General features: G+C 45.0%; 2 protein-coding genes and 1 long non-coding RNA gene across 3 annotated transcripts; 2 read left to right on the top strand and 1 right to left on the bottom strand.

The window, feature by feature from the left end:
- The first annotated feature begins 7,741 nt into the window (after positions 1-7,741).
- Positions 7,742-26,949, top strand: LOC311529780 (protein-glutamine gamma-glutamyltransferase E-like). Its single transcript, XM_084645982.1, has 13 exons — positions 7,742-7,868; positions 11,894-12,067; positions 12,415-12,657; positions 13,338-13,456; positions 14,241-14,369; positions 15,640-15,817; positions 16,029-16,164; positions 18,109-18,212; positions 18,716-18,961; positions 20,016-20,321; positions 21,711-21,868; positions 22,128-22,261; positions 23,911-26,949. The coding sequence occupies exons 1-13, from the start codon at positions 7,862-7,864 to the stop codon at positions 24,056-24,058; spliced, it is 2,082 nt and encodes a 693-aa protein (XP_084502108.1). The 5' UTR covers positions 7,742-7,861; the 3' UTR covers positions 24,059-26,949.
- A 6,409-nt stretch (positions 26,950-33,358) lies between these two features.
- Positions 33,359-58,866, top strand: LOC311529778 (protein-glutamine gamma-glutamyltransferase E-like). The gene is made up of 14 exons (XM_084645977.1): positions 33,359-33,690; positions 35,356-35,468; positions 36,463-36,636; positions 36,879-37,118; positions 44,183-44,301; positions 46,738-46,866; positions 47,039-47,219; positions 47,764-47,899; positions 50,877-50,980; positions 51,069-51,311; positions 53,815-54,132; positions 55,259-55,422; positions 56,534-56,658; positions 57,945-58,866. Exons 2-14 carry the CDS (start codon positions 35,462-35,464, stop codon positions 58,102-58,104), a joined length of 2,100 nt encoding a protein of 699 aa, XP_084502103.1. The 5' UTR covers positions 33,359-33,690; positions 35,356-35,461; the 3' UTR covers positions 58,105-58,866.
- Positions 58,867-61,284: 2,418 nt separating this feature from the next.
- Positions 61,285-98,206, bottom strand: LOC311529782. Its single transcript, XR_014713879.1, has 4 exons — positions 98,145-98,206; positions 74,715-74,862; positions 74,212-74,462; positions 61,285-61,690 (listed from the first exon to the last, which is right to left on the bottom strand). It is a non-coding gene; the product is annotated as an uncharacterized lncRNA (long non-coding RNA).
- Positions 98,207-144,179: the final 45,973 nt, after the last annotated feature.

The following is a 144,179-nucleotide window of genomic DNA, read 5'->3' on the forward strand; positions in this document are numbered from 1 at the left end:
TCATAGTTTGTTTGACTGAACCTTTTAAAGTAAAAATCTTGAGCAAAACAGTAATTTCCCACTGTTTGTAATTCTATAGGTTAGTCATGATGATGATGTGCTAACGCCATACTTACTTGCCTTCTTGTAATTCTGGAGGGACTACACTTCCCTCATTTCCTCATCTATGATGAACTGCAGACTAATTGTGAGGCATTGACGTGACTATAAAATTGCAGTGCCAGAGATACATAGATTTCTTTAAAGTGCAGTTATAGGCTGAAATGTAACTCTTTAGAAATAATGCCTTTGAATACGTGTATCTTTACTTCTTTTGTGTCCTGTGGTCCCCGTGTATCTGTCCAAATCATAACCACCTTGTTTACTGCAATCAGTCCTGAGCCAATCTGTCTTTAGCAGAGTAAAACTGATTCTGTCTTAGTCACAACTGCCAAGTAAGTTCCAATTCCAGGGTTTTTCTTGTTGGTGACAACATTAAAAAACACAAAGAGCACAGGATGGTTTTTAAAAAAGTAAGATAAGCTGTAGGGTTAGAGGTCAGAAATAACTTAATTTTTGACATTGAACTAAGGAAATGTAACAAGAATAGCTAGATAACACAGAGGTGATTTATGCACCTCTCTATTATGGATTTCACAGAACAGGTCTAGATAATTCAAGTTAATTCTGTGTCCTGTGACTGAAATTAAAACTTTCTAGGAGCAAGGTGTTACTGAGGTTCCAGGGGTTCATTTTCAGTCAGAGGCAGCCAAGGATTTGTCCACCCTAGGATTTATTTCACCAGTAACTGTCCACGGGTATAGTGCCATCAGTGGAAGCTATAGTGTAACTAGAACCCAGGCTAGAACTTAGCCAGACTGAAGACTATGCTGTCTTTATAGATTCCAAGGCCAGAAGAGACCATTGCGATCATCTTGTCTGACCGCATGTATTACACAGGCCATAAAATAATTTACAGAGTATATATTTTAGAAAAAAATCCCATCTTGGTTTGAAAATTGCTGGTGATGGAGAATCCACCATGATCTTTGGCAACTTGTTCCAACAGTTAATTACCCTTACTGTTAAAAATTTATGTCCTATTTCTAGTCTGAATTTTCCTAAATTCAATTTTCAGCCATTGTATTGTGTTAGACCTTTCTCTGAGATTGAGGAGCCCAATATTAAATATTTGTTCCCCATGTCTTACAGTACAGCATCCACTAGTCTACTGGCGGTGGAGCTGATGAACTGGAGAATTACTAAAGTTGAAAAACCCTAATGCAGACATAGCACTAGTGTGTACTGTCATAGTGTTTACAGACAGAAAGGACATTAGATCATCTAATCTTAACTCTTGTGTATCACAGGACCTTAAATTTTACCTAGTCTCCGCTGTATTTAGGCCAATAACTTGTATTTGTCTGAAGCATCTTCCAGAAAGTCATCCAGTGGTGATTTGAAGACATCTAGAGAGGGAGAATCCACCACTTCCAGGTCCAGATTTCCAATCAGGCACAGTAAGCATGTGCCTAGGGGTCCCAGCGTTCTAGGGGTGCCTCATCTCTCTAAAACTGTGTGCAACACAGTCAGCTATAGGCAGGGGGGATGCTGAAGATGCTGTGCCTAAGGGTGCATAAGGTGTAAACCTGGCCCTGACCACTTCCCTTGGGAGTTAGTTCCAATGGTTAATCACCCTCCCAGTTAAAATGTGTTTCTTATTTCCAATTAGAATGTATCTGGCTTCAGCTTCAAGACATTGGTTCTAGTTATCCATTTCTAAGATAGACTAAAGAGACCATTAGTATCTGGTATTTTCTCCCTGTGAAGGTATTATACACTGTAAACAAGTCACCTCTCTGTTTGATAGTGTAAACAGGTGTGCTTCTTAAATCTGTCATTGTAAGGCATTTTCTCCTGCTCTCGAATAATTTTTGTGGTTCTTTTCTACATCTGCTCCAATATTTCAACATCCTTTTTAAAATATAGACACCAGAACTAGATGAAGTATTTTAGTATCAGTCTCACCAACACAGATTGATAGAGCCAGAAGAGTTCCCAGAAGTTACCTACTACAGGACAGGCCTAACAAAGAAAATAACAGAACGCCACTAGCCGTCACCTTCAGCCCCCAACTAAAACCCCTCCAACGCATTATTAAGGATCTACAACCTATCCTAAAGGATGACCCAACACTCTCACAAATCTTGGGAGACAGGCCAGTCCTTGCCTACAGACAGCCCCGCAACCTGAAGCAAATACTCACCAACAACCACATACCACACAACAGAACCACTAACCCAGGAACTTATCCTTGCAACAAAGCCCGTTGCCAACTGTGCCCACATATCTATTCAGGGGACACCATCACAGGGCCTAATAACATCAGCCACACTATCAGAGGCTCGTTCACCTGCACATCCACCAATGTGATATATGCCATCATGTGCCAGCAATGCCCCTCTGCCATGTACATTGGTCAAACTGGACAGTCTCTACGTAAAAGAATAAATGGACACAAATCAGATGTCAAGAATTATAACATTCATAAACCAGTCGGAGAACACTTCAATCTCTCTGGTCACGCAATCACAGACATGAAGGTCGCTATCTTAAAACAAAAAAACTTCAAATCCAGACTCCAGCGAGAAACTGCTGAATTGGAATTCATTTGCAAATTGGATACTATTAATTTAGGCTTAAATAGAGACTTGGAGTGGCTAAGTCATTATGCAAGGTAGCCTGTTTCCTCTTGTTTTTTCCTACCCCCCCCCCACAGATGTTCTGGTTTAACTTGGATTTTAACTTGAAGAGTGGTCAGTTTGGATGAGCTATTACCAGCAGGAGAGTGAGTTTGTGTGTGTATGGGGGTGGGGGGGATGTGAGAACCTGGATTTATGCAGGAAATAGCCCAGCTTGATTGTCATGCACATTGTGTAAAGAGTTGTCACTTTGGATGGGCTATCACCAGCAGGAGAGTGAATTTGTGTGGGGGGGTGGAGGGTGAGAAAACCTGGATTTGTGCTGGAAATCACTTTAGATAAGCTATTACCAGCAGGACAGTGGGGTGGGAATAGGTATTGTTTCATATTCTCTGTGTATATATAAAGCCTGCTGCAGTTTCCACGATATGCATCTGAGGAAGTGAGCTGTAGCTCACGAAAGCTTATGCTCTAATAAATTGGTTAGTCTCTAAGGTGCCACAAGTCCTCCTTTTCTTTTTGCGAATACAGACTAACACGGCTGTTACTCTGAAACCTATGTACAGAGTATCAGTCTCACCAACACTATGTACCTTTCTACTCCTATTCACTGCCCCGTTTATACATCCAAAGATTGTGATATTCCTTTTTGCCACAGCATCACACTGGAAGCTCATGTTGAGTTGCCTGGCCACTATGACTATGACCTCTATATTCTATTCAGAGTCACTGCTTTCCAGGATACTGATCCCCATTCTGTAGGTATGGCCTACATTCCTTGCTCCGAGATGAAGAACACTACATTTGGCTGTATTCAAATGCATTTTGTTTACCAAGCAATTCAGATCTCTTTGTACGATTTCCCTGTGCGTATCATTATTTACCACTTTACCAATATTTCTGTCATCCGCAAATGTTATCAGCAGTGATTTTATATTTACTTCTAGATCACTACTAATCAACATTTTCATCCTCAGGCCTAGTACTGATCCATGCAGATCCCTGCTAGAAATACCTGTTTGGATGACGATTCCCCTTGACAACTACCTTTTGAGGTCTGTCAGCCAATTCTTAATCCATTTAATGTGTGCTTTTAGCGATACTGTATAATGCTAATTTTTTAAATCAGAATGTCATGAGGTACTAAACCAAACATTTTAGAGAAGTCCATTACATCTGAACAGTTACCTTTATTATCCAAACTTGTAATCTTTTTAAAGAATGAAATCAGTTTTCTTTATAAGACCTATTTTCCATAAAAACCATACAGACTGGCATTAGTTATATTACTGTCCTTTAATTCTGTATTAATTGAATCCCATAGCAACTTTTTAATTCTTTTGCCCAGGACTGATGTCAGGCGTATCAACCTATAGTAACCCTGGTCATTCTGCTTGCCCTTTTTTAATATTGCCACAACATTAGGATTCTTCCAGTATCCTAGAATTTCCCTGTTATTCCAAGTTTTTAAAAAATGAACATCAGTGGGCTAGAGATCACCTTACCCAGCTTTTGCTGAGTGCAAGTTATTCAGAATTGCTAATTTGAAAATGTTTACCCCAATAGATGTTCTTTAACATCCTCACTGGTTACTAAATGGATGGGAAAGCACTTTGTCATCCTTAAGGGATAAAAGCACATCACTCTGCTTCTTTCCCCTTTTTCTCTATTGTTATATGTTGCTTTATATTTCTAATTGTTGCTTTCACATTGCCACTGAACCAAGCTGAGCTTTTAGCCCAAGTTGTTCTCTTTCTTCATCATGGAATCATGGCTTTTTTGGACATCTAATAAATGCTTATTAAATAACTCCCAATTTTAGCGTTCAAGTTTGGATGGTCACATATTGAAAGAAGAAAATTACTGCTCTGTGCCAAAGGCTAGATAGACAGAGGGACAAACATGCTTCAATTCCAGCCAAAAGAGCTGCTTAAAATTCTTAGGACAATTTTCACACTGAAAACAGTGACCACAACCCTAAAAATGCCACCCTTACGCTAGACCAGGGGTTCTCAAACTTCATTGCACCGTGACCCCCTTCTGACAACAAAAATTACACTGTGACCCCAAGAGTGGGGGGGAGGGCAAAACCTGTGCTCGCTCCGGGCATAGGGAGGGGAGCCTAAGCTTGAGCCCTGCCACCCAGGGCTGAAGCCCTGGGGTTTTGGTCCAGGGTAGTGGGGCTTGGGCTTTGGCCCTGAGCCCCAGCAAGTTAACACCAGCACTGGCGACCCATTAAAACAGAGTCACAACCTACTTTGGGGGCCCAACCCACAGTTTGAGAATTGCTGTGCTAGACAATTAGCTGATTTCAACACAGGAAATTGAAACAGTGTATTCATACTCATGCATAATTTATTATAGAGGTGGTTGTCACCATTTCATAGTTGAAAGGCCTTTTGAGAGTCATGAATGAAAATATTTGTGATTAATCCACACAAGTTGGGGGTTTGTTTCTTTGTTCTTTGGAGAGTTTCAGAAGGCCAATATAAGTCTTCTTTAATGGCCAGAAGATGCCTTGAAAATGCCTGGGGGGGGGGGAGGAAGAAAGCGGGGGACAAGAAAAAAAGAAAAGAAACACACACTGATGAGTTCAGCCAGCCCTGCCTTTAAACACAATGCTCTATGAAGTCCACAGTTCAAACATAAGTAGATTTTTGGACCTCTTCATGCACAGGTTATTAGAATGTTGACTTTAAAACAAACAAGTTATTAATATACTTTGTTGTAATGGAATGGATTTCCACCACCAACTGAAGTTGTTTTCATTACTAAGCGATTAATTCAAAGTTTTCTTTGTCACCATGTTGCTCCAACTGCTGCCCCAGCTTCCTCCTAAATACTTATGTTCAAATTACTTGTACATTATTGTTCCAAGAACAAGCAATACAAACACATCTTGCTGATCATGAGGAGCAAAAAAAGACAAACCAAAATCTACCATGTAAGAACATTGATAAAAGGGAAGGAGAGGCACATGCACTTTCTGCTTAGTGTGCAGCTTTGATCAAAATGCTAGTATTCATAAGAAATAGAAGAGGAAAAAATACTGAAATCAGTATAATGTCATCAGTTTTATCTCTGGTTTGGTACCTTCATTTTTTATTCATTCCCCACCCTCAAATCTCAAAAAAGATACAGCAGAAATAAAGAGTCTCTGAAATGGGGGTGACAAATATGACCAAGGACAGACTTCGGTATGAAAAGAGACAGAAAACATTAGAATTATTTACTTTAGGGAGGAAACAATTAAAAGGTGATATTAAAGAAATAAAATACTGATTGGTACAGGAAAGTTTTGGGCACGTATTAACCTTTACTCATAACACAAGAACAAAGGGATGTTCAATTAAAGACAAGTTCAGAAATAAAAGACAATTATTTTTACACAACACAGCTTGTGAAACTCATTGTCACAAAATAGCATAAGCTGATTAATTTAGAGGATTAAAAAAGGAGGAGGCATTTACATAAAGGAGAAGGGTTATTAATTTCCTGCTTCAGGTGGTAAGCTCCTAAATGACAGGGATAGGAAGAACCTTCCCCTATGGACTGCTTGTTTCAAAATGTGACTATAAGGGTTCATGCAGTTTCCTCCGAAACAGCTGGTACTGTCAGAGACAGAATTCTTGACTAGATGACTTACTGGTCTGACCCAGTATTGCCGTTCCTGTCTTCCTATGCAAAACATTAAATTGCTTGTTACAAATCAAGGCTCTGTTTCCAAAGACATAGAGCTTGACATAGAGCTGTGTAGGAAATCCATCAGGTCTATGTGTGCGTGTGTCACAGCACTTAGGAATTTAAAAATATTTGACCTGGCATTTCGACATAATGTAAGTTTGCAAGTCACAGCTAAGACACATTGCTGAATCAACATTTGGCGTGGAAACAATCTTCCTATAAGGAATAATGTTAAGTCAATTTATTCAGAATGTACACATACTGAACTCTTCTTTCATGCCTTGCTGGTTTTAAAGATAGAAAATTAAAAACAAAATTATGTTATGCAGCTCAACTTCAAGCACTAACAAAATAGGGAGAGGCCACTGTGAAGCTGAAACTTTCACCTGCCTTGTTTTAATTCTGCTTGCAATGTCCATACAGAACTTCATTTGCAGCAGTCTCTCAACATAAGTGATTTGATACCCTTTCCCCTAAAAAAAAAAAAAGTTAAAAAAAATTCAGCAACAACAGACCAATGGTCCCATGAGACCATACCACAGCCCAGAGGGCATATCCCAACATTCATGAATTACCCCATAACAACAAATCTCTCTGTGTGTGTTTGTGTGTTAAACAAACAGACTCCAGCATGTGGTGATTTGTGCCCATAAAATTTCTGCCTGTATTTTTGTGTTATGAAATGAACTACTGGTGCAAGTCAGAATATTTGACCCTCTAGCTATCTGATTTGTGCCCAGAGGTAAATTCGGGCGAAGGGTAAATACCAAGTTGTGAACCCACAATTCAAGTGGAAAATATGTGTGTAATTTGTGCCTGAAAAAAGGAGACCACCCTTTTAAAAATGTGATTCTCTTTCGGGTAGGTGTTTATTACCATATGAGAACTTTACTCTCCAGGGATATGTGGCAGTAAAGGGGATTGGTGACCACTAGCAAAACAGTCTACTTTGAACATGAGGGAAAAACATAATTCAACAGGCTCCAGTGATTCATACATGAGAGAAGTCAAGTCCCTAGTTCTGAGGAGCTGGAAGCTCTGCTTTGAGCATACAGCAGGAAAAAAGACCTATAAGTTATATAATTGCCTATGGGACATATAGGGAAAAAGATATTAATTCTTACTGACTCAAAAATTACTCCTCCTCATCCCTAGAAGTGATACATCACTATACCTGAAACCTGGAACTCCTTTATCACTAAGTCAGATCCCTCTGAAGAAGTAACTTGTAGATTCCACTACCCTGGCTTTTCCTCCTGTCTTGCATAACTATAGTGACTTTAGAGCCTATCAGATAGCATACTGTCATCTGAAAATTTAAACGCATTGTCTGAGTGCCTCACCCACCTCATTTGAATTGTAATTGGTTTGCACAGAAGGAGAGGCCCAAGGTTTTCTCTATAAATGGTGTTTCAAACACAGCTTGAAGCCTTATCATACAGCACCATACCTGCCCAGAGGAACACAGAACACGAGTCACAGACTAGCAAGAAATCATGGCTGGTGAGTAAATTACAAGTCTCTCAATAAATACTCTGCGAGCAACTGAATAAGGCTATATTCTCTTATTGGGATAGTTTATTTAGTGGGGGTTTGTTGCAAAGGGCTCTAAGTGTTGCATACTCTATATTCTGGGATTTGGAATAAGTTGTATAACTGGTAACAGATATTTTAAACATTTATTTTCCTAAATTTTTAATAATACAACAAACAGATAAAATAAGATATTCCATAGGTTGTAATACTGGAGTACAGTATTACAAAACAGATGCAGAGCACAATGGGTTGTGGAGAACCACTAAGACTGTTCAGATGCATCACCCAAGAATTTACCAAAGTGTACAGAATGTGATTATTTTATGCTGGTCAGGTTAAATATTAGGAATTTAGAAGGCAAGCTAGAGATATGAATCAGAGAACATAAGAATGGCCATACTGGGTCAGACCAAAGGTACATCCAGCCCAGTATCCTGTCTGCCAACAGTGGCCAATGCTAGGTGCCCCAGAGGGAGTGGACCTAACAGGTAATGATCTAGTGATCTCTCTCCTTCGATCCATCTCCATCCTCTAACAAACAGAGGCTAGGGACACCATTCCTTACCCATCCTGGCTAATAGCCATTAATGGACTTAACTTCCATGAATTTATCCAGTTTTCCTTTAAACCCTGTTATAGTCCTAGCCTTCACAACCTCCTCAGGCAAGGAGTTCCACAGGTTGACTGTGCGCTGAGTGAAGAACTTCCTTTTATTTGTTTTAAACTTGCTACCCATTAATTTCATTTGGTGGCCCCTAGTTCTTATATTATGGGAACAAGTAAATAACTTTTCCTTATTCACTTTCTCCACACCACTCATGATTTTATAGACCTCTATCATATCCCCCCTTAGTCTCCTCTTTTCCAAGCTGAAAAGTCCTAGCCTCTTTAATCTCTCCTCATATGGGACCCGTTCCAAACCCCTAATCATTTTAGTTGCCCTTTTCTGAACCTTTTCTAATGCTAGTATATCTTTTTTGAGATGCGGGGACCACATCTGTACTCAGTATTCAAGATGTGGGCGTACCATGAATTTATATAAGGGCAATAAGATATTCTCCGTCTTATTCTCTATCCCTTTTTTAATGATTCCTAACATCCCTTTTGCTTTTTTGACTGCCGCTGCACACTGTGTGGACATTTTCAGAGAACTATCCATGATGACTCCAAGATCTTTCTCCTGATTAGTTGTAGCTAAATTAGCCCCCATCATATTGTATGTATAGTTGGGGTTATTTTTTCCAATGTGCATTACTTTACATTTATCCACATTAAATTTCATTTGCCAAGAGCTAACTATTACTAATATAGGCATTTATGGTAGACGTATTTTGTGAGCATTAATAATATACTTCTGTGGACTCGGTCTCATGTCTACAAATACTTACTGAAAACTAGCTTTTAAGATGGAGTTTGTGTGTTAACAGAGCCTGTGTTTATAGAAGTGTTTCTGTGTTGAGCACACATACGGGGCTAGATACCATCCCGTAGGTGCAGGGAATGTGCACCCCTTGTACTTGCAGGAGCAACTATACCTGATGGGGACAACACCTTTAAATCTAGACAGGGCTTCATATGAGCCCAAGCATTGAAGTCTAGCCTGGAGAGAGATTGCGCCCCTCTCTTGGCATACCCTCTTTGCCAGAGTTTGGAGCCTAGCCTCTGCAGGCATAAGGTGAATCGGGACCATCACTTGGTGAAACTGATAAGAGAACCGTGTCCAAAGAGCAGAAACAGAGACCTTGATTTTCCTCTCATGCTGATGTAAATCAAGAGTAAATCCACTGAGGTCAATGGAACTACACAGAGGAAGTGAGAAGAGAATCAGGCCCATGGACTCTAAAAGTCATGCATTTTATTTATACAAGTTATTTTGTTTTTATTTAAATTTATTGGGGTGACTTGAACCACTTACTATCTTGGCATATTCCTCGCGGATTCGTTTTGCCAATACTTCCTAACTTGTTGGTGAAAGTGCAGTGTATGGTCTGCCAGTGCCCACTAGATGAAATTCTAAATGTACCAGGTGGGCTCTGACATTCCATTAATCTAAATGTTCATCTCTAAGAAATGAACTAAGAAGCAGCAGGGTTGGAAAGGGGTCAGGTGTGTAGTATGGGCAGGTACCAAAAAATCTGCTCCACTAAATATTGCTTAAGTAAACAGCCATGAAAAATGCTACTGGGCTGTTTAAGAGAGCTCTTTGTTAACAGAGGGAGTACGTGTTAAAACTGGACAGTAAAAACAATAACCACAGATTGCAGCAACAGGAAAATAACCACAAATCCACAATTTCCTCCATGTAACATTTGCGCAATGATGTGCCAACATCATAGCCAATATTTTAACAAGTGGCTCCCCAAACATTTTCCACTAAACCTCCAGTATGCTCCATGTACCATTGGCATATGCTCACAGAAGGAAGCAGGAGAGAATAGGGAATCTGTCCATTTGTGTTTTTCTCCATTTAAACAGAACTCATTCTCATAACCCTAACTGCAGGAACAGGAAGAGGCAGCCCCACTTGACAAACAAGACAGCACTTGGTGGATGTGGTCAGACTTTTTGTGAACCACTCAGAGCACATTCACAGCCCAGCCCAGTGTTCCATTTGTGGGATCTGAGGCTGGGGTGTAGACCTGGGGAAAAGGTGTGGAGGATCCTCCCCATGGTACTGTTTAAATGCAGGACCTGGCACTTGGTGCTATCAAGGCTATTTTAAAGGAAATATTTTGCTCTACAGCAGATCCAAATGAACCCAGGTAAGTCATTTCTGGCAGGGCTAATTTAGCAGCGTCCAGAAAGGGGGCTGAGAGCAACTCCTCCAGACCCAGGGAAAGCACCCAAACTTTCCACTCAATTTGACTGCAGAATTTTAATAAGGGGTTCATGGAGCCCCTGCTACATCCCAACTGTGGAGGATTCAGCTGCTTGTTTCACAATCTCCTCTCAGTCACAGTCTGACAGCCTTCAGCCCTAGTAGCATAACAAACAATTAAGGTCTGAGTCATACTCAGAAATATCATGACTCAGAAATATCATATACTAGAACTATAAAGTGGGGGCTCAAGGAAATGCAAAGCAGATATTTGTTCCAAACTCTAGAGAAAACATTCACTGCCATGTAGAGTGGTGATTTCAAGAGACACTTCTCACTTGTAAGTAGAATATGCAGTATTAGCTGGAGGTCACATCTTCTGTATATTATCTACACTGCACTTGTGGAATTGGTGTAAGTGATATGCATGGGAGAGAGATGGAGACAAATGCTTAAACGAAATCAGAACTAATTCTGAAGGGTCCTGGAAGGCCATGTTAAATCTGACCCCAAGGTCTAAACAGGTGTCTTGTCTTGATGTGCCAGAGACCTGAGCTGACTTCCTGCTCTTTGGAGCCACAGGGGCTGAGTTTGCTGCAGAAGTAAGTCACATCACTGTTTAAAAAACAGGAATATGTCTCAGCTTTATAGGTTTTTGGAGTCCCCTGCTTCCTTCCCAGAGGCCAAGAGGATTCCCCTGTATGACCCTGCTTTATACCTCAAATTTTCAGCCTCACGTCACAGCCAGTATTTTGACTGAAAGAATCAGTCAGTAGAATTAAACTGCATTCTTTATTCAAGCAACTCACTCTCAACTCTACCATCTCTCTCCTCTCAGATGCGTTCCCAGCCTCCCTCTAGTACTGCATTAACCAAATCTTGTTCTATTTTAGTCAGCACTAGCTACAACAGTCTCTGCTTTGAGAGATGCCATCTCCCAAGAAGCTAGATAAATGCTTGCAAAATGAACAATTGGTTCCTCTGTGTGATGGAGACACAAACACAGGAAGAACCTCCTCCATCAAATTGCCTCCCATTGCCCCAAGTCACCTGTACTTAAAACATGTACAACTCCAAAGAAGATGACCGAGCTTTTTTTCTGTCCATCGCTAGAGACTCCTCTGCCCCCACAAGGCCTTGAGATTCTCCTTACCTTTATTTTCTCTTCTCACAGCTCTGACATTGATAAATATCAACTGGCAGCTTGAAGCAAATGCGAGTGCACACCATACTGATAAATACTCCAGCACAGAGCTGATTGTGAGGAGAGGACAAGCCTTCACCATCATCTTGACCTTCAACAGAGCACTGCAGACTGGAGAGAGCTTAACATTCACTGCAGAAACAGGTAATGCCCCCTCTTCAGTCCCTCACACAAACAAGTTGCTGCCTCATAAACTGGTGATGTCCTTCCCCGCAGATGCCCACTCACCCCGTCAGAAGGAGATAATAATGCCCGCACGAATTCATCCCCTCAGAGCTATTGTTAACACAGTTGTACCTACCCAGGTGACCGTGCAGGGTGTTAAATGTATGACTCACAAATAATAGTATTTGGCATCAATTTGTCTATAACATGCTGACATATAGTACAATCTCACTCATCAGGGGTTGCCTCTCTGCTGGGTTGAATAGAAATTGTATGTAGTTTCAGAGTGCAGGAGAAATTTCAGTGTTCTTAATCCTCTTTGAAAGGACCACAACCATCACTGCATGCTAAGACCCAGGCTGTATTTGACATCTCCAGCACAGCGAGCAATAGTACCTGGAGTGCAGTCCAACAATCCACCAACTCCAGCTCCGTCAGCATCTCTATTTCCAGCCCGGCTAATGCTGCCATCGGACGCTACAAACTGAGCGTGCAGCCTGCCTCAGGTGGTAGGGCCTCCCATCGGACCCTCGGAACATTCGTTCTGCTCTTTAACCCTTGGTCTTCAGGTACAGACACCTTGGGTTTCTCTCTAAGTAACTCACTGCAGCTTTAATATGTGTAGCTTGCCCATCTGATGTACAGCAACTGAACAGTAACAATATGTACCGTAACACTGAGCACGAAGAGTGGGAATCAAGAGTGTCCTAATACCTTCCAGTGACACAAAAAACAGCTGAATGTCTTAGAGATTTGCTGTATAGCGCACAGTAGGGAGTGCACCCCACCTCCTCTCTGTGCAGAGTCAGGGTCCTGTGGGATTCCCAAGAGGGAAGCTACAAACTCATCATGTTCACTCTGTAGCTTTTGTGTGATTATGGAGTCCTACCAGAGAGCCCTTACGCTGAAAGGCATAGACTGAGCCCTGTATCTCCCACAGCTCAGCACCACCATAGAAGGGAGGAGACTGGGCACTACTAGGCACTGTACTATCCCCGAGAGAAAAAAAGACAAGGCCCTGAATCTATCCCACACTTCCTTTCCCCTGCAGGACAGAGACTTAGCCATGGGTGTGTCTTCGCTATCCCCCATCCCTCTTCCTTCACCCCACAACTGCAAAAGGGTTGAATTTCTAAAATCCATTGAGAACATTGAGAGCAGAGCAGATGGGTGTTTACAGAAGCTCATCTGAGGCTTTCAAACCCCTGCCCCATTGTGGTTTTACAGCATCTCTGCTTTGGATTTTCAGGGGATGATGTGTTTATGCCTGACAGCTCTGAGCGCAAGGAGTACGTGCTGGAAGAATTTGGAATTCTCTTTGTGGGCAACGTAAACTATATTCACAGGCGGGGCTGGAATTATGGCCAGGTAAATGCAAAGTGAAGAACTTGGTGTTTGGGCCTCCTTTATTCTCACAAGCTAGATCAATACCTTGCCTGCTCTTTCTAGTTCATACGTTGTGCTGCATTATGTGCTGCACTGTCTTTGAGAGACCTTCTGGGGCACTGGCAGCCCTAGCCATGTTCCTCTTTACCTCCCAGTGACTTATCTGGACAACAGGAGCCTGGTCACAGGCATCAGGCCTCATCTCATGCCCCCCTTTATACCAATTCACATAAAGGTCAGTATCGATAACTGCGCATTTCTCATAAACCAGGACTCCCATAGTTCAGCTATAAATGTTTTAAAGTCTCTGCTGGATAACACTGTACACAGACAATCTGTGCATCTGATGAAGTGGGTTCTAGCCCATGAAAGCTTATGCCCAAATAAATTTGTTAGTCTCTAAGGTGCCATAAGGACTCCTCGTTGTTTTTGCTGAGACTAACAAGGCTACCACTCTGAAACTGTACACAGATGTAACTGCTGTGATGCTGGGCAGCACTATCCCAACTGTTATTACACAGTCATAAATTCTGGGGCCTGAAAGGACCATTGCGATCATCTAGTTTGATCTTCTGAATGACACAGGCCAGAGATTTGTATCCAGTAACTCCTGCACCAAGCCCATAATTTATGTTGGAGCTAGAATGGCTCCTTAAGAAATATGTAGACTATTATTTCAAATACTGATTTAGACTATTGTACCCTTAAGATTTATAAGGAAGAACAATTTGCATCACCTATATATTAACTTATTTTTAAAACACAGTTTCAAGGGGACATTCTGAATATCTGCCTTTCCATACTGGATAGAAGCCTAAGCTACCGTCAAGACCCTGCCACTGATGTGTCTCGCAGAGATGATCCCAATTATGTGGGCCGTGTGCTCAGTGCCATGGTAAGAAAAGGGTTGATTTACTCAGCATTAGAAACATTGCAAAAGCCAAATCCACTAACTGTTTCTTTAAAAGCAGTTCTTTAAAAGCAGATGGAAGATACTTCCCTGTGAGGGTAAATCCACCGTTTGTGTGGCTCAGAAACCACAGTGATGGACAACTACCCAATTTGTGCCTGCAAGTTCTTCTTAGTCTATGGTATTTCTGAGGCATCTATCACTTTGGCATCCAGTTGTCAGACAAAATAAAGAGTTCATAACTCCATTTCCCCCCTTAAACAGAGAGTGAGATTGAGAGTGGGTCTGGTGGTATTCACAGAGGTCATTCCTGGTAGTCTTACATTTTGGCTTATTTGATCACTTCTGGTAAGGAGTTCTATAGGCAAGGGATTTTTTTATTGAGAAGGCTCTTCCCCAGAATCCTAGATGTTACTCCTGATCTCTCCAGTTGCTCTGCCCCTGAAGTAGAGGATTTTATTCTCTGGGGCTAGCATTCCTTCCATGAGCACTAAATTGACTTAAAAATTTATAAAGGTAGCAATAAAAGCAGGAGACAATATACTATTAAGACTTCTGCATCCAGCCAAGACATTTTTTCTACTAGTTTCAGTTTAAAACAATGAAGCTGCTCTAAGTTGTAATGTACATCTCCCCACATAAGGGCTTGTTTGTGCTGAAACTTAGCGTGTTTCAAGCTGGGGGAGTACATCTACAGTATGCTGCACAACTGCTGGTACATGGATCCTGATATGATGCACTTAAAGTTCTGTAAAGTGCTTTGACCTACTGCTGTTATTTTCGGGTGGGAGGAGCAGAGGGGGCTAAATATTTTCATTTCTTGATTAAATACATCTCCTACTTCCCTTAAAATAAGATGCCTTCTTCGTGGCAAGCCAGTTCCCTGAAGCAGTGGCTTTGCCCCTTGTATAATGATTAGGGCACTAGCCTAAGACTTGGGAGACTCAGGGTCAGTTCCTTCCTCTGACACAGTCTCCCTGTGTGACCTTGGGAAAGTCACTCAGCCTCTATGTGCCCCAGTTCCCCATCTGTAAAATGGAGTCAATAGTAATGTCCTATGGCACAAGGGCATTCTGGGGATCAATATAGTAAAGACTGTGTTGCACTTTGAGATCTACTGATGAAAAAGCACTTACATAACAGTTATAAGAGGTATTAATTATTACTATATGCCACACAGGGCTGTTTCTCCCTCCTTTCCTTCTTCTACTGCAAACTATGCTATGTGTTAATCTAGGGTATGTTTTTTTTCCAGGTCAACAGTAATGATGATAACGGGGTGGTGCTGGGAAACTGGAGTGGAAATTACTCTGGTGGAACAAGTCCAGGCAGTTGGAATGGAAGTGTTGAAATCCTGCAAAAGTGGAAGGATGCAGGATTTAGACCTGTTAGATATGGACAATGCTGGGTTTTTGCATCAGTGCTGACCACAGGTATGTTTCAGTAACACAGACGTGTTTGTTGTACAGGCTCCATTATGGGAAATGCTAAACCCTCTATACTGAGGCCTGTTTCAAAGCACTGGCAGTGTCAGAGCCTGGTTTGGCCAGGATCACTATCCAGAAATATTAGCTGAGGATAGTAACATAGAAACTTTGTATCTCAGAAATACAGGTTTTTAATTATTTGTTTTGGTTTCTTTAGTGCTCAGGTGTCTGGGGATTCCTACTCGTGTGATTTCAAATTTCAACTCCGCCCATGACGCAGATAGAAACCTGAGTGTGGATATATATTATGATGAGTCTGGAAATCATCTGAACATGGGGAGTGACAGCGTCTGGTAACCAACTACTCTTCTAAATATCTGCAGTATTAAGCATTGACATCATTGGGACTTATAGATGCAAGTCAAAGGCATGATTTGGTCCTGTGCATTGACGGGATAGATACAGACTCCTCAATCAAAGTGTGTAGATTCCCACACTAAACACATTGTTAACGTATAGTTAAAGCTGCAACTCAAAACAAGATACACATCATTAAATAAATAACAAAACAATAAAAAGCATGGAAACCACCAGCTCGGGTTACCCCAATCTTCACACCCAAATTATGGTCTCTCTCTCTCTCTCTCTCCAAAGAGCAGAACAATTCTCAATGATCAACACTATTTAATCCACATGTACTTCATTTAGTACAGAGTCTAATTTAACAAAGAGTTACGGCAGTCACTTGAAGCTAAGTTAGAAAGAGTTCGAACAATACTACAACTACAGGACCAAAGTGGATACAAAAATCTAAGGTGTCAACCTGAAAATATCACACAATGGGACTTCATTAGTTTGGGTCCAGATTTTTAAAAGGGTGCACAAAGTGGTGCTGGAACAATTTTTATAGTGGGGGTGCTGAGAGCCATTGAACCAAACTGTAAACCTTGGATATGATGGAAACCACTTCAAGCCAGGGGGTTCAGCAGCTCTCCCAGGACCCCTAGTTCCAGCACCTATGGGTGTTCATTAAGATGTGAACTTTCAGCATGACCAGGACACAGGCTTCCTTTATACAGGTATTACTTGTCCCCATATCAGGTCACTGGGGTGAAAATCCACAGAATTATGCCCAGAATTAAATGGTAGATGCATAAATTAAGGAACAAATTTAGTGTGATATTATGCTGTGTAACTGCAGAGGTGCTCAGGAAGGGAGAGCATCCTGGGTGCAAGGACCAGCCATAATCTCAGTCCTTGTACTCCAGGGAACACTGTTGAACCCAGTGAAAGCTGAGAGTGCTCAGAACCTTTCAAAATCAGGTCCAAGGCTTCCCGTATAACTATAAAATGTCTGGGATTGTTTTCAGTTATGTCAGACATAAAATTCTTGTTGATTTTACATTTCCCAATGAAACTCCCATCCAGAACTTCAGGTTGAGATTCTCAGGATCAAGTCTGAAATATTCAGTCTCAGGAGAGAACATATACAGAATTACAACATTTGCTATAGTAAGCAATAAATGATAGACAAGGAGTGCATTTCCTGTAAATTAGTGGGAGGCTGGAAGTGTTGAGGACCCTCAATAAGGGCCATTACTTGCTGAGACATGCCTGATCCAGAATCAGGATAATTTCTTATTTTGCATGGTTTATAACAGCAATAAAGTAATATTTATGCTGTTTCATTTACCATTCTGTTATTTTCTTAGCTATTAGATACCAATACAGAAACCACTGGGAAACCACGTCTCACTGCGAATGCTTTGTTAGGGGGTATAATGTGCGGCTAGGAAATGTATTAAGTTGTGCAGACATTTAATGTATTTATGGACCCCATTCTCCCTTATGGTCTTTCTGCCAGCAGCAAAGAGTAGCCAGAAAGCCATCTTCATCAGCAACCTGAGGGTTTCCCCTAGGGGAAGAGGAGGTTTTGGATCACCCTACTGGCAACTCCCAGTTCACAGGATGTGGCCAGAGCACTGCTGCACTCCTGTAATCCCTGGCTGCCACAATATGCTTTTGGGGCTGTAAGCAGCTGAACATAATTTAGAACTCCCCTAAAGCTGCAGTGAGTTGTGTCCTGGGCCAAACTAGTTCCTGGCTGAAGGAGCCTCAAAGGCAACATGAAGCCTCTGTTTTTGTTTGTTTTGTTGGTCCTTCAGCATGAACAATTTGGTCAGATGAGAGAATCTGGGTTTACAGACATGTAGAAGTGGATACAATCAGTGACCCTCAGAAACTCGCTACACAACTGTCACACATTAGTTGTTTACCACGTTTATTCTTGTCTCTAGGAATTTCCATGTCTGGAATGAAAGCTGGTTTACCCGAAGTGATCTGGGGCCCTCCTACAACGGATGGCAAATTCTGGATTCAACTCCCCAGGAGAGAAGTGCAGGTACAGGGATTTTAATTCAGGAAAATGTTAAAGCAGGGGGACAACTAGTCACTCTCAGGACTTGTTGGGGAGAATGAGGAATTCAACCCTGGCCAAACAATATCACTTCTCTCCCTGCCCAAAAAGGGAGGGAAATGAGAACATGCATCCCTTTCCACCGTTAAGATCTCAGTTTACTACTTGGTGCCAAAACACAAAACAAGCTTCCCTATCCAGCTTCTTCCAGAAACTCCTACGTTTTCAGCACAGAAATCTGCAGCTATTGAAAATTAGATGGCAGAATAAAACAAATTGGATTTATCATCAAAACAAATAAATACAAAGTCTAAGCTGCTGACTGGAATGGACAACTTTAAGGAGGAGAGGGCTGGAGTGGGGTGGCAGGGCTGTATAATTCAGGGGTCCTTGACACACAGTTTATGTCTAATGTGCATTGCTTACATTCTATTAGAGAGTTTTGACTAGTCTAGCCCTAATTGATTTTCTTTTCCCTGATACTCTAGGAATATATCAGTGTGGTCCTGCCTCACTTATAGCCATCAAAGAAGGAGATGTAGACCTTGAGTATGATTGTCCATTCGTATTTGCTGAGGTGAATGCAGACCGTATCAGCTGGACTTACGACATTAGGCGTAGACAGGCAAAGCCGATCTCTTCTGAGACCAAATCAATTGGCCAGTTCATCAGCACCAAGGCAGTAGGCAGTTATGCCCGTGTAGATGTCACTAATAATTACAAATATGGAGAAGGTAAAGAGAAAATCCTGTTTTGTGATAGTAGCACGAAAGCTTAATTCTTAAAATGGTAGAAACATTGTAATAGGAGCCAGTACCTTAGCAAGTACTACAACAGCTAGGACAAAAGTTACAGCTAGTGAGGCTCCTACAGCGCTACGCCAAGGAGGAAGACGGAAGGTATAGTATCGTGCCATACCATTTCTGATATGTCAGTTTTGATTCATGAGATCTGGGTAATGTTGCTCTTAATTACATTGTGCAAAACATGTCCTGTCCCGTCCTGTCCATGATAACACAGGCTGCTCAAATTGCATTTGCTACTGACAACACAGTTATTAGATAGTTTACAGGTACTGTATAGAAATCTAAGATAGACAGATAGCAAACTCCACAAGAAGGGCAACGCTTTCAAAAGGACCTCAACCGGCCGCTAAATTCACACCTTCAGTTTTGCCTGTACAAAATACAGAATACAAACTTCTATTAGCTAAGTTTGCATGTGTAAAAAAGAGTAAGACACAAAGATATTAAAAATGTCTAAAGGGGGGGAGGGCTGATCATTCAAACCCTCATATCAGAGTAAGGCCTGTTCAAGTAAGCTGCAGGCCTGTCAGTCCCATCAGTTTAGAGGGATGCTTCATTTACAGAATAAAGTGAAGCAAGTTGGAATTTATATTTACCACTTGTACAGCCCTAGGAAAAGTTGGATGAGGAAAGGTTTCGGAACTAAGCTTTAGTTCCTCTCTGGAATTAACAGGTTTAGTGCTCTCAAGTTTAAGGACAGCAACTCTGAAATGAATGCATGCCTGTCACTCATCCAACAGGTTAATAGTGGCTGCAGTAAACAGTTGCTCTGTCTCCCCTGGAGGCAGATCTGTCAGGGCCCTACATCCTGCTGGGTAAGCATCAGGCTTGTCAGTTAAAAGTGGAGAGACAAGATGGTTATCTCTCTAAATATCCTAGGACCAACGCCGCTACAACTACCCTGCATACAACATTTACAAATGGACATATTTTACTGTTTTTTTTATTATGATTTTCATGGCTCACTCTCTCTCTCTAATAGGCTCTCGGAAGGAAAGAGAAGTGTATGAAAAGGCTCGTACAAAGCTGGGTCGAGTATATGGTTTTAGTGCCACATCAGAGAAGCGACCAGAAATTGATCAAAAGCCTGACATTTCAGGGAAGTTCAAGGTGGATGGCTCCTTACAGATCGGCAAAGATGTCAGCCTAATCTTGGTTCTCAGAAATTTGACCTCTGATGCTAAGACTGTAAAGGCAAATCTGACTGCTTGGACCATCGTGTACACTGGGAAGCCAATTCATAAGGTCTGGAAAGACTCCCTTTCAGCTACTTTTGCTTCTGAAGAAGGTAATTTTTCATATAATTGTGTAACCAAAGAAACAAGTTTGTCGTAACAGTATGAGAGAATTAGATTTAAAGGTGGCAAAACTGAGGGAATGAAGAAATCTACTAAGAAAGGTGCAATGGGAAAGGGTCTTAAATTCCAGCGTGGAAGGAGGCTGAGGATTCCTAAGAGACACCATCTTTAATCCAAAGCAGGTTAAAGTTCTTCTAAAAGAGAAAAATCTAAGAAATAAAACATTTCCCGTGTGGTTCCCAAACACTGCTCAGATATAGGGGGTGGAAGAAACATACCAGAAATGAAGAGGTGGTGGCAAGTAAACCAGAATACTCAGTTAACAGAAGCTAGTATGGAAAAGATAAGGACAACAAAAAAGCAAGATGAGTTAATGGCAGCCAAAGGGCTTCTGAAAAGTTACATGGATTTTTATAATGGGAAGAAGCAGCACAGTAAAAGGAAGAAAACTGTTTCATTGGGGGGAATGAAATTATTGATGATTCAAAAGTGGCTGAAATGCCCTGTTTATACTATATCTTGAACAAAAAGAAGCCTGAATTATTAGTTCAGAAGGAAAATGCTATAAAATAACTTTGGATAAAGCGCAGATAGAGGAAAGCTTGAGAAAATGCAAGTACACAACACAAGCAGGTCCAGGTAATATGCATCTTATGGAATTAGTCCTGGATAGGGCCTGAGAAGATTTTCCCATTACAATTAAATAGACACTAACTAGTTAATGAAATGCAAAGTGGCAAGTTATCTGCCTCATAGAATCATAAAATTATAGAATATCAGGGTTGGAAGGGACCTCAGGAGGTCATCTAGTCCAACCCCCTGCTCAAAAGCAGGACCAATCCCCAATTAAATCATCCCAGCCAAGGCTTTGTCAAGCCTGACCTTAAAAACTTCTAAGGAAGGAGATTCCACCACCTCCCTAGGTAACGCATTCCAGTGTTTCACCACCCTCCTAGTGAAAAGGTTTTTCCTAATATCCAACCTAAATCTCCCCCACTGCAGCTTGAGACCATTACTCCTCATCACCTTCCAGAAAGAACAATGGGGAGGGAAAAAGGGGCAGAGAATGAGGCAGAAGGAACTGAAGAAGAGAAACCAACCCCAGTCCAGTCCCAGACAGGCAGACAGGCAATGCAGCAAGAAGTGAGAGAAAAGCAGGGGAAGCTCATGTACTATCTAGCACCAGATACTGGGTGATAGGAAAATACTCATTTTAGGTGAATGACATTTGTTAGACTTTTGCGAGTGCATCTCATCCTATTTATTTTTAAAATTTTATAGTGAGCTGTAGCTCACGAAAGCTTATGCTCTAATAAATTGGTTAGTCTCTAAGGTGCCACAAGTACTCCTTTTCTTTTTATGTTATTATTGCCTTTCAGAGAAACAGTTTCCTGTTAAGATAACATATGCTGAGTACCAGCAAAATTTAACAGGAGACAACATGATTCGAGTAACAGCTTTGTGTCAAGTTGAAAGTGGGATTGATGTGGTGGTGGAAAGAAACATCACTCTGGATAACCCTGACCTTGTCATGCAGGTAAAGATCTGTCCCTTTGCCACCTGGAGAGAAAGAGTGCTTCAGCTGCTTTACACAGCTTCAGCACTGGGGAAAAGGGACAATGAAAGGAGATTTAGACTGGATCTTTTGTTCCTACATTAACTGTCTTTTCCATTGACAGAGATGCTCTGTTCTCATCCTGACATGGTGGGGTGTCTTAAGAGTGCTCAACATTTGATGACTCATAACATCATTTTCTGCTTTAGAATGTGATCATGAAAGTATTTGGTCTGTGCAGGTCCCCAGTGATGCGAAGGTGAATGAACCAGTGAATGTGGAAGTGATATTTACCAATCCTCTCGACCAAGAAGTGAAAGACTGTGTGCTGCTGGCAGAAGGCAGTGACCTGGTGAAAGGAAAGCTTGAGATAGAGTAAGTACAAGGAGCATCAACTTCTTGACACAAACGCTGCACACAACAGGACTTAGGGTTGGGTGTTTTTGAAGCAAATGTTGGCATGACACATTTTTCCTTCTGGCTATGACCACAGAGGTCTGTCTGTGGAAATGAGACTCAAGAAAACAAAGACGTGATTTTTAATGAGGCCTCAACCTGACCTTTCTTTTGGCACTGCAGTTTGTAGGTGCCAATAACTGTGGGCATAAGTTGGTGCTATTTATTCACCCATTTACCTGATTGCACCACACATTGGGTAAAAGTCTAAATGATATAAGTGGGATAAACATTCAGTGGGGCTGAGGCCCTGGCAGCCAGTCTGCAGATGCAATCAATTAAACTTGAATATTGTGGCAGTGCCAACCAGGTCACTCCCTACTGTAGAAGGCATGATACAGAGTAAGTGATGGTTTCTACCCAAAAAAGCTGTACCTGTTAACCTTGGGTCCTTTTAAAAACGTTTTAAAATGAACTGTGTGTGTGCAAATCTGAGTATTTCTCTCTCTCTCTCTCTCTCTCTCTCTCTCTCTCTCTCTCTCTCTGATATTAACCCATATCAGGTAGGTAGAGGTGCAAGTATGCAGATTTGTGCCTGCATTTCAAACTGTGAACATTTCAATAAGTTCAAATATTTCAGACAGAAATTGCACCCTCAAAAGAAGGCCATCCTTCTGAAAATGTACCCCCATCTCTCTCCATGCACAACTACTGCTGGGGCAAAATTCCTCCTGCAACTAGTATATGGAAAAACTGCTGATAAAAAGAGGCTGGGTTTTAATAATCCAGACCTAAATCGTAATGTTTAGAAAGCCAGACATGCTAAGACTTTGAAAGATATAAAATTTGTGTATTTAGAGATTTAAATATATTAATTATGGAGGGACAGAATGGAAGGAGTGGTGAATATTGTGATAAATACTTTTTTAAAACAAGAGACTATTTCTCCTAAATAGTAACCATTGGCATATATGATTTTTCAACCTTGGTTTTGAAATTCAAAAAATGTCATTGTTTTGGGAGATGTAGACATTCAGTAGGGGTTAGATCAATAAATTGAAACCCTTACTCATTAGGGGGCACTAGTGTATTTGCTACTGATAAATGAGGTATGGTATAGCTATAAAGAGCTGTAATATAATAGATGCTATCCGGTTCATTTTTCATACATGTTTGGATCATTAATGTCTTGTAATGCTGGTATTTTACTGTAGAACCAGGAAGAGTAAATTTTCAGCCAGACCTCCATCTGGCCTTCACAGATCTGTACACACAAACTTCTGCATGCACTTGGCAGGTACAAATGCCTGCCAAATATTCTATTTGTCTATGCCCTTTAGTCTAACACCTGCATATCCTTAAATGTAAGTGAAAATGCTAACCAGACTCTGAATTATCTATTGCATACTCACAGTAGGGATCTCCAAAGTGGCCTAAGACAGCTAAGTACCCAACTCCCAGCAAAAGCATTGGAGATCTAACTCCTTTAGGCCCCTTTGGATGCCCATTGTATAGCTCCTGCTCCCTCCTGACAGAAATGCATAGGGAGGATGGCTGGCAGGGAAACTCAAATATAAAATACAAGGCTGTTTTCAACTGATATTTCTCCTTTTGTTTCTGTTTTTTAGAATACCCTCACTACAGTCCAGGCAAACTTCCAAAATACCATTTGAAATCATTCCCACCAAGAGTGGAACCAAGCAACTGCTTGTTAATTTCTCCTGTGACAAGTTTCCAGATGTCAAAGCCTTTGAGACCATAAATGTGGCCAACTGATTATAAGATGTGCAGTGGTCAGTTTGTCTGTATAACCTTGAGTGAAATAGTACAAGAAAGCTCCTGTCTTCTGTGCACAATTAGTAAATCAATCTATTTCTGCTACAGAAACAAAATCCACACCCTGTCTGACAGGAAATATCCTGTTACATAGTTTTACCAAATTCGTGGCTGTGAAAAATGCATCATGGACTGTGAAATCTGGTCTTTTGTGTATTTTTACCCTATACTATACAGATTTCACAGGGGAGACCAGCGTTTCTCAAACTGGGGGTCCTAACCCAAAAGAGGGTTGTGGGGGGAGTTGCAAGATTACTGTTGGGGGGGTTGCAGTATTGCCACCTTTACTTCTACGCTGCCTTCAGAGCTGGGTGGGTGGAGAGCAGTGGCTGTTGGCCAGGTGCCCAGCTCTGAAGGCGGTGTCTCACCAGCAGCAGCGCAGAAGTAAGGGTGGCATACCGCCACCCTTACTTCTGTGCTGCTGCCTCAGAGTTGGGTCAGGACCCTACAGTTACAATACCGTGAAATTTCAGATTTAAATATCTGAAATAATGAAATTTACAATTTTTAAAATCCTATGACCATGGAATTGACCAAAATGGACTGTGAATTTGGTAGGGCCCTAGTTATACATTCAATACACAATGTGAGGGAGGGATTCTTCATATACTGATGTAAATTTCCAAATTTTAAATATACTATCTGCACTTCTCTCCCAATTGTGTGTCTGGTTTTCTTATGCCTTTTTAAATTGGGATGCTATTCCCTGTGGCCCCAGGTACTGATAATCTGCTGTGAGATCCGGACCCTTCTAGCGTGAGCAATACTAAATCTACATTATTTTAACATTGAACATGACTTATACTGTGCAGAAAGGACAGGATATTACAACAATTTAAGCCACCCTTATGAAAAGTTTCTCTAGAATTTAATAAGAATGGAAACTAATAGGGTTCTATAGAAATTACTCGAAAAAGGTATAGAATAGTAAGATTCTTTTTATGGCTTTTAAACCAGCCTACAGAATTCTATCACAGGCATATAATTTTCTATTAAATTCTGTAAGTTTTTCTAAAGGATATTCACTATTAAAGAGCTACATTGTTTTACCTATCCCGTTTTGGATCCTCAGCTTCTTCTCTAGCATTATTGTCCCTGCCCCCAAAACTTTTTCACATTGAGATAGTTGGTGGGACCTACGCTGTGCTGGGTGCTTTCCAAACAGAGGAGGTCACAGTCTTTATGCTAAAGAGTGAACAATTAAAAAAGATAAAGACAGGTGAAAGTGTGGCAGAGAGGGATATGAGCTCTAGGCGGACAGTATGTCTACACTGCAATTTACCGGTGCGATTGTATCTTGGATCTTGGATAGACATACCCGCACCACCTTTCATCTACCTAGCATGGCTAAAAGTAGCACTGAAGATGCAGTGGCATAGACCCCAGTATAGGCTATCAACACGAGTACATAACCAGGATTTCAGATGGGCTTGTACAGCATGGTAGTATAGCCATACTCAGAATGATCAAGGGGATGAGACACCACAGGTTGGGTTTGTTTGTTTTTTTATGAAATTCCTCTCCCTCCGCCATACAGTTCCCATGTTCCCACCCACCAATCCCCAGATTCAGCTGCAGTAATTTTATCTTTCTGCCTTCTAGTACACTTCCCTTGGCTGAAAAAAATCTGCTCCCCTCAGTCTCACGTCCCTCTACTGCCCCACCTTGGTCTCTACATGCCAATACACTAATGCACAGATGCTGTCAAGAATTATGGGCTTGAGTTCCCTCAACTGAGTCTGGGACTTATCCCTCAGGCCAGTCAATGTACCTAGCTGGGCTGCAGCAGAGTCGCCTGATTGGCCAGCCTAGACAATTGGCTGCAAGGAACCAACAGGTTTGCATTTAAGCTCAGCAGGAATGCTCACACCTGAAGCTGTGATCATGCCTGTGCCTACCTCATTCTTGTCCTACTCCAGCCCTGCTCCCTTGCCTGGTTCCTGAATCTGGCTCTGACTCCCTGTTTCTGGCTCTTACCCTGAGGCCAGACCACAGGGATGTCTGTGATGGTGCACCCCATAAGGCTTTATGGAAATATGCTTATGAATGTATATATGACATAACTAGAATATGTTTTATGCTACATATGTGATGTAACATATCTCTGTAAAGGTTATGGTCTACTGAATCTATTCATCCTATCTGTATGCATGTATTGGTTTTATATTTGAAGTTATGAATATTGGCTGTGAACTGGCTTGATTTTTAAATAGCCTTTGTAAAGCATTTGGTCAGCTTCTTGAGAAAGTGCAAATTAAGTGCCCAGTCAAGAAGCACTTAAGGGACAATGGATCTTGGAAGGCTCCAATCCACATAAGAAGTGTACATGAGGAAGTTCAAGGTAGCAGGTAAGCAATGGCTGCTGCCTGTAAAAACTGAGTCATGCATGGACATGTGACTTGCCCATGTGACTTCAAAACTCCATCTTGGAGCTGGACTTTGCATAGGAGAGAGGAGGGGGTCTCCACCCATAAGAGAAAGTCTATTTAAAACCATGGGAGACCCCTCCATTTGGTCTTCAGCTGGCCAAAGAGAGAGGCTCTCCACCCCCAAGGATACCTGAAAGAAACTGGAACAAAGGACAGTAAGTACCGGGGATATGAGTGATTGTTGGACTCAGACTAGAAGGAGGCTAGTCTGTAAAAGGACGCTTACTGGAATTCCTCTAAGGGTGAGGTTTTTATCTGCATTCAGTTTTATTACTGTATTAGACATAGATTTGCATGTTCTATTTTATTTTGCTTGGTAATTCACTTTGTTCTGTCTGTCATTACTTGGAACCACTTAAATCCTACTTTCTCTATTTAATAAAATCACTTTTTACTTATTAATTAACCCAGAGTATGTATTAATACTGGGGGGGGGGGGGTAAACAGCTGTGCATCTTTTTCTGTGTTATAGAGGGCAAACAATTTATGGGTTTACCCTGTATAAGCATTATACAGGGTAAAATGGATTTATTTGGGGTTTGGACCCCATTGGGAGTTGAGCATCTGAGTGTTAAAGACAGGAACACTTCTTAACCTGCTTTAAAATGTAACCCTTCTGCCCGTCAGAGTTGGCAGCAACAAGGGCCGGGTTCAATATCTAGGGGTTCCATTCCAATAACACAATGCAAACCGGCTCGAGCCCCCACCCAGTGACCTGGGACAAATATATACCACCCCCGCTGGGCGCCTCCAAGAGGCAATACTTCCCCTCTCGCAAGCACATAGTCTGAGTGTAGCAAAAGTCTTTTAATAACAGAGAGAAACAATGTGGCATTATGTTGGGGAAACACCACCAACCGGATTCATAACACAACCCATGAGCAAAAACAACCCCACCCCAGGCAAATTGGGGCATGCCCTTTTCCCTTTGGTTCTTGAGTCCAGCAACCCCAAAAGTCCAATGCCCCAAAAGTCTCTGTCCCTGGTCAGGGCAGCCCCAGAGTTCGAAAGTTTATCGGCGGAGCTTTACCTCCCAACCTGGGTGGAAATGGGACGGGGGTAAGAGGCACCTTACGTGATCTGAAGCTGACCGCCCCATAGCGGCGCTCCGCTCCGCCAGCCGCCCCACAAAACTCCTTCGCGCAGCTGCACTCCGCTCCACCAGCCGCCCCACGAACTCCTTCGCTCAGCTGCGCTCCGCTCCGCTCCGCTCCGCCAGCCGCCCCACGAACTCCTTCGCTCAGCTGCGCTCCGCTCCGCTCCGCCAGCCGCCCCACGAACTCCTTCGCTCAGCTGCGCTCCGCTCCGCTCCGCCAGCCGCCCCACGAACTCCTTCGCTCAGCTGCGCTCCGCTCCGCCAGCCGCCCCACAAACTCCTTCACTCAGCTCCACGGCCCACAAGCAGCTCCTGCCATCCACACACTGCTCCGTGTCGAACTGCTTCACCAGCCGTCCCGCAAACTGCTCCACAATATATCTTCAGGCTCCCCCACTACTTAACACAACACTCAGTGATTTCAGCTCTTAGGTGAATTCAGCTTATAGTAGGGGAGCCCCAGTGCTGGTGCACTGTCAGCCCAAAGTGAGCTCAGCAGCCTATAACTAGACTTCTAATAAAATCAAAATTAGCTCTGATATTCCACAGTGGAGAGAGGAGGAAGTGCAATCAGCATGTAAGGCCCTCACCAAGGGGCCCATGCCACCAAGTATTAATACTTGTCCCCAGCCTCTCTCCATTCACACAGTTTTGGAACCCATGACCCTTGCCTAGCGAGTGCTACTTAGATGATGGTGAATCCCTCCATCGTAACAAAAGGCCATGTACAGTTCCAAGCACAGTTCCCATAATCAGGGTAATAACAATTTATTCTTCCTGCCCCAATAACAGAGACACTGGGGATCCCACAGCAGCCAAAGTGACCATTTGGGCAGCTATGGTCTCATTCTAGGCGTGGTGGGTGTGCCTATGCAAATGAGATCGGCCCCTGAAGTTCTTTTCCACAACTTGCCACACCTCACCACCAGATGTCAGGGTGGAGCTCATCCTGACACTGCTTACACAATTAAGCCTACAACTGTTAGGGGCTGTGGTTCAGACCTGGGTCTGGGTTTGCAGCGGGCTAGCAAGTCTGCCTCAAACCAGGCAGGGCACTGGAGTCCCAAGCTGGCAGGGAAAGCCAGGGCAGAAGTAGTCTTGGCACATCAGTTGGCAGCCCCAAGGGGTTTCTGTGATCCAACCCATCAGTGTTATTTAGGAGAATGTCCTTCCCTGCCCCCCTCCCGAGTTTCATACAGGAGGTGTGCTCCCAGATGGAGTTCTTAAATACAGCACAGCCTTAAGCTTTGTCTACACTGGAACTTTATTGGAAAAACTTTTGTTGTTCAGGGGTGTTTAGGGGGCTGTTTTATGGTTTTTGGTTTTTTTTGTTTTTTTTAAAACAAAAAATGTTTTACCGATGAAAAGCACCTGTGCGAGCTACTGCCACTCATTGGGGTGGAAGTGTTTTGTCAGCAGGAGAGCTCTATCCTGTCAACAAACAGCAGCTACACTGCATGCCTTTTAGTGACACAGCTGTAGTAGCACAGCTGTGTCCTAAAAGGTGCGTAGTGTAGACAAAGCCTAAGTGTGGAATGTGAGCTCTGCAGAGAAGAGGTGCCCCGGGGCAGAGAGTCAGTATTTTGTACAGATGGGGCACTAAGGCATAGAGAGACTAAGGGCCAGATTTTCAAAGGTATTTAAGGCACCTAGTGGGATTTTCAAAAGTGCCTAGAAGTTAGGTGCTTTGTAAATCCCACTAGATGCCTAGCTGCATCTTTGGGTGCCTAAAAACATTTGAAACTCTGTCCCTAAGGCACTAGTACGATGTTTCCAAAAATTAAATTATCTATTCCAAGCTTGGTGAACTGCAAAAAAGTGATAGAAAGTAGTCTATATTTTTCTGCACTTGTTTCAATTGTATTCAAGAGATAGTGTAAAAAAAAATATTCAGAATATACATTAAAATTTTAAACCTAACCAGTGTCCCTTAAGGGACTTCTCACAAGATGTGAGAACATGTTACTCTTAGAGCTGAGTGGGCCTAATATTTAAGTCTCTCTTTTAATATAGGAATTAGAAACAGTGCTTCTGTCAGCTAATTTCTAAGTTATCTACAAAAAAAACCTTAAAGTTTTCAGGTGCCTAAGTAGCCACTGGAATCACAGTTACAGTTTCCGCCCCCACCCCAAATCTGAAATGAAGCCCCTGCCACCCACATCCTGGTCCCAGACAGCAGTGTGGGAAATAAACCAAAATTCAAGGAAAAGCAGCACTGTCCCATAGGTGACAGAGAAGATGATCAAGCATATGCGTCTGTAACCTAGTAGGGTGACTCTCAGCCTAAAAGGGCAACACACTCAGAGAAGGTGGCAGAATGGGCTCAGTTGCCACAGGTTTTCATCAAAAGACGACATCTTGCCCAGGGGGAGGCTGTTCTTCCTGAAGCTATTGCTTCTGCCTCCCTCCGGAAGAGAGGGGGGCTGTAGGACTTCCCTTGTCCTCCACTCCCCACCTTCCTCCAGAGATGCTGCTGCTCTTCCTTCCCCCAACCTTAGGGGAAAGGGCTCTGAAGCTTCCTGTCCTCCTCCTGCTTCTCTCAGGTGGGGAGTGGGGTTCCTCTTCCTCCTATTGCTGTTCCCTTAGTCTGGGAGGCAAGGGAGCTCCCCTTCCCCTTGCTGTTCCTCCTCCATGTCTTCCCTTTCTGCCCCCAATTCTCCCACTCTTCCTGCTCGCATGCGTAGAATTCAGACTGGTGCTTGGATTTTGCATATAGGTGGAAAAGAAATAGAAGGGACATTAGTCACCACACCACAGTGGAGTTTAAACTCATTCTAAGTCCTGTTTTTATCCTGTCTAACTTTAGACTGGGGTGACTGATGGACAAATAGGGATGCCTGAACTAGGGCATGAAAATAATATTTTTCAGAGAATTTGGCAGGTGTCCAGCTGAAGATGTAGCTATGCTATTTATTCAAAAATGACATTTTAATTGTTTTCTGACATGTCATGATTTTTCAGCCAATCTGATCGCTCTCAGAACATTGACATGGCTCTTTAGGAATCATTTAAGAGGTCACTGTAAATCACAGAGCATTTTCTAGGCAAGAATGATTTTGGAATCTTCATCGTTATGGACTGGATCAGTACTAGGGACACCAGTATTGAAAGATTATCAGCAACATATTAAATATGGAAACCCATCAACTTCCAGATCAGTGCAGAGCTCTGAGGCAGAAATCAGACTACTTAAATTTCTTTTTGGGAGACCTCTGTCAGGTGGTTACAACAGAAACTAGGGAGGGAAGAATAGAGGGTGGCGTTAAGCTTGTTCAGGTGTTCTTCAGACAGAAAATTCCAATCTGAGGTGTGTTTTTAATGAAGGGTGTGTTAAGCTTGAGGTCAAAAAATGGCATAATTAATCTTAGCTCTTGATTTCCATGTCTTTAATATTTGTTTCTAAATAGTGTGTACAATGGCAGATGTTCTTTGAATTAGCATTTAGTAACCTTAACTGTTAGCTAACAAAGTAGTGTGTGGAAACACATGTAAAAGCCAGAACAGCTTCAGATACTCTATCTAGCCTGGTGATTTACGAAAAGAAGTGGCTGGCTGACTGTACATTTCTAGGACTCCTTCTGTGTAGACTAGGTGAACAGCGGAATTAGGGTCTGTCTACACAGGGATAAAAAACCCATGGCTGGCCCGTATCAGCTGACTTGAGCTCACAAGGTTTGAGCTCCAGGACCAAAAAATTGCTGTGTAGACATTTGGGCTGAGGCTGGAACCCAAGCTCTGAGACCCTCTGCCCTTGCAGGGTCCCAGAGCTTGGGCTCCAGCCCGAGCCCAAATGTCTATACCATGATTTTTCAGCCGCAGAGCATGAGCCCAAGTTAGCTGACCTAGGCCGTCCATGGGTTTTTTTATCCCTGTGTAGCCATAGCCATGAGCAATAATGAGTGGGTGAATCTGAGGCAGCTGTTAAGGCTCTGACTCACCTTACACCACTGTAACCCATAAATCAATTAAGTTGCACTTACATAAGTGAGAGGAGAATCATGTCCTTTATGAGCTGTAATGGAAGTTCCAAGAGAGTTTGAGAAGCCAAAGAGCTGAACACTTACCACTGCCTACAAATTAAGAGATTAGTTTTAAATTAAAAACTCAAGTTGGGATACTGAATGGCCCCAAAGGATTGAGTGGCATCTGCTGTGAAAATCACATGACTTTCCTCTTTGTAATGATGAGTAACAAGGTACACTAGAAAGAGGTGCAACCTAGGCATCTTAATGAAAGAGAGGGTGGAGGAACTTGAACAATAGATGAAATCATTGTGGGGAAAAAAATCAAAGTCAAACCATACAGAATTTGAAAGAAGACACACCCAGGACCCTTCAGGATGAGTTCACGTGACTCGGATACAGAGGAGGAGAAAGACACAATGGCAACCAGGAAGAACTGTAAATGCAAAAGGCATTAATACTGACTTCCAACCTTATAAGGGATAGATTATTTTATGCTTAAAAGTACAAGTCTGGAAGTCAGGAGGCCTCTGTTCTATTCTCAGCTCTGCCGCAGATTCACTGTGTAACCCTGGGCAAGTCATTTAGCGTTCCCATGTCTCTGTTTCCCTATTCTGTAAATATTATAATGCTTCCTTACCTCACTAGACCATTGTGAGGACTAATTAATTATTCTGAATTGGTTTCAGAACCTTGGATGGAAGAAGTTAAAGCAATGCAAACTAATAGCAGAAGCACTGACCACAATAGATTTTCTGCCCTTGAGAAGAAGAGCTGCTCAAGCACTTCTGGCTGTGCACTCCATAGTGAAGATCCTGACCCAAGATATCTGTGATCCAGATTAACAGAACAGCACAGTGTAGCATGCTGCTTTCTGCATGCCAGGCTAGGGGAGGAAAACGGTGGAGTATATCCTTCAGAATGTCCCCTGTACTTTACAGGAACAAGTGACTAAAGTAAAGGAGGACTAGATAAGATGAGGCACAGAGGCACCACCATGAGGAATGATATAAATACCTAGATTGATTAGACAGTCTGGAAGGAACCTGGGACAATGGAGGCAATATTCAGAGATACTTTAAATAGCAACTGTTGTGGAGCTGATACCGGAGTCAGCGTGAACTTATTTGTGGAGGAGAGTTGGAGATCCATAAAGTAGGGGAAACCCCTGTGATATAGAAATGACTCTTCAGATCAGTTTGGCTATGTTTACACTAGCACTTTTGTTGGTATAACTTACATCGCTCAGGGGTGTGAAAAACACTCCCCTGAGTGACATAAGTTACACTGATAGAAGTGCTGGTGTGGACAGCGCTATGTTGGCAGAAGACACTCTCCCATCAACACAGCTATTGCCACTCGTTGGGGGTGGTTTAATTGTGTCAACAGGAGAGCTGTCTCCCGTCGTCTTAGAGCGGCTACACAGGAGACCTTACAGCGGCACAGCTGCATTGGGACAGCGGTGCTGCTGTAAGGTCTCTAGTGTAAACATAGCATTTGTCTCCACTTAAGCAGAAGAATTACCTCTTGGATTCACAATTGGCAAGATTTGTTCAAAGAGCTTTAAACTAGGCAAGATGGGGGGAAAGGGAGAGCTTTTGTCTTTGTTTCTTAGTACTTCCAAGACACAAAGTAAGGCAGAAGTGGGGTTGTTTTATTTTTAATCTTCTGTTTCTCAAGTGTTAACATACTTGAGTGTCCTTACACAAATGCAAAGAGTATGGGAAATAAGTAAGGAGAAAGAGTGAAACTTCATGATTCTCAATACTGGAATGTCTAGGGACAGAGAGAGAGGAGAGAGACAGAAAGGGAGAGGAGATGGACTGGATGGAATTTACAATAGCAGCAGTAAAGCATTGTGGTGAAATTCTCTGTGTTATGAAACAAGGAAAGAGGTACATGGAACAGCATCTTCAGAGCCCCACAACTGGAGGAAAGCAGGAACAAAACACTCTGAACCATTGTTGATAATGAGAGGGTGGAGCTGAGGTAGTAAAAATGACTGTAACTTAATGAACACTCTGAGTAGGAAGACAGTCGTCTTCCAGAGGGATTACAGAAAGCAACTACTGATGCTTTAGAGTGGTGAGTGACTGAAGGCACGGGATGGTTGTTGTCTGTTTCTGATTGGGGCTGCGGGTTTTTTTGTTTAAAAGTTTTTTAGTGTCTTGGTGAACACCACAGTTGGTGTTCTACAGTTGTCAATGAGGTGGATGGAGCTGAGGCAGAAAAATGTTATGTGACTTAATGAACAATGTGAGTAACAAACAGAAAGATTGAAAAATAAGAGTCATGTTCTAGAAACAGTATGGAAACTGGTGAAGGCACTACACTTCAAGTAGTGAGTGCCTGAAGGTCAGAACTGGTTGATGGCTGTTTGTCATCAGGGCTTGGTGTTGGGTCCAGGTAAACGTCAGAGTCTGTAGCCCTTGTGGATACAAAGGAGGGTGAATCTAAGGTGAGGAGGGGAAAAAATGACTGAACTCCATGAGCAGCAATCAGATGAGCTCAAGGGAGTTCCCAGTGGGAGTTTTGAGAGTTTGAATAGCCTGGCTCTGACCACTTACAAAAAAACAAGCAATCTTTGAAATCAAAATGTCAGTGGAGATACAGAATAGTCACAACAGAGCCATGCTTCCTGATGTGGAAAGTGGGCAATGTTCCTCTTTCTGAATCAAATCCAGAGGGCTAACCTGAATGCTGAAACTTGGTTCCTTTTTGGAGGATGAAGTAAAAAGGTTCAAACAGTAGTTGAAGCTTCTAGGAATATTAATTTTTATTGATCTAAGGGTTACAGTACTGATAAATAAAGAAAACTGCCCTCAACTTTGGAAGCCTCCTGGTTTCCTCCATATTCAAATGGTTCTGCATTTTCTGAATTCTAATCTACATCATCAGGCTGGTGCGTCCACTGGGAAATATGAAGTTAGCACCTTCTACTAAGGGAGATTCTCAACCATGGAGATATTTAAACAAGGAGATTTCTAAAAACAGTTTTGGGAAATCTTTTTATTAAGGTCTAACCTAGTCATTTAGTTACTACCTTAGCCAGGAAAATAATTACTGGGCTTTGTTCGGTTTCTTCCTAGGTTTTACTTTTTGAAACTAAAAACCAGACAGCTTTCTTGTTAAGTCTTTAATGAGAGCTGAGAAAAGGCTGTTGGAGCTGACAGGAGCCATTTCCCCACAAAAAATACTTTATTCCTTGTATCTAGAAGGGGTTGCATATTGCAATGATGGGTGCTATCCAAATATGAGACAGAAAATTGGATTGACAATTTCTAATTATTCCCAGAACAGATACAACACAGACAGAGCAGCAAATAGCTATAAATTACTCTAGGTGAAAATTCAGCATTGTACAGCAAAAGTAGCTTTTTGCAAACTATATATATATATATATTGCTGCTGCTAAACAAAAAAAAAAAAGTCACTCTTCAAGCAAGAAGTGACTCTGACTTCCATATGCCTCATATACCCCCACTCACTATTTCCTCATCCCTAAATGTGATTTATTCATGGCATACCTAGGATTCCCAGTAAGAAGTCCTACTTGTCAAAGTATCCAAGCAAATGTACTTCTTCTGAGTAAACAAATTCAGCATCTCTTCCCACAGTTACACCCCATGTTAATCAGGAAAATTGGCATTAGACTGACATAAATTATAGGAACTAGTTGATTGTATTTAACAAGTCTACAGGGATCAATTACAACTGCCAAGCACCTCGCCCACCTCTCTTGAATTTCAGATGACAGAAGCAGACTTTGATCTTTATTATTAAAGTGGATGAGATTTCCCTGGGGAATTAAGTAGAAGATATCTACAGTTCATACACACAGAGAGAGAGAGAGAGAATGGCAGGTGAGTTCAACATGTAATCTGAGTGTTCATCAGCATATTAATCATGTCCTTAAGAGTGTTTTCTTAAGAGGTATTTATTGGAAGTGTCTGCATAGATTGCTTATTTCAGAGGGCAGTTTTGCATTGTAATTTACAATTGCACTGCATTTTAATGTTGTTTTGTTATGACTGTCAGCTGTATTTGTGATCCTGTAGATTGTATGTAGAAACTAGGGTTTCGATTTACTGCTGCTATGCACCTTGTGTAATCATTTATACAAGTGCAAAGTGTGTGTAAAATACTACAAATCTGAATAGTAGTATTTTATACCTACTTTGCACTAGTGTAAATGACTATTCAAGGTGGAGGGCAATAGTGAATTGGGCCCTACGAAGAGGATTACATCTTCTAATTAGAGAGGTGAAAGAAATCAGTCCAATGCAGTTTTTAAAAATCCTAGGTTTCCCTCAGGAGACTATTCTGCAACCTAACTGTCAAGTTTTCCCAGCTATTCAGCCTAAATTATGTTCTAAATTCAACCTCTTTATGTAATCCTATTACTCCTTGTTATACCCCTTCCTTCATTTTTTAATATTGACAGTCCATCATCCTGTCCCCCTTTTCACCCCAGTTAGATAGTCCCTGAAGTGCTAGGAATCTGGTGTCAACAATTTCTGCTGCCTTGTCTGAAATGCCACCTGTTCATCCTTGTAAAGTGGGATAATGACAGAGCCAAATACTTTTCTTTTAATGACTTCATTATATGAAATGTGGAAGTTCATTAAACCATGTGAGATGAATGTGACAGAACACAACACAACAAGCTCTTCAAGCCCTGATTAACCATTGGGCTTAGGTAATGTACTAAACAATCTTCCCTTCAGTCCAACAATCCTCCAGCAGCAAAATCTCTGCTCCTTGACTTCTCCAGCCTTCTGCTGCCAGTGACTGACTTCTGCCTCTGGGAATTAAATATACTGGCTATTTCTTCAGCTCTTCTCTCTTATTTTACAGATCTCACGCCAACACAAATCAGCTGGCATCCTAAAGCCAACACTAGTGCACACCATACTGACAGATATGCCCGCACAGAGCTGACTGTGAGGAGAGGGCAGGTCTTCACCATCACCCTGTGGTTCAACAGGCCATGGCAGACGGAGGACAACTTAGCATTCGTCACAGAAATAGGTAACTCCTACAGAAACCCCACTAATCCCCCGTCACAGAGGATTAATCTTTCCCCATTTCAGGTCCCCTCTCATCTTGCTCAGAGACAAGTTCTTCCCCCTCACTCATTTCACTTTTGAAGCAGTGTGTCTCTAATGTGCTCATTGTAAGTGTGAGATCTGTACCAGTTCAGACCTCTGTCTGTGACCCACAAACAAATACCCATTCTTAAAAACACTGCTGTCTGTTGTTCTCTCTGCCAGGGCCAGCCCCTTCAGAGGCACATCACACCAAGGCCATCTTTAACCTCTCTGAGGTGGGGGCCAGTGGCTGGACTGCAGTTCAAGGACCCAGTGAGTCCAGCTACATGAACTTCTCAATATCCAGCCCAGCTAATGCAGTCATTGGACGTTACAAACTGAGCCTCCAGATCACCTCCGGCAACAAGGTCTCCTCCAAGTTCCTGGGGCACTTTGTACTGCTCTTTAACCCTTGGTGTTCAGGTAGGAACTGAGATATTTGCTCTTCAAGGTATTAATTAAATTTTATTGCTTTCACAGCATGCACAGTGAGCTCATGCCTCAGCCCTGCTTATTTAGAGTTATCGCAGGTAGCAAATTCAGCTATTTTAAACATTTTAAATATTTGTTTTGACTATGAAATATATCCAACCTCTGGGTGGTGAGTTCTAACTGTGTCAGTGAAATATCCAGCTGTGCAAGGTTGCCCTGTAGGATGTTTCTAGGGGACCCAGAACACCTGATTTCCACAGCCAAGAGAATGGTGAAAATCTGCTGAAAAAAATGCTTGTACCTGCCAAGGCCTGAGTTAGAGGCACTGTGATTTGTTGTAGAAGTTAATACCTTCACATACTCCTAAATGTAAGTAAAGGGCCCAGCACTTCCTACATCCTTCACAGACTGTGCTGGCCGGGTGAAGGCTGGGCCAGTCAGAATTCCTACATACCCTGAAGGTGTGTGACATGAAGGAGGCCAGGGTCCTGTGCTTCCCCACTTCTTTCACAGTGGATTGGGAAGGGTACAGCTCTGCTTCTCCCATTTTGCACCTCTGTAGAAATGAAGAGCCCTGAGATCAGGTTTTGGGCAAATAAGTGATGATGGAACGGTAAAATTTAAGGCCTGAGTTAGTCTCCTAATTTTAAGGGAATTATCCCTAACCACCCAAGCCACTAACCCCCAGTGTAAAGGGAGAGGAACAAGAGAAATGACTGCAGAATTAGCAACAGCTTCCTCCTCTAATTACAGAGCAGCAGCCCTCACATCAGTAATTAGGGTTCTGAGTCAGAGGCCACCCCAATGAATGAGTCAAGACCAAAAAACCTACTAATTAGCTCAGAATGCCTTGCAAGGCACCATAATAATAATTAATGAATAATACTTAGGACACAGAGGCTGTGTCTACACAGAATTTCCCAGGGAAAAGGCTTCTGCACAGCTACCTGAAACACTACCTGCTAGGTAAGTATCTGGACTGGTGGAAACAAATCTGCAGGTACAGAACAACCTGTTTGCCTGCAGTGCAGACACTGTGGCGAGCCACTGCTCAAAGTGGGTGCTGGGGCAGCAGTGGTGGTGGCAGGCTGAGTCTCATTGTTGCTGGTTGAAAATGGAAAGATGGAGAGGAAAAAAATGTGGCTCTCCCATTTCTGTTGTCCCAGTTTAAACCCTAGGGTTTGGAAGAGCAGCTCCCCAAATCAGGGTATCAGAGGGTTCTGAGGCAATGGCCAGATAAGGGGGAGCCCTAACATCAGGCAGCATGACTATTACCTAGCTTCCTAATATTCCACCCTGTTTAACAACAACTCCCTGGTGCCAACACAGGGAACGGCTCCTGCCTGTGGCTGTGCGATACCACTGAAGCAAGTACCACTACTGAGAGGAAGTGGAAAAGGAAGATTCAAAACAGATTTTTTTTGTTCTTGTTTTAGTCTCTGTAACTGAAGTGCTGAGGTGCCAGGAAGAGCGGCACAATGGAAATGAGTAAATAACGGTCACACTCCAGGCAGGTGCTCACATAATCCCTGCCCTAAGCACAAGAGCTGTCTCAGCCATGCTGTGTGAACAATTTATCCGCAGCAAACGCAGCCCATTTCAGTTCGTAATGCGTAGATCACTCCTTGGCACAGTTTGCAAGGCCTTACACCCACCTTGATGGCATTTGTTTTTACCTACAACGTGAGAACTGTTGGACCTCATATCTGATCAATTCTAAAATTTCTGGGAATGTTCTAGGCATCAATGGGCAGAACCCTATTGATTTGGGGTTGGGGAAAGGGGGGAGATTGGAAAACTGAAAGGGGGAAAATGGGAGACATGGCATCCCTGCAATTTGTTTAGCACAGCCACGGACTCAAGCACCTCTGTAACTGTCTGTTCACGGAAGAGCTGGTTGATGGCTCCCATTAACATCTGCCAGCAGAACAATACCCCTAACTCTGCTCTGAGGTAACAGGGGAACATACTCCCTGGGCAAAAGTGGGGATATGGGCTAAATGTGCACACACAGAGCCCCTGCTATGCAAGGAGAATGGGGAATAGAGGTGCACACATGCAAGGGAGAAGGGGGATCCTGCTGTAGAAGAGGGCACACTGAAACCCTAGCAAATAGGAGTGGGGGACCATGGTATGGAGAAAGTGGTACACAGAGAGCCCCTGGCTTAGGGGATAAGGGGAATGGAGTGGAAAAAGGTGGCATAGAGCTACTGACAGTAAGGAACTGAGGGGTACACACAACCCCACCATAAGGGTTACTGGGGGAGTTGCAGGGAGTCCCTGAAATAGAGGGGTGTGGGATGGTGGCTCACAGGGAGTTTGTGGGAGTAGAATGGTGGGATGCAAGGAGCCCCTAGGAGCCCAATGAACTTTGCTCCAGCAGCTACAAACCCCTACTATTTAAAAAACAATTCTGAATATCAAACTTTTTCCAGCATACTTTGGCTTTTGGGTGTATTTGATAGTCAGTGCGGGCGACTGGTCCCCAAAGGCAAATGGTACTGTTTTTTACGTGACTGGTTGGTGACAGGTTGGAGGTGGAAGGAGAGGGCACTAGTGCAGAAAGCCGCAGGGAGCTGTAGAAGGCCTGGAGATTCCTATGGTGCTAACTTTAGAACTCCATATTGGCAACCAGCAGCTGCCACAGTGCAGTGTACAGCACAGGCTGAAATCAGGGGGTGGGAGCATAGCTGCTCCTACAGATCAGTTTTATTTTTTATATCACTTGGTTTTTCACATTAGTCTCTCTTCACCTTCTACCACCCTCACTTCCCTACAAAGACAACAAATACACAATACCTATGCCAGCACTGATGAGGCAAATATGCCTGTTTACATATGTGCATTTATATAAACTATTCCCCAAAAATTTGTAAACAGAAAACCATTGTACCAATGCTCACGGAAAAGCAAGCCACAAGTGCTGCAAACAATTCAGAATTTGACTAAATATTCACACACAAGAAAAGTTCATCCCTAATTGCCCCGTCATTGAGTGCTATTTTAGCAAACGTGAACACACTAACCTATATTGCCTATTAAAAATGTACATTAACCATCCTGTGGCTCTCAAAGCCTCAGTGGAAGAACTCTCCAAGTGCCATGCCACTGCTGAGGAGCGATGGTAACATGAAAGTAGACAATCATACCCCCTTTGGCTGAGACTGGGGCATGGCTGAGGTTCCAAACAGGACTGAGGTGGTGTTGGTTGTCTGAGGAAGCAACTGAAGGATATAATTTCCTCTTCTTCATGAAATGGGTGTCCATCATTAGTTCAAATTTGCAATGTAGGGGTCTGATTAGATTAAGTGTTACCAGAAGATCAGGTAGTAGCAAGGCAACAGCCATCAGGAAATAGCAAGGACTTTTACATTTACATATGGCCAGGAGGTTAAGACTGTTTCTCTGAATGTAGATCTTGCAGCTGTCATCCAGACCTTTGTTACCTTGAGGTTAGACTACTTCACCACACACTATGGCTATGTCTACACTACAGATCTTACAGTGGCACAGCTGTATGGCTGCAGCTTCTCTGCTATAAGATCTCCTGTGTAGCCTCTCTATGTCAACAGGAGAAAGCTCTCCTGTCAGCACAATTAAGCCACCCCCAATAAGCGGAGGTACCTGATCGCCCGCCGACATAGAATCATAGAATATCAGGGTTGGAAGGGACCCCTGAAGGTCATCTAGTCCAACCCCCTGCTCGAAGCAGGACCAATTCCCAGTTAAATCATCCCAGCCAGGGCTTTGTCAAGCCTGACCTTAAAAACCTCTAAGGAAGGAGATTCTACCACCTCCCTAGGTAACGCATTCCAGTGTTTCACCACCCTCTTAGTGAAAAAGTTTTTCCTAATATCCAATCTAAACCTCCCCCACTGCAACTGGACATAACGCTGTCCATACCGGCACATCTGTCGGTGTAACTTATGTCAGGCAGGGGGGTGTGTTTTTCATACCCTGACCAAAAAAAGTTTTACTGACAAAAGTGCTAGTATAGACATAGCCTATATGGGTTATATCTTAAACCCACTTGGAAACTGAGGCCAGTGTAGAATTCAGCAGCTCAATCATTAAAGCGGAGTATCATGCAATGAAGCACTGTGCTCCAGCGCTCTATGATCTGTTCTGGTTGTCTACTGTTTTTGTGGTGGAAGTAAAGATGTTGGTATCAATCTATACATCCACAAATGGCTTAAACACTACCTTCGAGATGCCTCTCTCCCCAGGTTATACTGCTGCAGTTGCAATCAACAGAGACTCACAAGTTGGAGCCCCTTGGTATAAATGAAAAGAGCTACTAGCAAGGTGTTCTTTGTGAAGCCCCCTCAACTTTGCAACTTGTTCCCCCTCTTGGTCCTAAAATAGCCCCAGACCTTCAGGACATGTTGCAAAGTTCACACCTATTTGATAAAGGTGGGGAGAACCATGAGGGTAGGAAAGAATTGGAAAAGGTGAGGATTCTTGTAGTCTAATTTAACTGGTTTACTGAGTGTCAAGGGAGAAGGGATTGCTGCTTAGTCATAATGAAGGGAAGGGAACTTTTTATATGGGTTTTAAGTTTTGTTAAGGATACTTCTAATGAATGGAAAGGTGGTCTTTATATTTGCATAAATTTAAATAAATCAATATGTGGAGGGTTGGCTCTATAACAGTAATTTATGGCAGCAAAATATTAGACACAAAATGTTCAGTAATTGTCTGGGTGACTGCAAAAAGACAGGGAGATTTGGTTTACACTGAGCATATGCTCAACAGGGAGGAAAAAGTTGGGAAGCAGTAATCATGAAAAAAGACCTCAGGTTGATAGTAGACATCAGACAAGATATGAATTGTTGCACTTTGGCTGCAGAATAAAAACACAACCCTAAACATGTGCATGCACACATCACAGGGCAGAAAGGTCATCATCACTCTGCATGTAGCTCTAGTGTAATTATAGCTGGAATGCAGGAGAAGGCTGGGACAGGGGGTTGGGGTGAAGGAGGGGGTGCAGCCTCTGGGAAGGAGTTTGGGTGTGGGCGGGAGCTCAGGGCTGGGACAGGGGGTTGGGGTGCAGGCTCCGGGAGGGAGTTTGGGTGCTGGAGGGGGTTCCGACCTGGGGCAGGGGTTTGGGGTGCAGAAGGGGGCTCAGGTTTGGGGCTCCAGGTGGTGGTGCTTACCTCAGGGGCTCCCAGAAGCAGCTGGCATGTCCAGCTCCTAGGCAGAGGGGCCTGGGGCTCTGCACACCACCCCTGCAGCTCTCATTGGCTGTGATTCTCAGCCGATGGGAGCTGCGGAGCTGGTGCTCAGGGCAGGGGCAGCATGCAGAGCCCCTGTGGCCACTCCTGTGTCTAGGAGCCGGACATGCCAGTTGCTTCCAGGAGCCGCAGGGAATCTGCCTTAGCCCCGTTGCACTGCTGACCATACTTTTAGCAGCCCGGTCAGCACTGCTGACCGGAGCAGCCAGCGTCCCTTGTCGACCGAGTGTTCCAGTCGAAAACTGGATGCCTGGCAACCCTAATGTGGTATGCAAGGATATAACCAAGGAGCCATGAAGTGAAATTAACAGAGGAAACATTGAGGCTGGGTCTACACCTAACATTTAGGTTGTCCTAGCTACATTGCTATGAAAAATTTCATGCCCTGTGCAATGTAGTGACCTAACTCCCACTGTAGACACACCCGGCAGACAGAATAATTCCTCTGTCAGTCTAACTACCACCTCTCAAGGGAGTGGATTTACCATAGTGACAGAAAATCCCTCTCGCTGTAGTCAGTGCTCACACAGTTGTGTAGCTGCAGCTGTGGCATGGTAGCACTGGTAGTGTAGTCTTATTCTCAGACGGGATATCAGAGTAAAACGATTCTGACACTGATGTGTCTCAGGCAAGGGGAGTCCCAGTGCTGGGATTTTTAAAATTGGACTGGACACATCACTAGGAAATGTACAATAGGGAACAATACTGCCCTTAAAATAATACAGGGTCTTTTCCATCCCTAATTTCTACAACAAGGCAGAAGAATCCAAAGAAGCAACTTGGGCTCTTTTTCTGCATCTTCACTGCTGCAACGTACAGTGAACTCTAAGGTGCAACATGAAAATCTGGGATAGTCCCATGCAACTTGAGTTATTTTTATTAATTTTCTCCCACCACATACTGGACAACATACCCACACTGAACTGTACAGATTCAGGGATTCATAACAATGAGATGTGATCTTCCTGCTAATAGATCCACTTACTCAGACAAACATGGCTTTGGCTGAAGTTTATCATCAGTGTTGTTGCCAAAGAGGCCTAGAGCTCACAGAATGCCACACAGGTTACATCAAGGGAATGAAAAAGGTTTACCTGGCTTTGAGCTTATTGAACTAATTTAGAATGTGCCCTCTTGAAAGGAATGGAAATCTCTCTAGGTATGACCTATTTTCATAACCAATTTTTACCGTTGCCTAAGGTAGTTTTTAACCACCTATTTGCTAGCCAATATAGCAAATAAGAAATGTGCTTGTTAGATAAAATGTGATTGGCTCTGCTATTTGAATAGCAAGTTATGAAACTGTAACCAAAACCAAAAGAAAGAAAGAAATAGGTAGACATGATGGAGTGAAGCTTTTCATAGTTATGCAAAGAGAAATAATGGAAAATGACTCACAAATGAGCTTTGTGCTGCCCATAGATTGGAAATGTATTGGTGGGGGGGAGACGTGGATCTTGCAGGGGTACAGGAAATGTTAACCACAGAAATGACATTAACATATGACTGGATAATGTAAATATGTAATCAACTGCAAAATGTAATGGGAAAGTAAAATACTCTAAACAAGCAAGATCTAAAACACCAGGATCAAGAGAGAGAAAGTTGGAACATAAGTGAGCTGCAACCTTTCTCCCTGGACTTGGTCAAGTATTAACCCTTTTTGTAGAGAGTGCTGATTAATCTTTGATGTATAATCATTGATGAAGAAATTGATTGAGCTTGGTCATGTGATCTCTCAATCAATAAGCTACACTGAACCCTCTTACAATGTCCTCAGTTATAGGTGCAACAGCACATCTAACTTTGGGCTTTCAGGTGATGATGTCCACATAGCTAATGAAGATGCAAGACAGGAATATGTTCTGGATGAAAATGGAATCATCTTTATTGGAAATGCCAACTATATTGAAGCTAGAGGATGGTACTATGGGCAGGTAAGAACATAAGAATGTCCATACTGGGACAGAACAATGGTCCATCTAGCCCAGCATCCACTCATCCGACAGCGGATGATGTCAGATGGTACACCAGGAACGAACAGAACAGGGCAATCTTCAAGCAATCCAATCCCTTTTGTCCAGTCCCAGCATCTGGCAGTCCGAAGCTTAGGGATGGTAACAGGATGGTGTTGCATCCCTGACCATCGTGGCTAATAGCCATTGATGGACCTATCTTCCATGAAAGTATCTAATTCTTTTTTGAACCCTGTTATACTTTTGGCCTTCTCAACATCCGCCGGCAATGAGTTCCACAGGCTGACTGTGTGCTGCATAATGAAGTACTTCCTTTTGTTTGTTTTAAACCTGCTGCCTCTTAATTTAATCAGGCAACTGCTAGTTGCTGTGTTATGTTAAGGGGTAAACGAGACTTCCTTATTCATGGTCTCTGCACCATTCATGATTTTATAGACCTCCATCATATCCCTCCCACCCCAGCCAACTCTTTTCCAAGATGAACAGTCCCAGTCTTTTTAATCTCTCCTCATACGGTACCTGTTCTGTACCCTTAATCATTTTGTTGCCCTTCTCTGTACCTTTTCCAATTCTAAAATCTTTTTTGAGATGGGACAACAAGAACTCCATGTAATATTCAAGGTGTGGGCATAACATGGATTTATACAGTGGCATTATGATATTTACTATTTTATTATTTATCCTTTTTCTAATGGTTCCTAACACTGTTAGATTTTTTGACAGCCACTACACATTGAATGGATGTTTTCAGAGAACTATCCACAATGACTCCAATATCTCTTTCTTGAATGGTAACACCTAATTTAGACCCCATCATTCTGAATTATAGTTGGGATTATGTTTTCCAATATGCATTACTTTGCACTTATCAACATTGAATTTCATCTGCCATTTTGTTGCCCAGTCACCCAGTTTTGAGAGATCCCTTTATAACTCTTCACAGTCTACTTTGGATTTAACTATGTTGAGTAGTTTTTTATCATCTGCAGGATGTCCTCTGGAGCCTTTTTAAAAAATTGGCATCACGTTAGCTATCCTTCAGACATCTGGTACAGAAGCTGATTTAAGTGACAGGTTACATACCACAGTTAGTAGTTCTGCAATTGTATCAACTATAGGAGATGTACTTGGGAACTCAGGTCTTTATCCCACTTTTGATTTCATGTTCTCTTATCCACATTTGTCTCTTTGGTATCTGTACCTGTTTATTTAGGGCACTATGAGGGGAGTCAGGATATTTGCTTTATTTCCAAGAATATCTTATGCTTCTGACTATGGTTTTATGTATGTCAATTCTGCTGTTCAGTGCAGCTATAAGGAGGACAAAGGAGCCCCAATCCAATATTAATGAATGCGCTCAGCATCATGCACAGGCAGAAGTTTTGCCTGAGAGGAAGGTACATAGCTAAGCACCTCATCAGCAAACTGAGGATGATACTTATACACGTATCTTATTAGACACCCATTCTTCACTCACTCACTCACTCACTCACTCAAGAGAGCAGGGTGAAAAAGGGATGGAGTGTAAGTCAGCAGGTGCAAAGGAAGCTGGTGAGCTGGGGAATTAAACCTTGCATTCATTTCAGAGGATTACATCCCGAGTTTAAAACTCTCTGAATAGCCTCAGCTCACAGTTTCATTGGAGGACAATAATGTTGCCCTCGCTGCAGTGCATCACACAAGAACTTGCAGGAAGGGACAGGTTCTTCCTAACATTCTATTCCCTTGGGCTTTATCAGTTTGCTTGCCTTAGCTTGTAAGGCCTTTGAGGCAAGGACTTTCTCTGTGTTATATGTTTATGTAGTGCCAAACACCAGGGTGCCCTGATCCAGATTACAGCCCATAGGATACGAATACAGATCTAATCAATACAATAATTTGCCTTGCTTGAATTATCTTTGGAGCAATACAGTTCTACTGCACCAGTTCATCCCTGGTGTAACTCTATTGAAACAAAACAGTTACCAGGATGAATTTGGCTTATTTTGATTATACCATACTTCTCCAGTCTGGTATCATAGAATCATAGACTATCAGGGTTGGAAGGGACCTCAGGAGGTCATCTAGTCCAACCCCCTGCTCAAAGCAGGACCAATCCCCAATTTTTGCAGCGGATCCCTAAAAGGCCCCCTCAAGGATTGAACTCACAACCCTGGGTTTAGCAGGCCAATGCTCAAACCACTGAACTATCCCTCCCCCTCTATTATGTCCTGTCACTTAGCCAGTATAGCAGCTGTGTGCGCTGCACTCCAGCCAGAGGGCTTTGTGTACCTCCAGTCCCAGTACATCTTTATGTTTGGATTTCTGAGAAAGAGGAAGCTCCTGGGGAGTTTATCTTCAAATTCTGTTTGAAAAATTAACTCTCTCTTTACAAGGCTTTGTCTCTTCTGGTTACAGTTCCAAGATGGCATTCTAAATACCTGCCTTACCATGCTGGATCTGAGCCTGTACTGTCGTCAGGACCCAGTCACCGATGCGTTCCACAGAGGAGATCCTAAATATGTGGGGCGGGTGATCAGTTCAATGGTAAGGAATGGGTTATTTGCTCTTGGTTTCAAACATACCTACCAGCAAAAAGCCGTAGCTGCATAGTGGAACTCAGCAAAGTTCAACAGAACCATCTGTGTGTGAATAATGTGACTGAAGAACTTGACACAGGACTTCTCCTTTTGTTAATTCTATGTCTTTAATATTTTAGATCAACGGGAATGATAATGATAACGGGGTGCTGGAGGGAAGCTGGGATGACAATTTCTCTGAGCATGAAAACCCATCCAGATGGAATGGTAGTGTGGTGATCCTCAGGAAGTGGCATCAAGAAAATTACAAGCCTGTCCAGTACGGCCAGTGCTGGGTTTTTGCAGGAGTGATGTGCACAGGTACATCTTAGAAAAAATAATGCTACTGAAATGGAGGTGTTCTGTAACCTCCATCACTTCACGAGCCTATGAGTACACTAGAGCTGGAAGGGGTAAACTTCAGCATGGGGAGACACACCCACGCCAGCTCTGACCAAGCTAGTGCGTTAAAAATAGAAGTTAAGCCCTGGCAGTGCAAGCATCAGGAAGGGGCTAGCTACCCTAAGTACAATCCCATCTGATACCCTAGATATGTACTTAGGGCAGGTAGCCCCTCACGCCAATGCATCTACACTTCCTTTGGCACACTAGCTTGATCAGAGCTAGCATGGGTATGCCTTCTTGAGCTGTCATTTGCACCTTCTAGCTCCTGTGTCAAGATACCCTACAAAACACAACATGACTCACTCAACACTCGGAAACAGCGCTTCAAACACTGTGAAAATGCTGATGAGTCACAGCCAGTGAAACTAGTTGGTCTGGAGTGGCTGAGAAACAGGGTGTTTAGCATTTAAACATTTTCAATAAGACAGTTGGAGCATTTCTGTATATTTGTGTGTTTCAGTCCTGAGATGTTTGGGGATTCCAACTCGTTTGATTTCAAACTTTAATTCTGCCCATGATGCGGATGGAAACCTGAGTATTGATAAATACTATGACAGTGCTGGAAAGTGCCTTAACATCAGCAGAGACTCCTCATGGTAAATATAAAAGCTTCTGTATCTCAGCAACACTTAGAGATAGGGCATCAGTTACCACAAAAGCAATGTGGCTCTGGCCTCTGTGCTAGTAAATACAGCGCAGCAGCAGCACAGACCTGATGGAAATCAGAGAATCTTCATATAAAAAAAAAATAACCTGATAAAGCAGTTTCCAGATTGGAAGGAAACTGTACACTGAGCTACTTTGCTCTTGATTTAACAGTATCTGGTTGTCCTTTGGCAAAAAACCCAAAGGACTTGAAAATTAGCAGTAATTTAAGAAGTTTAAGATTTCATATATATATGAGATAAGTAGGGGCATAGCGAGCAGATCGAGGGACGTGATCGTCCCCCTCTATTCGACATTGGTGAGGCCTCATCTGGAGTACTGTGTCCAGTTTTGGGCCCCACACTAAAAGAAGGATGTGGATAAATTGGAAAGAGTCCAGCGAAGGGCAACAAAAATGATTAGGGGTCTGGAACACATGACTTATGAGGAGAGGCTGAGGGAACTGGGATTGTTTAGTCTGCAGAAGAGAAGAATGAGGGGGGATTTGATAGCTGCTTTCAACTACCTGAGAGGTGGTTCCAGAGAGGATGGTTCTAGACTATTCTCAGTGGTAGAAGAGGACAGGACAAGGAGTAATGGTCTCAAGTTGCAGTGGGGGAGGTTTAGGTTGGATATTAGGAAAAACTTTTTCACTAGGAGGGCGGTGAAACACTGGAATGCGTTACCCAGGGAGGTGGTGGAATCTCCTTCCTTAGAAGTTTTTAAGGTCAGGCTTGACAAAGCCCTGGCTGGGATGATTTAATTGGGGATTGGTCCCACTTTTGAGCAGGGGGTTGGATTAGATGACCTCCTGTGGTCCCTTCCAACCCTGATATTCTATGATTCTATGATTCATGCTCCAAATCTCTCACCCACCAATCTCTTAAAAAAAAAAAAATCTTGTTCCTGCCCATGCAGTCACATGCAATTCTGTTTCTCTCATGCTCTTAACAGGTTTACTGATGTAATGACCTCTTGTCATCACACATCTATGCTTCAGTCTTCTTCACTGGACTATTGGGTCTCCTCCGGTGAATAGGTGACCAAAGTTTGTTGACCAACCTTAAAATTAGGCCTTCCCCTTATGGGAATAAGCAACACAAAAACCAGTCCAAAAACAAACAACTATCTTCCAGCCCTCCCCAGGTTCAGTAGTTCCGTCTTGTTGCTAAAATACCAGCTCATGCCCAGAATTACCAATAGCTAAGTGTTCAAAAATTATGAGTCTGGGCCCAAAAAGTCATGGCACTAGTTTAAAAATCATGTTGTGTTGTTGGTTTTTTAAAAATACATTTTGGATTCATTTTCAACTGCCTTCTGGTTTCTGAGCCTTTAGACTACTCACTTCATGTTTTCCAGCTTTTCTCTACAATTAGTTGGGCTAGTTTGTTTTTGTTTTTTTTTAAATGAAAGTGGAGATTCTCAAGATTCTCACACAACCAATTGACTCCATCATGTGGGGCTTTAAGAAAAACACCAGATATCACAAGACTCACAATAAAATTTTAAGAGTTGGCAACATTTCTTGGCTTATTCCTTGCACCAGTAGTCTGTTTATTGCTGGAGGGCATAACGCAGTAGTCTTTTGCCCTCCCTGGACTCAGTCAGTGGTCCTTTTGTTCTCACCAGGACTAATTGGTTCCTTACCCTGATAATACAGGATTGAAGGGGATTGGGTCTTCCTCTTTCCTTCCCTTCTGAAATTCCCCATCCTGAGGCCCCTGAATAAAATTAGAATTGGAAAAGGTACAGAGAAGGGCGACAAAAATTATTAGGAGTATTGAACAGTTTTCTTATGAGGAGAGATTAAAAAGATTGGGACTGTTCATCTTGGAAAAGAGACAACTAAGAGGGGATATGATAGAAGTCTATAAAATCATGAATGATGTGAAGAAAGTGGTATTTATCCCTTCACATAACACAAGAACCATGGGTCACCCAATGAAATTAATAGACACCAGGTGTAAAAACAAACATAACAAGTACTTTTTCACACAATGCACACTCAACCTGTGGGACTCATTGCCAAGGGATGTTGCGAGGGCCAAAACTATAACTTGGTTCAAAAAAGAATTAGATAAGTTCGTGGAAGATAGATCCAACAATTGCTAGTAGCCAAGATGGTCAGGGACACAGTCCCATGCTCTGGGTGTCCTAAGCCCCTAAGAGGGGGATGGATCACTCTATAATCACCTGTTCTGTTAATTCCATCTTAAGTACCTGGCACTGGCCACTGCGAGAAGACATGATAGTGAGCTAGATGACCCAATATGGCCATTCTTATATTCTGTGTTCTTAACTGAGCTGTCAAGCCCCTACCAGTGCTATATTGCCTCCAGTCTTTCCTTTTTGCTCTCACACCTTTCAAGGTCCTTTCTGTGACCTGTCTCCCACAGACTACAGCCCCATTTCTGAGCTCAGCATTTCTCTCACTCTCTCGACAGGGAACACCTTCCCTAGGTTTCACCGTCTAGTGCTGCAGGTGCCTCCTTCTCCCTGCAGGTTTCCCTTACAGCCCCTCCTGGACCAAGGTTTACCCAGCTTCCTTAATTGAGAGCCACCCTCCAGGTCATGTTTCCACCTGGAGACTCCCTAACTGAGCTACAGATGCTTTCTTATATAGTCCTAATAGCCACACGACTCCTCTGGGTCACTGTCCCTCCGAGGATGCCCTTTCTTAAAGGCTGAACCCCAGTAATACCCAGATAGTATCATTTTCCCTTAGGGAAGCCATCATGTTCTGTTACAATCCCAAGAGACTCAATGTTACATCTCAGCAACACCTTAAAAGCATCACATTCCATTCTTGTGCCCAGAGTGGTAATATGTAGGTCCTCCGAAGGATCTCTTCATAGTCCCATCATTAGACAGATTGGCTGGATTTCTGCCCTTCTTTTGAACCGCACCTCTGTTCATTCTCACCTTCAGGGATTATCATGTCTGGAACGAAGTTTGGTTCATTCGAAGAGACTTGGGAACACCATACAGTGGATGGCAGGTTCTAGATTCAACTCCGCAAGAGCAAAGCAAAGGTAACAGGTAAAGTTCCTCTTATGAAGTTGTCCCTTTGCTGAGACTCAAAGTGCCTAATAAGGTTGCTGATTTTTCTTCATGCCCTAGGGATATTTCAGTGCGGTCCTGCTTCTGTCAGAGCCATCAAAGAAGGTGATGTAGACTTGGACTATGACACCCGATTTGTGTTTACGGAGGTGAATGCTGACTGCAACCAATGGATTGTCTACAAAGATGGAACCAAAAAAAAAGTGTATTGTGACACTGAGAGAATTGGCAAGGCCATCAGCACCAAAGCTGTGGGCAGTAATTCCCGAGTGGACGTCACTAACAATTATAAATATCCAGAAGGTAAAGGCAAACTATCACAATGAATTTCCTCTTGGGTTCTCAGGACTGGAGGGTTAGGACTGGTTGCATATTTTGGTTTAATCACTTCTCTGCTTCATTTGGAACAATATTCCTGGCAATACTGTTGTCAGTCTTGCTTCATAAAACAATGGGTACCACATTCATGGTGTGTGCTGGATGGAATCTTTAGCAGGAAATGCACTGGCCAATATTCTGCAGTACATCATTTCATAGGTACATTTTGCCACTCAAAGCAAACCAGCAATTAAAATTTCCTGAAAACCGAAGTAAAAAAAATGATTGTAGAAGACACCACTAATATCCTTGAAACTGAGTCCCATCTACACTACCAGCTACATAAGAAATCTCTAGACCTCTCTGTGCCACCAAGGCACTGGCTATGTCCAGGTTCCACTCATGCTATTAGCTATGACAGGAACTGGATCTGCACAGGCAGTCGCATGCACTAGCTACATCCTGAAATTCTGAGGGTTCCACAGGAACATCATTCTACTTGTTTCCATTGGTCATTAATTCTGCTTTACAACTGGGACAATTCCATGGTTTTCACTTTGAATGAGCAAAGTTTAACATGTTAACTACTGTGATATGAGGAGATTCAGATGGGTAAATACTTGTTTCAGTTCCTCAGTCACGCTTCCACCCTGTAACTTCACCAGATCCTCCCTGCTAGCCCCTTTTCTCCCTTTCCTCATCAGAAAGATGTCCCCGCCACTCCCCAACACCTCATACTTCCTACAGCAATATCCCGTCTTCTCGGAGTGAATCATCCCTCTTTCTCCTTGCCTGCCTACCTGTAGCCAAGGGCTCATTTTCCCCTCTGACTCCCAGACACTCCTGTGCACATTCACTCTTGGCTGCCCTGTCTCCACCTTGCGGTTCTGGCCTGATAGATGGATGGAGAATTAGTAATGGGCGTCAAGTTGCATTTATTCATATTTTAATATCCCCAGTCCCCCACAAAACACTGTCTTCTAATTCGCAAAAAGAAAAGGAGTACTTGTGGCACCTTAGAGACTAACCAATTTATTTGAGCATGAGCTTTCGTGAGCTACATCCGATGAAGTGAGCTACATCCGATGAAGTGAGCTGTAGCTCACGAAAGCTCATGCTCAAATAAATTGGTTAGTCTCTAAGGTGCCACAAGTACTCCTTTTCTTTTTGCGAATACAGACTAACACGGCTGTTACTCTGAAACCTGTCTTCTAATTGTGGCCTGTGTAACCACATGTTCGTATCACTTATACCCTCATCCTCCCTCCAAATGTTTGTTACACCCACTTGTTTCATCTTATCTTAAATACAGTTGTTAAGTGATTCAGGTCAGGGACTGTCTTAACAATGTTTTTCTACAGCCCAGTGGGGCACTGGTCCTGACTGAGGCCTCTGGGGACTACTACAATACACATTACAAACAATAATAGAGCACAAGCAGGACACCAGCATGGATTTTCCCCAGTGGAGAGATGGAGTCAAAACTACTCCCGACAAGAGTCTGAGCCTTTCTTTGCTCCGTGCTGCTGTGAACCTCCTTGACTTCCAGCAGCAACTACCCCCTCAGAGTTACAAACCCCCAGAAAACAGTCAAGCATTTTCATCTGAGGAACTACTCAGATTTTTAAGGATTAAAACTGTATTAAACTAAATGGAAACAGATTTAAAATCTGAGTACGTGTCATCCCCCACGTAGCTTGTATCATAAATGTTGTCATTTGTCTACCTGATCGCTCTGGAATACTGCAATTAGAAGTTTATTTGTCACAAAATACAGTTCAGTTTATTCATGGCATGAAATGCTCATAGGATGAACATTCAGACTGGCAAGAAATGCTGCGCTGAGCTAAGCGGGGCAACTTTTTTCTGCTACCTGGCTTTTATGATTTTAAATCATGCTGATGCTATGACATCAGTGATTTACAGACACATTTTCTGAAGTTGCCATTGATATTGGGTGCTTTAGTGTCCAGATACCCGACTTCAAACATCTAGAATCTGATCTTTCACAAGTGCTGAGCACCTAAAGCATGAACTGAAGTTAATGGGAGCTGGAGGTGCTCAGATAAAAGCATCCTGAGTTGAGCACCTAAAATCAGTGGTCATTTCTGGAAATTTGCTCAGGATGTTTTTAATGCAACCATAAATAGTGTAGAAGTTAGTTATCAGAAGGGCCTGCAGAGTTACAGAGCAAAGTCCTATTGCATACTGTGGTGAAAGACAGGAGACAATAGGAGCCCTATGGACCAGCAATTAGCAGGAAGACAAGGTGCTTCATTTTAGTGACTGTTATAATTTCACTGTATCACAAATACTTAGATGTGCAAATCCCAGATCCAGGGAGCTACAATACAAATGGGATCTGCAGGTACCTCAGGTTGGTGGGTAGTGCAGAGCTGGTATACTGGACTCTCTTTATAACCTTAACCTAGGAACTGTGTAATGGAAACATGGCTATGAAATTTACTGATGTTTCCCTTTCACCCAGGCTCTCACGAGGAAAGAGAGGTGTATAAAAAGGCCTGTGCCAAGGCACGTGGATCACACCTCACAGAAAGACTCTCAGAAGCTCCTAATGAGGGATCATCAGAAACAGTTAGAAAACCTGAGGTCTCTGGGGTATTCAAGCTAGTTGAACCCCCTGTGTTTGGCAAAGATATCAACCTAATCTTAATTCTCACCAACCTGTCCTCTGAATATAAACCTGTAAAGGTGAACCTGAGTGCATCAACCATCCTGTACACAAGGAGAGCAGTGGCAGAGATCTTGCAGGCAGCCACATCTGTTGATCTTGGTTCTAAAGAAGGTAACTTTTCACATGATTGGACAGTCAACAAAACCATGTTCTTAAACTGAGAAAATAACTATTCACAGTCAAAAGGACAGGAGAAAGATACACCAAATGCATATCTATATCAGCTTTGCAATTCTTGCAAAATTGCCGAGGAACAAAATCTGCTTGTCCATCCTTTACTAGTATGACGATTATAGTGTTAAAAAAAAAAAAAGATGAATTCCTCTCTGTGGTGGGCTAATCATAGGATATCAGGGTTGGAAGGGACCTCAGGAGGCCATCTAGTCCAACCCCCTGCTCAGAGTAGGACCACTCCCCAATTTTTGCCCCAGATCCCTAAATGGCCCCCTCAAGGATTGAGCTCACAACCCTGGGTTTAGCAGGCCAATGCTCAAACCACTGAGCTATCCCTCCCTCAAATTGGTCAAAGTATTTCAAGACTAGGCTATGTTCTCTCTCTCAGTCAACAGGGATCACTGAAGAGAATCTAACAGAGGAGGGTGTACATGCAGTAAAAACAAATTAGGATACAGTAAAAGTTTCAGCAAAGCTCCATGTCTCCTTAACGAGGTTAGGGTTAATAAAACAAGTGCAAGATATTCAGAACTTCTTCATCCCAGAGGGCTGCAGATGGAGAAGCTATTCTTTTTCCATACATAGCAGAAAAACTGTAAGGAATGAGACAATGAGGAAGGGGATTGGGCAGGGACCTTGTGATAATTGGCCCAATCTTTCACCCAGTCAGCAGAGGTAAAATCTAGAAAAGGATACATGGAGGGATAGACCAAATATCTTACCCAGCCAGTTGTCAGTAATATAAGGACAGGTATACAAATAAATGTAGAGGGCCAAATTCTGCTTTCAGTTTCACCAGTGTACTCTCTATTGAAGAGAGTAGGGTTAGATTGAGGAAGCAAAATGGAATTTGTACCAGATAGCAGAACTGTCTGCAGCAGCCAGCAAGGAGTGATGCAGAGCAGGGGCTTGCAGGCAAGAGATTCACATGGAACCAAGCATCCTCTGTCTGTGCCATCCTGTAAACACATACTACAGAGAAGACAAGACTAAAAACAAAGTAACCCGGGGCATCTGTGAAATTACTGGAGTCTGATACTTTCCAAATATGTTTGCATTTCAGAGAAACAGATTCAGTTAAAGATCTCTTATGCCCAGTATGAAAAGTCCCTGACTGATGATAAGAAGATCTTAGTGACTGCCTTGTGTGAAGTCATGCACACACAGGAGGCAAAGATGTTGGTGGAGAAGACCATCACTTTAGAGTCTCCAACCATCTTCATCAAGGTAAAGAGCTGTCTGCCTGCTGCCCATAATGGAAAGCAAATGGAAGAGTTCTCACAGAGTCCTGTGGCTAGAGCTCAGCCCAGAAGATGGGCTGTTTGCCAGAAGCTGGGAACAGGTGACAGGGGATGGATCACTTGATGATTACCTGTTCTGTTCATTCCCTTTGGGGCACCTGGCATTGGCCACTGTCAGAAAACAGGATACTGGGCTAGATGGACCTTTGGTCTGACCCTGTATGGCCATTCTTATGTTCTTATGGGAATTCTAGGATCAAGTGTGAAAATCCAAACCAAGTTTTCCAAAAGTGGCTACTGAGTTCTTGTTGCCCAGCTTGAGAAACCTTAAGATGTCAAGCTGGGAATGAAAAGATCAGAGGCCACTTTTGAAACTTTGCCCTGACTCTCTGTGTTTATTTACCACTTGTGTTTTCTCTTCTGTAGTAAAAATGTATCCAGGCACTTTCCCTACCAAGTCACCTTCCAAGTCAAGTGCCATCAGATCATTTGTTTTGGATTAGTTATAAATTTTTCATTCTTACTTTAATTATTGTAGCTTTCTGGCTGCTCTCAAATGACATTGCCCTGTCCTGAAATAGACTTGGAGCCTGAATTCACACTAACATGAAGACTGATTTATACTATTTTGCATCTTTAATCACTATCAAGAGCATGTTCAGTGCTTATTGTACTACAGAAAATCAGGCAGCAAACTAAAGGACAAACTGATTTAAAAAGACATGTTTGAGTAAATGTTTGAGGTTCCTTGAGTAAATCTGAGCCTCAAATCTTTTAAAATATATACATTTCCCTGCCTCCACTCAACTGCACAGCTAATACCAGCCCAGCTTCAGCACCAAGAAAAGGCAGGAAAGGGGAGATGCACATCAACCAGAAGTTAAATTCCATAGTTCTACCTATAGCCCATCCATCCCCTGAAGGAGAAACATGCTCTGCCCACACCTGCATTATGTCTGCCACTCCATTCCTGGGAGAGTGTCTGAACCTCCTGAAAAGGTTTACACCGTTGACTGTTCACAAGTAAATGTCCTGCAAGGGGGGAAGGGGAGAGCATAAGAACTGTGAATCATCAGAAATGTTTGTCCCCCATTTAGATTCCTGCACAGGTTGTGGTGCACAAGCCTGTTACTGTAGAGATCTCATATGCCAATCCTCTCCCAGAGCCAGTGAGGGACTGTGTGGTGCTGGTGAAACTGATGAATCAAGAGGTCAAGATAGAGTAAGTAAAAGGGGTGTCACCTGTCTATCACTTTTGATAAAAGACTGACAGAGTCCTGACCTTGGTATCTTGGTGAGCAAGACTTAGAACATTTACATTCCATCTTCAACATGCATTTTAAACTAAGTATGAAACTGCAAGTCTTAGGAAATACGTATGAAGAACAATGCCCAGATCTGCTGGATGTGTTCTCAGTGTGCCATCAGGTCTTGAACATGTGACTTTGAGGTTTTCAGTCCATCAGGAATCTTTAGTGCAACACACGAAACAGAAGTAAAATTTTAGGAGATTTCCCATTTTCAGGTGAAATTTATTTGTTATTCTTGACTTTTTGTTTAAAAAAATTGAAGAGGAAGTGTGGTGGAACAGGTTGGCGAGTCTTCAGCGAGGCACCTAGAGCAGGGCTTTTTAGTTCTGCTTTTAAATATGTGGGAGCTACTCAGATAGTACAGTGATGAGTCCAAAATACAGTAGATAGATAAAAGCCTGCCATAGCTTTCTTCCTCCCAGCATAAGCAAGCAGGGTTGCTTTGGCTTCCCTTAAAATAAATAAATATTGGTGAGTGGGAAGCTGGGGAAAAACGTGCCTTTGCAGAATGCCCCGTTAATTATTGTTTTGCCGGGCATTGTCTTTTTGAGCTCTTCAGTGAGGAATCCACAATGTTCAATATTCCATACTGGGTCTAACAGCATGTTTTACCATGAGCTGGTCTGGCTTATGCTTCCGGTGGGAACTATAAAAGTCCCCTTACTAATCCATAGGGGTCTGCAAAATGAAATTCCACAGAGGGTCCCTGGAAGCTATTGCCTCTGAATTATCAGCTCAGTTCAGGGGAAAGAAAAAAAACAAAGCCCACCACACGTCAGCCCTAGGCGATGATAATGGGGTGTCAGTAACGCATGACAACTGGAGGGGCTCTTTAAAATATGAGTTTTTGCCCATTTTGAGGACCCAAATCATCAGTCTCAAACCTGGACAGTTGACAGCTCTGTATTGCATCTAAATATGGAGATATGCAGTAGCACTCTCCGCCCTCTCATCTCTTTCCCTTTATAAATCTAGCATTTCTTATTGCTTCCTGATCCACACAGGAGCCTTGAGTCCCAACTAATTCCCAGGAAACAGGGCTGCCCCTCAGATACTTCAAATCGTCTCTTTGGTGTGACAGTTGTAGGTGGCTTTGCTTTTCCTTTCCACTTTAGCTTGTTCCTTGGGCCTCTCTGGGATACATAATAGGAGGGTTTCCTATCTGAGCCTGAACTCACTGATGTTTTCTTTGTTTTAGTGTGGCACCACTGGGACCCAAGGAGCGATCAAAGATTTACTTAGAATTCACACCCCACAGAAGTGGTGCGATGCAGCTGCAGGTGGACTTCTCTTGTGACAAGTTTGCCTATGTTAAGGGATTTGAGACCATCGATGTGGCCCTCGGTCAGTTGCAATAGTTGTAATGTCTCTGATCACAGAGCCAATCCCCTATTTCTACACTAGCATTAAAAAGCATTTTTCCCTGCACAATCATAGTGATGACTGTAAATTAGTACATTTTCATTCTGAATGTCCTTGTGAAGTGCAATGCAGGAAAATAGCTCATCTCTCTGCATTACAACAACAGGATGACTCTCTTGCTTCCACAATATTTCCTTGTCTAATCTCAAATATCTCTATTTGTGTTTCTTTTTCGCCTCTCTACTCTGCAACTCTTGTCCTAGAACAAATGCAACAACATAAAGTACATCCTGTGGGATTCTCTCCTGCCTCAGGTGAATTGAGAGTGACAGAGTTAAACAATGATAATATTACAATATTCCTAAGGGGATGGGGGTTGTATTTGCTTCAGTGTTTTACTGACTTTATACATTGACTCTTTGCGTTAAGATTGGTCAGAACATTGGCTTTTCCCATAGGTGTTTAATTACAGTTACAGTCTGGTTGTGATTTAATCCCAATTTGTTAGCAATTAATAAAACTTTCAAAGAATGGTTTCAATGAAGTATAATTTCCTTGTAATGCCAGTGATATTGTGAATTATGTATCCCACAGAAATAGCATGGGAAACTCAAGGTGTTGAGGGTTCCTTTTCCCAGATTTTACAAATTAATCAGTAATGGAATATTTTTGCCAGTGCCTACTTCATTTCTGTACTTTTGTGCTATCCTACTACCTCTATATCTGCATAATAAGTTACTGCACCATGATAAACTTTGTCAAGCAAAACAAAATGTAAATTAGTATTTTCTTCAAACTTCCTGTCTGACCTCTAAGAATGAGAAAGACAAACATTACAATCAATTTGAGGCTGGAAAATCAATTCTGGGGACCTGGAAAAGCAAATCCAGGACACTAAGCATTTCCATAATCCATGCAATACACCTATCACGTGTTCCCAGTCAGCCACAGAAGCATTTGGAGAAAGAAACCAAAGATATCACCACCACAAACTGAGAATTCTTGTGCATGTCAGGGTCGTGCCCACTCATAGAACAGAGTTGGGGGTATGACCCATACACATTTGACACAGTCTAATTTTAGGGCAGCATGCTGTGACCAAGAAGTGTCTAGGGGTGTAGAAATTAAAGTCTTGTATTTACATGCAAAATCCAGTGTTATTTCCTCCCCACCCCACCCCCCAATAAGCTGATCACAGTTACACAAGCAGCACACTACAGCCAGGCCAAAACGTCAAATGCATACTTTTGCTCGTACTTGACTTGCATATGTAATCACCACTGCACACTTCAATGAGGGTGTTTGCATTCACAAACCTCAATTTAAGCCACCTTTACAGTACCCTGATCCTGGCACTGCAAAACACAGGGTCAAGTCCTGAGGCACAATTTAAGGGCAGCCTCAAGGGTTCTCTAAATTACACAAGAGACAGTGGCCCTTTAAGGGCCCATATGGCAACTGGGGTATCATGAGGTGGACATAGCTGCTGTTGGATTTGCTCTCCTTACATCAGGGTGTGAAAGAAGGTAGATAAGAACTGCTATGCCAACCCAACCAGTTCAACTAACCATCCATTTAAAACTGCGTTGTCACTGGAGCATTGCAAAGCAGCCTTAACAGGGCCAAAAAGCTGAACCAAAGAGTTGTAACAAGTTTGAGTAGATTAATCAAGTTTCAGTTGTTTGTTAGAATCATAGAGTATCAGGGTTGGACGGGACCTCAGGAGGTCATCTAGTCCAACCCCCTGCTCAAAGCAGGACCAATCCCCAATTTCTGCCCCAGATCCCTAAATGGCTCCCTCAAGGACTGAACTCACAACTCTGGGTTTAGCAGGCCAAAATTATCTGATGTGATATAATCCCACTGTTTCTTCAGTTGGTCACAGAGTCTTTCAGGAAAAAACTGGTTTAGCAGAGACAAGATCTACATTTGTGTGTGTGAAAAATAAGACATCAAAGCAGCAAAAGGACACAGACTATTTTTTTCATTTATAAGCACCCTTGAAATTAATACGGAAGACAAGAAAAACCCAGGACAAAGATACCAGATACCTAGAACAGTGTGACAGGAAGCTCCCCTAGTTCTTCCCCTTTGAATTTGATCACATTGTACTGAAATCTCATAACAGCTTCATTCCAGGATGAGTTGCCAGCTTTTGTTTTTAGTTAATTCTTGAGACGGGAAAGATGAAAGGACCAGAGGAGAGAAATACAAGGGTCATTAGTGTAGGCAGTGCTTACTCACTCAGGAAAAACAGCTCTGCTTTCAAAAGCTTTCTCCAGGGCAAAGGGCCAAACAAACTGGAACTAAGGCCTGGTCTACACTACAAGTTTATGTTGGATTTAGCAGCATTAAATCTGAATTAACCCTGCACCTATCCACACAACAAAGCCATTTTCTCGATATAAAGAGCTCTTAAAACTGATTTCTGTACTCCTCCCCAACGAGGGATTAGCACTGAAATCGACATCGCCATTTCAAATTAGGGTTAGTATGGACGCAATTCGAAGGTATTGGCCTCCGGGAGCTTCCCACAGTGCACCATTGTGACCGCTCTGGACAGCACTCTGAACTCAGATGCACTGGCCAGGTGTACAGGAAAAGCCCCGGGAACTTTTGAATCTCATTCCCTGTTTGGCCAGGCGAGCTCATCAGCACAGGTGACCGACCATGCAGTCCCAGAATCGAGAAAGAGCTCCAGCATGGACCAAATGGGAGGTACTGGATCTGATCGCTGTATGGGGAGAGGAATCCGTGCTATCAGAACTACATTCCAAAATACAAAATGCCAAAACATTTCAAAAAATCTCAGAGGCCATGAGGGACAGAGGCTACATCAGGGACGCAACACAGTGCCGCGTGAAACTTAAGGAGCTCAGACAAGCGTACCAGAAAACCAAAGAATCAAACGGACGCTCCAGGACAGAGCCCCAGACATGCCGCTTCTAGGCTGAGCTGCATGCAATTCTAGGGGGGGCCGCCACCACTACCCCACCCCTGTCCGTGGACTCTGAGGATCGGATACTCTCCGCCATGGCTGAGTATTTTGCGGACAGGGAAGATGAGGAGGAGAAGGATGAGCTTAAGGACAGCACACAGCACACCATTCTCCCCGACAGCCAGGATCTTCTTATAACCCTGATTGAAATACCCTCCCAACCCAACAAAGCCGGAGAAGGGACCTCTGGTGAGTGTACCTTTTTAAATATAATACATGTTATAAAAGCAAGCATTTTTTAATGATTAAGTAGCCCTGAGGACTTGGGATGCATTCGTGGCCAGTACTGCTACTGGAAAAGTCTGTTAACATGTCTGGGGGTGGAGCGGAAATCTTCCAGGGACATCTCCATGAAGCTCTCCCGGAGGTACTCTAAAAGCCTTTGCAGAAGGTTTCTGGGGAGAGCAGCCTCAGTCCATCCTCCATGGTAGGACACTTTACCATGCCATGCTAGTAGCAAGTAATCTGGTATCATTGCATGACAAAGCCTGGTAGCGTATGGTCCCAGTGTTTGCTGGCATTCAAGCAACATCCGTTCTTTACCTCTGCGTTATCCTCAGGAGAGTGATATCATTCATGGTAACCTGGTTGAAATAGGGGAATTTGATTAAGGGGACATTCAGAGGTGCACGTTCCTACTGGGCTGTTTGCCTGTGCCTGAAAAGAAATCCTCCCCGCAGTTAGCCACGCGGTGGGAGGAGGGGGCCATTGGCGCTGAGCTGTTCGCGTTTGGCTAGCAGGGATCTTCCCTGATACCAGCCATGCGGTGGGGGGAGGGGAAAAGCGATCATCCCAGAAAATTGGATTGGGGGAGGGGGTTAGTTTGGTTTCTGCTGCTGCACGTTAACAGGAAAACTGCAGCAGTAAATGGCCAGCTCAACGGGCTTTGCTTGGTATGGGAAAGGAGGGGGCTGCTGTTATGAAGGTTGCAGAAGCCGAAAGACTATGGCTTACCATGGCCACCTGCAAGCTGAATTCCGTTGCCTGGCACTGCATGTGTGATCTCTAACACCAAAGCCGCAGGCACTCAATATAAGATGCAAAATGCAACCTTGTACCAAAATCACCTGTGCTATGTAATGTGAATAGTGTTGTTCACCATGAAAGAGTATAGCCATTGTTCTGTAAAATGTATCTTTTTAAATACTTCACTCCCTTTTTTTCCTCCAGCAGCTGCAAATGTTTCAAGCCTCCCTCCTCCATCCCAGAGGCTATCTCAGATAAGGCGCAAAAAAAAAGCAGGCGTGCTGAAATGTTCTCTGAGCTCATGCAGTCATCCAGCAGTGACAGAGCTGTGTGGAGAGACACAATAGCAGAGTACAGGATGGTGGCCGATGAATGTGAGGAGAGGTGGCAGCAGGAAGATGAGAGGAGGCATGAGGAAACACTGGGGATACTGCGGGATCAAACGGACATGCCCCTGGTGTTAGGTGGAGGTTCACGAATGGCAGCAGGATCACAGACTGCCGCTGCAGCCCCTACTTAACCGCCCTCCCTCCTCCCCAGGTTTCATAGTCTCCCCACCCAGATGCCCAAGAACACACCCAACCACTCCACCCCAGTGGACAACCCAAGCAACAGAAGGCTGGCATTCAACAAGTTTAAAAGTGGCCTTTTCCTTCCCTCCTACCCACTTCCCATAACTCACAAGTTAGCCTGGGTGGGGTATCTCCCTATTTTTATAATCAATTAATAAAGAATACATGTTTTTTAAACGATAATGACTTTATTTCCTTTGCAAGCAAGCTGTGATCAAAGGCGGGAGGGCGGGTGGCTTACAGGGAATTTAGAGGCAACCCAGGGGGCGGGTTTTCATCAAGGAGAAACAAACAGAAGTGTCACACAGTACCCTGGCCAGTCATGAAACTGGTTTGCAAAGCTTCTCTGATGCGCACCACTTCCTGCTGTGTTCTTCTATCCACCCTGGTGTCTGGCTGTGTGTATTCAGCGGCCAGGTGATTTGCATCAACCTCCTACCCCACCATAAATGTCTTCCCCCTTACTCTCACAAAGATTGTGGAGCACACAACAAGCAGCAATAACAGTGGGAATACTGGTTTCACTGAGGTCTGAGCGAGTCAGTAAACTGCGCCAGCAACCCTTTAAACGTCCAAATGCACACTCTACAACCATTCTGCGCTTGCTCAGCCTATAGTTGAACAGCTCCTGACTATGTCCAGGGTGCCTGTGTACGGCTTCATGAGCCATGGCATTAAGGGGTAGGCTGGGTCCCCAAGGATCACTATAGGCATTTCAACATCCCCAACAGTTATTTTCTGGTCTGGGAAGTAAATCCCTTCCTGTAGCTGTTTAAACAGACCAGAGTTCCTGAAGACGCGAGCGTCATGAACCTTTCCTGGCCATCCCACGTTGATGTTGGTGAAACATCCCTTGTGATCCACCAGTGCTTGCAGCACCACTGAAAAGTACCCCTTGCAGTTTATGTACTGGCTGCCCTGGTGATCCAGTCCCAACATAGGGATATGCGTTCTCTCTATAGCCCCACCACAGTTAGGGAATCCCATTGCAGCAAAGCCATCTAGTATGACCTGCACATTTCCCAGAGTCACTAACTTTGATAGCAGCAGCTCAGTGATTGTGTTGGCTACTTGCATCACAGCAACCCCCACAGTAGATTTGCCCACTCCAAATTGATTCCCAACTGACTGGTAGCTGTCTGGTGTTGCAAGCTTCCACAGGGCTATTGCCACTCGCTTGTGAACTGTGAGGGCTGCTCTCATCTTGGTATTCTTGCGCTTCAGGGCAGGGGAAAGCAAGTCACAAAGTTCCATGAAAGTGCACTTATGCATGCAAAAGTTTCGGAGCCACTGGGAATCATCCCAAACCTGCAACGCTACGTGGTCCCACCACTCTGTGCTTGTTTCCCAGGTCCAGAATCAGCATTCCACGGCATGAGCCTGCCCCAAGAACACCATGATCTCCACATTGCGGGGGAACGCGGTTTTAGAGAAAAGTGTGTTCAGGGCCTCATCACCATGCTGCCGTTGCCTCCTCGCCTGGTTTTTCAGGTGCTGGTTCTGCATACGCTGCACGATAATGCGCGAGGTGTTTACAATGGTCATAACTGCTGGGGTGAGCTGAACGGACTCAATGCTTGCTGTGCTATGGCGTCTGCTCCTGCTCAGGCAATCCAGGGAAAAGGGCATGAAACGATTGTTTGCCATTGCTCTGGCGGAGGGAGGGATGACTGACAACATGGCTTACAGGGTTGGCTTACAGGGAATTAAAATCAACAAAGGGGGTGGCTTTGCGAGAAACAAAATGGCCTCCTCTAGGATAGAAGTCAAAACCTCAAGGATAGAACTCAAAAATGGGTTTAGCAGGCCGTTGATTTCACGGAGGGAGCGAGGAGAAAATGAATACAAAACAAATCTGGTCTATTTCTTGACCGCTAGCCATCATCATCACCTGGGGGCTTGGCAGAAGATGGTGCAGTATGACTGCTGGCCATCGTCTTCTGCTGGCTGCAGATTAAAAGACAGTGCACTGCTGGTAGAACTGAATCGCCATGAAACGAAACTTAAAAGGGAAATGACCTGGCTGAGTCACTCCCATGTTTGCCCAGGCACCCCGACCTCATCGAGGTCGGTTAAAAGAGCACCCTGGTCTACGTCGACGATGGCTACCAGTCATATTGCACTGTCTGCTGCCAAAAGGCAATAAACTGTTGCTGTGTAGCAATGCAGTACCGCGTCTGCCAGCACCCAGGAGACGTACAGTGACCGTGAGCTGAGCAGGCTCCATGCTTGCCGTGGTATGGCGTCTGCACAGGTAACTCAAGAAAAAAGGTGCAAAACAATTGTCTGCCCTTGCTTTCACGGAGGGAGGGAGGGAAGGCGGGCCTGACGATATGTACCCAGAACCACCCACGACAATGTTTTAGCCCCATCAAGCACTGGGATTTCTACCCAGAATTCAAATGGGCGGCGGAGACTGCGGGAACTGTGGGATAGCTACCCACAGTGCAGGGCTCTGGAAGTCGACGGTTGCCTCGGTACTGTGGACACATCCACCGACTACATGCACTTAGAGCATTTGTGTGGGGACTCACACTATTGACTGTATAAAAACGCTTTCTACAAAACCGACTTCTATAAATTCGACCTAATTTCGTAATGTAGAAAAGGCCTAAATGTCTACATATCATTAACGCCAAAACTATTAACAAACAATTAACGAGTATAGTGGAGACAGAAACAAGACAAACCTATGAACTTTTTAAAGGGAAACCCCTGATGTCCACTATGTGCACAGGCACAAGCCAACACCAGAGCACACTGCCAACAATGCCTGCATGTAGCTCAGACTACTCTATTGTGGCACTTACCAGAGAATTATGTGTTAAAGGCAGGCGGTCATGTAATTTACATAAAATCAGAATTCCACATTTCAGCAATGTTTTCAGGGGAGAAGGCCTTGTAAGTTGGGCAGGGACACATCTTCTATGTTTATTTGGCCCGTGACCTACACAATTATGATACTACAGAAATAAAAAAATAATAATATGGGTTACGGGTCTGCTAACAGGGCCTACCCTCTTCTTTTCCATAAAACCAAGTTGTAGAACAGATGCATGATATTTGCTATTTCCTTCCCCAACTCCTGCCTCTAGTGTCCAAAACCCAAAGCTAAATTGGCCAGACATGAAGTTGCTTTTTCCTTCTTATGGACCATGTTTCCCCCATTACATCCCACCTAGGAAATCTTGTTCCATGAGTATTCAGAGATTCCAAAGTCAGAAGGGATAATTGTGATTGTCTTGTCTGACCTCCTGTATAACACAGGCCCATAGAACTTACTCAAAATAATTCCTTTTGAACTAGAGCAGATCTGTAAGAAAAATATCCAATCTTGGTTTAAAAATTGCCCATGATAGAGAATCCACAATGACCCTTGGTAAATTGTTCCAATGGATAATCACTCTCAGTGTTAAATGTTATTAAAAGCTTGGGGAAGCACTTTATCTTTCCTTGGACATGCGCCAGTCTTAGGTAAGTGTAATTAAGCTTCAGATTGTGTAACAAAACATGTTTTAAGTAGGACACTTACAAGGATGTTTACAACTAACCCTAATTAAGAACCACAGGTCACACACAGACATAGAGTTTAAGGCCAGACGGGACCACCAGATCAGCTCGTCTGACCTCTTGCATATCACAGGCTACCAACAGCACCAAGCACATGCATACTAAACCCAACAATCAAAATTAGACCAAAGTATTGCACTCCTCAGAAGACTAGACTATTACATGCCACAGGCAGAGTATACAAGGGACAAAGGAATACCATTGCACACCTGCTTTGTTTAAATTTTAGCTGTCTTGAGTGGAGTAAGAGAACCCTAAGCCCTTTGTTATTAATGCTGATAGGACAGGATACACTTTGACAGTCTTACATCTATACAATCAGCTATTCAGAAATATGGAAGAGAAGGAAGAAATCTCATGGCTGATGAGTTAAATGCCTAATTTGATTACTCAGTACATCACTCCTCTTATATGGTTTATTTAAATGACATTTGACTGAAGAGACTGTATTGTCAATTCATTAACTAGGTAGTTTAGAGGATTAATTTATGGCTTTGGAACATAAAAACGGCCATACTGGGTCAGACAAGTGGCCCATCTAGCCCAGTATCCTGTCTTCCGACTGTGGCTGGTGCCAGATACTTCAGAGGAAATGAACAGAACAGGACAATTATCAAGCAATCCATCCCTTGTCATCCAGTCACAGCTTCTGGCAGTCAGCAGTTTAGGGACAACCAGAGTCTGGGGTTGCATCCCTGACCATCTTGGCTAACAGCCATTGATGCACCTATCCTCCATGAATTTATCTCATTGTTTTTAGTATCCAGTTATAGTTTTAACTGGGTTATTCACAACATCTCCTGGCAACAAGAGATTGACTGTGAATTGTGGGATAAAGTGAGTAATGTTTATGTTTGTTTTAAACTTACTGCATATTAATTTCATTTGGTGACCTCTGGTTCCTGTGTTATGTGAAGGGGTAAATAACACTTCCTTAATCCCATTCTCCACACCATTCATGATTTTATAGATCTTGATCATATCCTACCTTAGTCATCTCTTTTCTAAAATGAACAGTCTCAATCTTTTTAATCTCTCCTCACATGGAAGCTGTTCCACACCCCTAATGATTTTTGTTGCCGTTCTCTGTACCTTTTCCAATTCTAATATACTTTTTTTGAGATGGGGCAGACAGAACTGTATGGAGTCTGGAGTGTACCAGGGATTTATATAGTGGGATTATGGTATTTACTGTATTATCTATCCCTTTCCTAATGGTTCCTAACATTAACTTTTTTGACTGCCACTCTATCTTGAGCAGATGTTTTCATAGAGCTATGCATGATGACTCCAAGATCTCTTTCTTGAGTGGTAACACCTAATTTAGACCCCATCATTTTGCATCTACAGTTGGGATTATATTTCCCAATATACATTACTGTGCATTTATCAACATCGAATTTCATGAGCCATTTTGTTGCCAATGACCCAGTTTTGTGCGATCCCTTTGCAAGTCTTGGTAAGCAGCTTTGGATTTAACTATCTTGAGTAATTTTGTATCGTCTGCAAATTTTGCCACCTCACTATTCACCCTTTTTCCAGATCATTTATGAACATGATAAACACTGGTCCCCGTACAGATCTGTGGGGGTGGGGGCACCATTTACCTCTCTCCACAGTTGAAACTGACCACTTATTCTCATTCTGCTTAACACTCTGTCCCAACTCGTTATTCTTTAACTTGTTATTTCCCTATTTTGGCTTGTGTTACTTCTTCCTTGTTGTTAATATTAATTGTGTTGGGTATCTGACCACCATAAATCTTTTTAGTGAAGACTGAAGCAAAACAGGCATTAAACACCTCAGCCTTCTTGAGGTCATCACTTAGCTTTCTTTCCCTGATAAAGAGAAGACTTATACTTTCTTTTGTCTTTATCTTGCTTCTGATGTATTTAAAGAAGCTCTTCTTATTCCTTTTGTGCCTTAGTCTTTCTGATTTTGTATAATCCTTGCTGGGATTTCCCTATATACGTGTGCTAATCTTTTCACTCCTCCTTACCGATTTGTCCATGTTTCTACTTTTTATAGGATTTCTTTTTGATTACCAAATCATTAAAAGGTTCCTGATGGAGCCATATTGGCCTCTTACTATTCTTCCTATCTTTCCTTCACATTGGAATAGTTGGCAGTTGTGTATTTAATATTGTCTCCCTAAGAAACAGCCAGCTCTCTTGAACTCTTATCATTTGGACTTTCTCCCCATAACTCCTTACCTACCAATTCTCTGAGTTTGTTAAAGTCTGGTTTTTTGAAGTCCACTGTCTTTATTCTGATGCTCCCATGGCTTCCTTTTCTTAGAATCATGAAGTCAATCATTTCATGATCACTTGCCCCAAATTACTTTCCACCTTCCCATTCACAACCAATTCCTCCTTGTTGGTCAGGATCGGGTTTAAAATAAAGCTAAATACAAGTTGAGACAAAATGTTAAGCAGAAGGAGGCAGTCACTTGAAATGAAGCGGACAATTGGGGGTTAGACCTTTATGCATAAAGAATTTGAAGTGATCATTTCAAATCTGTCCCAATTTAAGCTCAGACACTCTGCTTCTGTTCCCAGACTTGAAGAGGAGCTCTGTTTAGCTCCAAAGCTTGTACCTTCCACCAATGGAAGTTGGTCCAATAAAGGTATCACCTCACTCACCTTGTCTCTTTTATATTCTTGGACCAACATGGCTACAACAACTCTGCAAATGACTACACCTGTCACTGAGGCCCTTAACCTAGATACTATCTTCAGCTAGAACCTCTCTTTAGGTCCTCATATCCAGGCTATGTTTAAGCCTTGCAGATTCTTTCTATATAACATTGCTAAGATCCAGCTCTTCCTAACCATCGACACCAGGCTCTCATAATCTGGTATCTAAATGACTGCAACATTCTTCTTACTGGCCTTGACAAATGCACTCCTGCCCTGCTCATCTCCATTCAGAATGCTGCTGCAAAGAACATCTTCTTAGCCCATTGCTTTCACCATACCATCCCTCTCATTACATCCCTCCTCTGGCTCCCTCTTTTCTCTGATATCAAACAAAGTAGTTTCACTTTCAAGGCCCTTTCACAGCTTATCCGCAACCTACATGATGCAGCAGGGCCAGATGGCAGCAGGAGAGTGGTAGATGGGAGGTATATAAGCCCTAGGATGATCAAGGCCTTATTCCCTGTGGACTAGGGAAAGGTTACTATGGGGTAATTAGAGCAGCAGTAGCCAATTATGGCCCTGCCCAAGACCTAATAAAAAAACCCTGCTTCAGTCATAGACTATCAGGGTTGGAAGGGTCAGATCATCTAGTCCAACCTCTTGCTTAAAGCTGGACCAATCCCCAATTTCTGGCCCAGATCTCTGAATGGCCCCCTCTAGGATTGAACTCACAACCCTGGGTTTAGTAGGCCAACACTCAAACCGCTGAGCTATCCCTTCCCCCTCAAGCAAAGAGAGGGAAGGAGAGCTGACTAGAGTTTGGAGGAGTATTGCTGTTAATCAGAATACCAGGGGAAGGAAAACCCTGCCCAAGCAGAGGGACTCCCTGGCACAAAGGACTGAGGGAAACCCTGCCCAAGGGGAAAGAGGGTAAAAAGCCCATGAAGCTGAAGGGGCTGGGATCTGGAGTAAGGGGGTGGACCTGGGTCCCTTCCCCACTCCCCTTCTCTTCCCCACTGGGACACTAGTGGAGCCCTCAATGCCCTAGAATAGGGGCAAGGAGTAGCAACCTGACCCACCACACCAAGGAAAAGCACAGGACCCACTACAGTAGCATTGGCCATTAACCACACTTACCTATCATCTCTCATTCAGTATCAGTAAGTTGACTCCTGCCTCCGATCAGCCCATGATGTCTTTTAATCATGATTTGAGGACTTACGTAATTCAGCCAGAGATTAGGGGTCTATTATAGGAGTGGGTGGGTGAGGTTCTGTGGCCTGCCATGTGCAGGATCATTGTGGTCCCCTCTGACCTTCAAGTCTCTGAGTCTAACCCCCACCACCCACTTTTTAAATTTTCAAGCAAGCACCTTCATGTTTTTTGGGAAACAGACACTGCCAAGCCACACTGATGAAGCTGGCTAGGTCAGCTGTTCCCATAATGGGACTGCTGAAGAGCTGGTAGTCATTGTTTCTGCATCCTCATTGCTTCCAGCTGTTCCTACAGGTGTCCAGACTCTTCATGGCAAAAATAGGGTCTGGGGGCCTGTAAAGGCAACATGAAACAAGGAGTAGAAGTCAGCTTAGCTGCCTCCACTCAGAGCTGTCCTTGGGGACTGAAGCCAGCAGGGGGAAACAGAGAGAAAGAATGATATCATTGAGCAGTTCTTTGAGGAGAGCAGCTGGAAGTGGACCACGCAGCGGAAAAACATATGCAGGGAGCAAATCATAGAATCATAAAATATCAGGGTTGGAAGGGACCTCAGGAGGTCATCTAGTCCAACCCCCAGCTCAAAGCAGGACCATTCCCGAAATAAATCATCCCAGCCAGGGCTTTGTCAAGCCTGACCTTAAAAACTTCTAAGGAAGGAGACTCCATCACCTCCCTAGGTAACCCTCCAAGTGAAAAAGTTTTTCCTAATATCCAACCTAAACCTCCCCGACTGCAACTTGACACATTTACTCCTCGTTCTCTCATCTGGTACCACAGAGAACAGTCTAGATCCATCCTCTTTGGAACCCCCTTTTAGGTACTTAAAAGCAGCTATCAAATCCCCCCTCATTCTTCTCTTCCGCAGACTAAACAATCCCAATTCCCTCAGCCTCTCCTCATAACTCATGTGTTCCAGTCCCCTCATCATTTTGGTTGCCCTCCACTGGACTCTTTCCAATTTTTCCACATCCTTCTTGTAGTGTGGGGACCAAAACTGGACACAGTACTCCGGATGAGGCCTCACCAATGTCAAATAGAGGGGAACGATCACGTCCCTCGATCTGCTGGCAATGCCCCTACATATACATCCCAAAATGCCATTGGCCTTCTTGGCAACGAGGGCACAATGTTGACTCATATCTAGCTTCTCGTCCACTGTAACCCCTAGGTCCTTTTCTGCAGAGCTGCTGCCGAGCCATTCGGTCCCTAGTCTGTAGCGGTGCATGGGATTCTTTTGTCCGAAGTGCAGGACTCTGCACCTGTCCTTGTTGAACCTCATTAGATTTCTTTTGCTCCAATCCTCCAATTTGTCTAGGTCCCTCTGTATCCTACCCCTACGCTCCAGCATATCTACCTCTCCTCCCAGGTTAGTGTCATCTGAAAACTTGCTGAGGGAGCAATCCACACTATCCTCCAGAGCATTAATGAAGATATTGAACAAAACTGGCCCCAGGACCAACCCTTGGGGCACTCCGCTTGATACCGGCTGCCAACTAGACATGGAGCCATTGATCACTACCCTCTGAGCCTGACAATCTAGCCAGCTTTCTATCCACCTTATAGTCCATTCATCCAGCCCATACTTCTTTAACTTGCTGGCAAGAATACTCTGGGAGACTGTGTCAAAACCTTTGCTAAAGTCAAGGAACAACACGTCCACTGCTTTTCCCTCATCCACAGAGCCAGTTATCGCATCATAGAAGGCAATTAGATTAGTCAGGCATGACTTGCCCTTGGTGAATCCATGCTGACTGTTCCTGATCACTTTCCTCTCCTCTAAGTGCTTCAGAATTGATTCCTTGAGGACCTGCTCCATGATTTTTCCAGGGACTGAGGTGAGGCTGACTGGCCTGTAGTTCCCAGGATCCTCCTTCTTCCCTTTTTTAAAGATGGGCACTACATTAGCCTTTTTCCAGTCATCCAGGACCTCCCCTGATCACCATGAGTTTTCAAAGATAATGGCCAATGGCTCTGCAATCACATCCGCCAACTCCTTTAGCCCTCTCGGATGCTGCGCATCCAGCCCCATGGACTTGTGCCTCATCCAGCTTTTCTAAATAGTCCCGAACCACTTCTTTCTCCACAGAGGGCTGGTCACCTCCTCCCCATGCTGTGCTGCCCAGTGCAGTAGTCTGGGAGCTGACCTTGTTCGTGAAGACAGAGGCAAAAAAAGCATTTAGTACATTAGCTTTTTCCTCATCCTCTGTCACTCGGTTGCCTCCCTCATTCAGTAAGGGGCCCACACTTTCCTTGACTTTCTTCTTGTTGCTAACATACCTGAAGAAACCCTTCTTGTCACTCTAAACATCCCTTGCTAGCTGCAACTCCAGGTGTGATTTGGCCTTCCTGATTTCACTCCTACATGCCCGAGCAATATTTTTATACTCTTCCCTGGTCATTTGTCCAATCTTCCACTTCTTGTAAGCTTCTTTTTTGTGTTTAAGATCAGCAAGGATTTCACTGTTCAGCCAAGCTGGTCGCCTGCCATATTTACCATTCTTTCTACACATCGGGATGGTTTGTCCCTGTAACCTCAATAAGGATTCTTTAAAATACAGCCAGCTCTCCTGGACTCCTTTCCCCCTCATGTTATTCTCCCAGGGGATCCTGCCCATCAATTCCCTGAGATTGTCAAAGTCTGCTTTTCTGAAATCCAGGGTCCGTATTCTGCTGCTCTCCTTTCTTCCTTGTGTCAGGATCCTGAACTCGACCATCTCATGGTCACTGCCTCCCAGGTTCCCATCCACTTTTGCTTCCCCTACTAATTCTTCCCGGTTTGTGAGCAGCAGGTCAAGAAGAGCTCCCCCCCAGTTGGTTCCTCCAGCACTTGCACCAGGAAATTGTCCCCAGCACTTCCCAAGAACTTCCTGGATTGTCTGTGCACCGCTGTATTGCTCTCCCAGCAATATCAGGGTGATTGAAGTCTCCCATGAGAACCAGAGCCTGTGATCTAGTAACATCCATTAGTTGCCGGAAGAAAGCCTTGTCCACCTCATCCCCCTGGTCCAGTAGTCTATAGCAGACTCCCACCACGACATCATCTTTGTTGCTCACACTTCTAAACTTAATCCAGAGACTCTCAGGTTTTTCTGCAGTTTTGTACCAGAGTTCTGAGCAGCCATACTGCTCTCTTACATACAGTGCAACTCCCCCACCTTTTCTGCCCTGCCTGTCCTTCCTGAACAGTTTATAACCATCCATGACAGTACTCCAGTCATGTGAGTTATCCCATCAAGTCTTTGTTATTCCAATCACATCATAATTCCTTGACTGTGCCAGGACTTCCAGTTCTCCCTGCTTGTTTCCCAGGCTTTTTGCATTTGTGTATAGGCACTTGAGATAACTTGCTGTTTGTCCTGCTTTCTTAGTATGAGGCAGGAGTCCTCCCTCTCGCGCTTTCCTGTTCTTGCTTCCTCCCAGTATCCCATGTCCCCACTTACCTCAGGACTTTGGTCTCCTTCCCCCGGTGAACCTTGTTTAAAGCCCTCCTCACTAGGTTAGCCAGCCTGCTTGCGAAGGTGCTCTTCCCTCTCTTTGTTAGGTGGAGCCCATCTCTGCCTAGCGCTCCTCCTTCTTGGAACACCATCCCATGGTCAAAGAATCCAAAGCTTTCTCTCTGACACCACCTGCGTAGCCATTCGTTGACTTCCACGATTCAACGGTCTCTACCCAGGCCTTTTCCTTCCACGGGGAGGATGGACAAGAACACCACTTGCGCCTCAAACTCCTTTATCCTTCTTCCCAGAGCCACGTAGTCTTCAGTGATCTGCTCAAGGTCATTCTTGGCAGTATCATTGGTGCCCACGTGGAGAAGCAGGAAGGGGTAGCGATCCGAGGGCTTGATAAGTCTCAGCAGTCTCTCCGTCACATCATGAATCCTAGCTCCTGGCAAGCAGCAGACTTCTCAGTTTTCCGGTCGGGGCGGCAGACAGATGACTCAGTCCCCCTGAGGAGAGAGTCCCCGACCACCACCACCCGCCTCCTTCTCTTGGGAGAGGTAATCATGGAACCCCCATCCCTAGGACAGTGCATCTCATGCCTTCCAATTAGTGGAGTCTCCTTCTGTTCCCTTCCCTCAGATGTATCATCTAATCCACTCTCCGCATTAATACCTGTAGAGAGAACATGAAAATGGTTGCTTACCAGTATCTGCGTTGCTGGTACATGGACGCTCCCCTTTCTTCTTCTGGAGGTCACATGCTGCCAAATTTCTTCACCATCCTTCTGTCCCCACTGCGCAGCCTGCTCTGAATCTTCAGAACGTTGTGCCCGTAGAAGCATATCCTGACATCTGTCCAGGAAATCTTCAGTTTCTCTTATGCAACACAGGGTCGATACTTCTCTTCCAATATGGAGACCAGCTTGCACTTTGTACAGACAAAGTCGCTTCTGTCCTGTGGAAGAAAGACAAACATGGCACATCCAGTGCAGGTCACAACAGCTGAATACTCCCCATCCATATTACCTTCCTTCTACAAGCTTCCTCAGGAGTTGTAGTAACTACTCAGAGAAGCCGGGAGAAGGAAATAGAAAGCACAAGAGAGGGAGATGAAATGAAGAACAAAAAGAGTCTGTATAATTAACTCTTCTCAAAAACCACAAATACATATTGATCTAAAGATACTGTAGTTAAAATACTTAAATACTTTGCTAGTGTTACTTTTCCATGTAAGCAGTTTTTACAGGGATGTCACGCAATCATGAACAGGAGGGGAGGTGTCCACACGTCTCTCTCTCTCTGGTAAGATGCACTCCACACCAAAATTTTTGAGAGCCACAGACCAGATGGTTTACCTGAAAAAGAATAAATACTTCCTAAATGTCTGTAATGAAAGGTTTGGTGTATTTCAGTGGTTTTATTTATTTCATTCCTGAGGTCCTTGAGAATTCCTACCCATGTTTATTTCAAACGTCAACTCCACTCATGACAGGAACAAAAACCTGAGCATTGATAAATATGTTTATACCCCTGGAAAGATCCTGTACATTACTGAAGACAGCATGTGGTAAATATTCACACTTTCCATTTTAGCAACATTTCTTCATATCCTCCTGGAACTATTTACAAGACCTAGATTTGCACAGCTGGATCTCTAACAAATGCTGTAAAACCTGAATACCAGAGGGGGGATGATTAAAATATTCTGCTTCCTGGCACTGAGGGGTCAACACATTTGACCTTTGCTGCTTCAGCACTTGGAGCTCCATTTTCAACCTGCCCTCTAATTTTACGCATGCAATTTGACAGTAATAAGCCATCAAAAATTCACCATTTGTCACTTGTGGTTGGTGAGGGATAGCTTGTTTTTTGGCTTCTTGGCAAGAACCCTCCATCTGGTTCCCAGAACAGGGCACATTCCCAGCGGACCATGGGTTTTAGACTCCCTTCTTCTATTACAGTGCATGGTGTTAGTCTGTGCCCTTCTCAACCATTATCAATGAGCAAGCCTTACATCCACTGAGAGGTTGCATCAGTAGGGAATAGAACGCAGATATCTAATATGACAGAGGCAAATCCCATTAATTTAGCCACACTTAACTGTACTTGGGTTCAAACCCTGCTGATGATGCTAAGTGAAAGTCCAAGTGTTACAGCTTCATCCAGTTGTTTGTTTTTGACCTTCTCCTTTAATGAAACAGCTAGGAAATTATATTTTAAAAGTTATGTTAAAATAAAAATAAAGTTGCAAGGTCAAGCATTTGAAAGTTAGGAAATACCAGCATTATGGATGAAACCTTTATTCTGTCACCTTGCACATATGCATTATGATACGGGCTCGACTGACATGATCACAGGACTCCTGTGTCATTCAGTCACAGGATGGCTAGTGCCCAGGTAGAGAACCAAGATTGTGTTTTGAACCAGATTATCTGCAGTAGCTTTACCTCATTCTCTACTGCTACAGAGAATAAAACTGGGCACTGCAGGAAGAGAGAGAATGGTTTTATGATTTAAGGCAACTGCATGCCACTCAGGAGAACTGGATTCCATCTTTCTAGACTTATTATGTGATGGTGCTCTTAAACCAAAGCCGGTGACCACTGAATGTGTGTTCATTTTCTGATGGCCCAATCTGCAGCTAAGCCAAGCTTTCACAACTGAAATTGAAATCAGTGGATGCTCTGGAGAAATGAGTACAAGACTGGGAGTCAGGTGGACTTGAGATCTAATCCTGGTTTTTACAATGACACACTACAAGGCAATGGGGAAGTCATTTCACCTTTTTATCTCCGTGTCCCCCACAGTAAAATGAATCTAACAACTCTTTGCTCCCTTAGAGGTGTTGTGACAACTAACTGTTAGAGCATATAAAGCACGATTAAAAGTGCTCTGAAAAAAATCAGGCCTACCTGTCATGAGATAGACATCCAAAGTTAGTTAACACTACTGTGCCTCGGCTCCCCATAGGGGAACAACACTGTTTACCTGTCTCACAGGAGCTGTGAAAATACATTCAAGAATATTTGTGAGTTACTGGTATACTATGGTGATGAATGCCACAGAAATGCCCATAAAAAAACTAATCTTTCTTTATTCAGTGCAGGTTTTGGATGGCATCCAGTAAATAAAGCAAGGGCCAAACAACATTCATAGAATCATAGAAGATTAGGGTTGGAAGGGACCTCAGGAGGTCATCTAGTCCAACCTCCTGCTCAAAGCAGGACCAGCCCCAACTAAATTCTTTTAACATCACTTTGTGTATAAGTCTATCATTTGCTTGTCAGAGACCAGAACACAAAAGAGGGGCAGAGGAGGGAAAAAGGGAATGCAGGGAAAGAGAAGGGATTGTGTGAGTGAGAGAACTAGTACATGGGTGAGTGCCCCACCCCTTTAATGTCCCTTCCTCCCTCTCCACCGTCTTCCTTCTTTCACTTCCCTTCCCTCCATTCCCCTTTGTTCTGCTCCATGCTACTGTGCACTTATTACAAAACACGAGCATCTGAAGCACTTGTGAAACTTGGTGCAGCACAACAGAGGAAAGGAAAGGAGAGATCACAAGTGATTGGGTTGACAACACAGTGAGGGGATTTTAAAGTTGTCCCAGCTGGACTAGTGATACCCTTACCCAGGTCCACATAATGGTTTTCACAATATGACTCAGAAAAGTTGGTGGAGGAGCCTCCCATTTCCCATTGGCACTAAGTTACAGGTAATCATTGGTTTCAGAGTAGCAGCCGTGTTAGTCTATATCCACAAAAAGAACAGGAGGACTTGTGGCACCTTAGAGACTAACCAATTTATTTGAGCATAAGCTTTCGTGAGCTACAGTTGCATCGGATGAAGGGAGCTGTAGCTCACGAAAGCTCATGCTCAAATAAATTGGTTAGTCTCTAAGGTGCCACAAGTCCTCCTGTTCTTTTTAGGTAATCCTTGTAAATTCAATCTCTGGAATTTCTATGCTGTGATCTCTCCAGCCGCCAATATCAAAGGAATACATGCTCAGGCATAAATGTGGTTCAGGAGAATCAACTGCCTTCCTGTATACTCACATGTATTTCCCACACAGAGGGGATCCTCCCATATGAACCTGTTTCATGAAGCATTCTGGCTAGGAGCATCTGCCACTCTGAGAACTAGACAGTATCACACCCACTTGTGCCTTTGGGCTCCAAGCTCCACAGAGAAGGGATTAGTCACTTCGCAAGGATCACACAGGGTATTGCACCATGTACATAACAAACAATCTTCCAGCACAACATAAATATCATTAGTCAGGCTCCCTCTTCTCCTTCCCCTACAGGAATTTTCATGTCTGGAATAGAAGCTGGTTCATCAGAAAAGACCCGTGTTCACCTTACAGGTTCTGGATGCAACTCCTCAGAAGAGAAGCAAAGTTAACACCCAACATTTCTACTCCTAAATCAGGTCCATCTCACTAGGTTCCTGGTGCCCTAGGCAGTCACTTAATTTCTCTTGTAACCTAGATATATTTTGGTGCACTCTTGCCTCTCTGTCAGAGCCAGCAAAGAAGTTGTCATGGACCTGGAATACAACAGCTCCTTTGTGTTAGCAGAGGTGAATGCTTACTAAGTTAATTGGATTTACTATGACAACAAAAAAGGAAAGAATATACTCTGACCCCAGGAGGTCTGAAAATCTATCAGCACCAAGGCTGTGGGCAGCAATTCCCAGTTGGATGTCACTAACCATTACAAGTATCTAGCAGGTAAATTCTCTATCCCAGTTCTCTTGCCACGGGCAGTCACAGCCACCAAAAGAATAAGCCTTTATTGGGTGGTCATTGGTTTAGATTCTCTGCTTCAGATGGAGCAGAATTATGATGAATTTTCAAAATGTCCTATGCCAATTTACAATATCTAGTCAGCACATTGGGGTTAAGTATGGCGTTTGCGAAACTCATCAAAGAGTTCATTTAAAACCAGCTTTGAATAATTACTAGGTAACAGCATTCCATCCTCTGGGGCTCGGATCAGCCAATTGCAATAAATCTGCTGATGTAACTATTGTAATGTACAGTAATATCTTTGCTGGGGAGTTGCATGGGTTGAGTTTTGTGAGAGCCAGATTGAAATGGTTTGCCCCTGTTAGGAGGAGACTGCAGTTCCCCAGCTCATGCAGGTGAATTAATCTTTCTGCTGGCCACACTTTATAGGACGTGCAGTCAAGTGGAAAATCAGAGACACTTTTGTGAAACTGCAATGAGAACATCCAAAACATCAAATGTATCATAATGCAGTGCTCCAAATATGGTTTCAAAGGTGATTGTCTGCCTACCAGACTAGGGGGAGGAGAGCTCGTGGCTTCTGCCCTGCAGCAGGGTGGTAGGGGTAGGGACTTCTGCCAGAGATGACTGGTGCCTGCTGAGAATGGGGGAGCACAATTTAACTGTTCGGGCCCCACCCAACAGCTTGAGTCATGTCCCACCAGGCATGCCCCCCTTCTTACTCTCAACTGCCCCTCCCTGCAGCTCCCAGGGCAGTGGCAAACAGCTAGGAGCTGCAGGGAGGGGCTACAGCTTCAGCTCTATGGGGAGAGGTAGCAGCAAAGCAGCGGCTCTCCCTGCTGCTCCTGTTTGCTGCTGCCTCTCCCCATGACCATAGCTCCCAGCTTGCCAGCTCCAGCAGCTGCCATTCAGGGAGGGGGCCTGGTGGCACCATGTGACCGAGTGGGACCAGAAAACCCTGGCAAAAATTGGGGGGTGACCCCACATTCTTCCCCATACATAGCCTCTGGCTTCTGCCCAGTGGGAAGGGGGATCTTGGGGCTTCAGCCCCAGGCACACCTGCCAGGACTCGAGGCTTCAGCAGAAGCATGGCTGAATCCTCTCATCCAGGCAGGTGACTCCCATGGGTCTGAAGCCCTGAGCCTCAACAGGTGCATCCCTGCTCTTGAACTTCTGAACATTGTCATATGCGGCTTGGAGAGTCAGTAAGTTTGGCCACCTCGATCTATAGAATGTTGCTCTGCAGAGGCCATACATGAAAGAGAGATAGGAAATGCAGTAATTTTACAGGCATCATGTTGGAGGGACACAAAAGGGGACACATGGCTCCCCCTTGTGACCTGCATGTTAAGGACAGCTACATTATTCAGTTGTGTCTGTCCCATTGATGACTGGAGATAATTTTTAAGTCTTCTGAAGCTGGAGAATGAGTTCAGGATGATACAGGTGCAATGAGAAGGATTCTTATACATTTGCAGTACTCTGGAAACATAGTGCTTCCAGAATACTGAAAATGAGTATTTAACATTGAATTTTATCTGCCATTTTGTTGCCAAGTCACCCAATTTTGTGAGATCCCTTTGTAACTCTTTGCAGTCTGTTTTTGACTTAACTATCTTGAGTAATTTTGTATCATCTGCAAACTTAGCCACCTCACTCTTTACCATTTTTGCAGATCATTTATGAATATGTTGAACAGCATTGATCCCAGATTAGTACAGATCCCTGGGGACACCTCTATATACTTCTCTCCAGTTTGAAAATGGGCCATTTATTCCTACCCTTTGTTTCCTGTCTTTTAACTGATGTGCCTGGGAAGGCTTTCAGGAGCATTTAACGATCCTTAAATTAATGACAAGCCTTTTGTTATCTTAATCACCTTGCCTCTGTTTATAAACAAGCTCTCTGCACCAAGGGCAGACATCGGAAGTCGTTAGCAGCACAGAACTCATCACATTCCACACTCAAGCTCTGGCTCCTGGGTGCTGTTGGCTAACTTAGAACAACGCTTCCTCAACTCTCATCCCCTAATGCCCCTACTCTACTTGCGCTACATTGATGACATCTTCATCGTCTGGATCCATGGAAAAGAAGCCCTTGAGGAATTTCATCATGATTTCAACAATTTCCATCCCACCATCATAGAATCATAGAATCATAGAATATCAGGGTTGGAAGGGACCCCAGAAGGTCATCTAGTCCAACCCCCTGCTCAAAGCAGGACTAATTCCCAGTTAAATCATCCCAGCCAGGGCTTTGTCAAGCCTGACCTTAAAAACCTCTAAGGAAGGAGATTCTACCACCTCCCTAGGTAACGCATTCCAGTGTTTCACCACCCTCTTAGTGAAAAAGTTTTTCCTAATATCCAATCTAAACCTTCCCCACTGCAACTTGAGACCATTACTCCTCGTTCTGTCATCTGCTACCATTGAGAACAGTCTAGAGCCATCCTCTTTGGAACCCCCTTTCAGGTAGTTGAAAGCAGCTATCAAATCCCCCCTCATTCTTCTCTTCTGCAGGCTAAACAATCCCAGCTCCCTCAGCCTCTCCTCATAACTCATGTGTTCCAGTCCCCTAATCATTTTTGTTGCCCTTCGCTGGACTCTCTCCAATTTATCCACATCCTTCTTGAAGTGTGGGGCCCAAAACTGGACACAGTACTCCAGATGAGGCCTCACCAATGTCGAATAGAGGGGAACGATCACGTCCCTCGATCTGCTCGCTATGCCCTTACTTATACATCCCAAAATGCCATTGGCCTTCTTGGCAACAAGGGCACACTGTTGACTCATATCCAGCTTCTCGTCCACTGTCACCCCTAGGTCCTTTTCCGCAGAACTGCTGCCTAGCCATTCGGTCCCTAGTCTGTAGCTGTGCATTGGGTTCTTCCGTCCTAAGTGCAGGACCCTGCACTTATCCTTATTGAACCTCATCAGATTTCTTTTGGCCCAATCCTCCAATTTGTCTAGGTCCTTCTGTATCCTATCCCTCCCCTCCAGCGTATCTACCACTCCTCCCAGTTTAGTATCATCCGCAAATTTGCTGAGAGTGCAATCCACACCATCCTCCAGATCATTTATGAAGATATTGAACAAATCCGGCCCCAGGACTGACCCTTGGGGCACTCCACTTGATACCGGCTGCCAACTAGACATGGAGCCATTGATCACTACCCGTTGAGCCCGACAATCTAGCCAGCTTTCTACCCACCTTATAGTGCATTCATCCAGCCCATACTTCTTTAACTTGCTGACAAGAATACTGTGGGAGACCGTGTCAAAAGCTTTGCTAAAGTCAAGAAACAATACATCCACTGCTTTCCCCTCATCCACAGAGCCAGTTATCTCATCATAGAAGGCAATTAGATTAGTCAGGCATGACTTGCCCTTGGTGAATCCATGCTGACTGTTCCTGATCACTTTCCTCTCCTCTAAGTGCTTCAGAATTGATAGCTGCACCAGGAGGGAAAGTCGGCCCCAAGGACAGGCGGTGGCTGCACTGCTGCCTTCTCCCAAGGTGTTTCTGTCAGAAGAGAGCAGCTTTAAGTTTTAAACTTTAGATCCATATGAAAACCACTAGCAAGGGCTGCCCAGGAGATACACCTAATCATGGCCCATCACCAGCCAGGCCCATGCAGCCATTGGGCTGTACCAACAAGCTCCAGGGTCCTCAGTAGATCAGGGCATATGGGCAATTTGTGCCACCTGTAAACACCTTGTTTTGGCTTTCCGCCACCAGAAATCCAGAACCTATGTATCAATGATGACCACAGGGAGTAAATAGAGTCCTCTCTCCTTAAATGCAGATGTAAATTATTACAAGAATCTGTACCAAGATCTAGGTACTAGAAATAGGAGGAGAGAAAGAACACTTTAATTATAATATAATTATATTATTTAATTACATAGTCCTTCCCCTTCCCCAGTCCAATGACTATTTAATTATTTATCCACAGTTGAACAGTCATTGGGACAGAGAGAGGGAGAATGACTTGGTAGTTCAGTGGTTAGGGCACCCGGTGGGAGACCCCAGGTCGAGTCCCCCTGCTCTAATCATGCTTTCATTATTATCCACAGTTGGAATAGCTTCAACAGGAGAGAATGAGGGAGCCCCACAGCAGAATATCCCAAAGCTCAGTGGTCAGAGCACTGTACTGAGAGATAGGAGACCCCTGTTCAAATCCTTTCTCCCCCTCTGCCAGAGAAGGGGGAATTGAATCTCGGTCTCTTGCATCCCAGGTGAATGCTCTTATGACTGGGCTAGAAGTTATAAGGCGGGTGGGGGGGGAAGAAGTCAGATTCAGAATGGACCCCAATCTGGTAGGTAGACTCTGAGCATGCAGGCCATGTATGCAACTTGGGAGGATGAATGCTCATCTTCCCCCAGTCTGTGGACCACTCTGGGGTTTCAGCAGGAGACAGGTGTCCAGATGCCTAAAATGAAAGCAGAAAGGTGGATTTTTTCTGAACTGCTCAGCCAAAATTGCTCCCAACATTCCAGCTAATAGTAGCTGCAATTAGAGTCTGGCATTGTGTTGGGAATAATCCATCTAGAGATAAGGTTGTTAAGTGAGGTTAATTCATCTGCAAGAAAGGGCAGGAGCATGGGGACATCACTGTAGCTAGAATCAGATCAGACCAGCTTTCACAGAAATGTCTTCCCATCAAGGTAGTGACTAACAGCATACTCAGCCAGGGGTGCTGGAACAATTTGTATAGTGTGGGTGGTGAGAGCCATTGAACCAAACTGTGAACCTTGTGTATAATGGAAAATACTTCAAGCCAGGGAGTGGGGCAGCACACCCCACACCCCTAGTTCCAGCACCTATGTACTCAGCCAATTAAAAACAAGACTGGAATAGGGCATCATTAGAACAGTTGTTATGTTATGTTATCTGTACTCCAGAGGGTAGGGCAGAGTTACCGAGTATAACGTCAGAATCAATTAAGCCTTACATAGATGTCCCACATACACAGATAGTTGTCCCAACCTGTACTGTAATTTGTGATGTGGAAAAAATGAGAACCAGGATGACAAGCCAGCAAAGCCCCTGTTCATTCTTGCCTTTAAATAGCATTAGAAACCCTTGCCCAGAAACACAGCACTACCCCAGACAACCTGCATGAGTCCCAGGCTAATCTATTTCCATCATTTTACCTAGGGTGGCCAGATGTCCCGATTTTATAGAGACAGTCCCAATATTTGGGTTTTTTTCTTAAATAGGCACCTATTACCCCCCACCCCCTGTCCCAATTTTTCACACTTTCTATCTGGTCACCCTACTTTTACCACTGTATTACCTACCTTAAAGTGCTGCCTACTGTGATGGACTGAACCAAACATGTTTCACACAAAAACAACGAGGAGTCCTTGTGGCACTTGAGAGACTAACACATGTATCTGGCCATACACTTTCATGGGCTAGAACCCACTTCATCAGATAAGCCCACGAAAGCTTATGCCCAAATAAATTTGTTAGTCTCTAAGGTGCCACAAGGACTCCTCGTTGTTTTTGCTGATACAGACTAACACGGCTACCACTCTGAAATGTTGCACACAAATATAGGTCCTCAGTAGGCCTCATGCTGACACTAATGGCAGGCACTGCACTGGAGGATACACTGGCAGCCCCTAAAAATGGGAGGTGGCTTATGCCTCCACTTGGTCTCTAATGTTAATCATAGAATGTCAGGGTTGGAAGGGACCTCAGGAGGTTCTAGTCCAACCCCCTGCTCAAAGCAGGACCAATCCCCAATTAAATCATCCCAGCCAGGGCTTTGTCAAGCCTGACCTTAAAAACTTCTAAGGAAGGAGATTCCACCACCTCCCTAGGTAACGCATTCCAGTGCTTCACCACCCTCCTAGTAAAAAAGTTTTTCCTAATATCCAACCTAAACTTCCCCCACTGCAACTTGAGACCATTACTCCTCGTTCTCTCATCTGGTACCACAGAGAACAGTCTAGATCCATCCACTTTGGAACCCCCTTTCAGGTAGCGGAAAGCAGCTATCAAATCCCCCCGTCATTCTTCTCTTCCGCAGACTAAATAATCCCAATTCTCTCCTCATAAATTATGTGCTCCAGCCTCCTAATTATTATTGTTGTCCTCTGCTGGACGTTTTCCAATTTTTCCACATCCTTCTTGTAGTGTGGGGCCCAAAACTGGACACAATACTTCAGATGAGGCCTCACCAATGCTGAATAGAGGGGAATGATCACATCCCTCGATCTGCTGGCAATGCCCCTACGTATACATCCCTAAATGCCATTGGCCTTCTTGGCAACAAGGGCACACTGTTGGCTCATATCCAGCTTCTCATTCATTGTAACCCATAGGTCCTTTTCTGCAAAACTGCTGCCTAGCCACTCGGTCCCTAGTCTGCAGCAGTGCATAGGATTCTTCCGTCCGAAGTGCAGGACTCTGCACCTGTCCTTGTTGAACCTCATCAGATTTCTTTTGCTCCAATCCTCTGACTTGTCTAGGTCCCTCTGTATCCTATCCCTACCCTCCAGCGTATCTACCACTCCTCCCAGTTTAGCGTCATCTGCAAACTTGCTGAGGGTGCAATCCACACCATCCTCCAGAGCATTAATGAAGATATTGAACAAAATTGGCCCCAGGACCAACCCTTGGGGCACTCCGCTTGATACCGGCTGCCAACTAGACATGGAGCCATTGATCACTGCCCGATGATTTAGCAGCTTTCTATCCACCTTATAGTCCATTCATCCAGCCCATACTTCTTTAACTTGCTGTCAAGAATACTGTGGGAGACCATCTCAAAAGCTTTGCTAAAGTCAAGAAATAACATGTCCACCGCTTTCCCCTCATCCACAGAGCCAGTTATCGCATCATAGAAGGCAATTAGATTAGTCAGGCATGACTTGCCCTTGGTGAATCCATGCTAACTGTTCCTGATCACTTTCCTCTCCTCCAAGTGCTTCAAAATTGATTCCTTGAGGACCTGCTCCATGATTTTTCCAGGGACTGAGGTGAGGCTGACTGGCCTGTAGTTCCCCGGATGCTCCTTCTTCCCTTTTTTAAAGATGGGCACTACATTAGCCTTCTTCTAGTCATCCAGGACCTCCCCCGATCTCCATGAGTTTTCAAAGATAATGGCCAATGGCTCTGCAATCACATCCGCCAACTCCTTTAGCACCCTGGGATGCAGTGCATCCGGCCCCATGGACTTGGGCTTGTCCAGCTTTTTTAAATAGTCCCAAACCACTTCTTTCTTCACAGAAGGCTGGTCACTTTCTCCCCATACTATGCTGCCCAGTGCAGTAGTCTGGGAGCTGACCTTGTTCGTGAAGACAGAGGCAAAAAAAGCAATGAGTACATTAGCTTTTTCCACATCCTCTGTCACTAGGTTGCCTCCCCCATTCAGTAAGGGGCCCACACTTTCCCTGACCTTCTTCTTGTTGCTGACATAACTGTAGAAACCCTTCTTGTTACTCTTAACATCCCTTGCTAATTGGAATTCCAATTGTGATTTGGCCTTCCTGGTTTCACTCCTGCATGCCTGAGCAATATTTTTATACTCCTCCCTGATCATTTGTCCAATCTTCCACTTCTTGTAAGCTTCTTTATTGTGTTTAAGATCAGCAAGGATTTCACTGTTCAGCCAAGCTGGTCGCCTGCCATATTTACTATTCTTTCTAGACATCGGGATGGTTTGTTCCTGCAACATCGATAAGGATTCTTTAAAATACAGCCAGCTCTCCTGGACTCCTTTCCCCCTCATGTTATTCTCCCAGGGGATCCTGCCCATCAATTCCCTGAGATTGTCAAAGTCTGCTTTTCTGAAGTCCAGGGTCCATATTCTGCTGCTCTCCTTTCTTCCCTGTGTCAGGATCCTGAACTTGACCATCTCATGATCACTGCCTCCCTGGTTCCCATCCACTTTTGCTTCCCCTACTAATTCTTCCCTGTTTGTGAGCAGCAGTCAAGAAGAGCTCTGCCCCTAGTTGGTTCCTCCAGCACTTGCACCAGGAAATTGTCCCCTACACTTTCCAAAAACTTCCTGGGTTGTCTGTGCACTGCTGTATTGCTCTCCCATCAGATATTGGGGGATTGAAGTCCCCCATGAGAATCAGGGCCTGTGAGCTAGTAACTTCTGTTAGTTGCCTTGTTGGTACAAGGATGACTCTGGGCTGAGGTCCACAAATGCTACTGCCCTTCCTTTGCCCCTGGATCTCTTTTTAAATTCACTTCCTTTAAACTATGCCAGTCACTTGGCCACATCTATTTGCAAAGTTATTGGTAACTTCATTGCAGTAAACAAATGAAGCTGTTGCTGAGACTGAGAATCACAAGGCCATGGAGCAAGACAGTTCACTGCTGGGGCTGTCTGTTAGAGTAGGACTTGACTGCTATGTTCTTCCTGTGTGAATGTAGCCTGTCTTGTTAATGCAATGATAACATGCCTAAGCTCTTTTTCCTCCCCTCTTTCTGTAAATCTGGGACTGTTCCATGGTTTCTGTGGTCAATATTTGGTGTGGGGAGCAGGAAGAGCTCCAGGGCTTTGAGCTCTCTGGCATTTTTGAACCTGGCCGAGCATCTTTATGGATGTTCGTATTGTAATCCTCTTAAGTTAAAATGGTGCTGCTACAATGGCTTGTAGAGATGTTACGAAGTTTAAATTGCAGCCACAGAAGGAATAGTCACCAACTATTACTTTGACCTGGGGAGTGTTTGCAAGTCCCAATCAAAAGCTGCAGTATCAGAGATAGAAACATTCTGAAAGAGTTCAATACTATGAAAAGTAGTTCTTAAAATTTCTTTAGTGTGAGTTTGTGCAAGAAGTTGTATTATGTTTAGAATTGCATTTGGCAGCTCTTTAAATATTAAGGAAGCATACTGTGATAACAGCATTGTGGTCACTGCAGCTGATATAAAACAGGATAATGCTGAAGACATTTGTTTGTGAAGTACTTGCTTTTGTAATTTTATATATATTTATTTAATAAGTTGGGTGCAGAGTTCTGAGCTCCCTGTAACACTTCCTAAGTAAGCTCCAGATAATTTGAATTTGCAGATGTCCAATAAGATGCACTTTGTCATTACAACAGCCTCTCATGTGTGAGTATAATGTCTAGCCTCACAAGTACCATATTAGAGGAGTCTGATCTGACCACGTAAGCCACAGGTGGGCAAACTTTTTGGCCCGAGGGCCATATCTGGGTATGGAAATTGTATGGTGGGCCATGAATGCTCACAAAATTGGGGGTTGGGGTGCGGGAGGGGATGAGGGCTGTGAGGTGGGGCCTGAAATTAGGAGTTCAGGGTGTGGGAGGGGGCTCCGGACTGGGGCAGAGGGTTGGGGTGTGTGGGGCAGTGATGGTTCCAGCTGGGGTTGTGGCTCTGGGGTGGGGCTGGGGATGAAGGGTTGGGGGTGCAGGAGGGTGCTCTGGATTGAGACCGAGGGGCTAAGAGGGCAGGAGGGGGATCAGGGGTAGGACAGAGGTTGGGGCGCAGGAGGCAGGGCCGGATTAACCTTTTATGGGCCCAGCGCCAAACATATTTGAGGGCTCCCATGGAGGCAATGAGGCCTGGCGCATGGAGGTCAGTCCCCAGAGCGAGAGGCCAGCCAGAGGCAATCGGACATGGCATGGCAGGGGCATCCCTGCTCCACCCAATGCGAGGGCACTATTTACAAACGGGCAGTTGCCAGTTGCACAGTGGCCTGCCCAGCCTTGTGCTGCCAACATGCCCCTTCCCCTCGGGGGTTGGCCCATGCCACACCACACATTCCCCCCCCCATCCAACAACCCCCCGAATCCCTATGGCCAGAGCCCCCCCGGACCCACTATGGCCAGCACCCCCACAGACCCACCCACAAATGCACAGCGCCCTGCACACCACCCCTGCCCACAGCCCCACCACAACTGCCCAGCACCCCCCACAGAACCCCCACTCCCTAGTGCCCCAACACACATAGATCCTCCGTGCCCCTTCACAGCCCAGCACCCCCCCATAAATACTCCCCACAGATCCACTCCCCCAAGCCCTGCCTCCCAGCCACACTCACCAGCCCTGCTGGGAGGTGACTTTGTCTGCCGAGCTGAGCCAGCAGCACAGCCAGGACTGGTTCCAGGGCCAAGAATTGCTCTGGCCCCTCGGGAGTGGTGCAATCAGCCAGGTCAGGACCTGCCCCGGCTGGGGTCCCTCAATATGCACTGAAACTCCTGACCTGAGGCAGGGCCACAAATGTCAATACCTCATCATCTGACCTGTCAGGCTGAAGCTGCCAATGTTGGTGAATCTCAATGCAGGATATGGGCCTCAGAACTTCTGCAAGTCCTGCCCTTCTGAAATTGGCCTGTTGGTGAAGTTTTTTCTCCAGAGCTGCCCCAGGTAAGAGACTGCCCAGGAACGCCATACGATTATGTAGCTATAATTACACAACTTTATCTAGAAGATGTTTGCCACAGCAGGCCTCCTCAGTGTAACAGCTTTTCACTCTGCCACCACATACTGTGTTCCCAAAAGCCAGGAGATACTGCATACTAACTCTGGTCAGACTAGACCAGTACATGGATGGCAGAGCTCCAAGGAATGCTCAGTATTAGACTTCTTCTAAACTCCAGCTTGGGTCACAACACTCTGTAAATGGAGTTTTAATGTTCCCATAATTCTAGTATTTTATACATTCTTCTCTATGCTTACATGGCTATCACAGGAGTTCTCAACCTGGATAACATGATTCTCAGGGGAGGTGCAAACAGGTGACAGGTAGTTGTGACCACCCTGTCTTGCCCATTTCACCAAATGGGGCAGGTTTCCTAGATAGATAGTAGGGACATGAGTTGGATGCCAGGAGGGTGGTCCCAGTACAGGAGACACTGAGAAGCAATGGGTTATGATTGTCTCATTACTCTATATACAGTTGCCATGCAGAGCTGCTGTGTTCTGTCACCATAGTGGTTACGTTTTACTGCTTAGTGCAGTGGTTCCTAAGTATTGGTTATAAAAGCACAAAACTTAGTCAGGAAATCTGGGCTTTGATATCTAGCTCTGAACATTCTTGGATGTTCCCTGCCCTGAGAAGGAGAACAGCGAGAAGGCAGGACGTGCTGGAGCCTCATGGGTGTTTTCTCACCCCCTTTCCTTTTATGTGATGTTTGTATGGAGGCTTTTGATGTGGATTCATAGCAGACATGCCAAACCCATGGAAAAAAATGCAGAAATTAGGCTTGTTTTTGGCTTAATTGGCTTATGAGTTGCTTGTTGGCTAGTTTTGGCTTATAGCTTGTTGCTTGTTTTGGCTTGTTGCTTGTTGTAGCTTGTTGCTTTTTTTTTTTTTTTTAATCAGCTCCAGGCAAGCAGGGGCAAGAGGGGAGAGAATCAGAGGTGCACAGTGGGCCTACCACAGTCCCAGACTGCATGCTGGGGGGATCTAGTCGCATAGAGTTTTGGGGTTCTAAGGGATTGGCTTGTTTTGTCCTTGTTTTGAAATGGGATTAGCTTGATTTTTTTGGCTTATTGTGAAAGTCGGGGTGCTTATTTACCACGTGAAAGTTGGCAACCGTGATTCTTAGTTGTGAGGCTCCCTGAAGGGGTTTGCTGTTCAGAGACATGAGAGTGGCAGGGCATGTTGTGCTAAGATGAGGTTCATGCCATGCATAGAAGGCAGTAAGAGCCATGGAGAGGGAAGTGAGAAAATGGCATCAAGCCTGGAGTGCATTTGGGTGGGAGGAAGAGAACACAGCAGCTGCAACGGTGCAGTGCAAGGCCTTGAAGGTCAGGAGAAGTTTATCCTTGAGCAGTGGAAAATTACACAAACCTGCCACCCCTGAGCCCTTCTCCTTCCATATGCAGGTCACCTTTTCACTGGGCAACTGAATCTAGAGGCTCAACTGATCTCTGTTGTTCCTTAATACTCTGTCATTTTTTAGGTGCTAAATAAAAGGGCCCTGCCCAAACTGCTCCTCAGAAAAGTGAAGTAATTCAAATGTGAGTCATTAGGACTTGAGCCTGTTGATAAAGAGTGTTGTGAGAGAAAATGAAAAAGTGGAGGGAGCACACAAAGCCTCAGGGACAGGGATAATGGATCATCTCTGAACTATTGCCTTCCTGATTCCAGTCCACCACAGAAAGACAAACCAGGAGAGATCTGAATGAGGAAATGCCTGTCACATAGTTTAACTGCTTAAAAATACACAGCTGCTACAACAACAACACTGCAAATAAAATATCTACGACAGTCAGTAAAGGAAGTACATATGACAGGGCCTTGTAGAAGATATTCTTAAACAATTACATTAAATAATCAGGCCTTTATAGTGCATTCAGCTGTTTCATAGCTTGTTTTCTTGGGGAGCATCTAGTCTGGTCAGGTTGGCCCATTCTAGAAAGCACTAGAACTGAAGTCCATTTTGCTCCCCACCAGTTCTTCTAGGAAGCGTTGGATTTCCAGAGGTTAAACTGTGAGGCAAGTTGTTACTACCAACTCTCATCACAAAAGATGGTTTAGATCAGTGGTTCTCTACCAGGATGTGGGGGCTCCTAGGAGTCTGAGAGCAGGTTTCATGGGGGCGGCTAAGCAGGGTCAACATTAGACTAAGGCAGATGGGGTCTAGGGCAGAAAGCTGAAGCCCCACCACATGGGGCTGAAGCCCAGAGCCCTGAACCCTGCCACCCGGGGCTGAAGCAAAAGCCTGAGCAATGTAGCTTTGTGGGAGCCCCTGTGGCATGGGGCCCTAAGCAATTGCCCTGCTTTCTACTCTCTAATGCCGGTTCTGTCTTTTATATGCAGAAAACCAGTTACTGTTGCACAGCTGGGCTGTAGAGTTTTTATAGCATGTTGGGCAGGCCTCAGATTGGAAAAGGTTGAGAACCCCTGGTTTAGATTTAAAGTGTGTCTGTTAAAAGCCCTCAACAGTAAAAGCTTGGCTGAGCTCTGATGTGAATTTAGCTTGCTTTGCTAATATCTTGCTTGCTGCCTGAATACAAACATACCCCCTTTGCCCCCCCCACACACACACCCCTTCCTCAGACGTTCTTCTTAAACCCTGGATTTGTGCTGGAAATGGCCCACCTTGATTATCATACACATTGTAAGGAGAGTGATCACTTTAGATAAAAGAAAAGGAGTACTTGTGGCACCTTAGAGACTAACCAATTTATTTGAGCATAAGCTTTTGTGAGCTACAGCTCACCTCATCTATTACCAGCAGGAGAGTGGGGTGGGGGGAGAGAAAACCTTTTGTAGTGGTAAACTCCCATTTTTTCATGGTTTGTGTGTATAAAAAGATCTTCTGTACTTTCCACAGTATACATCCGATTAAGTGAGCTGTAGCTCACGAAAGCTTATGCTCAAATAAATTGGTTAGTCTCTAAGGTGTCACAAGTACTCCTTTTCTTTTTGCGAATACAGACTAACACGGCTGTTACTCTGAAACCTGTCATTATACAAAGCATTGCATTTAGCCGTATGGAGTGGAAATCTATCAACTGCATGAAAAAACTTGTACAGATACAGACAGACATCATCTTCCTTTCCAAATGCAAACAGATGGACATCGTACCAAAAGGACTGAAGGTAAAAAATCCATTACAATCTACATACCACACAGATTATGCTGACAGCTTGTGCCACATGCTCTCAAAGAAACTGCGGAACCACCTGATCAACATCCTCTACAGCAAACAGGGAAAGATAAAGAATGAGCTCTCAAAAATGGATACTCTCATAAAAAACCAACCTTCCACACAAACTTCCTTGTGGCTGGACTTTACTAAAACTAGACAAGCCATTTACAACACACACTTTGCTTCTCTACAAAAGAAAAAGGACACTAAACTTTCTAAACTACTCCCTGCCACAAGGGGCCACAGCAATGGTTCCCTCAACCCACCCAGCAATATTGTTAACCTATCCAACTATACTCTTAGCCCAGCAGAAGCAGCTGTCCTATCTCGGGGCCTCTCCTTCTGCCCCTCCACCCCCACGAACATGATACAGTTCTGTGGTGACCTAGAATCCTATTTTCAACGTCTCCGACTCAAGGAATATTTCCAACACACCTCTGAACAACATACTAATCCACAGAGACCTCCCTACCAACACTACAAAAAGAAGGATTCTAGGTGGACTCCTCCTGAAGGTCGAGACAGCAGACTGGACTTCTACATAGAGTGTTTCCGCCGACGTGCACGGGCTGAAATTGTGGAAAAGCAGCATCACTTGCCCCACAACCTCAGCCGTGCAGAACACAATACAATCCACAGCCTCAGAAACAACTCTGACATCATAATCAAAAAGGCTGACAAAGGAGGTGCTGTTGTCATCATGAATAGGTCGGAATATGAACAAGAGACTGCTTGGCAGCTCTCCAACACCACTTTCTACAAGCCATTACCCTCTGATCCCACTGAGAGTTACCAAAAGAAACTACAGCATTTGCTCAAGAAACTCCCTGAAGAAGCACAAGATCAAATCCACACAGACACACCCTGGAACCCCGACCTGGGATATTCTATCTACTACCCAAGATCCATAAACCTGGAAATCCTGGGCGCCCCATCATCTCAGGCATTGGCATTCTGACAGCAGGATTGTCTGGCTACGTAGACTCCCTCCTCAGGCCCTACGCTACCAGCACTCCCAGCTACCTTCGAGACACCACTGACTTCCTGAGGAAACTACAATCCATCGGTGATCTTCCTGATAACACCATCCTGGCCACTATGGATGTAGAAGCCCTCTACACCAACATTCCACACAAAGATGGACTACAAGCCGTCAAGAACACTATCCCCGATAATGTCACGGCAAACCTGGTGGCTGAACTTTGTGACTCTGTCCTTACCCATAACTATTTTACATTTCGGGACAATGTATACCTTCAAATCAGCGGCACTGCTATAGGCACCCACATGGCCCCACAGTATGCCAACATTTTTATGGCTGATTTAGAACAACGCTTCCTCAGCTCTCATCACCTAACGCCCCTATTCTACTTGCGCTATATTGATGACATCTTCATCATCTGGACCCATGGAAAAGAACCCCTTGAGAAATTCCACCACAATTTCAACAATTTCCATCCCACCATCAACCTCAGCCTGGTCCAGTCCACAGAAGAGATCCACTTCCTGGACACTACAGTGCTAATAAATGATGGTCACATAAACACCACCTTATACCGGAAACCTACTGACTGCCATTCCTACCTACATGCCTCCAGCTTTCACCCTGACCACACCACACGATCCATTGTCTACAGCCAAGCTCTGCGATACAACCGCATTTGCTCCAACCCCTCAGACAGAGACAAACACCTACAAGATCTCTATCAAGCATTCTTACAACTACAATACCCACCTGCGGAAGTGAAAAAACAGATTGATAGAGCCAGAAGAGTTCCCAGAAGTCACCAACTACAGGACAGGCCTAATAAAGAAAAGAACAGAACGCCACTAGCCGTCACCTTCAACCCCCAACTAAAACCCCTCCAACGCATGATTAAGGATCTACAACCTATCCTGAAGGATGACCCAACACTCTCACAAATCTTGGGAGACAGGCCAGTCCTTGCCTACAGACAGCCCCCCAACCTGAAGCAAATACTCACCAGCAACCACATACCACACAACAGAACCACTAACCCAGGAACCTATCCTTGCGACAAAGCCCGTTGCCAACTGTGCCCAAATATCTATTCAAGGGACACCATCACAGGGCCTAATAACATCAGCCACACTATCAGAGGCTCATTCACCTGCACATCCACCAATGTGATATATGCCATCATGTGCCAGCAATGCCCCTCTGCCATGTACATTGGTCAAACTGGACAGTCTCTACGTAAAAGAGTAAATGGACACAAATCAGATGTCAAGAATTATAACATTCATAAACCAGTCAGAGAACACTTCAATCTCTCTGGTCACGCGATTACAGACATGAAAGTTGCGATATTACAACAGAAAAACTTCAAAACCAGACTCCAGTGAGAGACTGTTGAATTGGAATTCATTTACAAATTGGATACAATTAACTTAGGCTTGAATAGAGACTGGGAGTGGCTAAGTCATTATACAAGGTAACCTATTTCCCCTTATTTTTTCCTACCCCCCTCCTCAGACGTTCTTGTTAAACCCTGGATTTGTGCTGGAAATGGCCCAACTTGATTATCATACACATTGGAAGGAGAGTGATCACTTTAGATAAGCTATTACCAACAGGAGAGTGGGTTTGTGGGGGGAGAGAAAACCTTTTGTAGTGGTAAACACCCATTTTTTCATGGTTTGTGTGTATAAAAAGATCTTCTGTACTTTCCATAGTATGCATCCGATGAAGTGAGCTGTAGCTCACGAAAGCTTATGCTCAAATAAATTGGTTAGTCTCTAAGGTGCCACAAGTACTCCTTTTCTTTATACCAGAACATGACAGCCCTACAGCATGATCCCAGCTGGCTGTAGCAAGCAATCAAGTCTTTGTGTAGGAAAACCTGCTTTAAAACCTCACCTAAGTGAGTGACTGAAAAAAAAGATCAGCTGTGTACTAGAAGTGACCTTCTAAATAAGGTAAACAGAGCTGTTCTCTGTGTGCTTGAGAATACTCTGGGGTGGCTTCTCGCATTAGAAGACTCCCCTATCTGGATGACATACAACATAGGTATACTATGCAACTCTCTTCTTTCCTGCTTTTTACAAAATGATAAGTTTTTGCATATGTGGAACACAGCTGTTCTTGTAGAGTTGAGTACTTGTCAGGTGTGGAGATCTCCACTTTAAAACTAATGCTACTTGTTCCTTTATTGGAACATCTGAGCAGGAATTGCTTTGAGGTGCGGTGACTGGTGACAAGCAGCATGTAGAACAGGGTTGGCAAACTATGGCTCGCAAGCTGTTTTAAGCCAGCCCGCCAGCTCCCGCTGGTGAGCAGGGTCTGGGGCTTGCCCCACTGCAGCTGGGGCGCTGGGTCGGGGGCCGCACCACGCGGCTCGGCCCCACTCCGGTGCTCCAGCCCAGGCGCTGGGTCGGGGGCTGCACCATGCAGCTCATGGAAGCCATGGCATGGTCCTGCTCCGGCTTCTACGTGCTCCAATGGCCCCCTCTGGCGCTCCAATGGGAGCAGGGGCAGTGCCTGCGGATGGGGCAGCATGCAGAGCCACCTGGCTGCACCTCCGCATAGGAGCCGGAGAAGGGACATGCCACTGCTTCCGGGAGCTGCTTGAGGTAAGCACCGCTCGGCGCCTGCACCCCTGAGCCTCTCTCCATGCTCCAACCTCCGGCCACAGCCCTGATCCCCCTTCCACTCTCCAAACCCCTCGATCCCAGCCCAGAGCACCCTTTTGTACCCCAAACCTCTCATCCCCAGCCCCACCCCAGAGCCCACACCTTCAACCAGAGCCCTCATCCCCTCCTGCACCTTAAGCCCAATTTTGTGAGCATTCACAGCCCTCGATACAATTTCTATTCCCCGATGTGGCCCTCAGGCCAAAAAGTTTGCCCACCCCTGATGTAGAATCTCTCTGCCTCTACAGGAGCTTGTAGTGAGTTTTACTACATGACTCTGTTCAAATGTAAGCTTTGCTGGCACAGTCAGACTTGACAAAACATTTGTTTATTTCCCTTTCTTAAGAAAGAAGATGCAGTGTGAGCAATATGTTAATGCAGTGTGTGTGTGGCATGCCTGGGCAGATTTTAAAAGCACAGAAGTGAATACATTCAGATTTATGCTTCTTGCTGTTTTAAAATCCACCACATGGTGCACACATAGTAGATTGAGACAGACATTGAATAACACAGTCATGTTAATATGCCTATACAGCTCATACAGTATTGTGATGCATGGCTAGAAAGGGCTAAACATCCTGCAAAATAAATAACCCTCAAAAGACATGTGTGGAGATAATGTTTGTGTTTTCGTGTATTTACATACGTATGAGTAGGGTGGACAATGTAATCAACAGTCCCTGTCTATGCTGTATTCTGTTAATTCAGAGGTCAAAAGAGCATCCTATCATGTAAATTGTAAACACTGGATATCTCAGTATTCATCTCTCTTTGAAATGTACTGTGAATGGTGGAGGAACAAGCAAATTGTCTTATGTTTATCCGTATAGCTAAGTACCAGTGATGGAGCTCCTTCAAAGTCATCCTAATTGCCTTATGTTCCCTGAGGAATTCCAACTTGTCAAAAGACATGAAATTGTATAAAAGATCCTTGGGTCCTGATTCTGTCATCTCAGAGCTGCGTAGGCTTTGTCAGCGGAAGTTTGAATCACAAGACTGAGGTCTCATTTATGCTGGTACACCCTGAATATGATATTTGGACATTGGACTATGACCTATGAACTGAATTCTAAAGGAACTCTTTGCAATTACAAAGCTCACCATCTCTGCTATGAATCTGAACCTCAATGGATTGAATTCATGTCAGTATGTATATTGATCTTTTAACCATACTCTCTCTCTCTCTTGTTTTTTGATAAATTTTAGTTTAGTTAATAAGAATTGGCTGTAGCGTGTATTTGGGTAAAATCTGAAACATTCATTAATCTGGGAGGTAATGTGTCTGATCCTTTGGGATTGGTAGAACCTTTTCTTTTATATGATGAAATAAGATTTACAGAAATTTTCATCGTATTTGATGTGGGTACCTGGATGGAGGCCTGAGGCTGGATCACTTTAAGGGAACTGTGTTGTTTGAACTTCTGAGTAACCAATAAGGTGATAAAGAAGCTGTTTTATCCTGGCTTGGTGAATCTAAGTATTGGAATATCCACCCGCTTTTTGGAGTTTGGCTGCCCCGTTCTTTGCTGTTCACCCTAATTGGGTGACCACAGCTGGCCCCCACTGGGACCCCGGTCACAAGTATGCACTAATGAAGGTTGCTCTGGGGACCTGAACATCGATTTCCTGGCCTTTTGTGTTCTCAAATATCCATTCATGTGGGTGCATGAAAGCAGGGTTTGGGGGCTCTATCCTTTCAGGAAGGGCGTGTGAATACACGATCTATCTTACCGTCTTCTCAGCTCTGATACCATCACTCTGTGGCCTGAAGGGATGGATTCTGTCCATTGAATGGTAAATCAGCCTGACTGGTGAGCATCTTTCCCCTAAGGAACTGTTCTGTCAACACTATGAAGTATTTTTGGTGACAGTAGCTGCTTTTTGCATGAGTCCACATGCAAATCTGATTTGTGCTGGTGAAACCCAGACCTTCTGTTGCTAAAATATCCCCCTCCCCCAAATGAGTCAAGTCCTTAGCTGACATACTTACATTGGCAAAATGCCAGCATGGATCCTGTATTACCTTGGACTAGTAAAAACAGTTCTCCAGCAAGTCCCATAATGTTCCTGTCCCTGTGACAGTGACTGCTCTGGTCACAATTTTGAACTCCATGGCCCAGTGATCACAGTGAAAGGAAGCCAAACCCTGCTTAAAAATTCCCAGGGTGTTTTGGAAACACCCCTTTTCCTGCTAGCCCACCTTCATGAGCAGAGAGGTACAGCTCAGCAAGAAAAGGGCCAGATAAATTTTGGGCTGCTACCTGGACCTGGAAAGAAGTCCAGAATCTCCTCCTTCTGTGGGGAGAAGAGGCAGTACAAGCCCATCTGGAAGGCAACTGCAGGAGTCAAGATGTCCATGTGGGCATTGGGAAGGGGATGCAAGAGCTGGGCAACAAGGACAAGAAGCAATGCTGAGTCAAGGAGCTTGGCAGTTATACAGAAGGCAAGAGAGGCCAACAGAAAATCTGGGGGTGCCCCAATCATGCACAGTATTGCCAACCCCAAAGGTTAAAAAAAATCACAAGATTATGTAAAAATAATAGAATTGCCATTCTTATTTGCCTTCTGTTTTTTGTGCCTGTAGGGTGCACTGGGGTCACATTTTGAAGGTCTCCCCATACACACAAGGGCTAGAAACTTACTTTTTCTTTAAGAATGAAGGCTGAAATCATCACAGATCCACTTGACTCCAACAGCTGGGACTCTAAGGAAAATAATTATCATGAGACTCATGACAAAACTAAGAGTCTGCAACACTGCTTCTATGATGAGCTCCATGCCATGTTTGGTGGGGAAACATCAGAGTCCTCATCAGACCCAGAGGAAGGAACCTCCTGAGTGCTTGGTGAGTATGAGCTCATTGCAGGGGATGCAGACCCTGCAGAAAGCCTGGAGCTCTTCAGTGTCCAGAGACAGCCCAGGGAGGAAGGTGATGGGAGCTCAGGTAAGTGTATTGTTGCATGGTGGTGGGTGGGGAAGGGGGATTCTGTATGAGGGAAGGGGTTGTTTTTCCTACATGGTGCCCAAAATCTCCCCCTGCCTCTCCTCTCCCCCTTTCAAAATGGCATGTGATCAGAATAAAGGAATTGGGTTTTATCAAATTAGCCAAATTTATCTTAACGCACTTGGCAATTAAAATAAGTCCTTGGAATCATTTAGTAGCCATCAAGTTAGTGTGTTACAATAGCTGAAATTCTAACATATTAGAAAATCCACTGCAAACAAACATACTGAAACCAATACCTGGCCATAAAAATAAAGTGCATAAGAAATGTAAAAATATTTTGGACTCACTTCAATGACTGTCCAGTTGGAGTACCTGATTTCTTTTGAAGAGTACATGTTTAATGTAAACCTAGCAAAAGACAGTGCTTTAATGCCTCCTGTTCTACCAATAAAATAAAAACCAGCAGGATCTTATTAAAGAGGATAAGACAAAATGTCACATTAATTGTGACTACAGAAAGAATCATAGTAGGCAGTCAGTTATAGCTATAACATTTCATTCAGTTTCACATTCATTCACACGGTTCGTTCATACACACACAGGTTCTGCAGCTGCCGTATAGTTACCAGTCCTGAATGTAGCTTGAGTTCATGGCTTGGGTTCGTAGCTTGTGGCGGCTCACTGGCCAGGAAAGCCAGGCACAAGGAAGAGCTGGGTTTCTGTTGGGCATGCACCGATGCCCTTCCATGTTGGAAGCAGAATGTGACCCTCCAAAGTCTTCCATCTCATCCATCCTTTTCGTAGGCTTTAGTCTGAATCAAGAGTCTATAGGTCTTGCTGTGTCACGCTGCCTCTGGGTTTGGTGTGACTGATCACCCATCAATCGCAGACATGACTTTCAGCCTAGGACCTGGCTTTGATGTTTCTTCAATTGTACTTTTGTTCTTTTCTTTTGAGGGTGGACTCCTCTTACTTTGTCAGGGCCTGGCAGTGTATGAGCCAGGGCAACCTCAAGCCACCTGGAGCAGCTCCTTCTCAGAGCCTTTGTGACCCTTGGGTGTGAGAGATCTGCCATAATTACCACTGCCTGTAATCTCCACTGTATTTACTACAGTGTCACCCCACCCTTAATGACTGTGTGTTTTCAGCAACATCTCCATGCTATGCACCATGTTCAGCTGCAGAGTCGTCCTGAAGCTGCTCTGACCCTCTGCATATTTTCATAAAGATCTTTGTGGGGAATGAAATTAAGGAGTTTTGGGACTTCTCTTCCTTTCAGCTACCACTGTAAAGCCAACAATATCTCTCATCTGTGTCCTCAGGCGGGGTATCTGTGAGAGGCCCCCTCCGTGCTGTTGCCCATCTTCAGAAGAAGAAGAAACAGCACAAGGAGGACATATTTACAGAGCTTCTCCAGTCCTCAGACTGACCAGGAGAGCAGGGATTGGAGGCGGTGCATTGAGAATAGGACCAGGAAATCACGCAGCTCCTCAACCAACAAACAAATGTTAGAGAATATTATGGAGCAAAACACCCAAAGACCATCACATCATCAGACACTGTTTATGATGATTCAGTGTTCACAGGACCATTCTACCACCCTAAGAAAGGCAGCAGTGCAGCTTGTATCCTTATCTCTACCATGCCATGCTGGTGGAAGTTGAGGGATGTATGACATACCCTGGCCAGTGACTAATACAGGATCAGTCAGCAAGCACCCTGGCATTTTTTAAATAGGTTTAATAGCTTTTAATGTATAAGTGTTAAACCACAAAGGTGGTTTTTCTTCTGCTCAATAAAATTGTTTTTGTAAATACAGGTATTTACTGGGTCTCACAAAATAAATGTCACAGGCCAAATTGCAACCCCTCCAACTAAATTTATAACAGGCATTTACCAATTAAAAATTCAACCCAAGTATACACAAGCAGCATACTGCAGTACTATGGCACAATATAGAAAAGGATCTTACAGCTTCCCTCAACTGTACAGCTCCTCTTGAAGTTCTTGTAACAGTCCTTGTCTGGCTGTTCAAAATCAACAGTCTTTTCACTCCACCACTTGTCTTTCCCCCTTTGCTTCCCAAATATTCTGTAACACACATATAAGAATATGTCCCTTGCTGAGATCAGTTGGGTCATAAGACCTCACAAGAGCCCTTTCAGTCTAACAAAATGCATATTTAGAAGCCATCCTGCACCTGCTCAGGCAGAAGTGAAATCTTTCCTTGCTGCTGTCAGGTATCCAGTATATGGTTTATGAACTGGGAAGCAAAAGATAGGCCAGTTCCCCCAGAATCACTATTGGCATTTCAACCCCACCAATATGAAGAAGATGGCTTGGGAAAACTGTTCCTGCTTGCATTTTTTTTTTTAAGTCCAGTATTTCTAAGATGCAAGCAGCAAGTTCCTGCACCACCTTGTGATTTCTATGCATTGGCTGCATCAGCCATTCCTCATCTTGTCTAATCTACATCCCAGCACCCGTGGCTGCTGTGGCAGCAGTAGTCAGTCAAGTTCTTCAAATACAGGGGACACAGTGATCTTGTATCTAAAACAGTCACAAGAACTCTGCTGACCTGTGCAGGTGTGACCCAGGAGAGGTTCCATTTGAACTAGCAGAGTGCACACCATACTATAACTCTCATCAGGCCTGACACATTCATTGCCCTAACTCATAGTTGTCATAATCTGTATCTAAAAAGTGTCATGCAGCCAGGTAACATTCTGTCACTGATAGTATTGCATGATGTATGTACAGGTGGTGTATAAAGAATTATAGATGTATGCTAGAAATATGTTCCTAAAATGTGTTTGTAGCTGTGTCAGTCCCAGGATACTAGAGAGACAAGGTGGGTGAGGTAATAGTCTTTATTGGACCCAGGTCACTTGTCTCTCTCACCAGCTGAAGTGGGTCCAATAAAGACTATTACCTCACCCATCTTGTCCCTCTAAAATTGGTTTGGCAGGGAGTGCCTCAGCTCAACCTGTCCAAGACAAAGGAGTGTCTGTTTCCCAGGCTTGACTGTCTCCAATGTAAATTTGAGCATGGCCAAGAACAATGGAAATACATTTACATAGAAAGTAAATAAAGCCATCAAACTAGCAAATGGAGAGGAGAGACTCTTAACCATTGTGATGGGGGAAAAGTTCTGTCAGTGAAACTTTCTAGTACAGATGTGGCCTTGGAAGCAGAATCTGCCCCACGGAGTGACTTAATCACTTCAGATCTCTGTTCAGCAGAGTCTGAGGCCTTGTCTACACTATGAAGTGACTCCTATTTTACATAAGTCAATTTTTGTGACCAGATTGTATAAAGTCGAGTGCATGCGTCCACATTAAGCACATTAATTCGGCGGTGTGCATCTACAGTACTGTGGCAAGCATCGACATTCCGAGCAGTGCACTGTGGGTAGCTATCCCACAGTTCCTGCAGTCCCCGCTGCCCATTGGAATTCTGGGCTGAACTTCCAATGCCTGATGGGGCCAAAAATTTGTTGCGGGTGGTTATGGGAAAATGTCATCAGTCAACCCTCCCTCCGTGAAAGCAACGGCAGACAATCATTTTGCGTCCTTTTCCCTGGATTGCCTGAGCAGATGCCATAGCACGGCAAGCATGGAGCCCGTTCAGCTCACCATAGCAGTTATGACCATTGTAAACACCTCGCGCATTATTGTGCAGTTTATGCAGAACCAGAATCTGAAAACCAGGCGAGGAGGTGACGGCAGCGCAGTGACGAGAGTGATGAGGACATGGACACAGATTTCTCTAAAACTGCGATCCCCGGCAATTTGGAGATCATGGTGTTACTGGGGCAGGCTCATGCCATGGAATGTCGATTCTGGGCCCAGGGAACAAGCACAGAGTGGTGGGACCGCATAGTGTTGCAGGTTTGGGATGATTCCCAGTGGCTCCGAAACTTTCGCATGCGTAAGGGCACTTTCATGGAACTTTGTGACTTGCTTTCCCCTGCCCTGAAGCGCAAGAATACCAAGATGAGAGCAGCCCTCACAGTTCATAAGCGAGTGACAATAGCCCTGTGGAGGCTTGCAACACCAGACAGCTACCGGTCAGTCGGGAATCAATTTGGAGTGGGCAAATCTACTGTGGGGGTTGCTGTGATGTAAGTAGCCAACACAATCACTGAGCTGCTGCTATCAAAGGTAGTGACTCTGGGAAATGTGCAGGTCATACTAGATGGCTTTGCTGCAATGGGATTCCCTAACTGTGGTGGGACTATAGAAGGAATTCATATCCCTATCTTGGGTCCGGACCACCAAGGCAGCCAGTACATAAACTGCAAGGGGTACTTTTCAGTGGTGCTGCAAGCACTGGTGGATCACAAGGGACATTTCACCAACATCAACGTGGGGTGGCCGGGAAAGGTGCATGATGCTTGCGTCTTCAGGAACTCTGGTCTGTTTAAATGGCTGCAGGAAGGGATTTACTTCCCAGACCAGAAAATAACTGTTGGGGATGTTGAAATGCCTATAGTGATCCTTGGGGACCCAGCCTACCCCTTAATGCCATGGCTCATGAAGCCATACACAGGCACCCTGGATAGCAGTAAGGAGCTGTTCAACCATAGGCTGAGCAAGCGCAGAATGGTGGTAGAGTGTGCATTTGGACGTTTAAAGGGTCGCTGGCGCAGTTTACTGACTCGCTCAGACCTCAGCAAAACCAATATTCCCATTGTTATTGCTGCTTGTTGTGTGCTCCCCAATCTCTGTGAGAGTAAGGGGGAAACGTTTATGGTGGGGTGGGAGGTTGACGCAAATCGCCTGGCCGCTGAATACGCGCAACCAGACACCAGAGCAATTACAAGAGCACAGCAGGAAGCGCTGTGCATCAGAAGAGCTTTGCAAACCAGTTTCATGACTGGCCAGGGTACCATGTGACACTTCTGTTTGTTTCTCCTTGATGAAAACCAACCCCCGTGGTTGACTCTAATTTCCTATAAGCCACCCGCCTTCCCACCTTCGATCACAGCTTGCTTGCAAAGGAAATAAAGTCACTATCATTTAAAAAACATGTATTCTTTATTAATTGATTATAAAAATAGGGAGATAACTCACAAGGTAGCCCAGGTGAGGTGTGGGAGGAGGGGAGGAGGGAAGGAAAAGGCCACTTCAAAACTTGTTGAAAGACAGCCTTCTGTTGCTTGGGCTGTCCACTGGGATGGAATGGTTGGGTGCCCGGAGCCTCCCTCCTCCCCCTGCGTTCTTGGGCATCTGGGTGAGGACGCTATGGAACTTGCGGAGGAGAGAGGGCATTTAAACAGGGGATGCAGCGGCAGTCTGTGATCCTGCTGCCGTTCATGAACCTCCACCAGACGCTGGAGCATGTCTGTTTGATCCCGCGGTAGCCCCAGCGTTGCATCCTGCCTCCTCTGATCTTCCTGCTGCCACCTCTCATCTCAATCGTCCCTCCTCTCCTCATGTTCATTGGCCGCTTTCCTGTACTGTGCTACTGTGTCCCTCCACACATTCTGCTGAGCTCTGTCCGTGCTGGACGACGGCATGAGCTCAGAGAACATTTCATTGAACGTGCGTTTTTTTCACCGCCTTATCTGAGATAGCCTTTGGGACAGAGGAGGGAGGCTTGAAACATTTGCAGCTGCAGGAGGAAAAAAAGGGAGTGAAGTATTTAAAAAGATACATTTTACAGAACAATGGCTATACTCTTTCACAGTGAACAACACTATTCACATTACATAGCACAGGTGATTTTGGTACAAGGTTGCATTTTGCATCTTATATTGAGTGCCTGAGGCTTTGGTGTTAGAAATCACATATGCAGTGCCGGGAAACAGAATTCAGCTTGCAGGCAGCCATAGTAAGCTATAGTTTTTCGGCTTCTGCAACCTTCATAACAGCAGCACCCTCCTTTCCCATACCAAACAAAGCCCGTTGAGTTGGCCATTTAGTGCTGCGGTTTCGTGTTAATATGCAGCAGCAGAAACCAAACTAACCCCCTCCCCCCACATCCAATTCTCTGGGATGATCGGTTTACCCCTTCCCCCACCGCATGGCTGGTATCAGGGAAGATCCCTGCTAGCCAAACGCAAACAGCTCAGCACCAATGCCCCCCCTCCCCACCACCACCGCGTGGCTAACTGCAGGGAGGATTTCTTTTCAGGCACAGGCAAACAGCCCAGTAGGAACGGCCACCTCAGAATGTCCCCTTAATTAATTTCCCCTATTTCAACCAGGTTACCATGAATGATATCACTCTCCTGAGGATAACACAGAGAGATAAAGAACGGATGTTGCTTGAATGCCAGCAAACACTGGGACCATACACTGCCAGGCTTTGTCATGCAATGATATCAGATTACTTGCTACTAGCATGGCGTGGTAAAGTGTTCTACCATGGAGGACAGAATAAGGCTGCTCTCCCCAGAAACCTTCTGCAAAGCCTTTTAGAGTACCTCCAGAAGAGCTTCATGGAGATGTCCCTGGAAGATATCCGCTCCATCCCCAGGCACATTAACAGACTTTTCCAGTAGCAGTACTGGCCACAAATGCATCCCAAGTCCTCAGGGCTACTTAATCATTAAAAAATGCTTGCTTTTAAAACATGTATTGTATTTAAAAAGGTACACTCACCAGAGGTCCCGTCTCCGGCTTCGTTGCATTGGGAGGGTAATTCAGTCAGGGTTATAAAAAGATCCTGGCTGTCGGGGAGAACAGTGTGCTGTGTGCTCTCCTCAAGCTCCTCCTCCTCCTCCTCATCTTCCCCGTCTGCAAAATACTCAGCCATGGCGGAGAGTACCCCATTATCGGAGTCCACAGACAGGGGTGGGGTAGTGGTAGCGGCCCCCCCTAGAATTGCATGCAGCTCAGAGTAGAAGCGGCATGTCTGGGGCTCTGTCCCGGAGTGTCCGTTTGATTCTTTGGTTTTCTGGTACGCTTGTCTGAGCTCCTTAAGTTTCATGCGGCACTGTGTTTTGTCCCTGATATAGCCTCTGTCCCTCATGGCCTTTTGAAATGTTTTGGCATTTTGTCTTTTGGAATGTAGTTCTGACAGCACGGATTCCTCTCCCCATACAGCGATCAGATCCAGTACCTCCCATTTGGTCCATGCTGGAGCTCTTTTTCAATTCTGGAACTGCATGGTCACCTTCGCTGATGAGCTCTCCTGGCCAAACAGGGAATGAGATTCAAAAGTTCCCGGGGCTTTTTCTGTACCCCTGGCCAGTGCTTCAGAGTTCAGAGTGCTGTCCAGAGCGGTCACAATGGTGCACTGTGGTATAGCTCCCGGAGGCCAATACTGTCGAATTGCATCCACACTAACCCTAATTTGAAACGGCGATGTCGATTTCAGCACTAATCCCCTCGTTGGGGAGGAGTACAGAAATTGATTTTAAGAGCCCTTTATGTCGACAAAAATGGCTTTGTTGTGTGGACGGGTACAGGGTTAATTCGATTTAACGCTGCTAAATTCGACAATCTCGTAGTGTAGACCAGGCCTCAGTAACCATTCTGCCATGCAGCACTGGCCAGGTTTATCCTCTAAACTGCAGCAATTCTCAAGAGGTTTCTGTGATGTTGCACCCCATAATGCTTTACAGAAATATGCTTATAAGTGTAAATAGACATGACTAGAATATGTTTTATGCTAGATATGCTATGTAACATATCTCTGCAAAGGTTATGATCTACTGCATATAGTCATCCTATTTTCATGCATGTATCATTTTTGTATTCGAAGTTATAAATATTGGCTACATACTTGTTTGATTTTAAGTAGCCTCAGTGAAGCAGTTGGTCAGCTTCTTGAGAAAAGACTATTCTCAGTAAGTGCCCAAATCAAGAAACACTTAAGATAACAATGAACTTCGAGAGATGCCAATCCACATCAGAGCTTTCCTGGGAATGTGGCATCAGCCAGTAAAGTTCTGAGTCATGCATGGACATGTGACTTGCCCATGTGACTCCAAAAATCCATCTTGCAGCTGGATTCTGCATCGGAAGGAGAAGGGATTTCCACCCACAAGAAAAAGTCTATTTAAGCCCCTGGAAACCCCTCCATTTGGTCTTCAGCTGGCAAAAGAGGGAGCCTCTCCACCCCCAAAGGATACCTGAAAGAAACTAGAACAAAGGACAGTAACTACAGGGGTATGAGTGATTGCTGGACCCAGACTAGAAGGAGGCTAGTCTGTGAAAGAAGCTTACTGGAACATCTCTGAGGGTGAGATTTCATCTGTAATCACTTTCTTACTGTATTAGGCTTAGACTTGTGTGTTTAATTTTATTTTGCTTGGTAATTCACTTTGTTCTGTCTGTTATTACTTGGAACCTCTTAAATCCTACTTTTTGTATTTAATAAAATCATTTTTTACTTATTAATTAACCCAGAGTATGTATTAATACCTGGGGGGGGGGGCAGGGGAACAGCTGTGCATACCTCTCTATCAGTGTTATAGAGGGCAAACAATTTATGAATTTATTTGGGGTTTGGACCCCATTGGGAGTTGGGTATCTGAATGCTGGAGACAGGAATACTTCTTAAGCTGTTTTCAGTTAAGCCTGCAGCTTTTGGGGGAAGTTGTTCAGATCTGGGTCTGTGTTTGTAACAGGCTAGCATGTCTGGAACAACCAGGCAGGGCACCAAAGTCCAAAGCTGGCAGGGAAAACAAGCTCAGAGATAGTCTCAGCCCATCAGGTGGCAGTCCCAAGGGGGTTTCTGTGATCCAACCTGTCACAGTTTCATCATCTGGTAGGCATCAAATGCCAGTGACCATCCCTTGAGAGTTTCAGCTGATAAGATGCAGGCACTAGTACTGTATATACCTGCTTTCCTGAAATAATTAAAGGTCCCTTGTACAAACTAATGAATAATCAAAAGACAAAATCCTTCTTGTCTGGACTCTGACCTAGTATTAGAGCAGGAAAGCATTGGATAGAGAGCTCAGAGGGCTGCTACTAGTGGTTTATCTTCAGCTCCCATCATACATTTACAATTTTTTTTCCATGCATATGTTGTGTCCCAATATTTTCTGACATGATAGGACATACAAATTTATTTAGTTGGGTTAGATGCCATCTAATGGCAACACTACCAGAGAAGACAAGACCAGGTTATCAACAGCAGTCTTTTCTCCTACCAAATGACTAATTATAAACTACTTTCCCCTTAGTTACCAACCAATTCTTACTTTTAATGTACAATGTGAAACCAAAATGATATGACAGTTGCACTTACATGAACGTGCGTTGTGCGTATGGCCCTGAATCTTAACTATTTAAAAATATGGCTCTTTTGTGCTTGTTTCTTATAACTGCTCAACACAGATACCATAATTGTGTGTATATAAATTGGGTAACTAAACAGAATGAATGTGGTCCCACTCAGATGAATTCTACAGTACTCACTAACTATACATGCAGATTAGGTGTGCAGTTGTATGTGTTTTGCACATACAATTATGCACCAAACAATCTTAAAAATCAGACCGTAGTTTTGCTGTTTTAGGTATAGGATTCTTACCACCACTTATTACTCTATTGCAGGGGTTCTCAAACAGGGGGTCAGGACCCCTCAGGGGGTCGCAAGGTTATTACATGGGGGGTCATGAGCTGTCAGCCTCCACTCCAAACCCCGCTTTGTATCCAGCATTTATAATGGGGTTAAATATATAAAAAAGTGTTTTTAATTTATAAGGGGGGGTCGCACTCAGAGGCTTGCTATGTAAAAGGGGTCACCAGTACAAAAGTTTGAGAACTACTGCTCTATTACAATGAATGTAGTTTGATAGTGCCATCTATTGGTGGAATGGGCAAATGCAAGTAACTCTTGCTAAATCAAAACTGTATAAACTGTCCTCTACTAACTTTCATAATACCAAAGACGTGACTAAAAGGGAAAGCTTCTCATAGTTGTTCTTTAGTTTGTGAATTATTTCAAGCTGAAATATTACATATAAGATTGAGGTTTTCTATTTATTTTGATTTATACAACAAATAAAAGAAAAGGAGGACTTGTGGCACCTTAGAGACTAACCAATTTATTAGAGCATGAGCTTTCGTGAGCTACAGCTCACTTCCTCAGATGCATATCGTGGAAACTGCAGCAGGCTTTATATATACACAGAGAATATGAAACAATACCTATTCCCACCCCACTGTCCTGCTGGTAATAGCTTATCTAAAGTGATTTCCAGCACAAATCCAGGTTTTCTCACCCTCCACCCCCCCACACAAATTCACTCTCCTGCTGGTGATAGCCCATCCAAAGTGACAACTCTTTACACAATGTGCATGACAATCAAGCTGGGCTATTTCCTGCATAAATCCAGGTTCTCACATCCCCCCCACCCCCATACACACACAAACTCACTCTCCTGCTGGTAATAGCTCATCCAAACTGACAATATGTATTGTTTCATATTCTCTGTGTATATATAAAGCCTGCTGCAGTTTCCACGATATGCATCTGAGGAAGTGAGCTGTAGCTCACGAAAGCTCATGCTCTAATAAATTGGTTAGTCTCTAAGGTGCCACAAGTCCTCCTTTTCTTTTTGCGAATACAGACTAACACGGCTGTTACTCTGAAACAACAAATAAAGTTGCCGGTTGTTGTGGATTAAAAACTTTACATTTAGTCACCAAAAGTTCAGAGTGTAAGAGGAAGATGGTGGACTGAGGAAATTAATCTATGATACAGAAGGTGAAGTCTCACAGTGCACATGGTAATAGTTCATTGATTTTTTTGCTGTCTAATGCTAAGGTTCCAAACTTGCAGTAGGTTCTGGACCTGCTGGTTCCAATCCACTCTGTGGTTTCTAGGTTTGGGGTACATAAGAACATAAGAATGGCCATACTGGGTCAGACCAAAGGTCCATCAAGCCCAGTACCCTGTCCTCTGACAGTGGCCAATGGCAGGTGCCCCAAAGGAAATGAACAGACAGGTTATCATCAAGTGATCCATGCCCTGTCACCCAATCCCAGCTTCTGGCAAACAGAGACTAGGGACACCATTCCTGCCCATCATGGCTAATAGGCACTGATAGACCTATCTTCCATGAATCTATCTAGCTCCCTTTTGAACCCCATTATAGTATTGGCCTTCACAACTCCTCAGGCAAGGAGTTCCAGAGGTTGACAGTGCATTGCGTGAAGAAATACTTTCTTGTATTTGTTTTAAACCTGCTACCTATTAACTTCATTTGTTAAACCCTTGTTCTTATATTATGAGAAGGAGTAAATAACACTTCCTTATTTACTTTCTCTATACCACTCATGATTTTATGGACCTCTATCATATCCCGCCTTAGTCGCCTCTTTTCCAAGCTGAAAAGTCCCAGTTTTATTAATCTCTCCTCATGCGGAAGCCGTTCCATACCCCTAATAATTTTTGTTGCCCTTTTCTGAACCTTTTCCAATTCCAATATATCTTTTTTGAGATGATTCCTAACATTCTGTTTGCTTTTTCGACTGCCTCTGCACATTGAGTGGATGATTTCAGAGAACTATTCACAATGACTCTAAGATCTCTTTCTTGAGTGGTAACAGCTAATTTAGACCCCATCATTGTATATGCATAGTTAGGATTATGTTTTCCAATGTGCATTACTTTGCATTTATCAACATTAAATTTCATCTGCCATTTTGTTGCCCAGTCACCCAGTTTTGTGAGATCCTTTTGTAGCTCTTCGCAGTCTGCCTGGGACTTAACTATCTTGAGTAATTTTGTATCATCTGCAAATTTCGCCACCTCACTGTTTACCTCTTTTTCCAGATCGTTTACGAATATGTTAAATAGGACTGGGCCCAGTACAGACCTCATGCTCTGACTCAGGGTAGGGGGAGCCTGCATCTCCCATCTCTCTTTCCCCACCTTCACACATCCCCCAGCACTGCAGTTCCTCCCATGCCTTCTTTGTGCATCTTTGCCAGTTGCTCATGTTCAGGGCCTTGGGTTAGATAAGAGCGGCCATACTGGGTCAGACCAAAGGTCCATCTAGCCCAGTATCCTGTCCTCCGACAGTGGCCAATGCCAAGTGCCCCAGAGGGAATGAACAGAACAGGCAATCACCAAGTGATCCATCCCGTTGCCCATTCCCAAGGTTGTCCTGGCTGGAGGGGCTCCCACACCACAGCTGCTGCCTTGCCTCAGTGGGCCTCTGCCCCAGCAGCTCCTCTTCAATGTGTCCCAGCTCAACTTCTGCTGGGTTGGCAGTGACATGAACAGGAATACACATGCGGCTAGATGTCAGCGCTCTCTGTGGCTATCAGCCCAGCCCAGACAGCCCCACATCCCAGTCACCAGATGCCTGGTTCTAACCCTTGGGGTCATCCTTATATGTGATCAGATTACATCTCCACGCACGGGGTATACAGGCTCCTGGAAGACTGAGCCCTATCCACTGTACCAGTCTGGAGGGGGCAATCCTTTTATATCTCCAGGGAGGGGCTGGCACCCCACCCCCTTTGTCTCTCCAGACTTCTGGGTTCTCACTTGAAATCCCACTCCGTCTGGACCCCCATCACCTCATGGACCCTGCTGTGACTGTAACACTAGCACCACTGTAGTTACCCCACGGGACTGTATCTCAGGACCCCTTGGTCAAATGACTCCAGTTTGGGATGACTGAGTTTACCCCACATCCCCATAACGCACACTAAATTTCAAGACAATCCCAATATCCATGTGAATTTTAGAGCACTTAGAGTTGTTCTTTAAACAACAAGGGCTTCCTGACCTTAGCTATAGTGGAACAGATGCTCCCCAGAATCACAGGTGGCTGAATAGATTTTAAAAAAACACACAACTCTGTGCAGCAACAAAGGATGATAAATTCCAGCCCAAATGAAAAATCAGTAGTTTCTGGGGGAAAAACTGAAAAAAAAAGAAAAGAAACAAGGCTTTAGAATGTATCTAGTTCCTTCAGTTTTGAGTGGAGCAGTGTTCATCAGACCCTTTTGTAAATGCACATATGCAATCGGGTCAGCCAGTGCAGGATTGTTTCCAGAGGCTTTTCTTAGCCTAAATGTGAGTCACTTCCCTTAATGATCCAGAAGGGAATTAGTGATGGGTGTGTTCATGTTGAAATCAGAAGAGTGTTGAAACTGTGTATCTGCATCATTTCTACCTACCAGAAGACTGTGTCACTGCCTCAGTTCCTGACTTAATCTGAAACTTTCCAGAAACGCCCTGCAGAGCTGAGAGCCCCCAGTTCCTCTTCGAGGAAAGTAGGGAGATTTAATTATTTATTACACCACTTGGCAAATTTTCTCATTTCTACCCAATGGGAACAGAAGCTAATAGCTTCTCTCCTCCTTCAAATCTCTCTTCATAACTGCTTTTCCATCACTAACTGCTCCAGCTCTGCCACCATGTCAGAATAAAGTTTGTTTGTTTTAATTTAAAAATCAGTGCTTTCCTGAGCTCAATATTCCCTTTTTTCCTTGAATTCTGCTAACATTTTAACTTCCTTAACTGCCCAACCCCCATTAGTCTTTTTTCATTTCTGTTAGATCTAATTTAAACGTCACCATGGGCCACCAGCCTCGTCCTATGTGTTGTTAAAGTGCCAGGTGCACCCATGCAAATAATGAACGTGAAGGATCTAAGGCCACGTCTATGAAATTAGGTCAAATTTCTAGAATTCGGTTTTGTAGAAAGCGTTTTTATACAGTCGATTGTGTGAGTCCCCACACAAATGCTCTAAGAGCATTTAGTTGGCGGAGTGCGTCCACAGTACCGAGGCAACCGTCAACTTCCGGAGCGTTGCACGGTGGGTAGCTATCCCACAGTTCCTGCAGTCTCTGCCGCCCATTTGAATTCTGGATAGAAATCCCAATGCCTGATGGGGCAAAAACATTGTCATGGATGGTTCTGGGTACATATCATCAGGCCCCCCTTCCCTCCCTCCCTCTGTGAAAGCAACGGCAGACAATCGTTTTGCGCTTTTTTTCCTGGGTTACCTGAGCAGACACCATACCACGGCAAGCATGGAGCCCGTTCAGCTCACCGTATGTGTCTTGGGTGTTGGCAGCCGTGGTACTGCATTGCTACACAGCAGCCGCTCATTGCCTTTCGGCAGCAGATTGTTGATGTACTCCAGGGTGCTCTTTTAACCGACCTCCGTGAGACTGGGCAAACATGGGAGAGACTCAGCCAGGTCATTACCCTTTTAAGTTTCGTCTCATGGCGATTCAGTCCTGCCAGCAGTCCTACTGCACGATCTTTTAATGAGCAGCCAGGAGATGATGATGGCCAGCAGTCATACTGCACAGTCTGCTGCCAGCAAGATGTATAAAGAGAGATGAAGTGGATCAAAACAAGAAATAGATGAGATTTGATTTGTATTCATTTTCTCCTCCCTCCCTCTGTGAAATCAAGGGCCTGCTAAACGCAGGGTTTTGAGTTCTATCCTTGAGGGGGCCATTCTGTTTCTCCTTGATGCAAAGCCACCCTCTTTGTTGATTTTAATTCCCTATAAGCCAACCTTGTAAGCCACGTTGTCAGTCGCCCCTCCCGCCGTCAGAGCAACAGCAGACAATCGTTTCGCACCCTTTTCCCTCGATTGCCCGAGCAGACGCCATAGCACAGCAAGCATGGAGCCCCGTTCAGCTCACCTTATAACCAGCTTATCACCTTCAGCTTATAACCATTGTAAACATCTCACGCACTATCGTGCGGTTTATGCAGAACCAGCACCTGAAAAACCAGGCGAGGAGACAACGGCAGCGCGGTGATGAGGACATGAACACAGATTTCTCTAAAACCTTGGTGCCCAGCAATTTGGAGATCATGGTGTTACTGGGGCAGGCTCATGCCATGGAAGGCCGATTTTGGGCCCAGGAAACAAGCACAGAGTCGTGGGACCGCATAGTGTTGCAGGTTTGAGAGGATTCCCAGTGGCTCCGAAACTTTCGCATGCGTAAGGGCACTTTCATGGAACTTTGTGACTTCTATTCTTGTGCTTCAGGGCGGGGGAAAGCAAAGATAAGAGCAGCCCTCACAGTTCACAAGCGAGTGGCAATAGCCCTGTGGAAGCTTGCAACACCAGACAGCTACCGGTCAGTCGGGAATCAATTTGGAGTGGGCAAATCTACTGTGGGGGTTGCTGTGATGCAAGTAGCCAACACAATCACTGAGCGGCTGCTATCAAAGGTAGTGACTCTGGGAAATGTGCAGGTCATACTAGATGGCTTTGCTGCAATGGGATTCCCTAACTGTGGTAGGGCTATATACAGAACACATATCCCTCTCTTGGGTCCAGACCACCAGGGCAGCCAGTACATAAACCGCAAGGGGTATGTTTCAGTGGTGCTGCAAGCACTGGTGGATCACAAGGGACATTTCACCAACATCAACGTGGGGTGGCTGGGAAAGGTGCATGACACTCGCGTCTTCAGGAACTCTGGTCTGTTTAAACAGCTGCAGGAAGGGATTTACTTCCCAGACCAGAAAATAACTGTTGGGGATGTTGAAATGCCTATAGTGATCCTTGGGGATCCAGCCTACCCCTTAATGCCCTGGCTCATGAAGCCATAACAGGCACCCTGGAAAGTAGTAAGGAGCTGATCAACTATAAGCTGAGCAAGCGCAGAATGGTGGTAGACTGTGTATTTGGACGTTTAAAGGGTCGCTGGTGCAGTTTACTGACTCGCTCAGACCTCAGCAAGACCAATATTCCCACTGTTATTGCTGCTTGCTGTGTGTTCCCCAATCTCTGTGAGAGTAAGAGGGAGACATTTATGGCGGGGTGGGAGGTTGATGCAAATCTCCTGGCCGCTGAATACGCGCAGCCAGACACCAGAGCAATTACAAGAGCACAGCAGGAAGCGGTGCGCATCAGAGAAGCTTTGCAAACCAGTTTCATGACTGGCCAGGGTACCGTGTGACACTTCTGTTTGTTTCTCCTTGATGAAAACCCACCCCCTTGGTTGCCTCTAAATTCCCTGTAAGCCACCCATCCTCCCGCCTTCGATCACAGCTTGCTTGCAAAAGAAATAAAGTCACTATCATTTAAAAAACATGTATTCTTTATTAAATTGATTATAAAAATAGGGAGATAACTCACAAAGTAGCCCGGGTGGGGTGTGGGAGGAGGGGAGGAAAAGGCCATTTCAACAAGTTTTGAAGGACAGCCTTCTGTTGCTTGGGCTGTCCACTTGGGTGGAGTGGTTGGGTGCCCGGAGCCTCGAGCCTCCCTCCTCCCCCTGTGTTCTTGGGCATCTGGGTGAGGACGCTATGGAACTTGGGGAGGAGAGAGGGCGTTTAAACAGGGGATGCAGCAGCAGTCTGTGATCCTGTTGCCATTCGTGAACCTCCACCAGATGCCGGAGCACATCCATTTGATCCCGCAGTAGCCCCATGTAGCTCATGCCTCCTCTGATCTTCCTGCTGCCACCTCTCCTCACGTTCATCGGCCACTTTCCTGTACTCTGTTATTGTGTCCCTCCACACATTCTCTGAGCTCTGTCACTGCCGGACGACTGCAAGAGCTCAAAGAACATTTCATCGTGCGTGCGTTTTTTTCACCGCCTTATCTGAGATAGCCTTTGGGACAGAGGAGGGAGGCTTGAAACATTTGCAGCTGCTGGAAGAAAAAAAGGTAGTGAAGTATTTTAAAAGGTACATTTTACAGAACAATGGCTATACTCTTTCACAGTGAACAACACTATTCACATTACATAGCACAGGTGATTTTGGTACAAGGTCGCATTTTGCATCTTATATTGAGTGCCTGAGGCTTCGGTGTTAGAGATCTCACACGCAGTGCCGGGAAACAGAATTCGGCTTGCAGGTGGCCATGGTAAGCCATAGTCTTTCGACTTCTGCAACCTTCATAACAGCAGCGCCCTCCTCTCCCATACCATGCAAAGCACATTAAGTTGGCCATTTAGTGCTGCAGTTTTCCTGCTAACGTGCAGCAGCAGAAACCAAACTAACCCCCTCCCCCAATCCAATTCTCTGGAATGATCGGTTTACCCCTTCCCACACCGCATGGCTGGTATCAGGGAAGATCCCTGCTAGCCAAACGCAAACTGCTCAGGGCCAATGCCCCCACCCCCCCACCACCGCGTGGCTAACTGCAGGGAGGATTTCTTTTCAGGCACAGGCAAACAGCCCAGTAGGAACGGCCACCTCAGAATGTCTCCTTAATTAAATTTCCTTATTTCAACCAGGTTACCATGAACAATATCACTCTGAGGATAACACAGAGATAAAGAATGGATGTTGCTTGAATGCCAGCAAACACCGGGACCATACGCTACCAGGCTTTGTCATGCAATGATACCAAATTACTTGCTACTAGCATGGTGTGGTCAAGTGTCCTACCATGGAGGATGGAATAAGGCTGCTCTCCCCAGAAACCTTCTGCAAAGGCTTTTAGAGTACCTCCCGGAGAGCTTCATTGAGATGTCCCTGGAAGATTTCCGCTCCATCCTCAGACATGTAAACAGACTTTTCCAGTAGCTGTACTGGCCACGAATGCATCCCAAGTTCTAAGGGCTATTTAATCGTTAAAAAACGCTTGCTTTTATAAACGTATATGATATTTAGAAAGGTACACTCACCAGAGGTCCCTTCTCTAGCTTCGTTGGGTTGGGAGGGTATTTCAGTCAGGGTTATAAAAAGATCCTGGCTGTTGGGGAGAACAGTGTGCTGTGTGCTCTCCTTAAGCTCATCCTCCTCCTCCTCATCTTCCCCGTCCGCAAAATCCTCAGGCATGGCGGAGAGTATCCCATTATCTGAGTCCAGACAGGGGTGGGGTAGTTGTGGTGGCCGCCCTAGAATTGCATGCAGCTCAGCGTAGAAGCAGCATGTCTAGGGCTCTGTCCTGGAGCGTCCATTTGATTCTTTGGTTTTCTGGTACGCTTGTCAGAGCTCCTGATGTCACACACAGCACTGTGTTGCGTCCCTGCTGTAGCCTCTGTCCCTCATGGCCTCAAAGATTTTTTTTTGAAATATTTTGGCATTTCATCTTTTGGAATGTAGCTCTGATAGCACGGATTTGTCTCCCTATGCAGTGATCAGATCCACTACCTCCAGTTTGGTCCATGCTGGAGCTCTTTTTCGATTCTGGGACTGCATGGTCACCTTCGCTGATGAGCTTGCCTGGCCAAACAGGAAATGAGATTCAAAACTTCCCAGGGCTTTTCCTGTACACCTGGCCAGTGCATCTGAGTTCAGAGTGCTGTCCAGAACGGTCACAATGGTGCACTGTGGGATAGCTCCCAGAGGCCAATACCTTCGAATTGCGTCCACACTAACCCGAATTCGAAAAGGCAATGTCGATTTCCTCATTGGGAAGGAGTACAGAAATCAGTTTTAAGAGCCCTTTATGTTGAAAAAAATGGCTTCGTTGTGTGGATGGGTGCAGGGTTAATTCGATATAATGCTGCTAAATCCGACAAACTCATAGTGTAGACCAGGCCTAAAACAGGCTGAAAGAACCTCTCTCAAACAGTTTATTCATCTCACATCCCAGAATGCAATTGGTATGTGAGTTACAGGTTCCCAAGATCTGAGCTAACAGTTTTGGATAAGACCATCCTCTGCTACTCAGGGAACAAATGGCGCAGGAGCCCTAGTGTTCTGCCCTTAATAGGGCTTGTCTCCCCCAGGTTTGCACTAAAATTAAGTGTATAGACAAGTGGTTGGGAGGCTATGGCCCAGCCAGATACTCAATGCTCAAATGTATCCTGCAGCAGATGTAGGCAAGGAGAGGTCTATGCTGCTGAAAAAAGGCAAGTGAGGCCATAACATTGTCTTCAGGAGCTGCCCATTTATTTTGTGTTACTGGTTTTCTAGCATCTCTTCCTCCTTTAGGCATCAGTGCTTGTGGCTTTGACCATCCCCTCTTTTCCCCTAAAATATTTTGTGATGCACTGTGTTCCCACCGACAGGGGACGTCACCTTGGGTTTGTGATCTCTAAACACAATGGCAAGAATACATTGTTCAGTAGTGCTGTGGTATGGTAGTTCTGTTTATTTAACAAATTAAAATACTATCATGGAAAGACCCTTCTCTGGAAGCTCCCAGAGAGGTGGCTGTTACAAAACTCAGTGCAGATCCAACCAGCTCGGCAGAGACCAGGGGCAGGTGCTTGCTATGCGGTGTGTGAGGAGGGGAGCAGGGGGCTGGAAAGCTTTTCCTGGGCCTGGGGTATTTCCTTTTATCTTTTTCTTTCCTTTCATAAATCAAATAGCTTTCTTTTTCTGGCATTGTTCCTGTGCAGGCAGAGCAATTCCTGAGTAAGACATTCTAGACCCTCCCCATTTCACTCCTCCTCATGTTCCCCTCACCCCACTCAGCTCTGTTGCTCCTGCCTTTATAACAGCAGTATTCCTAAAGGTTGTCCTTGAAACCCTCTTGCATCAACGTGACACTGAGCCAGAAAGGGTTACATGGCTAGTAAGCTAAATGATCCAAATTCAACCTTAAAAGACATATTAGAAAAGTATGTAAATAGTAATTAGGGCTAGTCCTTATAAATAGCTAACAAAACCATGTTAGATAGACTAGAGCTTTGAAATGTAGGCTTTTATTGCCAGAGAACTGGAAGATATTTATTGTACTAGTCGGTACTTATCTATATCTTGTTAGAGGTTAACAATGTAATCAGATTTCAGAGTGGTAGCCGTGTTAGTCTGCATCAGCAAAAACAATGAGTCCTTGTGGCACCTTAGAGACTAACAAAATAACATGTGTCACAGTTCCAATAACTTGCGCAGTACTGCAGGTATGCATGGCCCTGCACAAGAGTCAATGTGCCAAAGAGGCAGCTAAGTCCCTGCCCTGAAGGGTTTCCATTTTGAAGGCACGAGTGGATGTCACATAGTGCAGAATTCCATTTTGAGCCTGGCTTCCTAGAGCTAAAATTAATCTCCTAACAGATGGGGCATTTCAGGAGAGGGAGGGAGCTTGGTGTGCTGTTGCATATGGGTGGCATGAAGAAGAGGTATCAATTCAACAGCAGGTAGATGAGAAAGGGAGCAGTCAAGAAGAGAGTTTAAGTAAATGAAGGCAGAGGTGGATGCAGAAGCAAGTTTGTGAAGATCCTGAGGGTGAGGAGACTGAGGCCATGTCTACATTACCATATATGTCGCTCAGGGTGTAAAAAAGCACCCCCCTGAGCAAAGTTTCATCAGCATAGGCGTTCATGTGCCCACCACTATGTCAGCAGGAGAGCTTCTCCTACTGCCACTCATTGAGGTGGTTTTATTATGTGGCAGGAGAGCTCTCTCCCATCCACACAGAGCAGCTACATGAGCCATCTTATAACAGGGCAGCTGCATCAGTACAGCTGTGCCATTGTAAGATGGCTAGTGTAGACATGGCCCGAGCTTGAACTTCATGTTGAAGGGGAGAAAAAGGAAGCAAAGGGGTGGGAAGACAGAGCAGAAAGGAGGAGGAAGAGGCTGTGGCAGGTTGGATAGGACAATAGCACAGAGCAGGGAGGATGGAGAGAAAAGGAGGGATTTTAGAGATGGTTGAGGAAGAAACAAGACAACTTCACAAAACCTTGACTTCTTCCCTCTCCAACTTTTATCTGCAGCAGTCTCAGGAAATTCTGTTTGTGAGCTGAGTGGAGGGTAAAGGTGAGCTTAAGCCACATTGGCACTCTCTATTCTGAGCATGGTCCCAGTGTAAGAGACTAGCCTCAGTGCTGCTGTAGTTTACAGTCTACTTTACATGCTCCCTATAGGTCTACAGTTTCCTTTAGATGCACCCTCACTACCGTTATCCCTGCCTGTGTCAAATTAGAGCTGGATTCTGTGGAGCTCCCTATGAAGGCTACATCATAAGTAAACTGGAAACAGGAGCTGTTGCAGGACACAGGCACACCCTTGGTAAACAATATAATCTTAGAGCCAGACCATGACACCTAGGCTCTGAGATCTACTTGTGCTGCCTGTGGGTTGGGGTGAATGGAATGAGTAGGTCTTGACCTACAAATACAAAGGGGCCTGAGCCTTGCTTACTTGCAAGAGAAGTTTTTCCCCTGGCTATGCTACTGCAGTTGTGGTCAATGGAGGCACTCAAGCTAGAAAGAAGGGACAGCCTGCAGAGCCTTCTTCATGAGGTGCCCTCAGCTTCAGCATCTGCTCTCCCACTATAGTGTGGATCAATTAGCCTGCAGGGCACAGCCTGAGCTCCCCCTCCTCTTACCCAGGCTGGGGTGGTGGTGGGAGTATGCAACCACAGCCATCCATCCAGGTGCACTCTCTGCTGACCAAAGTACTGTACACACCCACAGCCAGCCACTCCAGGACTGTGCTCGGAGCTGGTTCCCTAGTAGCTACCTCACAGAGGCTTTCCAAGGTTCAGAGCAATTCTGGCATGTTTTTAAATTTAGTTCTTCTATTCCTTTTCCCCTGCCTCGTCTGGCTTTTAGTCATCGGAGCTAGGCACAGTTCTCAATTTCCCCCCAAACAACAAACCATCCAGATTACCACAGACTTCACCATTCATTTAACTGCCTCTTATGGGTCTGTTTAGTCCCCTGCCAGGGGCCACCACTTGTTAGTTCTTAAGCTCTGCCCTCCCCAGGCTTACCTTCTTCCCAAAGGGCTTCTTGGTAGTTTTTTGCTTTCCACAACCTAGCTTGCCTGTGAAGGGCTCCTCTGCCAGCACACAGCAAACTATCTTATCTCTACTACAACCTTTGCCAGGCCTATCTCAGAGGCCTAGAAATTTCCCCCTTATGAAGCTCTCCTAAATGTCTGCTCTACTCAGTTTATGTAATCATCTTCAATCCCACACAGCTGGGTAAGTCATTATAATTAGCACATTCAGCTGGGGGATATCTGCCAGGCCACAAGCCAGGTTGAGCCGAGCTTGCCCTAGAGGGCTAGCCAGTGACAGCTGTTTGTGGAGGAGAGGAATGTTGTTGGTTTTCAGTACTGGCAACCACAACATTTCAAAGATAATGAGTCAGGCTCCAGACTGCCCCCCACCCCCACACACCCCCAGGAGGATTTTTTAAACAAACAAACAAAAAGGGCAGATGTTAAAAAGCATCATGATTTTTAAGTCAATAAATTGTGAGGTGTTCCTTTGCCTTCTGAATCTTTAGGAAACACTCACTTCACATTTTCAAGCTTTACTCCATAACCATGAAGAAGCCTAGAAACTTTGTGGGTTTTTTTCTTCAAGATGAAAGTTGAAATTCTCCCGGTCACTTGGCGCCATTAGCTGGAACTATAACCTAATACACTGGAAGTTGTGAGATATAATAAGATTTGTGAGAACTGGCAACACTGATTAGTTGATTATTTTTGGTTTGTGGGCATGAAGTAGCTGCTCCAAAGACTTTTAATATGACACTAGTTTTACTTTTGTCAAGAGGTACGTATAATGCAGATATCTGTGCAGCTTCAGGGTTCTACCTGGAACGGCAGCAGCAGCATGTTGGGCTGTCGCTTGCGGGAGCCAGTGCCCAGCCCGGGCAGCTCCCCTGGCGAGGCTGTACCGCCCCAAGGCCTAGCCAGTGGGGCAGGCACCAGGCTCGCTGGCAGGCAGCAGCTGTCCATGGTCACCTTAGGGTGTTTGGGAGCCTGCTTGCATACATTAAGCTTCTATAATCCACAAGCTTTTTTTAGTTCTTGAAACCTAGGATTGTAACTCATTTATGTATCTGTTTACATACTTTCTTTATCCTTGTAAATAACTCTGGTTTCCTTTTCCTATTTAACAAAATCTTGATATATAGTTTGTTCTAGGATTGGCTACAAGCTGCAAACAGATCTCACACCAAAGACAAAAGGAATAGTTGACCTGCAGTAAGTGACTGCTCCTTTGAGACTGGGAGCAGCCAAGAATCACAACAGTATTCAGCTGTAAGGGACCATTCATCTCAAAGGTACAGTCGTCTGGGTGGCGTGATAGGGCAGAGTACCCATGGGGACTGTCTATGACTCCACATTAAGGCTGTTCTACTGCTTGAGGAGTTCACACTTGATAACTGGTTGGTGAAATCTAAGTACAGAACTCACAACCAGTTTGGGGTTTGTGCCCTGCCTCCTAGCAGTGCCCTGAGGCTGGTTCTCATGCTCAAATCACTGCGGGCAGCAATACACACCCCTCTGACAGGGAACAGCTGCCAAGGCCCTCTTCTCCTGCTCACCATGTCTCCCCTCCCTTCTGACAGCCTCTGCATCAGAGGCAAACTCCATGGCCTCACTTTGAGGCAGTACATAGCTCTGCCTCTAATTCCATCATGCCACATATCATGCATAATTCTCCTGCTTGGGACCTGTGCGCTGCTAACTCTGCATTCCTCTGTGTCTCCTTGTTCCCTTCTCCTCTGCTGCTCCCTATGTCTGGCACATGCTTCCTGGGCCCATACACCACAGAACTGCCATCTCTGCCTTCAAAGCATATCTCAAAATTTACTTCTTTCTAAAGCCTTCCTGCACGGGCCTGCTCTCCCACCCCAAGTGGTAAAAGCAAAAATAAGCTACCTCAAAATCAGTGTTACTCTCTCCACACACACACACTCCCACTTGGCCTGATATCATCTCCCCAGCAGCATGTTATATCTCAGGAATGTAGATTCCTCAGGGCAGAGATCAGGTCTTTGGTTTCAGTGTAAGAAACTGTGGATATCTATAGCACTACATAGAAGGGGGGTGGGTGGGGGTAGTGACAGGGGCAGTCCTACCCTGGTACTCAGAGGATGAGTTAGAAAGGCTCTGCTAAGTCATTTTCCATCTCTACTCTGTGCAACTTGTGGCTGCCTTCATGGGGTGTTTAATGCTATTTGGGAACTGAGTTAGCAGCAGATGCTGGTTTTATAGAAGAATCTACTGAAATTTGGGGAATTTTTATTTCCCTACTCTTGAATTCTAAGAGATGTGAATCCCCTTTGTCCTCAGAATTTCATTTGCCCTTCTTCCTTCTGGGCAGTTGGGCTTGCTCCAGCAGCTGCCACACCTCGCATGAGTTTATAACACTGCCAACCATCTGTGACAAAGTGAGCAGGTCAGTTGCAATACATGAAGGTTAATCAGTGATACTGCCCTGCCTTTGCCTGTGGTATTCAGAGCAGCATGCAGAAGTGAAGCAGATTCAGTCCGGCAGCACTAGTGTGAAGAGAACAAGAAAGATCACAGCCAAAGGTAGGTGCAGGCATTTCTATGTGATGTAGTAAGAGCACAAGCAGCCATGGGGTGATTCCCAAGAGGTACAGAAAGTGGGGAGAGTGGCAGCAAAATGGGAACTCAATGAGAAACAGCTTGAGGGGAAAAGGTTACATAGAAAATAACCAAGGCAGGAAGCCCAAAAGGCACTTGCTAGTTGTGAAGGAATCCCTGGCTCTATCAGCACTATCTAATTGGATTCAGAAGCCATCCTGTAGCTGTCCCAGCTTCTACCGGGGGAAAAACAGTAGCAAGTCACCTGCCCCAGGCATCGCTTTCTGTGTGTGCCATTAGAGATGTTTTAAAACCAGTTAGTTTAACTCCAAGCCAAAGGAACACTTACTGTTAGATTGAAAAGTAAAAATGAGGGGCCAAGTGCTTTCCTGACTCACTAACTTCAGGGGGCCAGGCAAGCGCTGAACCCTTGATAGAAGACTTTCCTTCAGGCAATGGCCATTTGGTCAGTATCCACAGAACACGGGATTAGGCAGGTATGGTGGTGGGGTTGAGGCATACCAGCCAGGGAAGAGGCAAAAGTCGCTTGATATAGGCTGACTGCAGAGGTACAACAGCTGTGTGAACTGCCCCATTCATCTCAGAGGGAGATTAATTCTGAACCATACTGTCAATACTGCTAGCTATCTCACTGCAGGTAATTTAGCAGAAATATCCACCTACTCTGGTATTGGGAGAAGTGCTCTAGGAATTTTGGGTGCAACTCCTTCTCCACCAGCCTGACGCACAGTTTATCCACAGTTTCTTACACTGAAACCAAAGACCTGATCTCTGCCCTGAGGAATCTACATTCCTGAGATATAACATGCTGCTGGGGAGATGATATCAGGCCAAGTGGGAGTGTGTGTGTGTGGAGAGAGTAACACTGATTTTGAGGTAGCTTATTTTTGCTTTTACCACTTGGGGTGGGAGAGCAGGCCCGTGCAGGAAGAGGGAAGTACAAGGGTGAGAGCGCGTTCCCAAGAACACACTGATTCCATCCCCCCAGATCCCTTTATATTTAACTTAAGCATTCCAGGCAAATGCAGGTGTGGAGGCCTTTCAGAGAGAGAGAGGGAGGGCATGCCTGAGATGTCATTTCCCATCTAATGGGGTGCAGCTACTTGGAATTTTACCCTGCAGTTTGTTTACTGGCAGCCAGTGTAGACTCAGAGTCCAAAGGACTCTTGCTAGTTCTTGCTCAGGCAGCAGGCAGCCACATTGTAAGCCAGCTAGTGGGAGAATCTGAGCAATCTTTGGGCTAAATCCTAGGCAGAGTACCTTGCAGTGGCACAGACTAGAGGTAACAATCTTGGTCAGAGGTTCTCAAACTGTGGTCCACGGACAGTTCCCTCTAAGGTGCGTGCCTGGGTGGCTGCACACAAAAGAATGAAGGGCCACCCACCTAATTAGTGGGCTCCACTAATTAGGTGCCTGGACCCTGAAGAAGATGCACATGTAAGGTGAGGTGATGGCCTTGGGGGGAAATAGGGGGTAGGTGGGAGGGGGAAATGGGTTGAGAAGAGGAGGTGTGGGGAATTTGGGACTGTTAGGGGGCTTATTCCTTCACCCACTTACTTCCCTGGTCCTTCTCGCATGAACAGAGAGCAACAATACCTGAAGTCCAAAGGTGCAAACAATTCGATGTTTATTGGGGTGAACTTCCAGCAAGCATGATTCTAGTTTCCTTCCTTAGTGCCCTCCTTCCCAGCTCTGACACCACAGAGCCTTACACCTGTGTTCCTGTTCCCATGCCTGCCCTTAGCCAAACATGATTCCAATTTTCCCACCCCCATTCCCTGTTCTCATTTCCCCCTTTTAGCAAAACACGATTCAAATTTCCTTACCCCCCCCCCATTCCCTGTTCCCATTTCCTCCCTCCCCCCCCCCACCTCCACTTCCTGATTGACTGGAGACTATATAGTAAAACTTGACAGGTTTCAGAGTAACAGCCGTGTTAGTCTGTATTCGCAAAAAGAAAAGGAGTACTTGTGGCACCTTAGAGACTAACCAATTTATTTGAGCATAAGCTTTCGTGAGCTACAGCTCACTTCATCGGATGCATAATGTGGAAAGTTTAGAAGATCTTATTATATACACACAAAGCATGAAAAAAATACCTCCTCCCACCCCACTCTCCTGCTGGTAATAGCTTATCTAAAGTGATCACTCTCCTTACAATGTGTATGATAATCAAGGTGGGCCATTTCCAGCACAAATCCAGGTTTTCTCACACACCCCCGCCCCCACACACACACACAAATTCACTCTCCTGCTGGTAATAGCTTATCCAAAGTGACCACTCTGCTTACATTGTGTATGATAATCAAGGTGGGCCATTTCCAGCACAAATCCAGGGTTTAACAAGAATGTCTGGGGGGGGTAGGAAAAAACAAGGGGAAATAGGCTACCTTGCATAATGACTAAGCCACTCCCAGTCTCTATTCAAGCCTAAGTTAATTGTATCCAATTTGCAAATGAATTCCAATTCAGCAGTTTCTTGCTGGAGTCTGGATTTGAAGTTTTTTTGTTGTAAAATAGCGACTTTTATGTCTGTAATTGCGTGACCAGAGAGATTGAAGTGTTCTCCAACTGGTTTATGAATGTTATAATTCTTGACATCTGATTTATGTCCATTTACTCTTTTACGTAGAGACTGTCCAGTTTGACCAATGTACATGGCAGGGGGGCATTGCTGGCACATGATGGCATATATCACAGTGGTGGATGTGCAGGTGAACGAGCCTCTGATAGTGTGGCTGATGTTATTAGGCCCTGTGATGGTGTCCCCTGAATAGATATTTGGGCACAGTTGGCAACGGGCTTTGTTGCAAGGATAGATTCTTGGGTTAGTGGTTCTGTTGTGTGGTATGTGGTTACTGGTGAGTATTTGCTTCAGGTTCGGGGGCTGTCTCTAGGCAAGGACTGGCCTGTCTCCCAAGATTTGTGAGAGTGTTGGGTCATCCTTCAGGATAGGTTGTAGATCCTTGATGATGTGCTGGAGGGGTTTTAGTTGGGGGCTGAAGGTGACGGCTAGTGGCGTTCTGTTATTTTCTTTGTTAGGCCTCTCCTGTAGTAGGTGACTTCTGGGAACTCTTCTGGCTCTATCAATCAATAGAGTGGCCACTATGGATGTAGAAACCCTCTACACCAACATTCCACACAAAGATGGACTACAAGCCGTCAAGAACACTATCCTCGATAATGTCACGGCTAACCTGGTGGCTGAACTTTGTGACTTTGTCCTTACCCTTACCCTAACTATTTCACATTTGGGGACAATGTATACCTTCAGATCAGCGGCACTGCTATGGGTACCTGCATGGCCCCACAGTATGCCAACTTTTTTATGGCTGATGTAGAACAACGCTTTCTCAGCTCTCGTCCCCTAACGCCCCTACACTACTTGCGCTATATTGATGACATCTTCATCATCTGGACCCATGGAAAAGAAGCCCTTGAGGAATTCCACCATGATTGCAACAATTTCCATCCCACCATCAACCTCAGCCTGGTCCAGTCCACACAAGAGATCCACTTCCTGGACACTACAGTGCTAATAAACGATGGTCACATAAACACCACCCTAAACCGGAAACCTATTCTACCTACATGCCTCCAGCTTTCACCCTGACCACACCACATGATCCCTCGTCTACAGCCAAGCTCTGCGATACAACCGCATTTGCTCCAACCCCTCAGACAGAGACAGACACCTACAAGATCTCTATCAAGCGTTCTTACAACTACAATACCCACCTGCGGAAGTGAAGAAACAGACTGATAGAGCCAGAAGAGTTCCCAGAAGTCACCTACTACAGAACAGGCCTAACAAAGAAAATAACAGAATGCCACTAGCCGTCACCTTCAGCCCCCAACTAAAACCCCTCCAGCACATCATCAAGGATCTACAACCTATCCTGAAGGATGACCCAACACTCTCACAAATCTTGGGAGACAGGCCAGTCCTTGCCTACAGACAGCCCCCCAACCTGAAGCAAATACTCACCAGCAACCACATACCACACAACAGAACCACTAACCCAGGAACCTATCCTTGCAACAAAGCCCGTTGCCAACTGTGCCCACATATCTATTCAGGGGACACCATCACAGGGCCTAATAACATCAGCCACACTATCAGAGGCTTTGGATTCTTTGACCATGGGATGGTGTTCCATGAAGGAGGAGTGCTGGGCAGAGACGGGCTCCACCTTACGAAGAGAGGGAAGAGCATCTTTGCGAGCAGGCTGGCTAACCTAGTGAGGAGGGCTTTAAACTAGGTTCACCGGGGGAAGGAGACCAAAGCCCTGAGGTAAGTGGGAAAGTGGGATACCGGGAGGAAGCACAGGCAGGAATGTCTGTGAGGGGAGGGCTCCTGCCTCATACTGAGAATGAGGGGCGATCAGCAGGTTATCTCAAGTGCTTATATACAAATGCACAAAGCCTTGGAAACAAGCAGGGAGAACTGGAGGTCCTGGTGATGTCAAGGAATTATGACGTGATTGGAATAACAGAGACTTGGTGGGATAACTCACATGACTGGAGTACTGTCATGGATGGTTATAAACTGTTCAGGAAGGACAGGCAGGGCAGAAAAGGTGGGGGAGTAGCACTGTATGTAAGGGAGCAGTATGACTGCTCAGAGCTCCGGTACGAAACTGCAGAAAAACCTGAGTGTCTCTGGATTAAGTTTAGAAGTGTGAGCAACAAAGATGATGTCGTGGTGGGAGTCTGCTATAGACCACCGGACCAGGGGGATGAGGTGGATGAGGCTTTCTTCCGGCAGCTCGCGGAAGCTACTAGATCGCATGCCCTAGTTCTCATGGGTGACTTTAATTTTCCTGATATCTGCTGGGAGAGCAATACAGCAGTGCATAGACAATCCAGGAAGTTTTTGGAAAGCATAGGGGACAATTTCCTGGTGCAAGTGCTAGAGGAGCCAACTAGGGGGGAGCTTTTCTTGACCTGCTGCTCACAAACTGGGAAGAATTAGTAGGGGAAGCAAAAGTGGATGGGAATCTGGGAGGCAGTGACCATGAGTTGGTTGAGTTCAGGATCCTGACACAGGGAAGAAAGGTAAGCAGCAGGATACGGACCCTGGACTTCAGGAAAGCAGACTTCGACTCCCTCAGGGAACGGATGGGTAGGATCCCCTGGGGGACTAACATGAAGGGGAAAGGAGTCCAGGAGAGCTGGCTGTATTCAAGGAATCCCTGTTGAGGTTACAGGGACAAACCATCCCGATGTGTCGAAAGAATAGTAAATATGGCAGGCAACCAGCTTGGCTTAACGGTGAAATCCTAGCGGATCTTAAGCATAAAAAAGAAGCTTACAAGAAGTGGAAGGTTGGACATATGACCAGGGAAGAGTATAAAAATATTGCTCGAGCATGCAGGAATGAAATTAGGAGGGCCAAATCGCACCTGGAGCTGCAGCTAGCGAGAGATATTAAGAGTAACAAGAAGGGTTTCTTCAGGTATGTTGGCAACAAGAAGAAAGCCAAGGAAAGTGTGGGCCCCTTAATAAATGAGGGAGGCAACCTAGTGACAGAGGATGCGGAAAAAGCTAATGTACTCAATGCTTTTTTTGCCTCTGTCTTCACGAACAAGGTCAGCTCCCAGACTGCTGCGCTGGGCATCACAACATGGGGAATAGATGGCCAGCCTTCTGTGGAGAAAGAGGTGGTTAGGGACTATTTAGAAAAGCTGGACGTGCACAAGTCCATGGGGCCGGATGAGTTGCATCCGAGAGTGCTAAAGGAATTGGCGGCTGTGATTGCAGAGCCATTGGCCATTATCTTTGAAAACTCATGGCGAACGGGGTAAGTCCCGGATGACTGGAAAAAGGCTAATGTAGTGCCAATCTTTAAAAAAGGGAAGAAGGAGGATCCTGGGAACTACAGGCCAGTCAGCCTCACTTCAGTCCCCAGAAAAATCATGGAGCAGGTCCTCCAAGAATCAATCCTGAAGCACTTACATGAGAGGAAAGTGATCAGGAACAGTCAGCATGGATTCACCAAGGGAAGGTCATGCCTGACTAATCTAATCGCCTTCTATGATGAAATTACTGGTTCTGTGGATGAAGGGAAAGCAGTGGATGTATTGTACCTTGACTTTAGCAAAGCTTTTGACACGGTCTCCCACAGTATTCTTGTCAGCAAGTTAAAGAAGTATAGGCTGGATGAATGCACTATAAGGTGGGTAGAAAGTTGGCTAGATTGTCGGGCTCAACGGGTAGTGATCAATGGCTCCATGTCTAGTTGGCAGCCGGTGTCAAGTGGAGTGCCCCAGGGGTCGGTTCTGGGGCCGGTTTTGTTCAATATCTTCATAAATGATCTGGAGGATGGTGTGGATTGCACTCTCAGCAAATTTGCGGATGATACTAAACTAGGAGGAGTGGTAGATACGCTGGAGGGAAGGGATAGGATACAGAGGGACCTAGACAAATTGGAGGATTGGGCCAAAAGAAATCTGATGAGGTTCAATAAGGACAAGTGCAGGGTCCTGCACTTAGGACGGAAGAACCCAATGCACAGCTACAGACTAGGGACCGAATGGCTAGGCAGCAGTTCTGCAGAAAAGGACCTAGGGGTGACAGTGGACGAGAAGCTGGATATGAGTCAGCAGTGTGCCCTTGTTGCCAAGAAGGCCAATGGCATTTTGGGATGTATAAGTAGGGGCATAGCGAGCAGATCGAGGGACGTGATCGTTCCCCTCTATTCGACATTGGTGAGGCCTCATCTGGAGTACTGTGTCCAGTTTTGGGCCCCACACTTCAAGAAGGATGTGGATAAATTGGAAAGAGTCCAGCGAAGGGCAACAAAAATGATTAGGGGTCTGGAACACATGAGTTATGAGGAGAGGCTGAGGGAACTGGGATTGTTTAGTCTGCGGAAGAGAAGAATGAGGGAGGATTTGATAGCTGCTTTCAACTACCTGAGAGGTGGTTCCAGAGAGGATGGTTCTAGACTATTCTCAATGGTGGAAGAGGACAGGACAAGGAGTAATGGTCTCAAGTTGCAGTGGGGGAGGTTTAGGTTGGATATTAGGAACAACTTTTTCACTAGGAGGGTGGTGAAACACTGGAATGCGTTGCCTAGGGAGGTGGTGGAATCTCCTTCCTTAGAAGTTTTTAAGGTTAGGCTTGACAAAGCCCTGGCTGGGATGATTTAATTGGGGATGGGTCCTGCTTTTGAGCAGGGGGTTGGACTAGATGACCTACTGAGGTCCCTTCCAACTCTGATATTCTATGATTCTATGATTCACCTGCACATCTACCAATGTGATATATGCCATCATGTGCCAGCAATGCCCCGCTGCCATGTTCATTGGTCAAACTGGACAGTCTCTACGTAAAAGAGTAAATGGACATAAATCAGATGTCAAGAATTATAACATTCATAAACCAGTTGGAGAACACTTCAATCTCTCTGGTCACGCGATTACAGACATGAAAGTCGTTATTTTACAACAAAAAAACTTCAAATCCAGACTCCAGCGAGAAACTGCTGAATTGGAATTCATTTGCAAATTGGATACAATTAATTTAGGCTTGAATAGAAACTGGGAGTGGCTTAGTCATTATGCAAGGTAGCCTATTTCCCCTTGTTTTTTCCTACCCCCCCCCCAAAAGACGTTCTTGATAAACCCTGGATTTGTGCTGGAAATGGCCCACCTTGATTATCATACACATTGTAAGGAGAGTGATCACTTTAGATAAGCTATTACCAGCAGGAGAGTGGGGTGGGAGGAGGTATTTTTTTCATGCTTTGTGTGTATATAATAAGATCTTCTAAACTTTCCACAGTATGCATCCGATGAAGTGAGCTGTAGCTCACGAAAGCTTATGCTCATACAAATTGGTTAGTCTCTAAGGTGCCACAAGTACTCCTTTTCTTTTTATAGTAAAACTTGTTCTGCTTTGCTATACCTTAACCAATCACTTTCCTGAAATTTAACTAACCAATCCTAACATATTGTAACATGATTATGTAACCAATTATATCTCACCACCTTAATTAGTTTACACCCAGCAAAATTAATTATACAGCAGACAGGAACAATCACAGAACCAGACAGAGATTATACAGACAAACAATAGCAAAGTGGGAACTATAATGACAAAACAATACAGAAGTGTGGATTTCACATCCCAGCTATTGATAAGTGAGTTCTTGCCAGACAGGAGGCTATCAAACTAAGTTTCCTTTTACATCTTCTAGGCACTTCCCTTTCTCTGGAGGTGATAGGCATTATCAGGACAGGATTGTATTCCTAACAGCCCAATAGCACCTTATTTCAATGTGACTAGTTTGGAATGTGAGGATGTGACCGGTCGCTTCCCAGCTTATGGCTGCCTCTGCTGCTTAGCCAAAGGCCTTAGCTTAAGAACAGGGCTTCAGACTGTCACAGTAAGAGAAGGACCTTACACCGGCAGACAGTGATTTTGATTCTTTCTTTTATACCTCTATAACTAGCCAAGTGATAAGAATACACCTAAATTCTTAGAATACAGGCCTTTACAGACAGGCCTGAATATCTATATTCTAACAGGGACATGCAGAGCTGCGGTGGCCAGAGAAAGAGGCGACTTTCCCCAGCTCCAGTGCTGTGGCTTCCGGGGCGAGATGGTCCTCCTTCCCAGCCCCAGCTCAGGGGCTGCCACAGCAGGGGAGAGACCCCCGTCCTTCCGTGGCCCAGCTCGGGGGCTGCCATGGCGGGGGAAAGAGGGCACATCCATTGCATTAGAAAGGTAAGACTACTGATATTAAAATATGAGTTGTGTGCTTTTATTTGTAGAACAAAAAACGTTAATTATTATAGGGGGTTTTTATATAGTGCTTTTACCCAAAGTGCTTTACAATAGTGAGCTAACAGTACAAACAACATTTGGAAAGACCATTAAGTGGTCCACCAAGACCCTCAGCAATTTTCAAGTGGTCCACGAAAAAAAAAGTTTGAGAACCACTGCTCTTGGTGTTTGTGAGTCCAAGAGCAGAGCTTAGGCTAATAAGACTGTGACAGACATCTCTGAGTGAGAGGGTGGTTATGAACTTTGCCAGAGCCTCAAAATTATTTTGCCAGTCAGCCTCCATCCTCTCCACCTTGAGCTTAAACTGCCTGACTTTTGTCCAGGTAACTATCTCTGCAACACAGTAGGCAAGTAAGGAAGTAAGTCCAACTGGAGTCTGATTTAGAGACAGAACTGAATAGCCACACCATACCGATTACATCACTCTGGATCGCTTCACAGTCCCCGTTCCCTTCCCCCGCCCCCCACCAGCATTTTCATGTAGATGGTGAAAAGGAAGGGGGAAACCCAGACTGAAGCAAGCCTGTGGGAGCTGACAGCTGGAAAGCCTCAGCAAGGAAGAGCGGTCACCCACTGGGATCACTCCAAAAGAAACAAGATCACCTCTAAGGTGACTCCTTCAACTCCACCCAGGGCCTATAGATGTGTCAATATCACACGATGATCAATGGTATCAAAGGCTGCTGAAAAATCTCACAGAATTAGTCAAGACATCCCCTCTCTGTCTATTGCCACGAGGAGACTGTCAGCTATGGAGACCAACAGTGTCTATCTAGCATGCATGGTCTGGCCTGGAACATGAGCAAACTGGAGGATGTCAGATGCTGTTCATGTTGGACTCCCTCAGTGATCTTTCCTAGGCAGGCAAGGCCACAGATGGGTGATAAGTGGCAAGGACATCATAAGATACCTATGGGGGCCATACAGAGGAGAGATCACCTTGGCACAGTGGCTGTATGGCCTATCTTGGCCTTATCCCAATGGTATACAAGTGCCTAGTGGTACAGGTAAACACCAGTTCTCCACATTTGAGTGTCCCCACCCCCTCTTTACACGCAAAGACATTGTTCTAATCAGGAATCTCTTGTTCTCCTATGGTTCTTAAAACACTATGAACTCCTATGGGGCTGAATAATAAAATGATTCCTTAATTATTCACAAAAGACATCAGGGCAAGGATATTAGATTCTGGAAAGCAATTGTAGGATTATGGAATGGAATGAGGCTGGTTCAATGGGACTGAAGAAACCCCACTTAGTCCTAGGGCTAGAAGTTGCATTCACAGACTTCCAATGCTACAGAAACAACCTGCAACCCTGGACAGCAGAGAACACCACTAAGCGCTTGGTGGTGAGGGGAGGGCAGCCATTCACCATCACTCTGCACTTCCAAGCCTGAGGATACCAGCCGGGAGCAGACACCATCCTCCTCATCACAGAGACTGGTAAGAGCTAGGACAGCCCCTGCAGAGATCAAGGAAGGGGAACCCTCCTAGCATAAGAAATAACCCCTGCTAAAGAACCCTGCCTGCCCTCCCGTGAGTGACTGAGAGGGACACAGAGAGCCCAGCCCAGCAGCTAGATGCTGACATCAGGAACTGGAACTAAGGCTGAGGCCAGGAGCATAGCTGAGTTCAAGGCAGGAGGAGGGCTGGGAACAAGCAGGCTTAGGAGTAGTCACAGCTCAGCTGAGGATAAATACAGCGTGAGCAGCTGCTGGGCTTAAGAGCCCATCTGCTGACATTTCCAACCAATCAGGCAGTGTAACCACTCATGCAGCCTACTATAGGCCAGCTGCACTCATTAGGTTGCCTAGAGGTTTGCTCTGCTTCAGGCCAGATTCCTGACAAAGACTGGGTCTGCCTGCCCCCTCCCCCATGTAATTTCAGTAGGTGCAAGGGGGTTCTGAATCCAACACAAGCATTCTGTCTTATTAGGATATGTTTAACCTTCCGTCTATCTGCCAAAGGGCCCTGACCTGACAGGTCATCCAGAACACAAGCTATATTCTCTTTGGCCAGGTCAGGCCTCAGGAGTAGCTGGAGGGCAGCCTGTGCATCAAACAGTCCCAGCTCCATGGAAGTCACCTTGTCTGCTCCAGCCAGTGCAGTCATCGGGCAGTTTCTTCTGAAGATTCACATTGACTCTGGTACAGGTCACATCCCCTCCTACCAGTTGGGGGAGTTCATCCTGCTCTTTAATGCTTGGTGCCCAGGTATGTGGCTTGCCATTGGGTGGTTCTAACTTGTCTGTGCTGAGCCCAGGACAAACAAAAGGGATGTCTCTCCACCGAGGTACTTCTCAGTGACTTCAGCCAGCATGGACCTTCCCACAGGGTTTCCTGATCCCCTGTACAGCCCATCCAGTCCCAAGAGCCCACATCTCTTCCGGATGCTAACCCCAGAGAACAGTGTTCTGTGTTTGTACAGTGCCAAGCACGCGGTCAATGCTACCACACTCAAACCACAACAAGCAATTAATCCCAGTCTGAGGGAGGCTCTGACCCCTCTGACACAGGCAGAGACACAGCTAATAAACACGTCACCTGAGAGAGTTTAAAACCTAGTAGTGAATGTTTTTCCCTTTGAATGTGTCTGTATTCTCCTGGGGAAGGAACACTGTGCTAGTGCGACACAAACAGCCTCTCAGGGCCTTTAGAGCTATCCCAATTGCTTCTTCCCATGAGCCTCTCAGTGTGAGAGGAGTAGACAGTTCAGTGCCCTGGGATGCACATCCATTGGACCTGCTCCTTAATGTGGTAAGGACACATTTTAATAGTGCAGTGACTCCAGCATGGGAATGGAAAGCTTACCATTCCTAGCTCCCCATTAATGCTACTGTCAGGGTGAGTTCTGAAGAGCTTTGATACTAAAGAACTCATGATCTATGGAAGCAGCATTGGCAGAAAGAGAAAAGCCAGAAAGGAGGCAGTTTCTGTATTTTCACAGCTATGTTAAATGAAGGGGGGTGGGTAGCTCCCTTTTATGGACACCCAGCCAGCCAGTTAGCTATAAAACCCCTGTTAGGAGCTGTTCTCTAATTGCTTTACCTGTAAAGGGTTAACAAGCCCACAGGTAAAAAGAAAGGAGTGGGCACCTGACCAAAAGAGCCAATGGGAGGACTATAACTTTTTAAAATTGGGGAAAAAAGCTTCCCTGTGTCTGTGTATTGTTCCCCAGGAAAGAGGGAGCAGTTATGCTGTAAGAAGCTTTAAGCCAAGTATGAAAAACCATCAATTCATACCTTGAACCTACTTATCTGAAACCCAAAATATATAAGCAGATCAGAAATGTCTAGAAAGATGCAATTAGGTTTTATTTTTTATTTTGTAAGGCTTGTGGACTCCTCTGTGCTAACCCCAATGCTTTTGTTTTGTTTGTAACCTTTAAGCTGAACCCCAAGAGAGCTATCTGAATGCTTAATTTTTGTAACTGGGTTTTTTAAATCTAGCAAAAGCCTAAGTTCCAGATGTATTTTCTTTCTTTTTGTTTTTAATAAAATTTACCCTTTATTAAGAACAGGATTGGATTTTTGGTGTCCTAAGAGGTTTGTGCATGTGTTGTTTAATTAGCTGGAGGCAACAGCTAATTTCCTTTGTTTTCTTTCTCAGCTCTTCCCTGGAGGGGGGGTGAAAGGGCTTGAGGGTACCCCACAGGAAGGAATTCCCAAGTGCGTGGTGGCAGCATCGACCCATCCAAGGTCAGAGAGAAGCTGTGACCTTGGGAGTTTAATACCAGCCTGGAGTGGCCAGTATTAATTTTTAAAATCCCTGCGGGCCCCCATCTTATGCACTCGAAGTGCCAGAGTGAAGGATCAGCCTTGATAACAGCGTTTCGTGTTCCAATTTTTCAGCTGGTGATATGTATTTAGCAATTCCTGGAAGGCAGGAATATGTAATGAATGACTATGGCTTAATCTACCAGGGAAACAAGAACTGGATCCATCCCTATCCTTGGAACTATGGACAGGTAAACTGGGCCTTCCCAGCAGCCTCTTTGGGATGGAACCCATGTTCTTATCTGTTACAAGGACAAAACTTGTCGCCAGCTCCCCTTGCTAAATGAGGCTTGCTGCTCCAGCTCCTCACTTTGGGATCATTCGGCTCTGCCACTTGTGAGCACACATGCAGAGGCCCGGGGGTGGCCAGCTCTGGCTCCTGGAGTAATATGTGGCCTATAACTGCCCTTGTCTGTAATGTGGAGATTAGGTGCACAGAAGTTCCAGCGTACAATATTCCCTCTTGATCTGAGCAGCCCAGCCCTTATGCTGTGATCTGTTGCTCTGTGGGCAAAATCTCTGCATTACAGTTGAAGACTGCTGCAATAAGCTCCACTTTACACAAATTAGGTGTGGCACTTGGTCTTCCAGAAGACGCTAATGCAGCCCCTTTTGTCACTCAAAGATTGGACATTTCACCTGGCCCAAGCATGGACTCCACTGCTATCTTTGGGGAAAAACAGGACCTTCTCAGAGCATATGCTGACAGAGCCAGATCCCTGGCCCCTCTTTTAGCTGCACTGTATGCAGAGAGTGCAATGGGGTGTGGCTGGAGCAGGGGGCAGTCTTTGTCTAGCAGAGCCATCTCTGTGAGGCATCATTTAAAGCAGGCTTTTTTAAACCTGAAGTTAAACTGGGAGCCAAAATAGCCCCCCCAACCCTAGGACTGAGGGAATGGAAGGGTGGCTTAGTCCCAAACAGAGTTCAGCTGTAACTGAGGATCTAGACCTCAGAAGAGTGAGAAGCTATGGGTCACTGTGCTGCAGGAAGAAAAGGAGGACTTGTGGCACCTTAGAGACTAACCAATTTATTAGAGCATAAGCTTTCGTGAGCTACAGCTCACTTCCTCAGATGCATATTGTGGAAACTGCAGCAGGCTGCAGGGGTGCTCATGCACTGCAGCAAGAAGGCTATGGGTCGCTGTGCTGCAGATACTCTGCATTTGGAGGGCTATAGGATTAAACATGCAGATGGAATTCTCAAGGGAAAATTTTAGTTGAAAAAAACTACACCATGACCCTTCACATTTGTGCCACACAAAGCTCTTCCAGCTGCTGCTCTCTGGCTAAGGAAGCGAAGAAGCATCTCTGTGTATATGAAGGGCTAGGCATATTTAATACAGAACATGGGAAGCAGGTCTCTATAACTCCTGTTGTGTAAATGACTAGGTCTCGTTTCACAGGCAGAAAGGCATGGTGCTAAGACGTGTCTCTTTCTTTCCTCTCTCAGTTTGAGGAGGATACTGTGGATATCTGTCTGAAGCTACTGGACAGGAGCTTAAACTTCCAGTGTGACCCAGTCAAAGAGTATTCCTTAGGAAATAATCCCATATACATCAGTAGGGTGGTGAGCGCTATGGTAAGTGAAGGATTAATCATACTTACTTCCTTATCCATCACTGTACAGACACAGAACTCACAAAAGTCTTTTCTGCCACTCTAGTAGCGGCTACATGTCCCCTTCATGCCTTGCCAGGACAACTGTGTCATCCCCACAATGGGCTGTGGCTGCATCCAGGAGATGATGTGATTCACCATAAGATGCCCATGATGTGCCCCATCTATGCATGCCAAAGAACTTTCTAGGCTGCAGTCTGCGGGTTCTGGTATCCCTGCTTCCTTCCAGATCAACAGCAATGTTGACAGCGGGATTCTAGAAGGGAACTGGAGCAAAGATTACTCCAGCTGCATCTGCCCATCTGAGTTGAATGGCAGTCGTCATACTGAGACAGTGGGATGCTGCAGGAGGTCAACCAGTTAAATATGGGCAATGCTGGGTCTTTGCAGTTGTGATGTGCACAGATAGGGCGAGTGGACACTGAAGGGTATGTACATAAAATTAAAATTCATGTTAACTCTGGGGATTAGCTCAGAAAGAATGAGAAACGAACATCCAACTATATAAAATGTGTTTATAACACAGCTCATTGCCACAATCCAAGGGAAGCAGGAGAGTCTGGGAGGTTGGGAATAAAACAGAGTTTCTCACCACTGAGCCATTCATTCACATCCAACCCACCGTGGCAAAGACTGATGTTCTTCACTGTCCTCTAACTGGTAATGTCAGCAAAGAGGCCAGGGACTAGATGGATGATGGAGATTGAACAGGCATCTTCCCGGAGGAATCCAGGCACACGGCAAAAGGCTGTGAGCAAGCCTGCACTGCTGCTACCCAGGCTGGGGATAGACTGGGTTCCAGGTCTGTGAATCTCACATTGTATGAGGAGAAAAACCCTTACTTTCAACTCTTCAAATTCTCAGTAAAAGCCAGGAGAAGAAACTAGCACGTGGCTTTACAGACTGAGGGCTCTGCGTGCCACATACAAGGCAGGCTCCATGAGATACAGACTGACTTCAAAAATAACTTGGTTAGATGCTTCAGTCCTAGTAGCTGTGGCTGCTTTTCATGGCCACAGTCACCAGCTAACCACACGTACCCTAGAGAATAGGCCTCGGAAATGCAATGAGCTGAAGGGAACTAAGGCACACAGCAGTTCTGACGCAGCAGAGGGCTGTTACACCTGCACTAACCCCAACACGACAGTCTCCCTCTGGGAGAAGCAGCTCAGAGTTCACTGGAGAGGCAGCACTCGAAACCCATTACCACCCTAGATGGCAAGCTCCCAGAGAAGTTAGTTGATTCATACACAAACTGAAGGGAGATTTCAGGTCCACCTGCTCCTCAGTGCTGGCTGTTGTGACTCTCTCATTACGGGTAAAGCACAGAGATGGGGTCATGTCTATTCAGTCACAGGCTATGGGGTCCTATGGGGCCTGGGGATCAGCACTACCCCAGCAGCTGTAACTTTCCTCTCCCTTTCCCAGTGATGAGATGCCTGGGGATCCCAACCCGCACCTTACCAACTTTGAGTCAGGCCACAAGAAAGACAGCAACCTGATTATTGACAAGTTCTGTGATACCACAGGCAGGATCCTGGCTCTGACAGCAAGGACAGTGTGTGGTGAGATCGGCTCTGGCTGCAGGTCCCTGTATTCAGCTCTGGGATGGACAGGCTAGGCTACACCCTCCCAGATAGCCCAGGAATGGAAGGGCCCCGCTTTCTTCCTCTGCTCCATCCCTCTGGCCCCCTAGGATAACTGCAACTCAGAAGAACACTTCAGGGCTGCAGAAAAGTCTTTCAGAACAACAACAACAAATACTGTTGCAATCGAAGCCTGGGAGAAGCAAACACACACACCCCCCCACACACACACACACAGCAAGAGGTGGGGGGACGACGACGGGACAGTATGGGATCATCTTCACTGGCATTGCAGCACCCACCTCACTCCCTTCCCTCAGCTTGGGCACTTCTTTGCAACTGAATTTAACTGACCTGAATGTTGCAAGGTGACAAGGAGCTGCCTAGTTGACACAGCAGCAGGGGCGCTGGAACAATTTGTATAGGGGGAGTGCTAAGAGCCATTGCAACGATCTGTAAATCCTGTAAATGATGGAAACCATTCCAGCACCTATGCACAGCAGCATGGACCTTCCTGGCTCCCACATGCAGCTTGGTAACATGGCCGCTTTCGGCTCCCACATGCAGCACAATGGCTCCCCAGGGCCTCACCCTGGCGCAGTGACTCACATGTGCCACACCCTAGAGGGGCAGTTCCTCCAGCTCCCAAGGGCCTCATACAGCAATCACATAAAAATTATCTGCAAAGCAAATCCTTGTCTCTATTTCCTCCTGTAGGAACTTCCATGTCTGGAATGAGTGCTGGATGGCACAAAGGAACCTGCCCCCAGGATACTCAGGGTGGCAGGTACTGGATGCAACTCCTCAGGAAACTAGCAATGGTAAAGGCTGGTCTCCTCTCTGTCTGGTCCTTATGCACAGGCGCTTCAGCTCTGCAAGAGCCTGGCTCACTTTGCTTCCTCTCTGTAGGGGTGTACTGCTGTGGTCCTGCCTCTGTCATAGCCATCAGAGAAGGGGACCTGAACCTCTGTTATGATCATAGAATATCAGGGTTGGAAGGGACCTCAGGAGGTCATCTAGTCCAACCCCCCTGCTCAAAGCAGGACCAATCCTCAATTTTTGCCCCAGATCCCTAAATGGCCCCCTCAAGGATTGAACTCTCAACCCTGGGTTTAGCAGGCCAATGCTCAAACCACTGAGCTATCCCTCCCACACTGTATGTTCTCCATGGTGAAAGCCGACTGCATTGCCTGGCTTGCCTATGGAGCAAGGAAGGAAATACTTCACGGGGACACGCACTCTATTGGGAACCACATCAGTACCAAGAGCACTGGGAGCGACGAGTGCGAGGCTATCACCAATAGCTATAAGTACAAGGAAGGTACAGAAACACCCAGCCCAGGCTGCTCTTCCAGCATTAGCCACAGTACAAGGACAGGCTTGCACAGTGGTATAATACAACAAACCGATTTGCAAACTGAGCTGGGAAGGCATCTATATCTCACTTAGCTGGCAGAAAGTGTCAGCTGTAGGGAAAGGAAATCTGAGGCCTTAGAGATTGTTCAACCTAGACTGGGCCTCAGCCTCTTTTCCTTTGTTATGGATGGTTGGACATTTTTCCAGACCAGCTCTGCTGAGTTTATGAAGAGCAAAGTACCAGCGCTGTTTCTCTCTTCAAACCAGCTCCTAGGAGGAAAGGCGGGTGTATGTGAAGGCCTGTGCCCAGGCACAGCACAAACCAATGAGAAGTCCTAGCACAGCAGGGCCCAACAGGCTCCTGCCAGGAGCCCTGAGATTCTCACCGGCTCCACCCACCCCAGGAACCATAACCAGGAGCCACGGAAAGTGGCACAAACCTATCTGAAATTTAAACTCGCTGAGTCCCCTGAAATTGGTCAGGACATCAAGTTGATCCTGCTAGCTTGTAACCTGGCTTTTGAGTACAAGAATGTAAAGCTGAGTGTGAGTACCCAGTCCATGCTGCACAATAGCACCCCCCACCTCCCTTCTGGCAGGACACACTGTACATCACTTTCCATCCCAAAGAAGGTAATTTTCATTGCTGCTCCAATCTTGGTGCAGGGCCCATCGGGACACTGCATGGGCTCAGGAAGTCAGCCCACCAGGCACTGGGGAGCATCAGTGGAGCCCAGAGTGCCTGGCCTACAGCTCTGTGAATATCTGTTCTGTTTGTAGAGAAGATCATTCCATGGACGATCTCATACCCCTACTACAGGAACCATCTGCCCTAGACAAGCTGGTTCAGGTCACTGCCATGGGGGGAGGAGAACACCACCTGGGAGAAGCTGCTCATGAAAAAGATCACCACCCTGGCTTACCCTGCTATCCTCATTAATGTATGGCAGTCTTGTGTAGTTAATTGTTTCCCCTAGGGGCTGAAAGCCAGGGTTGAGAGGGAAAGGAAAGCAGGGAGAACTTCTCCTTTAGAAAGGAAGCTCTGTCTCTGGAGCTCTTGCAGGGAATGGAGAACCCCCACCAAATGCTGCTCTTCCAGAAGACAGGGAAGACTGTCTGCTGCCCACTGTGGATTATGCTGAGCTTCCATCCATCTAGCCTGATGGAGAGAGTCTATCATTACTAGCACGCCCACTGTACATGTTCACTGCCTCCAGAAGAGAGGGGAGCAGCAATATCCATATTTTATCATTTAGGAACTGGGACTTGTCCCCAGACAGTTGGCAGTCCGTGGGTAACTGGGGTTAGAGTTGGGAAGTTCCTGGCACCCACCCATGGATGACATCTCTCTCTGACTCAAAAGAGTCTGAAATACCTCATCTGACTATTCCTATCCATCTGCTGCTATTGCTGCTGATCCAATCACAAGCCCACCTGGTTGTGCCCACTGTACAGAAATGGGTGAGCAGCTGCTGACATCAGCAAGATGAAGGGCACTGCAAGCTCAGCACAGCCAGCCATCAGTGCTCTAGAGACAGGACAACACTGGTTACGTTTACACTGCAAATAAACCCCTCGGGCTGGCCTGTGCCAGCTGACTCAGGTTTGGGCTAATGTGCTATTTAATTACAGCGTAGACTGTTAGGTTCAGGCTGGACCTGACCTCTGGGACTCTCCCCCAACACAGGGTCCTAAAGCTCAGGTTCCAGCCTGAGCCCTAACACCTACACTGCAATTAAACAGCCCCTTAGCCCAAGCCTCGCAGGCCCAAACCAGTCAGCATGGCTACGGTGTTTAACTGCAGTGTAGACATACCAACTGACAAGCCACTAGCCCTATTGGCTCATCTGCCTTTAGTAAATGTGGACCTCCAGTGGCCAGCATGTGAATAGCAAATAGCACAGCATATAGAGAATTTTTAATACATTATTTTCATTTGTAACTTCATTAATTTTTCCATTGGTGAAATGGTATGGGGTATGTATACAGAACAAAAAAACCCTGTAGCTGCAAGTCTCACAGCCCAGCTCTGCAGATTTGGGCTCATGCCATAGTACTAAAAATAGCCACGTGACATTCCAGCTCAGGCTCTGAAACCCAGGGAGAGAGGTGGTTTTCAGAACATGAACTGGAATGTTTACACAGTTATTTTTAGTGTCACAGTATGAGCCCTACAAGCCCAAGTCTGCACACTTGGCCTCTGAGGGTATGTCCACACAGCAACTGCACACCCACAGTTGGCCCATGCTAGCTGACTCAGGCTAGGGCTGCAGGGCTGTTCCATTGCTCTGTAGACTTCTGGGCTCAGGCTAGAGCCAGGCTCTAGGGCCCTGTGGAGTGGGAGGGTCCCAGAGCTCAGGCTCCAGCCCAAGCCCAGAAGCCTACATAGCAATGAAACAGCTCTGTAGCCCGAGCCCTGCTACCCCAAGCCAGCGGGCATGGACCAGCCGCGGGTTTTTCTTTGCTGTGTAGACATACCTTGAGACTCACTGCTCACTTGTTGTGTAGACATACCCTTAATGTCCACTGAAAGACTCTCTTGGTTTCTTTGGACAGGATTTGCATACCCTCCAACAGCTGAGACACAGAAGGGGGTAGTTAAGCTTCAGCTCATGCTCCCCTGAAGCTGGCCACAGCCCTGTGCAGCATGGGAAGAAGTTTTTAGTGGTTCTAGGCGGAATAGAGAATGATAAGCTGGAGGCAGCTGCTTAGATTACAGGAACAGGGCTGAGGCAGCCATGAATGTTAAAAGAAGCTGCATTTCCGACTCCTCTGCCTTAGTCCCAGCTAACAAATGCTGCAATAGTGGGGGCAGGCTGGCACTGGAGCACAGCATCTGTCCCCACCTCAAGCTGGGTCACATCAGAGCAGAGATCTATACAGAGCATATGGTGAGGATGAAGATCTGACACATTTTTAGATGCACCCAGGAAAGTACCTCAGAAAGCAAGAGGAAGAATGGTCTAGGAATTAGGACACTAGCCTGAGACTTAAAGACCCAACTTCAGTTCCCTGCTCTGCCACAGACTTCTGCCTCATAGAATCTACAGCCTTGAGTTAGTTGCCCTGCCCCCCAAAGGGAGTTAGACAGATGTCTCCACTCAGGATTCACAGCTAAGCACCCTCTCCTGGAGTTAGTCACCTAAGCCAGGTCAGCCCTTCCTGCAAAAAACAAACCAAAAAAGAGAGGTACTGGTGGTGCCTGCCCCCGCCCCCTTATGCCAAATAGCCTAGGAGTTAGAGCACGGACCTGGGATGTCGGAGACCTGGATTTCAGTGTGCAGCTGCAGGATCCATACAGCATCCCCTGGCTTGCTGCACACTAGCACTCTGTGAGACAAGCCCTAACAGACATCAATTGCAGCTGAAGAGTGTGAAACTGACCTCACTTTGTATGAGCCACTCATTTGGAGCAGGAAAAGCCAGATCCCGAGAGAGAAGGGAAATTTCTGCAGTTGCTCACAGCGACTATCAGGGGACAGATATACCCCATCACTGTAGCATTGCTCAGCCTGGCCCCTCCCAGCACTTACACCCCTTATAAGATGGTTACATGGCCCTATGGTTACAAGGCTTACCCTGAACAAGCCGTGAACCAAGTTGGGAACCCCTGCCCTAGATGGAATATGTGGCTTGGAAATGACTTCTCAACTCTTGAGCCAGGAATGGGCCAGGTCAGCATTCATTCCCCTCTGATGACTTCAGAGGCCTGTATTAGAGCTGGTGCGCTGTCCAGTTCCTAGTGGGACAGGTGTCCACATGGCATTTTATACCAATTGGTGATCTCAGCAGGGAGGCCAGGGCTGAAAGGGAAAGAGACTGAACTCCCTTCTGTTCCCTGTCATAGAATCATAGAATATCAGGGTTGGAAGGGACCCCAGAAGGTCATCTAGTCCAACCCCCTGCTCAAAGCAGGACCAATTCCCAGTTAAATCATCCCAGCCAGGGCTTTGTCAAGCCTGAACTTAAAAACCTCTAAGGAAGGAGATTCTACCACCTCCCTAGGTAACGCATTCCAGTGTTTCACCACCCTCTTAGTGAAAAAGTTTTTCCTAATATCCAATCTAAACCTCCCCCACTGCAACTTGAGACCATTACTCCTCGTTCTGTCATCTGCTACCATTGAGAACAGTCTAGAGCCATCCTCTTTGGAACCCCCTTTCAGGTAGTTGAAAGCAGCTATCAAATCCCCCCTCATTCTTCTCTTCTGCAGGCTAAACAATCCCAGCTCCCTCAGCCTCTCCTCATAACTCATGTGTTCCAGTCCCCTAATCATTTTTGTTGCCCTTCGCTGGACTCTCTCCAATTTATCCACATCCTTCTTGAAGTGTGGGGCCCAAAACTGGACACAGTACTCCAGATGAGGCCTCACCAATGTCGAATAGAGGGGAACGATCACGTCCCTCGATCTGCTCGCTATGCCCCTACTTATACATCCCAAAATGCCATTGGCCTTCTTGGCAACAAGGGCACACTGCTG

This window comes from Lepidochelys olivacea (genome assembly GCF_965140295.1).
Source record: "Lepidochelys olivacea isolate rLepOli2 genome assembly, chromosome: 13".
NCBI classification, from domain to species: domain Eukaryota; kingdom Metazoa; phylum Chordata; order Testudines; family Cheloniidae; genus Lepidochelys; species Lepidochelys olivacea.

Coding starts and splice junctions, on each gene's coding strand:
- LOC311529780 (XM_084645982.1), top strand. Junction 15,818..16,028: donor TGCATCAGTGCTGACCACAG/GTATGTTTCAGT, acceptor TGGTTTCTTTAG/TGCTCAGGTGTCTGGGGATT. Junction 18,962..20,015: donor TAATTACAAATATGGAGAAG/GTAAAGAGAAAA, acceptor TCTCTCTAATAG/GCTCTCGGAAGGAAAGAGAA.
- LOC311529778 (XM_084645977.1), top strand. Junction 54,133..55,258: donor TGATCTTGGTTCTAAAGAAG/GTAACTTTTCAC, acceptor TTTGCATTTCAG/AGAAACAGATTCAGTTAAAG. Junction 55,423..56,533: donor CTCCAACCATCTTCATCAAG/GTAAAGAGCTGT, acceptor TCCCCCATTTAG/ATTCCTGCACAGGTTGTGGT.